The sequence below is a fragment of the Dendropsophus ebraccatus genome, chromosome 4 (genome assembly GCF_027789765.1).
Source record: "Dendropsophus ebraccatus isolate aDenEbr1 chromosome 4, aDenEbr1.pat, whole genome shotgun sequence".
NCBI lineage: Eukaryota > Metazoa > Chordata > Amphibia > Anura > Hylidae > Dendropsophus > Dendropsophus ebraccatus.
The window spans coordinates 67419027-67563205 of NC_091457.1; the positions used below are offsets into that span (position 1 = coordinate 67419027).

Genomic DNA, 144179 nt, shown 5'->3' on the forward strand with positions numbered 1-144179 from the left:
CTTTTGGAAGCCTGATGCTTCCCTGAGTTTTTAGTTAATCCGAACTGCAGCATTCGATTACTGGTGGCTGCAGAAGTTGGATGCATACAACCTCTGCTGCCACCTGTAATCTAATGCCGCATGCTCTGGTTCACTCATCTCTAATCTACAACTCTTACACATTTTGATTTTTGCAAAATAACAGCAAAAACATACCAAAAATTGCCATATGACCATAATGAGATTTAAGAATAAAAGGTGCAACATTCCTTTAAGATAATCCCAAAATATAACAAATAAATAAGTCAACAAGACTGTGTTCACACCACCATTCATGTTGGCATTTCCATCAGATTCAAATGGCAAGAATAACATGTAATGAAATAACATTTTTGCTATCAAAATGAAAAAGAAAACCACAACAAAACCCTGAAAGACGTAATTGTAAGTCAACAGGTTATGACTGATCTTGCACAGTATTGTGGTTTTTCATGATGAATGAAAGGACGATGTATATGTGAACATTATCTACTATAAGCCCAGGAGTTGTTCTCCTTTGCCAAATATTATATACAGATGTTCCTAATGAGAAAGCTGGACAACTAAGCTTCCCTAGATGATAAACCTACCTAGTTATACATTAATCTATTGTTGACTTCTATATGGCTGCATAACAAATGGACCTTTTACATATGACAATTATCAGCCAAAAGCATTGCTAGAAACAATCCTGCAGCTGATCATCAGCCCGTGTAAAAGTAACAGCGATAAGCCGAAGACGAGGCACGCAATTATTAGTTGATCGCCTCTTATGAGCCTGCTTTGAAATCTACCTTTATCTGCACATGTCTAAACAGGGGTTTGCACAGCTGAGTTAAAGGGAAACCGACAACACAGTATATACCTGCCAGCCATGCTTGTCATCTGGCTGCAACTTCAGGACGCCATCTCCGGAATGATTGACAGCCAGGAGGAGGTGGGACCTGAAGATACAGCCAGCATGAGAAGCAGAGAGCCAGAGAACAGGATCACAAGCAGTGTGGCTGGTAAGTACAGACTGCTGTTAGTGATCTGGCAATGAATAGTACGGCTATATACATGTCTGTGCTGTCAATTTCCAGGGCTGTATGAATGATACAAAGATTAATTATGCAGCCCATCTGCTTGATGTCTCATGCAATGTAAAGGCACTGCAACGAGCTGCTGATCTCGGCCCCGACGGCTAGAAATCTGTGTGTCTCAAAGGACCCCAAGAAAACTGTGGAAGATAATGGCAGCCAAATTGGTTGTTCTTTAGTTTTTCCAGCAGCAGGTCATCTCTGAGTCAAGTTTTTTAAAGGGTCAGTCCAGTTACAGGTTTGGCTGAATCTATCACCAAAATTGTAATAATCCATTCAGGAAAATGGATTGTTTAGTTACATAGGCAACCATTTATCACCTGCAGCCTCTGCTGCAAAGTGGAGTCATGTGCTTATAATATGGGACCCTCCTTACTGGACTTCATTCATTCACTAACTTATGTAAATCAGAGCATCATAGCATGACAAGAACAACTGAACAGCACAATGCATATAATATAATTAGAGTAGAACGTCATATTTTATATACTGGGATCAACTGCTTCAAAGTGCTTTACTTTAGCCTATACTTGGTGGGGATGGGGTGGGGGCGCAAATTGCCCATTTCTTTACATTATATATATATAATTTTTTTATTATTATTAAACTGTTGACAACATCATCATTTTTGCTTGGAAGGCATGGCTAATGGCTATTTTATGGACAGAGGGAGTTCAGGCTGATGGCCAAATGATTTTAAAAGAAAACTCCACAATTGATTTTTTTTATTTGTTATTTCCTAAGCAAAGTTAGACAAATTTCTAACATACACTAATTATGGGAAATGCACATATAGGAGCTATTTTCCTTAATTTAGTAGTTCAGACAGACTTTAAGTTCTCTTAAAAAAAAAAAGTTTGACGTCACGACTCGGGTCTATACCTGAAGTGCCCAGTATATGTAGATGTAACATGTAAAAAATAACAGGGCCCTCCCTGTGCTTTAGGCACATAATTCAGCTACCTGGCCCCCCCAGCTCGCCCCCCTGGCCTTGATAGGAGCCCTTAGTGAAACCATCCCCCAAAGCCCCCCAATACTCCACCTCCGGGCTGCCCAATCACACCAGAAAGTACCAGCCCCGTCCTATGCAGGGGGTGAACGCTACCCCCCCCAGCTCGCCCCTGCCCTGAGAGGGGCCCGTAGTGCAACCATTCCCTAAAGCTTAATTTTGTGCCTAAAGCACAGGAAGGGCCCTGTTACTTTTTACTACCGGACACTTTAGGTATAGACCCCGGCTGTGACATCACACTTTTTTTTTTAGACAAATTGAAGCCTGTTTGAACTACTAAATTTAGGAAAGTAGCACTATATGTGCATTTCCCATAATTAGTGTACATTAGGAATTTATCTAATGTTGTTTTGAAAATAGATTTTGGCCAGAGTTCTCCTGTTCTCTAATCTGTTCAATATTTGTGGCAGTTAAATGGGCCTATGTATAAAAATGGCGCTAACAACCAGATTATGAGTTTGCGTAATTTGCATTGAACACTGAAATTGTGAAATTGGACTAAATGTGATACACAATACACTCCACCCCTTTTTGTGCAAGCTTTTATAAATACAGCCTAATATTAAATAACACATTGTATTAGAGAATAATACATGAATTTTAATTCCCTAATGCTTTAAGTGTACCTGTCATTTTGAACATAAGGTCATAGAGACATGTCACTAGAATGAATGGGGAGAAGCGCATGGTGAAAGCACTTTCCACCCTGCTGTCTGTGTGTGCGACACAAAGAGGTCTTATAGACTTACATTAGGAGTCTGTCTTGGTGCACAGAGCTGCGAAGAGAACGTGCTTAGCAAGCAATCCTCCTGACTTGTTCTACTGAACGGTTTGGGTCTGAACGCCCAGGCCCGACTGATCAAAACGTTCTACATGTATCTACAAGATGCCAAAAGTGACAGTACCTATTTAAGGAGGCTTTTCCAATTAATATGTAGGGAATTGCTATGCTTGGTAGTGCTAGAAAGTAGGCTACACGTAGCCGGGGCTACATGAGACATTTTATCAGCATTTTATATATAAAATAAGAATAAATTACATGACAAATCACAGCATGGTCTGTTTGCTATGGCCCACTGACTATGGCTCTAATTGCTGTAACTATGTTGCATAGGTGGCTTTTATGTATCAATAGTCTGTTGTAACCAACTGTAGCCACAAGATGTTTAGATTTAGCTTAATATTGCTACCAAATCTAAAGCTGGCTGAATAAAGGGTATTCCCTAACACAGACATGTCTGCCTTGTCTGCAAGATAGGTAGAGATGAGCGAACCGGGTTCGGGTTCGAGTCGATGCAAAGCCGAACGTTCGGTATTTCATTAGCGGTGGCTGCTGAACTTGGATAAAGCTCTAAGGTTGTCTGGAAAACATAGATACAGCCAATGACTATATCCATGATTTCCACATAGCCTTAGGGCTTTATCCAACTTCAACAGCCACCGCTAATCAAATGCCGAAAGTTCGGGTTTGGATCGACTCGAGCATGCTCGAGGTACGCTCATCTCTAAAGATAGGCCATAAATGTTTGATGGATATGAGTTCCCTTTTCTGAGACTTGCACATATTTCTGGAATATTCCCCACATAAACTTGATCTTGTCCAGCCTGTGGCAGACAAGTGGCCTGTATTTCAAAAACAGCCAAGGACAATGTTTTACACTTCACTTTTCCTCAACTACCACAAAAGTAAATGAGAGCTGCGGAAATAGTGTAGCTCATGGTGCTATGAGGTTTCTGTAAATTATGAAAACAGCATAGCTCAGAGTTAGAGATGAGCGAATTTACAGTAATAAAGAAGCAAAATGCTTCTTTATCTCAGAAATCTGCTTAGCAACCGGCTCCCTTTTAACTCACTGCCGCTCCTCCCCGGTGTTGGGTAGAACTGGATCCTGTTCTGCGAAACTGGGAGAAGTTTTCCCAGCACCCGGGGAGGAGCCGCACAGAGCAGCAATCAGTTAAAAAGGCAGCAGGCTGATAAGCAGATTAGTTATTACTGTAAATTTTGAAAATCTCAGTTATTTCTATGGCAGTTATGGAAATTGCATAAAACAGCCTGATGTTTTGATAATCCTGGCCACCTCTGAGAGCCATACCCAGACCAAAGTGGCATGTTTTAGTAACAGAGGAAGGTGCCATGAGTGGGATCTGTGTCTATCAGACATTTACAGCATACCCGATGAATGTGCCATGAATGTCTGTGATGGGAACACTTCCTTTAAAAAGAACCTGTAAGGACACTGTCCCCAGAATGTGACAGGTAAGGAGGTCAGTGTTCTGTTCTGGGGCCAGTGTGTGCAGATCTGGGGACCTTACAAGTTGTATTTAACTGTCTATAGAAGGTACTTGAAGCTGGCAATGTATTAAAAATTGGATTCCTATTCAGACCTGAAAAGGGATCATCATAGAACCACTTGCAAAACTTCCTGAATGTTCCACTAAACCTTCTGTTAAACATTTGAGGAGCACAAACGTTAAATCTAATTTAAAGGCAGCAAAATATACATTCCTAGTACACACTAATACAAGAGAGTAGAATAAACCTAAGCAAAAAGTGTATATTTCTTTTAGGCAAGCCACTACAAAAATACAGTACTACAAAATTATACTGTGATGTCTATCTCTAAATAAATTTTACCTTGTTTGCTTTCTCACAAAAAAACTAGAGGATTTCTTCATTGCATCACAATGGTCCATATATTGAAGACAAGACATTATTTGTGTATCATGAGGCCTCTCATTGTAACCTGTGCTCAGGTCAGATTTCTTGGGTTTATTTCTACATTTTAAATGAAAAATTATAAGAAGAAAATAGGTCACACTTTAACATTAGGCTTCACCAATGTATTAATTGATTAGCAACACTATGGAGGCAACCATTGTGTGGCTTCAGAAAATATTTCAAGAACTGCATCTACAGAAATATGTGATTTTATTGTAATAGTAATGTTAGCAGTTTCCAGGGACTGACAGATTGATCATGTAGTGTCACACAATGTATATGTACCGCTAATATAATGCCTGCCCTCAAACATGGGCATTGCCAAATAATACCTACAGAATCCAATAAAACAAGGCTGTAGTGGTCTATAGCTGTTAACTGGGGGTTGCTTATTTTATCTTAATAACAAGATAAACTCAAATTAGAGGCATTGTAATAATAAACTAACAATTAGTGAACTTGTGGATACAGTTATGCTCACTGTATATTATTCGTGGAGGCAGAAGCAGCACAACTTATCCTCCTGACTCCTTAGAAGGGGTCGTTTTTTGGGATCTGCAGGAAATTATGCTATTTATTAGGAATAGATCTGGGGCAGGAAATTTTTGTAGGCACTGAATAGCATCTTAAAAATCCTTTAAGATGCCATTGGGCTTTTAAACAATTTTCAGTAATATAAAAAGATAGTTCAAGTACAATCTAAGAAAAATAAAATCTCTCTTGCATTAATATTTTGCATCACAAATCTCCTTCATCACAAAGCCTTAGGCAGATCACAAATTGATCTGCCTAGGGCTTCAGATCGGAGATCGGTTGTGGTTAACCTGAAGTACAAGAGAAATGACTTATTTAATAAGTTGGGCATAGACAAGTGGTAGAGAGGAAACAAATATAATAAACATTGTAAAACATACAACGTATTTAATAAAATTAAAGGAAAAATGCATTTCTTTGATGCAAGGAAAAAAAACAAAAAACAGGTTTCATTCATAAAAAAAAAGAAAACAATGTAGTCCTGCACATGTAAGTCCATATGCTAATTGGTAAATGTAGCAAAGTTCATTCTGGATAAGGCTTTTCAGGACACATAAAAGAAATCTGGTTGTTTACTTCAGCCACGTTTAGAAGCTTAAAGAGAACCAATCACAGAAGAATTTTTTTTTTATTCCTTAATTCTATTTAAATTACTTTTATATTAATATTTGTAAATAGAATACATTTTTTGGCCTCATTTTTAATTTATTCATGTTTCTCTTCACTGTCACGCGCCGGCTCTTTTTAAAAAAGAGCCGGCGCGTGACAGGAAGCTCCCGGCATGCAGAGCGGCAGGAACAGTTCCCATGAGCCCTTGCCCGCCGCTCTGTAAATACAAAATGATCTCGCGCTATACAGCACGAGATCGCTGTGTATAGCTGTCCTAATGAAACCTATTAGTTTACTTATGAAGATACAGACTGCCTTTGTAGTCTGTATCTTATACTTAACCTAATCCTGTGTAGCGGTGTAGTGCGGCCGGGCGCCATCTTGATGACTGGAATGCACCGCTGGAACGCAAATTACGTCATCAAGATGGCGCCCGGCCTTACTGCACTGCTACAGAGGAGTAGGTAAAGTATAAGATACAGACTGCAAAGGCAGTCTGTATCTTTATCTCCATGAAGTTTACTTATAAAGGTACAGACTGCCTACTCCAGTATAGTGGTGTAGTATTGCTGGGCGCCGCCATCTTGATGACGTCATTTGCGTGCCAGCGCTGGAACGCACTACTGGAACGCAAGTGACGTCATCAAGATGATGGCGCCCGGCAATACTACACCACTATAAAGGATTAGGTAAAGTATAAGATACAGACTGCAAAGGCAGTCTGTATGTTAATGAGTAGACTTAGGAAGAGAGAAACTTAATTATAGGGACAGTTAATTTCAGGTGATAGGTTCTCTTTAATGTAAGGTATACAGTATAACTTCAGTAAACTGCTAACGCAACATAGGTGGTGATGTGGTTAATGGTTCTTCCCCGTATACTGTTTCCTTATATTTAAAAGCACATACAAACAAGTTATGGGAGCACAGACAGACAGCTCTGCTACTCATCTATTTTAGAGAACAATGGCTGATAAAAATGAAGATGGACTAAATTATATTTTTCAAAGGGGTCAGCTGAAGGTATTTTATGGTGCCAGCAAAGTTGTGCACTGCTGCCATGCTCATTGAATCTGATAGCAAGCTATGGTTTATGAATCTGGATGGTGGTACTGGACCAGCTTTGCTTCTGGTGGTAAGTCAACCTGTTTAACACAAACACTTCATTGCATTGTGGTTTGCACTGTACTGCAATGTGTTTTTGGTAATCCATTTGGTAGTCCCATTCCCAAAATGTGCAGCAACTGCCGATGTCACAAAAAAACCTTTAGTTTTGATTGGCTGGGGTATGTGTGTTCAAACCCCAAATAAAAGATAGACCTGCGAAAAGCCTGTGGTTTTGTGCTTCACTCCAGCTTGCTGCTATTGTTGTTTCTTTGCAAGAGACAGCTTCCATAGAAGCTTACAATAAAGACCATCTCCTGCAGATGGATGGAAGAAAGCAGTGAGCTCAATTGAGCAATTGTTTTTTTTTTTTTTTTTAAGTGACAGTACCCATTTGAATAAAGTATACTTGGGGACTAGGGAATGGTCAATGGATACCTTCAAAACACAGAGGAGAGCAAAATGAGACCTAACATGTATGAAACAACCTGACACATTGAAAAATTACAGACCTATTCTCTGATTGTACCTTTGCATACATTTTTAATGTTTTGGGTGGTTTTCTCCTTGAATAAATGCAAAAAACACCATTTATGTTTACTTATCAAGCAAAAGGTGTCCATGACATTTCATGTAACATGACTCCCTTTTAGTCCAGTTTTTGATGGTAAACATGGAAAAACATATTTCCATACAGTCTGCATTAATATTATTATCTTATTAATGATATGGGTGACACCCCAAAGGGGGAAATCATTTGATCTCTACCCATTTAGGACAAAAATTAAATAAATTATTTCATCTGGCTACATGACCAAACTGGAAAACAAAAACAAAACCTAAACAGCAGAACCAACTATATACACAAATCATCCAATATGTAAGTACAAGGAAGAAATAATAAAAAAAATAGATACAAAGTGCAATTCTCACATTATTACTTCAACTATGTTTTTGAATGTTTGTGTCATTGTATGGTAAGTGAAACGACTCTCACAGTAAGGAATTCTGCTCAAAAGAAGGTGCTTTGTGGTACATGGAATGTTAGAATTTCATAGAGATGGTAGTTACATTATTGAGTACATAATATCTGCTTTCAGATAGCCTATACCACTTAATATGACTTAACAAAAAAAAATAAAAAATAGGTGGAAGCAGTAGGACAGATTCCGTAGAATACCTCATTGCATAATTCTGGGCACCTTCACAACAGTGTCCCAAACCTCATTCAAGGTTATCCCAGGTGCCAAGGTGGAAGTGGGAAGAAACCCCTTCGTCTAGTCTGACTGCAGTTGGAATCAGACTTCATAAATTTTGTCCTGTAAATAGCTGAATAAAGAGTCCAGGCCTTTAGGGGAGCTCCAGAGCTGTTTCAACATCTGACACTCTCGCTCGTTCACGTCTTCCAGTACAGATTTGAGAAAGCTTCTCACTAGACATTTGGATTCCTCTAATACCTGAAAGACAAAGGGGTGCCTTATTTTTACATAGCACATAGCACATAGACACAACTAAAAATATTTCAGATGTCCATTTCATTCATAACACTTATTGTGAGTGACCACCACTTTTTGAATCACACTCACCTATAATACTACTTGAAATGTGATAAAATTGCATTTTATGTAAGTGGATTGTTTGTAAATACAATTCATAACATTAAAACCAGGTGAAATTAATACCTCATGAGAATGTCTTCTGTCAGCAAGCTGAATGGCCAGAAACTAACATGTTCGAAGCAGGAAATGACATGGCTAAGGATTAAAATTGGGCGGGCATACTTGGAAGCTGTTTAAATAACAGACAGCTGAACGAAAACGCCTGGTTACTCAAAAAATACTCGACTGGGTAAGAGCATCTCCAAAACGGCAGGTCTTGTACGGTGTTTGCTGTATGAAGTAGATGAAAAGTGGAGGGCGAACGGTTTGGGTTTGGCATTCAACCACTGCAGCCACAGGAAGTCAAAAGCCAAGTGTTCTGGTTTGGAGAATGTTGCGGAACCCAAACACTATGAATCGGCAACATCGGTTGCCCACGTTACTCATGCACATGGGCAGCATAGGCTAGCCTGTCTGGTCCAAGTGCACAAAAAAAGTTACTGTGGTGCAAATCACTGATAAGGTTAAAGGGGTTGTCCTGGGAGCAGAGTACAGTTGATGCCTTTATCTCCCTGGCTCTTCTACTACATCTCAGAAGTATACCTTCCAAGGGAGGAGGTGTGTATTATAACATGCAGGCACAATGTTGCCTGCATGTAATGATAATTTCTACACTGAAATAAGGGAATTAGTGTTAACTTTTTTTTCCATTTGATTACTGTAGGGACAGGGTGCATGGTGTGAAGAGAACACTTCCCAGAATGCAAACTGCAAAAACAAGCTCTAAACGTAGGACTAGCAAGGAATTCTTTCTGGATATCAGCTCCTGAGCCAGGGAAAGGTAGCTGAGGATTTTAAATGGTTAGCAGAGAGAAAAAAAAACTAATCAGAGTAGTGCCTGGATAAGTCAGTCACCTTTTTGGAAGATACATTTACAGAAGCAAGGTGTAGGCAGAGAATCATGGACAGGAAAATAGAAGCATGCATTTCTAGTTTTTTTTTTTTAACATGCTGAGACAAAAAAAAAAAAAAAAAGGCTGCCCAGATATTGGGGTTCCACTAACAACCCTAAACGCAAAAGTATTTTTTTTTTTTTAATAAAAAATAATATTTAATGTTTAGGGACTGAGTTAATAAGTATCTTGGTATTTTTTTTTACATTTGACCATCAGACAACCAAATGAAATACAGATTTATATACAGAATATAAGGCTTGAGTCAGCAAAGACATGTTATGAAATTGGGGGGAAAGAACATAAGTTGCCAGTGTAAAAGTTTCCAATGTTATAAAACCAATATAATGTCATATATTGATCTTTTACAGCCTCACTGCCTGTGGTGGTAGATATAACAGACCTATTTATTTACAAACTAAATTTAAAGAAAGGGATTTATTAAAAACATTGTATAACACAATGGTTTTATGTAATCCCGGCTAGTGCACTGGCACATTGGATTTATGAGGAGGTGCATTTGTCTGAGCTGCCTGTGCACCCTTAGGCCCAGTTCACACTGAGCAAAAACAGCAATATCCCGCTGTGCTCAGTGTCCTGCAGTATCTGTATGGGAGGGCGCAAGCGCCTACACTTCCTCCCCTCTCCGCTAAAAGAATGGACATGTCAACTCTTTGAGCGGAGAGTGGTGGCAGTGGATGCGCTTGCCCTCCCATAGAGATGTTACAGGACACTGAGCACGGTGGGATTCCGAGGCGGAGAGCTCCGCCGTGAAATTCCACAGTTTTTACTCAGTGTGAACTGGGCCTAACAGAGCTGGGCAGGCATAAGCTATATTTGTCTCAGGCAAAAAAAAAAAAAAAAAAAAGCGAACCCTCTTACCACAGCACTGCAGGCAGCCATTTCTTTTACTCGGAGCATAACCTCCTGACTGAATGTTGTAGGCCAGAATACCTGGGATACCAGCCCTCTGCTACATGCCTCTTGTGCTGTGAGCTTCCTTCCACAGAACAGCATCTCATTTGCCTGAAGGACAAAGCTTTTATGACTACTATCCAACAATTTACATGTAATATATCTAAATAAGTTATTAAATTACCCACTTCCATACCCCAAACCTTCCATTATCTATTACATTAGGATATTGATGTTTCAGCTGCAAAATTCTGCTCAGAATAGGGCTATGTTCACACGTCGTAAGAGACCAGCCGTTCCGTAACCCCGCCGGGTCACGGAACGGCCGGTCTCTCAAAAGATCATCCCGGATGATCTTTATGGCCGCAGAGTTCTGATGCGGGTGTAATGGCCCAGTCCGGTATATATTGTCAGGTGTCTGGAGGTATATTCAGTGGTACAAATGTTATTACAGTTTCCATAGCAACCCACAAGGAGAATATTGATTGGTCAATTAATATGTTTGTATACAAGTGTTGAGCTTGATCAGTGCTCCTCCCCTGCAACCGATCAGACTCTAGTAATTGGCCAGGTAAAAAGCTGGCTCCGCCCACCTTCTACCCAGAGGGCTGTGCGGATCTTGACAGTTGACAGTTGGTAGTCTGGCTTGGCCAGTCACATCTAACCTCAGCAATCCTGTCAGGCTTGAGGTTCAGTCTCCTAACCTGTTTCCAGGCAGTTATAAGTAGGGCTGGGTGATATGGCCAAAAATTAAAATCTCGATTTTTAAAAATTTTTGGACGATTCTCGATTTAAATCTCGATTTTTTTTTCTTTTAGCTAAATAAACAGAACATTTTTCTCCCTGCAGTGTCAGATACTATTTTAGTGATGTTTGAGACAACTATATTGCTTCCCAGTGTACCAGTGCTCCTAATGTGCCCCCATGTAGTAGACAAGCCCTCTCTGCACCACTCTGTGCCCCATATAATAGTTTTCCCAAATATGTGCCCTATGTACTCTGTGCCCCATATGGTATAGGAGATCATCTTTGTGCCTCCATCTAGGCAGGGAGTAGTAGTGGAGGTATAGTGGATAAGGGGTGTAGTAGTACAGGAACAGATGAGGGGTGTATTAGTAGTAGTACAGATGAGGGGTGCAGTAGTAGTAGTACAGGTACAGATGAGGGTCAGGGACATAGCTAAGAGCATGGGGCAGACTGGGGGGAGGGGGATGGCAAAGCATGGAGCACACTGGGGGGGGGGGTCATGGGGCACACTGGGGGGGAGCATGGGGCACACTGGTGGGGAGCATGGGGCACACTAGGAGGGGCATGGGGCACACTGGGGGGGGGGAGCATGGGGCACACTGGGGGGGGAGCATGGGGCACACTGGGGGGGGAGCATGGGGTACACTGGGGGGAAGCATGGGGCACACTGGGGGGAGCATGGGGCACACTGGGGGGAGCATGGGGCACACTGGGGGGAGCATGGGGCACACGGGGGGGAGCATGGGGCACACGGGGGGGAGCATGGGGCACACTGGGGGGAGCATGGGGCACACTGGGGGGAGCATGGGGCACACTGGGGGGAGCATGGGGCACACTGGGGGGAGCATGGGGCACACTGGGGGGAGCAGGGGCCACACTGGGCGGAGCATGGGGCACACTGGGGGGAGCATGGGGCACACTGGGGGGAGCATGGGGCACACTGGGGGGAGCATGGGGCACACTGGGGGGAGCATGGGGCACACTGGGGGGAGCATGAGGCACACTGGGTGGGGGGGAGCATGAGGCAGACTGGGTGGGGGAAAGCATGCATGGAACAAACTGGGGGGGTAGCATGCATGGGGCACACTGAGGGGAGGGGGAGCATGCATGAGGCACACTGGGGGAGAATGCATGAGGCACACTGGGGGGAGGGGGAGCATGCATGGGGCACACTGGGGGAGGGGGAGCATGCATGAGGCACACTGGGGGAGGGGGAGCATGCATGGGGCACACTGGGGGAGGGGGAGCATGCATGGGGCACACTGGGGGAGGGGGAGCATGCATGGGGCACACTGGGGGAGGGGGAGCATGCATGAGGCACACTGGGGGGAGGGGGAGAATGCATGAGGCACACTGGGGGGAGGGGGAGAATGCATGAGGCACACAGGGAGGGGGAGCATGCATGAGGCACACAGGGAGGGGGAGCATGCATGAGGCATACTGGGGGGAGGGGGAGAATGCATGAGGCACACGGGGGAGGGGGAGCATGCATGAGGCACACTGGGGGGAGCATGCATAAGGCACACTGGGGGAGCATGCATGGGGCACACTGGGGGGGGAGCATGCATGGGGCACACTGGGGGGGGAGCATGCATAAGGCACACTGGGGGAGCATGCATGGGGCACACGGGGGGGGGGGAAGCATGCATAAGGCACACTGGGGGAGCATGCATGGGGCACACTGGGGGGGAGCATGCATGGGGCACACTGGGGGAGCATGCATGGGGCACACTGGGGGAGGGGGAGCATGCATGGGGGCACACTGGGGGGAGGGGGAGCATGCATAAGGCACACTGGGGGGAGGGGGAGCATGCATGGGGCACACTGGGGGGGGAGCATGCATAAGGCACACTGGGGGAGCATGCATGGGGCACACTGGGGGGAGGTGGAGCATGCATGGGGCACACTGGGGGGAGGAGGAGCATGCATCGGGCACGCATGGGGCAGACCTGGGGGAGCATGGGGCAGATCGGGGGGTGAATTGGGCAGACCTGGGGGAGCACAGGGAAGATCGGTGGGAGCATGGGGCAGAAGGGAACATACCTGGTGTACCCCCTCTGCCCGGGCGCTCACCTCCGGCACTTACGCTCTCCTCCCGCCCGCACATACTCCCCGCAGCTGACCCGCCCCCATAGCGGAATGAATATCACCTCGCAGCCGCACATGGAGGTCCTCGGAGGAGGCTGCAGGGACTGAAGCATCGGGTGATAGTGTCGCTGTGGTACAGCTCCAGTAACCTCAGCAACACTATCACCCGATGCTTCAGTCCCTGCAGCCTCCTCTCCGGGGACCTCCATGTGTGGCCGGGAGGGAGCGCGTGTACACATCCAGCTATGGGGGCGGGGGCATAGGGCGCTACTGGCCGCTCTGCATAGACTGCTGGGCGCTCTCGCTCCTCTCACTGTTTCAGTAGCTGGAGGATGCGAGCAGCCCGCCCGCTCGCCCGCATCTAATGATTTTTTTTTTTTTATTCGATTTTCGATTTAACAAAAAAATCAAATCGATTCTCAAATTCTAGGCGAATTAATCGAATTAATTCGATTAATCGCCCAGCCCTAGTTATAAGGATTATTATGTGTCCTTAAAGTCTCAGTAGGACATTCTCTGCATTTATTAGTGGCTGCTGTCGGATTGGTGAAGTGTTAGAGGGTCTCCCATTCACTGTCCATATCTTCATGGCTCTCAAGTCAGTGTGTTCATGCGTCTTCCTCCTGCTTGCTAGTGAGCGTTGACAGTCATTTCTTTCAAGTCAGTAACTTCCAGTATCTATTCACACGTAACTTATAAAGGCTGGAAACCGCAAAGTCCCTGGAACAGGTCTGTCTACACTATTCCTGTAATCCTATCTATCTACCAAGTCCAAGTTATAGTAACCAAGGTAACCCCCCTGGAGCTAAGGACTCTAATCAAGCCAACATATATTCATCAGATGCCCCTGTATTGGATTGTATATAGTTATTCTTCAGGTAAAGTTTCCATACACTTGCGCCGCTACTGTGTAAAGACTTTTATTAAAGATATTCCCCTGTGTATATGCTGAGAGGAGAAGGGCCCTGGCACCCTCGGACCCCACCGTGACAGGAAGGTTACAAAAGATGAGCCCTAAGGTTGCACTACACCACCCAGCAACAACCCCTCAGTACCCATCTGTGCGCGCCCGCATCAGAACTCCCCACAGCACACTATGAAGCGAGCGGCCAGATCCGCTCGCTCCATAGTGTGTACGGACATGGATTTCTACGGCCGCTATTCACTGAATAGCGGCCGCAGAAAACTGACATGGCAGTTGTTTACAGCGCCGCTAGGGATCCCAGCCGGAGCGTATACTATGTGTATACGCTCCGGCCGGGATCCCATAAACAGCAATGCAACGTATATTCTCGTAATAATGACGTCCGTTGTACAACGCCCGTGATTTTACGAAAATATACGTTGTGTGAACATAGCCTAGATCTGTATTCACCCCTACTACTAGCTCAAATAATTGTTCTATTTTTTTAGCTACTCCCCCACTTCAACATTCCCTTAAAAGGGACCCCAAATGTTACTAAAGCAAAGATATTACATGATAAAAAAAAACTTAGTAGTTGGAAAAAAACCATGTTAAATGTCAAGAGAAATTGATCACAATGATAAAAAGCATTACCTAATGAATCAATAGAACAAATAGGAGCTGTAATAGTATATATGTTTGTGGAGTTATTTCCTGTATTATAAAAAGCAGTTAGATGGGAAAGGGAATTAATGGTGAACTCACCAGAGCAACACCAAGTATCTGAGGAAAAGTGTACGAGGAACAGCCAGCAGGAGTCAGGCGGATAGTAGCATATGGGGTCTGGAACCAAGCTTTTTCACTTGCCCATACTATATCACACAGAGGTAAGATGGAAGCCCCTAGGCCAAGGGCTGGGCCATTGATGGCCACCACAATTGGTTTCTTAAACTGGATAAATGCCTTTACAAAATCCCTTTAAAGACATAAGAAACAAAAGCTGGCTTTAGCAATACAACTTTACATTACATTTAGCAATACCACGTTACAATAAATTAACAATGGGAAAGGCCCTCCTTTAGGGTAATGTACATATGTAGGTACTAGATAGTATACACTATTGTGACTGATAACAATTACAACCAGTTTTAATGACTCTAGCACAAAACAGCACATTTGAGTGATGTTTCTGTTCATGATTTTGGAAAAAACAGGTGACAACCCCTGTGGCAGCTGTATCTGTGCCCACAATCACTGGTGTTAAGCTTTTCCAAAAAATTGTGTTCATGGCACGGACACATCTCCAAGATGCAGGGCCACTCACAACTTACAGCTGTTCTCTGGGAATACAGGCCTAATGGACAGGTGCCTTACAGGGCATCTCCAATCTCAATGCTCAGGTTAGGTCATCAATATCTGACTAGTGGGGTGCTGACACCTGATGCACCTCTGGTCAGCTGTGGCGGCATGCCGCGGCACCAGGATGCACACAATGTATATCAGCTGAAAGCCTCAGCTGTGTACACTGTGTAGTGCTGTCACCAGGTTACTGCAGCCCATTGCAGCAATCCCCCCCCCCTCAATTCACTTTTATAGGAGCTGAGTTGCAGTAACCCAGCACCACCACCACCACACAGTGTACATAGTGGACGTATCCAGCTGATGTATGCTTAATGCATCAGAGATCTGGGGATTGCCTGAACACCTCGTTGGCACCCCATGATCAGAAACAGATAGTCAATATCTGAAACTGAAAAACCCTTATAATCTAATTTGTACAAGGTTATCCTTAGATCAGAATACATAACTGTAATACCTTATAGCTTCTGCTATTCTCGAGCTTTCCTTTCTTCGGTCTGTAGACAACTTCCCGATAAGGTATGAATAATCCAGACCACTGCAGAAAACACTGCCGACAGCGCTGAGCAGCAGGAGCTTACTGTCATCAGATGAAGCGTTGCATAAAGCCCGTCTGACCTCTTTCATAATCTGAGTAGAAGACATAAATAGAAGGTTACTTTATACACCTCTAGACTATAGTACCCCAAAATTATGACCAATCAGGACTCCTATATCCATTGTGGCCTTTTTTTTTTATTATTTAAGATGGTGGATACCCAAGCTTTGAAACCCATGTTAAGTGCTGGGTCACCAAGTGTTTTGCTGACATCCCAGTATCAGGCTATTTTTGCCCAAGGACTGACTACTACAAATTTAGTACCAGCAAGCTACAAGATAAGAAAAAACTTACTGTAAATTCAGTGACCTACAGTTTGAGGGGCCCCATGGCATAGATAAAAATAATACCCTTTTTGAAGCTAAGGACAGAATTTTCCTGGTAGTCCAAAACATTGTTCACTTTACGCCTTGTCTACTAACAAAACTTCTGTATAAAAAAAAAAACACATCCCTGCAGAATTATTCAACCTTAATTTTAAACACGGACTAGACCATCTATGCTCTAGCATTTCTAGTTCAACTGTGCATGAATAACTATACCCTCTGCTTGAAGATATTGGTCATTCATAAGTAAGGGTATTATCAGGTTCTCCATGTTGGTAACACAGTAATTACATTTGCCTCGCAATATAAGGGAGAAGCTGCTGACAGATTGCTTTACAAATATCATGTTCCTTGTGTGATCACGACAGCGGTTGTTAAGGATCGTAAAAAAATCTCAAGAGTGCCAGTTGTCATGGAAACCCCACTTGTCTTTTAAAGAGATCTTTCATATATTTAGGCCAATTCCCCCTCTTTCATTCAGCCAGTTAAGAACCCAGGTGTGCATGTCCCTTTAAACCCAGAGGTACTGTGCCCTATTATTACCATGCCCCTGGGTTTGTCTCAGCTTTCAAGACTCGTAAATATAAATGTACACTTCTGTGATATCAACCTGTCCAGTTATGAAGCAATGCTGACTGTGAATCAGTGTCTCCTGCTGTTGTGCAAATGCAACAGACAACAGGTAGAAATGATAGGCAAGTGGCAAGACAACCCCTATAAAGTAGCTGTTCTGTAGGTGGTGACCACAGAAAATTTCTCTGTTTTCATTCTTTTTCGCTGTTGTTTTGGCCACTTTTGCATTTTTGTCACTGCTTTTACCCCTAGAAGTAGCATAAGGCGGTGTCTGCAATCCATTGAAGGTGCTCAGGTAGTGCAGCTCATCCAGGATGTCATATCAATGTGAGCTGTGGCAAGAAGGTTTGCTGTGTCTGTCAGCGTAGTGTCCAGAGCATGGAGGAGATACCAGGAGACGTGGAGGGGGCATAGAATAGCAACAACCCAGCTGCAGGACCACTACCTCCTCCTTTATGCAAGAAGGAACAGGAGGAGCAGTGCCAAAGTCCTGCAAAATGACCTCCAGCAAGCCACTAAATATTCATGTGTCTGCTCAAACTGTTAGAAACAGACTATGAGGGCCGAGGTCTACAAATTGGTGTTGAGCTTACAGCCCAACACCGTACATGGTGATTGGCATTTGCCAGAGAACTCCAAGATTGGCATATTCGACACTGGTGCCCTGCACTCTTCATGGATGGTTCATACTGATCACGTAAAAGACATGCCAAGAATCTGGAGACTTGGTGGAGAACATTATGCTGCCTGCAACATCCTAAAGCATAACCAGTTTGGCAGTGGGTCAGTAATGGTGTGGGGAGTTAATTATTTGGAAGGCTGCACAGCCCTTCCTGTGCTAGCCAGTGGTAGCCTGACTGCCATTAGGTACAGGAAAGAGATTCTCAGACCTATTGTGAGACTATATGCAGGTGTAGTGGACTGGCCCGCCCATTCACCAAAACCAAATACAACAGAACACATCTGGGACATCATGTCTCATTCCATCCACCAATACCGCACTGCACCACAGGCTGTCCAGGAGTTGACTGATGCTTTAATCCAGGTGGGGATCCCCCAGGAGAACATTAGCCCCCTCATCAGGAGCAAGTTAATGCATTGTAGAGAAATCATACAGGTATGTGGAGGCCACACACACTACTGAACCTCAATTCGACTGAAGTTGGATCAGCCTGTAATTATAATTTTGAGAATCATTCCAAATCATTCCAGACCTCCATGGTTATTAAGTTTGATTTAAAGTGATCATTGTTATGCATTATTGTTCTTAACACATTCCACTATGTAATCAATAAATATTTGCCACTAGAATATTTCATTCATTAAGATGTAGGATTTTGCCTTTTAGTGTTCTCTTTTTTTTTGAGCAGTGTATTTTTGGTTGTATTTGTTAACAAAAGCTAGATTCCCAAAAATGGCTTATTGTAAATGATGCTTTCCAAATTTTTGCACAATGTCTTCATTGCTTAGAAATGTGCAACTGTTTGTTTCCTTACAAATCCTGAAGAATGCTAAAGCAAGTGTCCTTCATATAATACACTTTGGCCTGCAAGGATCATTTACATAAGTCAACTTAGTCAAAAAAGTTGCCAATTTTTGCGCAGTGTGACTTCAACTAAGAGCACCCTTAAGATGGCCTTTTCAATATACCTACAATAACTTTTGACTGAATGATGCTTTGGCTGAAAGTTATTTCCCCATACACATGAACCTTCAGCATGGCCAAGAGTTTCTGTGTTCTCTATAGGGAGGGGTAAGCCACAGCCAAACAGCTCTGATGGTGGCTTATCTTTCCAAGAACAAAGAGGTCAGGCAGTGATTTTTCATTACGAGTGATGACTATTTCCACAGACATCATCAGTGGGCACTTAACAGACAACCGGGAAATTCATGCTCTTGCTTACAACCAACTTACTTAACAACATATTACCTACTGATAAATTGGTTGCTTATAAGTACATTGCTTACAGGTATGAGAACGGCTCCCGGCGAACAGGTCGACTTTGACAATTTTTTTTTTTTTTTGGGGGGGGGGGCTGAGGTGTACAGTGTCTTTGAATTTGTGTCTTAACATTTCAGGGTTTCACATATCAGGACATTAAAAATAAATTTATAAAATCTTGTCTTTAGAGGGTACTTACTAGAGAAGTGCTCGAATCTTATTCGGCATTTGATTAGCGGTGGCTGCTGAAGTTGGGTAAAGCTCTAAGGTTGTCTGGAAAACATGGATACAGCCAATGACTTTATCCATGTTTTCCACATAGCCTTAGGGCTTTATCAAACTTCAGCAGCCACCGCTAATCAAATGCCGAACGATGGGGTTCGGATGGACTTGAGCATGTTCGAGGTTCGCTCATCTCTAAATATAAACTAAAATGACTGGTGGCTAATGCATTAGATGGGATCCCCTAATATTAATGACGCCAGTCAGTTTAGTTTAGATTTACTTAAAGCGACTCTGTACCCACAATCTGACCCCCTCAACCCACTTGTACCTTCGGATAGCTGCTTTTAATCCAAGATCTGTCCTGGGGTCCGTTCGGCAGGGGATGCAGTTATTGTCATAAAAACAACTTTTAATCCGGCAGCGCTGTGTCTAACGGCCGGGGCATACATTTGTATATGCATTAGGCTGGCACCACCTCTCTGTCCTTCCTCCCCACCCTCCTCATTATTAGGAATACTCCAGGCAGATTGCTTCCTATTCCCCACCTGTGGCAGCCCGGCACATGGGCTGGATCGTTAATACACCTGTGCAAAACTCAAACAGCAGTAAATGTTCCTGGATCATTCCTAATAATGAGGAGGGTGGGGAGGAGGGACAGAGAGGTGGTGCCAGCCTAATGCATACACAATGTAAGCCCCGGACGTTAGACACAGCGCTGCCGGATTAAAAATTGTTTTTATGACAAGAACTGCATCCCCTGCCGAACGGACCCCAGGACAGATCTTGGATTAAAAGCAGCTATCTGAAGGTACAAGTGGTTTGGGGGGGACAGATTGTGGGTACGGAGTTGCTTTAATACAAAGGGGAATTGCCTGTAAATTTATCAATAATTACACACAGGGAAAGGAGGAAAGTACCTCAGGTACCTGTCTCAAATGTGTGACGATAACTAACCAGACAATAACTGCCGTATTGAGACACATTTATTAAATGAATTGTTAAAAAAAAAATTGCTAAAAATAAATAAAAAATAATTAAAATGCTGTGTCGTAGAGCCCCTGTAGTTTCAATGTTCTGTAGCCAAATGTTTTTGATTGTGCCTAGTTGTAGCTTAAAGTCCCTATAAGATACATACAAATCAGGGGGGAGAAAGTATGTGCATGATAAACACTGCAGAGTTATGACAGTATCACAATTCCTTTTTTGCCAGTTTGTAAGAATGGTGGTTGTAGTACTTTGTGCTCAAATTACTCACAGTGTATCATATACATCGCTTGTTTTCTAGGGTAGACCCGTCCCCATTGCTTCATGCCCAGCCAATGCTCAGTAATAGACCAGCGCCGTATGTGGGAACAGGGTGGCACCTAAAAAAAAAAAAAAGGACTGCAGCACTGGTATCCCCGCACCGGCACTGGTCTGTTAAGAACACAAAGGCCTTATTCACACGTCCCGTAATTTACGGATCCGTAATTACGGATCCGAGTTAGTGTGAATAGGACAATGGACATCAATGTGCACTATCAGTAGCAGAAATGGATGAAAATCAATCCTGAAAAAAAAAAAGGACATGTCCTAGTACGGACCCGGTGCGGACCCTGATTTATTTACAGATGCTCTCATTGACATCAATTGTCTACGGATTGTTTGCGGATTGCAACATGTTTGGCATCCGTATTTCCGTAAAAAATATGGATAACTCATGCTCCTATTTGCACAGCAGTTTATAGAAGTGCTGGGATCTTTAGTTCTCCGGATCTCTGTTGCTGCACATCGTGTGCCGATTGTAGCAGAATCCTAGTTACAGTATGGTGTGCCGATTGTAGCAGAATCCTAGGCAGTGTTGGTGATTATATAATCAGAGAGCTGGGATCTGTAGTACTCCACAAGGTGAAGACCAGGGTGCCTGCTCTAAGATCTGGGGAGAGATAGTTGGAAAAAACACTGCCGGTGGCACCTCTCACCCTTTCAATGATGACACAGTTCCAGGAACGATCTTCTTGATAGTGAGCTGCACCTCCCTAACTTTTGTAACTTCTGCCATAAACTACTCCACTGTATTGCCACATTGTGTAGGAAAAGATGCAGAGATTTGCTACTTACACAGCCATGGCTCTCTGCTCTCTGATGCGATCTCCTTCTTGTCCTGTGCCAATCTCTCTCTCTCTGCCATTCCTTCACTGCTCAGTAACTCTTAATTGATTCATTCATACTTTTCCTTACCACATTGTAAACACCAATTTATTGTGCTAATTGGTAATGATGAGTGACAGCTGGGCTACAAACGTACAATAGCTGTCCTGTCAGTGTAGACAACTATGGCAGGGCAGCATTAACATTAAAGACTGAACCCCATAGAAAACCATTAGGACAGATAGAGTAGCCCAGCTGTCACTCATCATTACCAATTAGCACAATAAATTGGTGTTTACAATGTGGTTAGGAAAAGTATGAATGAATCAATTAAGAGTTACTGAGCAGTGAAGGAATGGCAGAAAGAGAGAGATCGGCACAGGACAAGAAGGAGATCGCATCAGAGAGCCATAGGGCTGTGTAAGTAGCAAATCTCTGCATCTTTTCCTACACACGCTGTAGCTCTCTGTGCTGTGAGATCGGCGATTTCCACAGGGATTCACTAAGCAGCATGCATATTAGATACCTCTCACCCTTCTGAAGTCTGGTCCAGCAACGGATGGAATACGGATGGAATACAGATGGAATACGGATGTCCAATCCGCAATTTCTCACGGGTTGTTTCAGGACCAGAAAAAAATACTGAACGTGTGCATGAGGCCAAAGTGATGTACCTAGTGGTACATTCACTTTAAGAAACATTTTATACAATACCTTGCTCTGCTACATACTGACAAGAATATGCTGTTAAGTGTGGTTGTCTAATGATTTGAATTTACCTACAAGGGTCACAATAGGTTTTTGGTATGACAGACCACATATACACCCAGTTAGAATTTGTGTGTGTGCTTTATATTATGCATATTATATTTGCATTTGTTCAAATAAAACCAGCTCTTATTTGTTTTGATTTTTTTTTTAAATGGTAAAACTGAATAAATTATATTTCAGTGTTAAAGTATTGCAATAGTTGAGCCCAGTGTCACGAACACGCGCGCCAACCTGCGCCGGCCCTGACAAGGGGGAGGGGAGACCTAACCACACCAGGCGGAAAGGATCTAAACAAGGACCAAAAGGGGGGGGGGGGAAGGACAAGACAAGGGAATCAAAGGAACTTGGGGCTCTGGACTCCCCTGGGTTGCTCTAGCCCTACAGGTCGATTCACATCACGCACTCACGCTTTACGCCCTGCTCCCGGGCCGTAACTCGAGCGTAAATCGCCACCTGCCGCCTTCCGCACACCCAGACACCCACTTGGCCACGAACACTGCCTGCTCGTTGGCCAACACAAACACGACACGAAGCACGCACACAGAACTTTGCTATGTCGTCATACACGTAACCTTCCAGCCGCTGCCAGACACCCAAACACAACGTACATACACAACTTTGCTGCCACCACCCTATCTATTACCTTACTGGGGAGACAGGGAACACCAAGAGTGTTCCACTTGCAAGCAGACACACCCACACGGTAGAGTAAGCCACCTGGTCATACAATATACGGTCGCACACCGCACATGCACTCTTTCTGGAGCTAACTAGGTTCGTTTAGGCTACAAGACAAACCATCAAACTTTTAGGTTTAATGCATTAAAATGGACAGTACTTGGTTACAAAAAGATGGTTACAAAAAGACATACAGACACTGCAAACAATGAAAACAAAAGGGATAAAATAAGAAAGTTCTAATACTTAGCACAGGATGCGCCGTATGGGTTCTTCCTTCCCAGGGGATTTGGGCTTAGAAAGTGGTGCACAAACCAATTCGATTGGATCCCCAACTTTGTGACCCTTACATGTTCCCTAGGTCTCACTTTTATGTAAGACCTGAAAGGGTTGGGCTGAGGGCGTCACCTGACATCTGTAACTCAGCCCCTTTGGGCAGAGCTTCAGCTGCCCCCTCAGCCCTCAAGGGAACACACTTGGACATATCAAAAAAAGATACTTTCCCAGGCACCATATCAATGGTACGGGCCCCAGCCCTTCTTCATAATTCATATCTCGCCGTTCTGATTCCTGGCATATCAAACATCATATGCCTCGGACACTCAGAAGGTGAGATACCCCTTATGGCATGAGGACAGGTAGACAGGCCATGTTTGGACTCCCCGCGATGTCCTCATCATAACCGACGCTAGGAAATTGGTTCTGTGGCTTTATGTTTTATTTGAAGAAAGTTATGGGAGATTTCATATTCCTATTCCTTTCCTCAAAGAGAGTCCACCCCCTGCTGGCATGGAGTCAGTGAGCCTGCCTCAGAGGTGCGAAGTCAACACTCTAGGCACAATCTACTCCACCATCTTCTTTACAGCTCCACTCTTAGGGCCCTATTCCACCGGACGATTATCGTTCAGATTATCGTTAAATCATTCGAATCTAAACGATAATCGTTCGGTTGAAATGCAGTTAACGATTAACGACCGAACGAGAAATCTATGATCGCTTTATAAGACCTAGACCTATTTTTATCGTTGCTCGTTCGCAAATCGTTCGCATTGAATAAGACATCGTTCGGTCGTTTGCAATAGATACGAACGCAATAGCGAATAAATAGCGAAGAAGAAACGATCGCAATTACGATCATAAGGAACGATTATCGTTCCATGGAAATAAGTGAACGTTTTCAGGTCTTTCGCAAAAGCGGTCGTTTGAGATCGATAATCGTTAACGATTATGCAAACGATAATCGTCCGGTGGAATAGGGCCCTTATTCCCCCATGCAGAGAGACTTTTGGTCTTTTACACAGGGTAAACAGACGGCCTGACTCCAAGCTAATCAATAAGTCCATATGATTAACTTGCATCAGCTATGGGCTATTGCTATTAGACTAAATCTATAAAATATCAATCACAATCTATAAAATATCCACTGCATGAATACATATAAACCACACCACACCTAAACCCACTTTACATATTCCTGAATAAGGACAGGGCTGTCCATATTCCTTACACCCAGCTTAAAAAAAAAAAAAAAAAAAAAAAAGCCTAGAGCTAACATTTTTCAAAATTATTAAAGGGGTTGGCCACTTTATAGTAAAATAGTTCAGTGTACAGTATTAGGGCCCTATTCCACTGGACGATTATCGTTTGCATATCATTAACGATTAACGATCGCAAACGACCACTATTGCGAAAGACCTGAAAACGTTCACTCATTTCCATTGAACGATAATCGTTACTTATGATCGTAATTGCGATCGTTTTTTCTTCGCTATTTATTCGCTATTGCATTCGTATCTATTGCGAACGACCGAACGATGTCTTATTCAACGCGAACGATTTGCGAACGAGCAACGATAAAAATAGGTCCAGGTCTTATAAAGCGATCAACGATTTCTCGTTCGGTCGTTAATCGTTAACTGCATTTCAACCGAACGATTATCGTTTAGATTCGAACGATTTAACGATAATCTGAACGATAATCGTCCAGTGGAATAGGGCCCTTAGTAAGTGCACTCACTGTATATACTGACAGCAGCTCCCTGTGTACTCATAGAGCTAAAATCAGACTCCTCTCCCCCAGGCTGTGCTGCCATGCTCTGTGGTGTTTTGGTCCATAAGATTCCTTCCCCCCAGTGTCCACCACTGAGTCTGTATATGTCTATGGAGAACACAGTGGACAGGGCCTGGTTACATGCTCCTTCATGTCGGCCATTTTATGGACTGAAACAAAACAGAGCAGGGCAGCACAGCCTGGTGAAGGGGAGTCTGATTTTAGCTCTATGAGGTACACAGGGAGCTGCTGTCAGTATATACATTGAGCTCACTTACTAATACTTTGTACTGACCTATTTTACTATAAAGTGGCCAACCCCTTTAACAAATCAAGTAAAGATGATGAATACAATAGTGATATCCTGCAACAAGAACAGTCAGATTAGGTACACAATGAAAGTGTTAAAGGGAACATAAAAATATGTATTTACTATAGTAAAAAAACAAATCAGGGCAGAACTACTAAAAAAAGTACCAGAGTGACAAAATCAGAGAGCGATTCATTTATTTGATGAGGGGGTGGTAAAAGGTAAGGATCGCTGCGTCTTGCATTTATTAAGAAGAGCCTGAAGAACTTGTTCACGGGTGTATCCCAAAGTGCCCTGGTGACACACAGGCTAAGAACCTAAAACATTCACTAGGCATAAGAATCTTCAAGAAACAAAGCTTTGGTGGCATGTTCTGCTCTGCAATATACATAACCAACATCTGTATTGCGGCCATTCCATGCCTGCACATATCTGCCAACTGGTATAACCAATGTACAGAGGCATTAAGGCTTACACTTTTGTTGGACTGAAGGAGACTTTGCCCCAGTGATAATTTTCTAAAAGAGAAGGAAACAGGAATTTTGATGAAGTCGATTTAATGGTACATAAGAAAGGGGCAGAGGCAAAGTGCCATTCCCTGAAGAGCATGGCTTCTAACTTCCTATTGTCTAAAAGAGAAGTAACAACCCTAAAAGTTAAGGAGCCACTGATGCATAAACAGGAAAAATGGTGATTGAGTAGTGGTACATCTAGTACAGCCAAGGAGCTCTAAAAGGTTACATTTTCAACAAATAAGACATATTTACAATCTCCTTACCGTCACAGACAGACCACTGACGTTGGAAATGCTGGGTACAGATTTCTATTTGGGGTCTGCTATTTGGCAAGCTGGGGAAACGAGTGATATCACCTTCGTAAAAGGTCACTGGTGAGGGCACAAAGATAACACTTGTTTCCCTGCACCTGAGAACTTGTAGCTTTAGGGGTCAAATTAGATAAGTAGACCTCTACCTCACCTTTCATTTGGCTATGCCATTTAAACCCTAACCACCTCAAAAACATTTCCCTAATACACTTCTAAATTTTGACTCAAATAAACTGTTGGCACATGCCTCTTCATTCCCCAAATGGACCGCTGCAACATTCTCACCTGTGGCCTTTTATTAAAGGACAACTCCCGCGGGACCCCCCCCCAAAAAAAAAAAACAGACACACACAGACACCATACTCACCATCTCTCCGATGACGATCGCCACTCGATTCGCCCGCCGTCCGCCTCTCCGTCGCCGCCGTCCGCCATCCAGCGATGTCTCCGACTTCCGGTTCCAGGGGATGGAAAAGGCTGCCAGTGCGCTTGCGCACCGGCAGCCTTTTCATTGGCTGGAGCGCATCACATGGCTTCCAGCAAGCTCAGCCAATCAGGGCTGAGCAAGCTGGAAGCCATGTGATGCGCTCCAGCCAATGAAAAGGCTGCTGGTGCACATGTGCACCAGCAGCCTTTTCATCCCCATTCCCTTTGCATGAAGACGCCGAGGAGGAAGAAGACCCGGACCGCCCCCCGGCTCTGACGTCGTCGTCACCAGATGCCGCCCGGGAGAAGAGGACCGTGACGATCGTAATAGGTAATGTATATATTCTTTCACTTCCGGGCGGGGGGTTGGGGGTCCGAAAATGGGGGAAGGGGGCCAGGCCGGGTATTTAACCACATTACAAAGTTATATAACTTTGTAATGTGTGTTAAATGAGCAAAAAAAAATTTTTGTGGGAGTTGTCCTTTAACCACTCTGATTCTGGTGCTGATCTTACTTCCCTCTATTGTTGAGTATTTTGATCAAAAGCCAATATGGAAATTAGTCGGTTTGATGCACTCGGTCCCTCAGAGCACTGTCCTGCCCACCTGCAACCTTGTATGACACCTCATACTTATGCATATTCATCTATGTATAAATAGTGATGTCTCCCTCCCCAGATCTCGTGCAGTAAGTGTGTCAGGCTGCTGTTCCTGCAAGTGTGAGATCTGGTGCGATGAGGGACACATGGCTTCTTGTGCCTAGATGACAGATGATGTGCATTAAATTAAAACGTTATTCACAAATAAAAGACGCTTGGCAGATTAAAAAAAAAAATTTTCTGCTGCGGATACACAGCGGATCCGCAGCAGATTTCATTTAAATAACTGAACATAGCATCAAATCTGCACCATCAAATCTGCTGCCGATCTGCTGCTTATCCTGTAGGTGTGAACGCACCCTAAATCTATATATTTATTTACACACATCAGAATCATGCCCCAAATGTCTATCTGCCAACCCTATTAAAAACAAAGTAACAATTCATTCATAATAAAAGATTTATGAACTTCTTACGTCAGGCGTCAAGGAGTTGTTGTCTGATGTCTGACTGGATAGAAGGATATGAGTGAAGCCATCTTCCTTTCTGACGACTATGTCCCGAAATCGGCAGTTGCTTTCATTCTGACGGACGCTGTACCTTAATCTCTTATCAAACATGCAGTCCTTTTCCAAGTCTAGTTTCCGTTTGACTGGGCTGTGTGGAGTCAGCCCTCCATTTGTCAGTGGCTCTCCTTTAAATGTATTAAAAAATATTTTTAATTAAACAAGCACAATGATACATACGGGTTGTATTGCAAAACAATAGATAAAATGATGATTAAAGGAGAAGTCCGGCCAAAAGTATTTTTTAATATGTTATTACTTATGGAAAGTTAGACAAATTTCTAATGTACATTAATTATGGGAAATGCACATTTACTGCTATTTCCCTTAATTTATTAGATCATGGAGTGTTAGAATTCTCTCAGAAACTGTGACGTCACGACGAAGGGTGTAATTCCTATGGAGTGTCCAGCAGGGGGCGCACTATATATAGGAGTACCATTGACTATATATATATATATATATATATATATATATATATATATATATATATATATATATATATATATATATATATATATATATATATATATATATAGTGCGCCCCCTGCTGGACACTCTATTGAATCAATGGATGTGTATGTAAAAATGTTATGTACACTACGTTTTGATTGAATACATTTATGGAATACTTTGGGAAGCAAGTGTCCTTGCTCCCCAAAGTATCCCATAAATGTATTTAATGAATACATTTAGAGGGCACCGAGCAGGGAGGGAAGGGAGGTGTCTATACATCTACCTCCCCCCTCCCTCCCTGCTCGGTGCTGGGCACATATACAAAGTACTACTCCTTCCATCATCTGCTCATAGTATGAGCAGAGGATTGGAGGAGTAGTACCTGTGCTATCCCCAGCACATCGCAGCCGCCGCCCGCGCCGCCCCTCACACAAGGGATCGTTTCATCATGCCCCCTCCTCCTATCCTGCCGCCTGCCGCTGCTCCTCACACTATCCCGCCGCTGACTTCCCGCCGCTCTCTGCTCCTACATACCAGCTCCTGGTCCGCACTGCATGCCGGCAGCTTCAGCCGTCCCCCACCTTGCAGGGAGGCCAGGGAGGCCGGGGACACCAGGAAGCACCAGGAGCGACGTGCTCCCTGCGGGGTGGGGGAGGGCTGACGCGGCCGTCATGCAGTGCAGACCGGGAGCCGGTATGTAGGAGCAGAGAGCGTCGGCGGGATAGTGTGAGGAGCAGCGGAGGGATAGTTACACGTTTGAAGCCGGGAGGAGGAGGGGGCATGATGAAGCAACCCCTTGTGTGAGGAGCGGCGTGGGCGGCAGCGATGTGCTGGGGATAGCACAGATACTACTCCTCCAATCCTCTGCTCATACTATGAGCAGATGATGGGAGGAGTAGTACTGTGTATATGTGCCCAGCACCGAGCAGGGAGGGAGGGGGGAGGTAGATGCACAGGCACTTCTCTCCCTCCCTGCTCGGTGCCCTCCTAATGTATTCATTGAATACATTTATGGGATACTTTGGGGAGTAAGAACACTTGCTCCCCAAAGTATTCCATAAATGTATTCAATCAAAACGTAGTGTACATAACATTTTTACATACAGTGGGGAAAGAAAGTATTTAGTCAGTCACCAATAGTGAGAAAACATCACTGCTCTAGAGGAGATCTGCATGGAGGAATGGGCCAACATACCAACAACAGTGTGTGCCAACCTTGTGAAAACTTACTGAAAACGTTTGACCTCAGTCATTGCCAACAAAGGATATATAACAAAGTATTGAGATGAAATCTTGTTACTGACCAAATACTTATTTGCTACCATAATTTGCTAATAAATTCTTACAAAATCAAACAATGTGATTTTCTGGATTTGTTTTCTCATTTTGTCTCCCATAGTTGAGGTCTACATATGGTGTCAATTACAAGCCTCTCTCATCTTTTTAAGTGGTGGAACTTGCACTATTGGTGACTGACTAAATACTTTTTTTCCTCACTGTACTCCATAGGAATTACACCCTTCGTCATGACGTCACGGTTTCTGAGAGAATTCTAACTTCATGATCTAATAAATTAAGGGAAATAGCAGTATATGTGCATTTCCCATAATTAATGTACATTAGAAATTTGTCTAACTTTCCATAAGTAATAACATATTAAAAAATACTTTTGGCCGGACTTCTCCTTTAAGGGAAATAGACAACACAGATATGCATATACCATACTGCCCTTTTCCGCTTGCCAATCCCATGAGCAGTACATACTTACCTTCTGTGTTGCTCTATGATCCGGCGTGTTCAAGAAAAACTAATCTTTATTCTGAGCTAACAGAGGTGTCTGCACCTGCCCCACACAGCCTCAGCCTCCCTACTCTCTTGCAACAGCTGTATCTTTAAGCCACTCCCACTGTCAATCATTTTGAAGACGTGTGGAACGAGATGGAGACAAAAAGGCTGGGATATATAGAAACATAAAAGATTGTCGGCAGAAAAAGACCACTGGGTCCATCTAGTCTGCCCTTTTAGTATTTCCCTTCTTATAATCTTAGGATAGATATATGTTTATTAAAGATGAGCGAACCTTGAGCAGCGGTGGCTGCTGAAGTTGGATAAAGCCCTAAGGCTATGTGGAAATCATGGATATAGTCATTGGCTGTATCTATGTTTTCAAGACAACCTTAGGGCTTTATCCAACTTCAGCAGCCACCACTAATCAAATGCAGAATGCTCGAGTTTGGATGGACTCAAGCATGCTCGAGGTTCACTCATCTCTAATGTTTATCCCAGGAAGGTTTACATTCTGTTACTGTGGATTTACCAACCACATCTGTTGGAAGTTTGTTCCAAGCACCTACTAATCTTTCAGTAAAGTTATATTTCCTCACAATGCTTCTGATCTTTCCCCCAACTAACCTCAGTGTCCCGCCCCTGTCACTGACTGGCTAGCTCATCAGCCGGGTCGTGAAGTGCCACCTCCAGAGATCCCGCTGATCACCACGTGCACGGGGAGAGGCAAGTTAGTACGTGTAATCAATTTCCCCCCCTGACGGATTTTTTAATCTGCCAGACTTCTCCTTTAAGTCTTTTCTGATATGTTTTCTGCCTGACACCCTCCATTTTTGTAGCCCGTCTTTAGACCCTGCTCTATACAGTGGGATCACAATCTCCCTCTTTCTACTGGTTATATCTCTAACTATACAGCTCAGAATACAATATGCTTTCCCTACCGCGTGGTTGCACTGGTGACTCATTTTGGGGCTGGGTTCACACGATGTAACTGTGCGGCTGTATTTTTTATGCGGCTGTAAATGTGCGGGTGAAACTCCGGCCGTGGGAAAAAATAGACATGCGGCTCAAAACATACGGTCATTTACTTGGAAATCTGGTTCAACTAAAAATAACAAATAAAATGTTAAGAAAGTGATGCAAACACCTCTGGATGCATCTGGGAAAGCAGGGAACACAGTTTACATGAATTGCTATTACCGGGGTTTGCGATCCTCTGCACTATAGCCGATGTCTCTCATGGTTAATATATTGAATTAATAAAACACATTTTCTTTCTAGTAAAGTCCCTTTTATTGTTCAATAATTAAATGTAAACGATTCCATCATTTTGCAATTAAATATACTGTTAAAATAAATATATATATAAATAAATGTATATTTATATATATATTTATTTTTTGACAGTATATTTAATTGCACAATGATGGATTCGTTAGAATTAAATTATTGAACAAAGAAACTGTATTTATTTCAATGAAAATGTGTTTTATTAATTAAATATTAATTAGTACAGGAAGCTCCATAAGCCGTTAATTCATATTCCCGGCAATAGAGCATTCTGTACTAATCATCACTTTACTTTAATTAAAACATCAAATGTTTCTTCTAATTATGTTATGACAATAGCATTATTAGAAGAAACATTTAGAATTATATGTGCGCTCAGCTGATTGGCTGTTCGGCTGAGCGCACGTATAATGAGCCGGTCCGCAGTACAGTGACTTCATTGTGCTGCGGACCAGCGAAGAGGACACATCGGGGTGAGTATAGAGCTCTCCCCACCCCCTCCCCAGCACTGCACCCCTCCCAGCAAGGAAGGGGGGTCACTTAACCCCTTCCTTGCTGGGATGGGTGCAGTCTGACATCAGTCTGGCCCCCAGGGGGTTAAGGGGGATGCAATACATCCTCCCTTAACCCCTTGGGGGTCAGACTGTAAGCAGCGATCTGTAAAGATGCGGCATACTGTAAGGAGTATCGGTATCCTGGGGATTACGTCGGATTCCATGGACTACGTCGATGACCAGCGGTTGTTTTAATTTTTTTAATAAAATGGTCAATGAGGGGTGTGGGGGTGTTTTTATTTGAATAAAATTTTTTTTTAACTTTATTTCTTTACTTTATAGACTTAGTAGTGGAAGCCGTCTAATAGACGGAATCCATTACTAAGTTGGGGCCTAGTGTTAGCCGGTATAAAATGGCTAACACTAGGCCCCTATTATTACCCCAGTACCCAATGCAACCAGGGGTACTGGGAAGAGCCGGGTGCCAGTGGTCTCGGAGCGTCAATATTGGCGCTCCTGGAGCGGGCGGCAGCAGGCTGGTAAGATTTAGGCTGGGGAGGGCCTAAACCAATGGCTCTTCCCACCCTGGTGTTACCAGGCTGCTGTCGTTTGGTTTTTAACCCGGCTGGTTATAAAAATAGGGGGGACCCTATGCGTTTTTTTTTTAATTATTTATTTAAAAAAAAAAAACGCATAGGGTCCCCCCTATTTTTATAACCAGCCGGGTTAAAAACCAAACGACAGCAGCCTGGTAACACCAGGGTGGGAAGAGCCATTGGTTTAGGCCCTCCCCAGCCTAAATCTTACCAGCCTGCTGTCGCCCGGTCCAGGAGCGCCAATTTTGACGCTCCGGGACCACTGGCACCCGGCTCTTCCCAGTACCCCTGGTGGCATTGGGTACTGGGGTAATAATAGGGGGTTAGTGTTAGCCATTTTATACCGGCTAACACTAGGCCCCAACTTAGTAATGGATTCCGTCTATTAGACGGCTTCCACTACTAAGTCTATAAAGTAAAGAAATAAAGACAACACACAAGTTAAAAAAAATTTTTATTCAAATAAAAACACCCCCACACCCCTCATTGACCATTTTATAAAAAAAATTAAAACAACAACCGCTGGTCATCGACGTAGTCCATGGAATCCGACGTAATCCCCAGGATACCGATATCTGAAAAACAAAAAGGGAGAAACACACAAAAAAAAACACAAACAGGAGCACAACACCCATCATTGTGAGCGGTGTTGTGCTCCTTACAGTATGCAGCATCTTTACAGATCGCTGCTTACAGTCTGACCCCCAAGAGGTTAAGGGAGGATGTATTGCATCCCCCTTAACCCCCTGGGGGCTAGACTGATGTCAGACTGCACCCATCCCAGCAAGGAAGGGGTTAAGTGACCCCCCTTCCTTGCTGGGAGGGGTGCAGTGCTGGGGAGGGGGTGGGGAGAGCTCTATACTCACCCCGATGTGTCCTCTTCGCTGGTCCGCAGCACAATGAAGTCACTGTACCGCGGACCGGCTCATTATATGTGCGCTCAGCCGAACAGCCAATCAGCTGAGCGCACATATAATTCTAAATGTTTCTTCTAATAATGCTATTGTCATAACATAATTAGAAGAAACATTTGATGTTTTCATTAAAGTAAAGTGATGATTAGTACAGAATGCTCTATTGCCGGGAATATGAATTAATGGCTTATGGAGCTTCCTGTACTAATTAATATTTAATTAATAAAACACATTTTCGTGGAAATAAATTCAGTTTCGGTGTTCAATAATTTAATTCTAACGAATCCATCATTGTGCAATTAAATATACTGTCAAAAAATATATAGATAAATATACATTTATTTATATATCTATTTATTTTAACAGTATATTTAATTGCAAAATGATGGATTCGTTAGAAATAAATTATTGAACAACGAAAGTGTCTTGATTACAAAGAAAATGTGTTTTAGTAATTTAATATATTAACTATTAGAGGCATCGGCATTCGGCATCATTGCCGGCTATTTTTGAAGTACTCCGTACGGACCGCCTGTCAATCCACGGCCGCATGTCCAGCCGCAAACAATGGTCTTGTTCATTTTTTACGGGTCCGTTTATGATAGGGCCATAGATTGAGACATAGTGTGCACTGTGCAGCCGCATATCCTATACTTCCAAGCATACACACGAACCACCAAAAATACCGCCGCACAATTACAGCCGCACAGTTACAACGTCTGAACCGAGCCCCCGGCTGTCAGAAATTACTTCCCTAAATCCTTCTCCTCTGAAGTCTTTGCCAACACGATACTCTGCCGATATAGAATCCTCTTCCCCAAGTGCTTTTTTTTAGATTTGGAAACACTGAACTGCAGTTCCCATTGTTTGGACCACTTATCTAGTAAAGCTAAATAAATTTTTCCTATTACTGACACCTCTAGGAATATCTATTGTACACTTTTGTGTCATCAACAAACAGACAAAGCTTACCTACCAAACCTTCTCCTATGTCACTTACAAGAGGGGGCTGGGGAGATGCCGTGGGTGAGTAGCGCTAGTGATGAGCGGGCGGATGAGCCCAGCCGCGACGGGGGGTGCCACGGGTGAGTGATAAACAGTGGAGGGGGGGGGGGGGCACAATCAGGGGGAACAGTGCGGGTGAGCAGTGAGGGGCACAGAGTACGGCTGGTCTCGGGTAAGCTCTGGGGCTGGGGGCACACGGTGCGTTGTGATGGGGGTGGCAGCTGTTAGAAAGAGAGACAGTGACAGCTGCACTAATCACTGTCTCCCTCTCTAAGAGCAGCCACCCCCCATCAGTGTCCTCCTTCACTTCAGTATGGCTGGGTTAGAAGCCTAACCCAGCCCATTGAAGAAACGGAGGATACGTGATCCTGACACGGAGGGTGGGGGCCAGGAGCATGGTGTGGTGTCGGGTTGGACTGGGATTTGATGATTCTATGCATTCGGTTGGGGTGAATGTACCTAGATAACAGCAAAACTGTGGAGAATCTGCAGTGTCCCAGCAGGAAAGGTTCTTTCTCTCAATACTCATATATATACTTGGTTTATGTTGCCCCAGTATTCATCCCTTGTATTTTCAGTATTCTGTTATGTATATTGATTTTCATATGTTGGTCACATGGTGTGGTGATGCAAACGGCCTAGTATCACGTGACTTCCCCGGCTGCCATAGCAACCCCAATAGCCGTGGAGCTTTTGGCTGGGGTCAGTCAGTCCTCCCTCTACCTTCAAGAGGGAAGGGTGTGTTACCTTGCTGCTCCTCAGGGAGAAGGCCGCTGCTCAGTTTTCTTCAGTTCATTATCTCCAAAACATATTCCGGTCCAGTCCAGACTTGGCTTATTCTCAAGATTCTCGTCTATTCTCAAGATCTAGGTACATCTCCTCAGTCTCCATACTCGTTTCATCGCTAGCAGCAAGTATCCTCCTCATTATCGCTATACCCAGCATCATTCTCAAGGGAACTACTACTCCCATCCTCCGTAAAGATCTCCCTAACTAAAGCGTCACTATCATATTTCGGCCTATTGCAGCACCACCCATCTGTTCAGTTGCATTTGATTCTGCCTATTCCTGGTTGGATCCAGAGACTGTTGCTACTAGCATTTGCTGTTTCAATAAACGCAAAACTCCCGTTGTTTCTGAACCCTGGCATTGGTCTAGTTATTGGTGCCTTGACTAAGGGCAACAATGAATTTGGGGTCCCGCAGGGTCAGGTTCCCGTGGATTGGCCACCTCCCCTCGTGCCACAACCGTGATCATAACATCTGGCAAGTGGAAACTCGGGTCCTACCTACTACTATTACTATCCCCAGCGGGGTCACCCCAAATCCATAATACATTGATATTGGAAAGATGGAAAGCTATGGATGGGCAACGTATTAATGCAAAAATAATTTTGGGGGGAATACCCCTTTAAGTCCAAGTTTCTCTAAACTTCTCTATCAGCTCCTAATGGGAAATTGTATCAAAGGCTTTGCTGAAGTCCAGATAGGCGATATCCACGGCATCACCTTCATCCAGCACTTTAGTGACATAATCAAAGAAATCAATGAGATTAGTCTGACATGATTGGCCCGCAGTAAAGCCATGTTGGTTTGGAAACATCAAATTGTTGATTCTTTGGTGACCCATCAGAATCTTTCTTAGAAGTGTTTCCATTATTTTTATTACTACATATGTTAATCTAACTGGCCTGTAGTTACTGGGCTCTTCGCTACTACCCTTCTTGTATTTGAGTATAACATTGGCTTTTCTGCAATCATCAGGATCATCTCCTGTCAGGAGGGATTGGTTACACAAATCTGTCAAGGAGGCAGCAATCACAGATCTGAGTTCTTTAAGTACCCTGGGGTGGACATCATCTGGACCAATTGCCTTATTCAACGTTAAACAGGCAAGTTCCTCTGCAACTTCAGCCTGTGAAAATACTGGGGCTGAACCCATACAACTTGAGCCAATACTGTGACCAACCATCCTGTGAATTTAAAGGTCTCCTTTTAAAAACACTGAGTAGAAGTAGCTATTTAAATAGTTAGCGACCGCCTTATCTCCGTCAATAAACATATTCTCCCCATTACTTATTTTAATATTGCTGCCGTTATTCTTCTTCTTCTACTTTTAAATCTTATTCCCCTTTTTAACAGATTTTTCCATTTCTTCCTCTTTCCAGGCTTTAGCAGCATTTGTAATCTGCTTTGCCTCCTGTATAATTTTATATATCTGTCAACTACATTTACAGTCTCTTTAACCTATTATAGGATGACTTTTTTTTCCCTTTACAACAGCCTTATCTGCTAATTTCTCGTACATGTAGTCTAGTTGCCTTTAATATGGCATTTTTTTAGTACTTCCCACTGAATGCTTGCTCCCAATGTTTTAACCCCCCTCCCCATTAATTCTTTATCTAAATACACCCCTATTTTCTTGAAATCTGTCTTCCTAAAATCCAATACTCTTGTTGTAGTATGGGATTGCACATCAGTTTGTATGTCAAAGCATAAACACTGGTAGTCACTGAAACCTAAATTTTCTTGCACTGTAACTTCAGACACCCGATCCCCATTAGTAAATACTAAATCTAGAATGTTCTCTCCTCTGGTTGGTGACCTCAAAAGCTTTTTTAGAGATGCCCCTGTAAGGGCCTTTATTACATTCTTTCTTTTACATGTAAGTACACAAGGGATATTCCAATCCACATCTGGCATGTTGAAGTCACCCACAACTACAATGTCCCTGTCCTACTTTAAAGACATTTTAGTAATATTATCCATCAACATGTTATCATTGTCCTTAGTTTGCCCTGGAGGTACAAAATAGTAAAAAAATTTTGCTAGTGAAAAGCATTTGCAAGACTGCGGATCTGCGGAGGACAGATGTCAACAAAACCTACACCAGCTCTGAGCTGGCATAGGTTTCACTTTATTCACACAGAGGGGCATCGGTAAGCACAGGATTTATGTAGAGGCAGTGCGCCTTTACATAAATCCTTAAAGCTCCAGCGCTGTGGGGACATTGTTTAGCCCAGTGCAAAAAAACGACGGACTACATAAATGTCCCCATAGTGCAGCCATTGTATGAATAACATGGAACACTATGCCTAGCACTGAGGGTCTGTTATAAGTGCACTAACAAGGATGTGAGCTTGGTAGTTTTCAGTGGGAAATGCTCCTTGATCCCACAATATGTCACTACTGTTGCTTTTACCAAGGAAGCATACCATAGACACACTATATTAGCTAGACACTGCCAAATTCATTCTATGAGGCATTCAAGTGGTGTAAAGATGTATGTGTAATATGTGTAACCACTATTGTTGTATGACCTTTTCTGTTTTTGTGATAAATTAAAACGATTGGAAAATAAAAAAAATGGTGAAAAATTAAAGGCCTGAAACTGGAATAACATACCGGAAATCTAGATGCAGGCAAGATACATATTTTTTTCTTTTTAATTTCTACTACAGAATCCTTATAGAACCCAAACAAGATTTGCTAGATCCCGAGTTCATTTCTACATTACTTTTAGTGGCTAGTGTTTTGGGTATCTAAGTTGTTTGTCCAAATTAATAGCACGTGAAGTACAAATAAGTAGTGATCATTTCCGAAGCTACGGCCAGCAAAAGCCTTAGTCATTTTGTATCGATTTTCAGGTATTTTCCACAGATTAAAGCAAATTCTCTGGACGATTTCCAGTTTGCTCTCCAGCTTCAATTGTATAATTAAATCAAAAATCAAATTGTGACCAGGGAAATCATTTCATTCCTTGTGTTAAGTCTGTAAACACAAACTCGCAGCAAGACACACATGGCATGGAATTCCCCCAGCATTTCACTAGTTTTTGCAAATCCTAATTGTGTTTTTTTTAATTAATACATATCCTGGTAAGCATAATAATGAGCAGAACACATCAAAGCAGCTTACAGCTGTAATATATGGTTGCGGTGGGAAGATAACATTTGGCCTTGATGGACAAATTGAAAACAACAGAAGTTGTATGTTGTGTCATGTGTGTATGTCTACCCTTAGCTTTAAGCTCCGACTAGGCCATTTTAGGCGATATGTTGTTTTCTGTCTGTTGTGTGATATTGTGAAACAGTATTGAGCATCTCTTGGTCATCCTCGCCAAAAAGGTGTAGCAGAAGGCTGTAAAGGGATTGTGAGAAATGTATTTCACAAACCATATGAAAATCCTTATCCCAAAAGCAAAACATATCACATATCCAAAGGTTAGGCGATAAGTATGTGGTCAGTGAAGACATCATCAAGTGAACGGAGTAGGGGTTAAGCATGCCTGACATGCCTAACCACTTTTGACATGTCTGATGACATTTAACCCCTTTGAGACCAGGCTAATTTTTGTTTTTGCGTTTTCGTTTTTTCCTCCTTGTGCTTAAAAGGCCATAGCACTTGCATTTTTCCACCTACAGACCCACATGAGCCCTTATTTTTTGCGTCACTAATTGTACTTTGCAATGACAGGCTGAATTTTTGCATAAAGTACACAGCGAAACCAGAAAAAAATTCAAAGTGTGGTGAAATTGAAAAAAAAATGCATTTCTTTTTTTTGGGGGGAATGTGTTTTTATGCCATTTGCCCTGGGGTAAAACTGACTTGTCATGCATGTTCCTCAAGTCGTTACGATTAAAACAATATATAACATGTATAACTTATATTGTATCTGATGGCCTGTAAAAAATTCAAAACATTGTTAACAAATATACGTTCATTAAAACAGCTCCATTCCCAGGCTTATAGTGCTTTTATCCTTTGGTCTATGGGGCTGTATGAGGTGTCATTTTTTGCGCCATGATGTTTACTTTCTACTGATACCTTGATTGCGCATATACGACTTTTTGATCGCTTTTTATTACATTTTTTCTGGATTTGATGCGACCAAAAATGCGCAATTTTGCACTTTGGGATTTTTTGGTGCTAACGCCGTTTACCGTGCGAGATCAGGAATGTGATTAATAGTTCGGGCGATTACGCACGCGGTGATAGCAAACATGTTTATTTATTTATTTGTTTACTTTTATTTATAACCTGGGAAAAGGGGGGTGATTCAGACTTTTATTAGGGGAGGGGGATTTTTACTTATAACAATACTTTTTTTTTTTTTTCTAGTATTTACATTTTGATCTCTCATTGAGATCTTTGCTGTATAGATATACAGCAAAGATCAATGAGATCGGCACTCGTTTGCTTTCGGCTGCTGCCGGGAGCCGGGAACGGCGCCATCTTGGACGAGTCCCCGGCCGGCTTCAGACAGGGAGATCGCTCCTCCGGGACAACGTCCCGGAGGAACGATCTCCGCCACTAGACACCAGGGACAAGCTGCGTCCGGTAATCGGATGCAGCTGTCATGTTTGACAGCTGCATCTGATTACTGTATTAGCAGGCACGGCGATCGGACCATGCCCACTAATACCGGCGGTCCAGGGCTACAAGCAGCACCCGGGACCGCCGCGGTTCAGAGTGGGGTCGCCGCGCGGCCCCGCTCTGAACGCCGGCACCCGCGCAAGGACGTACAGTTATGTCCTCGTGTGGGAAAGGGTTAAAGCGACTCCGTATCCACAATCTAACCCCCCCATCGGCAGGGGATGCAGTTATTGTCATAAAAACAACTTTTAATCTGGCAGCTCTGTGTCTAACGGCCGGGGCTTACATTTGTATATGCATTAGGCTGGCACACCCTCTCTGTCCTTCCTCCCCATCCTCCTCATTATTAGGAATGATCCAGGAACATTTACTGCTGTTTGAGCTTTGCACAGGTGTATTAACGATCCAGCCCATGTGCCGGGCTGCCACAGGTGGGAAATAGGAAGCAATCTGCCTGGAGTATTCCTAATGATGAGGAGGGTGGGGAGGAAGGACAGAGAGGTTGTGCCAGCCTAATGCATATACAAATGTAAGCCCCGGCCGTTAGACACAGCGCTGCTGGATTAAAAGTTGTTTTTATGACAATAACTGTATCCCCTGCCGAACGGACCCCAGGACAGATCTTGGATTAAAAGCAGCTATCTGAAGGTACAAGTGGTTTGAAGGGGTCAGATTGTGGGTACGGAGTCGCTTTAACTGGAAAAGAGAGCGAGTCCAACAGCACCAATAGATTTCTTTGTAGGTAGAGTTCTGAATGCATGCTGGAAGACCCACAATCCCAAAGAGTGGGTATCAGAACTGGATTATCAAGAGAATAACAGCATCCAAACTAAATAATCTTGAAGCCTTTGTTGTGCAGTCAAGCATAAGTAAATATGCCATGCCATTGCCATGAGTAAAGTACTTTGACAGATACTAAGTACCAAGTTAGTACTTGTCAAGTACTAACATCTGTTTTCTACCCTCCTAAAACAAAACAAAAAATATATAGACTTGCCCTTAAACTCCTGTTCAAGAAGCTAAGGCATAGTACATCACTGAAGCCTTAAGCCCTTACCACATGGGGCGATCAGCAGGAATAGGGCCTCTAATGTCCCTGCTAATATATTCTTTAATTCAAAGCATAACTTAGTTTTTTTATAGGCTTCATTACCTTGGTAGTGGTTCAACCATGCTTTCACGTAGCTTTTTTTTTTTTTACCTTCTTCCACTGCTCTCCACTTTGCATTTCTCTCCATAGCACAGGGCATGTACCGTAGCTGCTAGTCTGCCTATACTAACAGTACAGTAAATAGACCAATAGGCTGCCAGCTATGATCTGAATGCTTTGTGTGTACAAGTGTACTAGGACAACAGAGAATACAGGCATTCACCAGACTTGCAGGTCACACTGCAGTGGTGATTAAAAATTGATTTGAGATGACAAGCCATTAAAATATTTACTTTAACCCAGTATCCTTCTCCTATAAGTTCTAACTAAATTCTTTGGATGTGTTTGCATTTTGGAGCCATGTGTGTCTTAGAGATGTCACAGTCCATCCAAGTTGCCTGTTACTAGAGATGGGCTAAGCCTAAAAACAATAGATTCAGTGGAAGGGAGACCCATAGGAAAAAAAAAAAGTTTTTTAGTGGAAAAACAGCTAACTAAAAAAAGCAAGTTTTACTCTTGATACTGCTCACATACACAGTTGAATTTGCTGAAAGTAGTTGTCCAGGATAAAATGATATTTAACTATGCTGCCAGGGCCTAGAGGATGTGTCAGTGATACATACTTACCTGTCCTGCTCCGACACTACGTCCCCATCAACCCGATCAAAACATTCAGGAATGTGTTGTTCCCTCCGAAATGCGAGCTGGCCGTTTTGAAATCGCAGAGAGCGGTCGACGGTCTGGGAACGGGCAGCGATGGCGAAGCAGGACAGATAAGTGTATAACATTGAAATGTCCCCTGCAGCCCTGAAAGCATTTGTTCAATATCCCAGAAAAATCCTTTAACTTTAGGGAAAGTTATTGATCACTTAACATACATAGGGAAAAAAGGACTGTCCATCATGTGAGCAGCTGCATATGGCTGGGACTGTGTTGTGTAGTAGTGCCACAGTCCTGTGTTGTGTAATCACTGCATATTGCACACAGCTCAAGGAAAAATATAGGCTTCTGTAAAAATTTGTGGGTTCCAAAGCCCTCCTAGGGCAACTAATCCAAGTAATCACAAGAGAGGAGTATAACATAATATTACAGAGGGATTTGGAGAAGCTGGAGGCTTGGGCAGATACATAGCAAATGAAGCTTAATGTGGACAAAAGTAAGGTTATGCGCTTGGGCCATAAAAATAATAAGTACAATTATGTGCTAACTAATAAAACACTGGGTAACACTGCTTCTGAAAAGGACCTGGGGGTATTGGTGGGCAGTAAACTCAACTTTAGTGATCACTGCCAGGGAGTGGCTTTCAAGGCTAATAAAATCATGGGATGCATCAAAAGAGACAGAGATGCTAAAGATGAGAACACAGTTTTGCCTCTTTAGAAATCAATGGTCAGACCACATATGGAACACTGTGTACGGTTTTGGGAAACTGAGGAAGAGGTGATATAAAACACCTTGAGGGTAGCTTCACACGTACCGTATCGCAGTGGATTTTCTGCTGTGGATTCACAGCACATTTGACTAAATTAATGAACACAGCATCAGATCCGCACTGTAAAATCTGCTGCGGATCCACAGCAGAAAATCCACTGCGATACGGTACGTGTGAAGCTACCCTGAAACTAGTTATTTTGAAGGACCAATAAATCTAATCACGCCGACAGCTTGCACAGAAGTATACTTTTTTCCATGCATATTCGGTGATTTGCCTGGAACCTGGTGTTGCAGTATTGGCCTCACTGCTGCGGCTCTTATTTGTGACTACACATGCATATTGGCAGTTGTGGCTTGGCACAACCCACTCAGGTGAGCAGAACCCATTAAGCCTTGAAGCTTTAATACTTTCTCTGGCCTACTACACAATGAGGCACTGTGCCATTTTTTTCTTCTCATCCTCTTCACTGTATATAAGAAGGACATGGCTGAACTGGAGCAGGTGCAGAGGAGGGTGACCAAGGTCATTAAGGGAATGGGCGGACTACAGTACCAAGACAGGTTATGAATCTTGGGGCTATTTAGTTTTTAAAAAATATGACTTTGGGGTGATCTGATCACAATAAACAAATATAAGAATGGACAGTACAGAAATATTTCTAGTGATCTTTGCACACCTATGTCTGTAACCATGACAAGCGGACATCCTTTACTTTTAGAGGAAAGAAGGTTTCACCACAATCGCTGATTTTTTACTGTAAGAGCAATGAGACTATGGAACTCTCTGCCACATGATGTTTTCATGGCTGATTCATTAAATAAGTTCAAGGGAGGCCTGGATGCTTTTCTTGAAATCTTGAAAAATATAATATTACAAAGTACGGGCACTAGAATTCTGGCGATATGTTGATCCCGGGATTATTCTGCCATTTTGGGTTCGGGAAGGAGTTTTTCTCCCTGTGATGGGGCAATTAGCATCTGCCTCATAAGGGTTTTTTGCCTACCTCTGGATCAACACAGTAGAGTTATCTATACTGGGAGGCGCGGACTGCACCACTCATGCAATCTCTGACACCTGGGTCCAAAGGGAAAACCAACGGGCTGTATAACCTGAGACCAAAGCAGTGGTGCACCGCTTGACAAGGAAACGTAATGTAAATGCAAAGAGAGAATAGAAGCAGGCACTCACCGACCAGTTGCGTCTTCAGATAAGTTTAATGGAGGTAACTTCACAGCATGCAGAGAGGGGGGTGTGGAGCAAACACGTCCTACAGGTGGTAGACAACAATTGTTTCTCGCGGTTACCCGCTTCTTCCGGTCTACGGACAACGTAATGCTCTGAAGGAGGTGCTTAAATACATAATGAGTGTATGTGATACAAAGCAGATAAAAACATAACAAAACATCAAATGAATGGTGCGAACTCGTTGCGCTCATTCATGCCTAGTGGACCGAGCACATTCAACTTAGATATCCACAAAGTCTCTTTGCGAAGAAAGGGTCTTGTGGAGGTCACCACCTCTCTCCATCTGGTTAACCCTTTCTAGTCCGCAATATCAGAGACAACCAGTGTCCCCCTGGTGGGCTTGTCGTACATGATCTATCAGTCTTGGTACGCCCTTCCCAGAGCGTACAGAGTAACAGTGCTCCTTGTACCAGACTGACAGGGCTCGCTTAGTCTTGCCCACGTAGAAGCAACCACAGTCACAGACCACAGCATAGATGACAAAAGTGGTTTTACACGTGATCAGACTCCTAATCCGACATTCAGTACCGTTCAGGCAAATAAATTGGACTGTCAACATTTGGGAGCAGTATAAGCAATTACCACACTTCCTATTGCCATTTGGTATTGCCGCGGACAACCAGGACTCATTCCTGACCTTAGTAGGAAAAGGGGCTATGGCGTCGGCTAGAGTCTTATTTTTGCGATAGGCTATGATGGGTTTTGACATGGCTACGCTGCTTAAATCGGTGTCCTGTTCAATAATTCTCCAATGTTTATAAATAATCTGACAAATACTGCTATTCATTGGGGAATTGCTAAAAACAAAGGAGAATCGCTCAGTTTTATTCCTGTGCCTTCAATAACTCTCGATTACGGGCTCTATCACGGGCTCTATCGATTAGGTCCTCCGGATAGGCTCTCTCCATGAGTCTGGACTTCAGTTCCTCTGCCTGTCTCTCAAACCCCGTAGGATCGCTATTTTCTTAACCCTTATCATTTGACTATAGGGTATCGCATTCCTGGTGTGTACAGGGTGGGAACTACGGTAGTGCAACAGTGAATTGCAAGAGTTCGGTTTCCTGAATATAGAGGTGGTAATGGTACAGTCATGCAACTTCACCAGTACATCCAGGAATTCCAAACGTGTGCCTCCGAACACGCTTGTGAAAGCCATATTCACATGTTTTTCAGTGTTCAAGAATTTGAAAAATTTGGAAAATTCAGTTTCCGATCCCTCCCAAAAGATAAAAATATCGTTGACGTACCTATAGTACGCTTTGATAAACTTAATGTAGGGGTTGGCCAAAGAGAACACTGTGTCGCTCTCAAAAAAGGAGTCTTTTCTTATCTATGCTGTGGTCTGTGACTGTGGTCGCTTCTACGTGGGCAAGACTAAGCGAGCCCTGTCAGTCCGGTACAAGGAGCACTGTTACTCTGTACGCTCTGGGAAGGGCGCACCAAGACTGATAGATCATGTACGACAAGCCCACCAGGGGGACACTGGTTGTCTCCGATATTGCGGACTAGAAAGGGTTAACCAGACGAAGAGAGGTGGTGACCGCCACAAGACCCTTCTTCGCAAAGAGACTTTGTGGATATCTAAGTTGAACGCGCTCGGCCCACTAGGCATGAATGAGCGCAACGAGTTCGCACAATTCATTTGATGTTTTGTTATGTTTTTATCTGCTTTGTATCACATACACTCATTATGTATTTAAGCACCTCCTTCAGAGCATTACGTTGTCCGTAGACCGGAAGAAGCGCGTAACCGCGAGAAACAATTGTTGTCTACCACCTGTAGGACGTGTTTGCTCCACACACCCCTCCCTGCATGCTGTGAAGTTACCTCCATTAAACTTATCTGAAGACGCAACTGGTCGGTGAGTGCCCGCTTCTATTCTCTCTTTGCATTTACAGTAGAGTTATACTGTAGGTTGAATTTATTGGACTCTTCTCTTTTTTCAACCTAATTAACTATGTTGCTATGTAGCTGCAGGAATGTGGTTTGCCTCTGGCTGCTAGTTTCACAAAGGATTTCCCTAAATAAAGAATTTTAGGGAATAAGGCACGTCTACATTAAAGTACTTGAGATCAGATAACAGTTAAATAAAGGCAGAACACAAATCAAAAAATGATATTAAAGAGTCACTGTCATTAAAAACAACACATGACATGTCATCAGGCATTTAAGCACAAAGAGAGCAAAGTCTAACAGCACCAATAGATCCAAGTGTGTAGATAGTGGTGGATGTGCCCTGGAGAGTCCACAATACCATACAATGGACTGACGATATGGAGCAGAAAGAATCCAACAGCATCCAGAGATAGAAATCTTAAAAACTTTAAGGAACCAAGCAACACAACGTTTTGACTCTCACAAGTCTTTATCAAGTATAATGAGATTCAAAATGACTTGTTGCTTGATTACTTAATAAAGTTTTGAAGATTACTATCGCTGGATGCTGTTAGATTTCTTTACTCCAGGTCATCAGGCATGACAATATTTATTAATTGCAGCAGGAATTAAGAGCATGGCTGGGGAGTGGATCACACAGCTGCTGTGTTCTCTTCCACACTATATTTCCAGATCACACTGGGTCTCGTCTTGGGGCAATAAATGCCTTTTGACATTTCTGATGACATGTCAAAAGTTGTTTTTAATGACATTGACTCTAATATTATTTAATGCAATATATTAAGGGTAATGAGAAAATAAACACTAAAATGTGTTCATACTTTAAAAATCATACAACTACACTGCAACATCAGGGTTAAAAAAAAAAAAGACCCTCTGAGTATTACAGACACATTTGGAACCATTGTATGTCTGCTATAAATGTACTACTGTTAGAACAATACATACCAATTCCATTGACTATAGATGAGTCACAGACTTCCAGGCCACTTGCTAAAACTTGTCTTCCTTTGTCATCCTCAAGATCATTTTTTTCTTGCTCAGTGCCATTCTCAAAATGCTCATCTTCTGTGTGATTAGTGGGGTCCCCATTTTCCAAAGATTTGTTCAGTGGCATAATCTGCAGCCCACTGGGAGTAGTTCTATATGTTAATGTCTTTGTAGATCTGTCCCCAGGGGAATATTTAGTAGAACAGACTTTCTTCTGTTTTTGTAATGAATGTATCCTCCTCCGTTTCTGTGATGCCCCCCTGGTTCTACCTGGATCAGGTGACCTGTGTGGCATTTTGTCTACAGCAGTTCCTCTTAATAGCTTTGATGCCACTGACTGTTTACCAGCTTTAGCTCGTCTGTCTCTGGTTAAGTGAAGTCCATTAAATTCATCAATAAACTCCTCACAATGCAGCAGGTGATGCTCAGGCTCCCAGGTATCTTCACTACTGCCATAGCCTTTCCATCGTATCAGGTATTCCCATTTCCCTTTCTTGTTCTTCCTTTTGTCCACAATCCTTTCAACCTGGTGAAAAATAAGACAATCAGTATGACTTTCACCAGAAAATAACATGTTTATAATAAAACCAGATTTTCATACTATATTAGCACAGGAATACTTTAGCCGCTTTTGTCACTTGATCCTGGAAGATGGGGCTTTATTTTAGCATTTGCTTAAAAAACTGTAAAAATCTGATATTTGGCTGGGAATGCATTAAAAAATAAAGTCATACTCAACTACTCTGATCAGTTCCAAGTTGTCACTGCTTCTTTGTGGTATCAGAAGGAACCGCCGCTCAGCCATTTGTTGGCAACAGTGGTGACCCACCTCAAGGGAATACGTAATACGCTCAATGTGATATATGGTTCCCAGGAAATTGTTAATATGTAAATGAGGCTAAAAAGCTTAGGGTTAGCTCCACTCTTGCCACCTTGGTGCTCGTTTGCACACACCTACCTTCACTTTGATTGAGAGGCAATAAATAATAGGAGATGCGCTCGCTAACCCTGGGCTCTTGCCATGCTGGAAAACGCACCATCTGGCAAGTGAACCTCAAGGCCCTACTACACGAAACGACTACGATAGCAACGATCTGCCGCCACCGCTCTGTGGAATGGGAGTGACAGCAGCAGACCGCTGTAATCTCCTATGGGCTGTCCAGATGACCTAGCGACCACCTGGGCAGCCCCCCCCCCCCCCGGGCTCTTACCCGCTGGCAGATGATGTGTGTAATAGCACCAGAAGAGATCGGGGAATGAGGAGCAAGCAAGCACTCCTCTCCATCATCCCGTGTAATAGGGGCTCTATTTAAAGCTTATCACAAAGGCTTATATCTTGTTGCTGAAAAGGACTGTGGAGATAAAAGGTATTCCCATAAATGTAGCTATGAGCTTATTTTTAACCATTTGGCTGTAGACAGGTCTGCTTCAAGTTATATAAAATTAAACTAAATTTATCATTTAAATTTTGTACAGAATGGAACTGGGAAAAACAACACATCAGTAGCTCTGGGGTCCCCTAACAGTCCTACTGAGACAATGTAATTGTTCAAGTGACATTGCAGCCAATTACTGACCTCAGCAGTTATATAACTTACATGCGGGAAGAGGCTGTTGAAGCCAAAGACCGTCTCTAGCTTTGTGTGTGCAATGCATGTGACATCATTGCAGGATAACACTGGATAGGTGATGGAACGGTGAAGAATTTAGCAGTGACTAAAAGTTTCTCTTTATCTTTAGATGAGTTAAAAGGCTGAAGTTTCACTGTCATTATAGAAAAAAAAACTTTTGACATGTCAGAAAGACCAGAAGGTCAGCACGGTGTCATGTGATCAGTTGGGCTCTGACTAATAGTCTATGTAATTCTATAAAGTCACACTGATTTCACTAACGCAGAGCAGGGAGGGATTCTCACGATCGGTACTGGTCTGAGAGATTACCAATTCTCAAGAGACGGGAACCTGGATGTTTTTGGGAACCTTTGGTCTCCAATGAAAATCAATTTATGGCTACTGACCTCACTGGGCACTGGTTAACAGGATTAGACATGTAGGTGCATTTGTGATGTACTTCAGGTTTCCTCTACTGGTAAATGTAATTCCCTTAACTCTAAGGAACGTTCATTTTTTTCCCAGTGATGCACTCTCTCTCTCTTTCAGGAAGTCTTATGTGTTGTGATTTTTAATTAACTGTCTCTATGGTTCTCCAATTCAAAGACTAAAAACATGAACAAATAAGCTGCTTTTTACAATAAGAAGATAGTCAATAGAAAATGAACTCTGACCATGAGAGAGTAAAGGCTATATTCATCTGCACCATAGTACCAGCATGTTAATAAACATAATAACATCTTCATTTACCTTGTCTTTATTCAGCACAGCAAGCTGAATTGGTAGCTCTTCCAAAACCATGCCAGTTATCAGAGCAGGAAACTTAAGATCTACAATGGCTCAAGATATGGCTTTGGTACACAGTTTTTATACAGTTTGAAAGATGAGAAATTTTCTCACCTCAAATGCATCTCCTGTAAGTGGATTTCTTTAAAGCATATCTGTACTTTTAAAACAATTTAAAAAGCATGCATTGTTTTATTACAGTAAACCTTCAAATGGGTGACAAGGCCATTTTACTGCTCCTACTGCTGTTATTGAGCGCCTGAGAGTCCCCTCCATGGTAAACTACTATCTTTCATTATCTCCATTTCAGTTGGCAGGTCTGGAGCTGGGTTGAGCCAGCAGTGCTCAAACCTGGACTTCTTTTCCTTTACTGATCTGGCTAATCACATCATTTACTTCCCTCTGCTGACATACGGACATAGCACTGGAAAATTTGCACTGGATCGAACAGAATGTACTGTGCTTGAGGATGATCTCACGCACAGTACACTGCTATAGTGGTAAGCTGAACGGATCAAAGCAAAGAAGGAGATACAAACTGCTCTCATAAAAGCAGTCCACTGCTAATAATGTTGGCTAAAGGAAGGAAAAGGGGGTTGGGGGGTTATACACTTAGGAGGCAGCACTGGGAACATAGTATTCACACAGGTATTTAAATAATGCGCAGCTGCCCAAAACTTTATCGGTTGTCAGAGGTAAGGAGAAACCTTTATTTTATCTCTAAGGCAGAATGTGAATCCTCTCTGGACATAGCACAGCTCGCATTTACAAATTCAAAAAGAAAGCAATACTCAATTGCTGGGTTTACACTACTGTAGAAATCCTTGTTTGTTTTTTACTTTGCACTCTGCCCTACTCACACTACTAGACATAATTCATCAAATAAAGGTTGCAGTTGCAGTTGATGAGGCAGAGAAATATGTAGTAAAAATTTCAAATCTAAATTAGCATTGGTCGCGGTGTATCCAGTGACAACGCTCAATTCTGAATAGCTTAAAGGAGAGTTCCAGGCTGGGGTGATTTCTGGCAGAGTGCTGGGCAGGATGAAAGTAACATACTCTCTCCTCCCTTGCTCCAGCGCTGGTATCCCACAGCTTTGGTTGCCTGGTCCTGGCTGCTTCAGGGTCTTAGTGGGACATGACTTGCCAGGTCAGCTCAATCAGTAGCCGTAGTGGGGTCCTGCCTAGGTCACTGACTGGCTGAGTGGGCCTAATACATCATGTGCTGGGTCTCCACCCAGAAATGTCTGGGAATTGGCAGCAGCATTGGAGCGAAGAAGGGAGAGCATGTTACTTCTTTCATCCTCCCCCTCCCCAGCACGCTGCCAAAAATCACCCCAGTCCAGAAAACTCTGGCTACAGTAAGAGCAGTAAAGTAAGCCCCAAGCACTAATATCGCTGTGGCATTGCATAAATTAAGCCTTACAGACAAAGATAATTTAACCCCTATGTGAATGTAGTGTTCATAGTGGCATGTTTGAGATTCATTGTAAGGGCATATTCACTTGGCTTTTAATTGTGTGGCCTCTAACATGAAATATTCTGCACCCACTGACTTCCACAGATCATTTTCCCACATGGTTATAAGAAGGTGTCAGATCCTTGGAACTCACCGGGGACGGAGATGAAGGACCAATATGGATGCTGAATGATACGGATCAGTAGTAACGATCTGTGCCGTTCATTGCCGACATTGGTCCTTCATCTCTGTCCCCGTAAGTTCCGAGGATCTGACACGATCATCATCTCTGCACGCCCATGATCCTGTGGCTTAGGATCTTGGATTGAAGTTTGGGACCGGATGCTGCGGCCACTATCTATCTCCACTGATAGCGCATACAGGTGTTGTGCTCGTTTTGCATGTATATTCTTTACATTATCACCCTATGGTGCCTCTCATTCTTTTAGCCTTCTTTACTTTCCAAGTGGTTTCACCCATTGAAGTCAATGGAAAGTTCAGGGGTGTCCTGGCACATTACACCCGTGTGCACATGGTCTAACAGTGGCAAAGAAATTTGGGGTTGGATTATCTGCCTTTAACAGAATGCATGTGGTACAGTGAAATCTCTACCTTCACACCGTCCATCCACAACTGGACCTTTACACATTCTACAGATTGATTATGTCCAATTACCAACGGTAGGAAAAGTATGATATGTTCTAGCATTAACTGATCAATTTGCAGAATTCGTGTCGACCCCGTCCGCCATCTTGGGACAATGATGTCATCTTTGGGAGGCCGGCCGAACCGCTCCAACCGTCCCTCGTGACGCCCCCCCCCCCTGCCGCGTCATCAGCTGCTCAGCCGCGATTGGCTGAGCATAACTGTGCTCAGCCAATCGTGGCTGAGCAGCTGATAACGCCGCAGAGGGGGGAGGGCGGCATGAGGGAGGGCTGGTTCGGTACGGCCAGCCTCCCGAAGATGACATCATTGTCCCAAGATGGCAGACGGGGGTCGACACGAATCAGGTGAGTACAGAGCACTACACTTCCGGGTCTAGCGTGTGTGTGTGTGGGGGGGAACACGGGGAAGGGGGCCATCCACTAACATAACATATATTACAAAGTTGTATAACTTTGTAATGTGTGTTATTTAGTGAATAATTGTTTATCACCGCACTACCCCTTTAATATAATCATCAGCACAATATTTGTTATAAAGTATATGGACCCTATTACACCAAAAGATGTCTGACAGATTATTTTACAGATTTTTTTTTAGTCAAAGCCAGGAATGGATTTGAAAAGAGGAGAAATCTCGGTCTTATCTTTACGACCTGCTCTCTGTTTATAGTCTGTTCCTGGCTTTGGCTAAAAAAAATCTGTCAGATAATCTGTCAGACATCTTTTGGTGTAATAGGGCCCTACAGTACAGTACATTGGACACTTTATCTGTTCTGCAATATGATGCAGCTGCCTGTTTCACAATTCACAACATTTCTCAGGACTGGACCATAGAATAACAGATTTAAAGGTTATGGTCCTCAAAGGTCACTTCCAGAGTGACAGAGAGAGGAAAGTGTGGGAATTCAAATTGATAAAAAACATTCCAGTCATTAACACATGGATTAAACCTGGCACCTGGATTTATGACCCACTACATGGACACACTCCACAGATAAGACTTAACTGACCAACAATCTTGGACTTCCAAATAAGCTTTAATTTACAACAAGTCCTTTTTATTGCCCTGGCTTATCTATGTGATGTATATACCCCCCATTCACAGATGTCTCTCCCTTCTTGCTTGTAACATCCCTAAAATGTTGTGCTGTTTCTGTAAGGCTACGTTCACATTAGCGTTTGACCATCCGGCACCATTCCGTCTACCTTTTCCGTTTTAGAGTAAGCAAAACAGAAACTGTCGGATCCGTTAAAAACCCCATAGACTCCCATGATATTTTAGTGTGCTCCTTTTGCCCTAATTGTGCTCCGTTTGCATGTAATCCGTTCAAGATCCGTTTTTTTGAACGGAAGAAAAAATAGTGTTTGCAGTATTTTTCTTTCCGCTTAAAAAAAAGGATCACGAACGGAAAGTGCACTTCCGTTTTTTTTTTACATTGTAGTCAATGAGGACGGATCTAAAACGGAAGGTATTTCCGTTCACATCCGTTTGTTTTCATCCGTTTATGCACTGAGCATCCGCAGAAGCAGCAAGAAACCAAAGAAGAAAAATAAACGGATAGAAAAACGGATGCTGACTGATGCAAACGGATGCAAACTGATGGACAAAAGTCAGTTTTTTTTAAGCAAAGATACAAACAAACCATTAAAAAAAGATGAACATTTTGCAATCAGTTTGCATCAGTCTGCTCATCAGTTTTATGCTCATCCGTTTAATTAATATAGACGGATCCGTTAGAAACAAAGAAAAACGCTAGTGTGGCCGAGCCCTAAGTTATTCATTTGTGAACTTGTCTGACAAAGGGATCTTGTGAATCCCGAAAGCTCACAGCTCTAAGTTTTTTGTTGGCCAATAAAGGTATCACTCCTAAAATACTTTGATTTCAAGTATTTACCACGAAATGGACAATTCACAAGCGAAATTATCCTTATAACTGTGTGAAGTATTCTATGGCTACAATTACTACTGCTAAGCTATAAACTTTGTGCAAACCATGTAATAACATAAAAGTTAGATGATGTAGAGAAACACATGTAGCAGACTGGAGTGAGCGGAAGTCAGAGGTTATGCTGAATAAATAAATATCCCGTCACAGGCCGAGCAATAATAAACTATTTCCCTCTAAGGGTAGCTTCACACGTACCGTATCGCTGCGTTTTTAACACTGCGTTTTCGGTGCGATTGTTACATGCGAGTTTTGATTTTCACATGAAAGTCAAAATGCGCATTTAAAAAAAGCAGCAAAAACGCAGCGATAAAAGCGCAGCGGAACGGTACGTGTGAAGGCACCCTTACTAAGGTAAACACTGCCACAGAGAGAGGTTAAAGAGGGGGGTGACAGGCTCCCGACCCCCCACTAGTGCACCTTATACGTACCTGATCGCGCCGGGTCCCGCTTCTTGAGACGGTCGGGTGACGGAGATTTTAGCCCCCAAAGCCCGACGCGCGCGCTCCTGAGAAGAGTCCAACTCTCATAGAGAATGACTGCTGAGTCCGACGTCATTCTCGATGGGCGTTGGACTCATCTCAGGAGTGCGCGCCGGGCTTCAGGCGCTGAAATCTCCGTCACCCGACCGTCTCAAGAAGCGGGACCCGGCGCGATCAGGTACGTATAAGGTGCTCTAGTGGGGGGGTGGGAGCCTGTCACCCCGCCACCGGGGGTGACAGGTTCCCTTTAAAGAGAGGGACTGCACCTAGGTGTTTGGTAGTGATGGTACTTATAGTTCCCCTGGGGCTTTTTTACTTCTGCTGTCTGAGGTGTTGGTGGAGAAGCCCTTGGTGGTGTTGAGGTGCGGAATAACTTAGACAACAGAGAGTGGAGGCTTTGAGGTGCACATAACTTTAACAGTTTCTTTGTGCTTAATATCTCTCAATATGGCCAGCTGACAGAGATGGGTCACTGATGTTAATCTAGAGGCGCCCCCTAGCTGTTGGTGAGGCCCAGCTGGGGAGCCAGTTTTCACAGAAGTAACTATGATCTGCACAATCATCCAAAATCTCCATTTTAGAAACATTAGTAATTAATTTTTTTTTTATCATTTATAATTTTATTGAGAATTTTTTATAAATTTTAACAGAAATTGGGACAACAACACGTTGTCCATTCAACTTACAAAACATATGAAGAGATCCAAAAAAAAACATGGAACGCTTCACGAATTTGCGAGTCATCCTTGCGCAGGGGCCATGCTAATCTTCTCTGTATCGTTCCTATTTTAGTATATGTACTGCCGAAGCGAGCACCATTATTAATTAATTTTGTACTTTATTAGTATATAGAGCTTGGGAGATGGGTGAAAGGTAGCCCTAGCATTATTTTCAGCTTTTAAATGGACTTTCACCACAGATGGTGAGGCCCAGGCACCCTCTTGGTCAGTCTGGTGAGGCCCAGGCATTGCCTTGGTCTGTGGGGTGAGGCTCTAGAAGAAATAGTTTGAGAAGCACTGCTCTAGAGGTATGGTCCTTTTAAGTTTATCTGGGTCGGGCCGCAAGCCACAATGTTTCAGATCCCAGAAATAACTAAGGGTATGTGGAGAAGTTGCCCCCCAGTGTGAATACCTTGATGACTAAGTAGATCAGGCTTGCTCTCTTGGTAAGTTCATCAATAAAATAAGCTCCTTGGCTCAATAACTCCCATATGTTGCACTCTCTCGGTTAGTTGTTGTGATGACTCTATTAACCTCTTAGGGACATATGCCGTACCCGTACGTCATATGTCCACAAGAGGTGTTCAGAGGGGGGCCGCACCGCGACCCCGCTCTGAACTGCCGCGATCCCGACTGCTATCTGCAGCACGGGACCGCGGCTATTAGCGGGAGTGGTCCGATCGCAGCTCCCGCTAATTAACACAGTTGGATGCAGCTGTCATACATGACAGCTGCATCTAACAGTGTTAAATGCAGCCCATCCCTGGTGTCTAGCGGAGGATCCCCCCCGCGATGCGATCGCAGAGGGGGGATCCCTTCATCTTACCGGGCGGGGCCTCAGCGACGTAATGACGCTGATCCCGGCTCGGTATTCTATTGTATTGGCCTGTAGCAGGCCAAAGCAATAGAGCACCGATCTCATGGATGGGTGCTGTGTTATACAGCTACACTGATCTCTAGGAGATGAGACTTCAAATTAAAAGTGAAAGTAAAAGAAAAAAAAGTGTTTCCATTAATAAAAAGCCCCCTCCCCTAATAAAAGTTTGAATCAACCCCCTTTCCCCATTTTATTAATAAAAATAAATAAACATGATTGGTATCGTCGCGTGAGTAATCGTGCGAACTATTAGTTTATCACATTCCTGATCTCAAACGGTACACGGTGTAAGCGCAAAGACCCGCCAAAGTGCAAAAATTGTGCATTTTTGTTCACATCAAGAAACATTGTAATGAAAAGCGAACAAAAAGTCACATATACGCAATCAAGGTACCAATAGAAAGAACACATCATGTGGCAAAAAATGACACCTCAATCAGCCCCATAGACCAAAGGTTAAAAGCGTTATAAGCATGGAAATAGAGCGATTTTAGGGAACTTTTTTTTGCTGTAGAAGGTTTTTTTTTTTTTAAAGCTATCAAATAATATAAATTTTATACATGATACATATTGTTTTAATCGTACCGACTTAAGGGACATGTATAACATGTCAGTTTTTCCATAGGACAAACAGCGTAAAAACGGAAAAAAAAACTAAGAATTGCGTATATTTTTCAATTTCACCGCGCACATTTTTTTCTGGTTTCGCAGCATATTTTATGCAAAAATTAAGTCTGCCATTGCAAAGTACAATTAGTGACGCAAAAAAATAAAGGCTCATGTGGGTTTCTAGGTGAAAAAAAAATGCAACTGCTATGGCCTTTTAACCCCTAGGTGACCCTGGATGTACCCGTACGTCCAGGGCCGCCTCCATGTGTTCAGAGCAGGGTCGCGCTCTGAACCACCACGGTTCCGGGTGCCGCTAGTAGCCTGGGACCGCGGCTATTAGCAAGCATGGTCCGATCGCCGTGCCCGCTAATACAGTAATCGGATGCAGATGTCAAAGTTGACAGCTCCATCCGATTACTTGATGCAGCCCGGTCCCTGGGGTCTAGTGGGGAGGATCGATCCACACATCTTACCCCGTCCGGGGTCAGCGCCGTAATGGCGCTGATCCCGGCTCGGCACTCGATTGCTTCCGGCTGCAGCAGCCGGAAGCAATCGATGTGCCTATCTCATCGAGCTATGCTGCATATCTATGTAGCATAGATCTGTATGAGAGATCAGTGCACTTATACTAGAAGTCCCACAGGGGGGCTTCTAGTATAGGAGTAAAAGTACAAATAAAAGTGTTATTATCAATAAAAAGCCCCCTCCCCTAATAAAATAAATAAATTAACAAACATGTTTTATTAATCACATTCCCGATCTCGCACGGTAAATGGCGTAAGCGCAAAAAAATCTCAAAGTGCAAAATTGTGCATTTTTGGTCGCATCAAATCCAGAAAAATTGTAATAAAAAGCGATCAAATAGTCGCATATGCGCAATCAAGGTACCGATAGAAAGAACACTTCATGGCGCAAAAAATGACAACTGACAGCCCCATAGACCAAAGGATAAAAGCGCTATAAGCATGGGAATGGAGCGATTTTTAGGAACATATATTTGTTAACAATGGTTTGAATTTTTTACAGGCCATCAGATACAATGAAAGTTATACATGTTACATATTGTTGTAATCATATCGACTTGAGGAACATACATAACAAGTCAGTTTTACCCCAGGGCGAACGGCGTAAAAACAAAAAAAAAACCTAATAAAAGAAATGCGTTTTTTTTTTTCAATTTTACCACACTTTGAATTTTTTTCTGGTTTCGCAGTGTACTTTATGAAAATGAAATATTACATTTTTTACACTATGTTGGTCTAGCCTTGAATTTATCATTTTCACAAGGGGTTAAAAGAGAAAAAAAAAACACAAAATGTGTAGAGCAATTTCCCCCGAGTCTGTAAATACCCCACATGTGGACATAAAGCGCCATGTGGGTGCAGGGCAGGCCTCTGAAGGGAAGGAGCGCCATTTGGATTTTAGAGGTTGGATTTGGCTAGAATGGATGATGAACGCCATGTCGCATTTACAGAGCCCTTGTGCTGCCAAAACACTGTAAAACCCCCACAAGTGACCCCATTCTGGAAACTACACCCTTCAAGGAATCTAACAAGGGGTGCAATGAGGATATGGACCCCTGGATGACGGGCACATTTGTGCCATGAAAGTGAAAAAATGAAAATGTTCACTTTCACGTCACATTTTTCCACATTTGTGCCCGTCACCAGTGGGGTCCATATGCTCACTGCACCCCTTGTTAGATTCCTTGAGGGGTGTAGTTTCCAGAATGGGGTCACTTGTGGGGGGTTTACAGTGTTTTGGCAGCACAAGGGCTCTGTAAATGCGACATGGCGTTCATCATCCATTCTAGCCAAATCCAACCTCTAAAATCCAAATGGCGCTCCTTCCCTTCGGAGGCCTGCCCTGCACCCACATGGCGCTTTATGTCCACATGTGGGGTATTTAGAGACTCGGGGGAAATTGCTCTACACATTTTGTGTTTTTTTTTTCTCTTTTAACCCCTTGTGAAAATGATAAATTCAAGGCTAGACCAACATAGTGTAAAAAATGTAATATTTCATTTTCATAAAGTACACTGCGAAACCAGAAAAAAATTCAAAGTGTGGTAAAATTGAAAAAAAAAAAACGCATTTCTTTTATTAGGTGTTTTTTTTGTTTTTACGCCGTTCGCCCTGGGGTAAAACTGACTTGTTATGTATGTTCCTCAAGTCGATATGATTACAACAATATGTAACATGTATAACTTTCATTGTTATGAGTGCTTTACTCGGCAGCCAACAGTGTTCTCTGGTTGGTCTCCCTGAGATCAGTGATCTATTTCCCATATGGCTCGTAAGACTAGGTCTACAGAGGATGCTATTCGACCTGTGTCTTCCCCAACGAGAATAGATACCTGGCTGAATAGTTCCTTGCCAGAGAGCAAAAAGCAGTGTGGCCATTATACTTATTGTCCCCAAATGCTCACAGTAGCAAATATCTGCCTCCGTGGTGTAGACTGCTACATAAAAAGTTTGAAATTGTGGGCACTTTTACGTCAGAAAGATGGAAAGGGCTTTCTCCACTCGGTATAAAGAGCAATGCTATTCGGTACGTAGCAGCAAGGGCATACAGAGGCTCATTTAACATATTAACCAGGTCCACCAAGGGAATTCAAAACATCTTTGGTATTGTGGGCTTGAAAAGGTTAACGCGGAAGAGAAGGCCAGGGAGCGGCATCAGCGTCTGCTGCAGAAAGAGACCTTATGGATATCTAAATTAAATGGTTTGGGTACTTTGGGATTAAACAAGCAAATTGAATATGCAGCTTTTGTATAATGTTACTTCTTTATTATTTGTATCATTTACATGATTGTTTAAGCACCTCCTTAGAATACGACGCTGTCAGTGAGGACGTGCCTGCTCCACACTTTCCCCTCCCTGCACATATGTCTGCCTGAAATATATCGGAATTGAACGCACAAGATCGGTGAGTGCCCACTACTTTCTTTCTTGTTTATTGTATTGTTTTCTGTCTTGAGCAGAACACCGAAGTTCAGCTCATTACCGAAGTTTATATCACTGCCTTGTCCAAGTAGAGCCCAGATGTTTGAGATTGCTTAGTAGTGCTTTACTCTCCAGCCTCACTTCCAATTCATGAGTAAGAAAAATAAAATAAAAAAATTCAGGTACAAAAGTTTCAGCGCTACCCCTATAACCAACCGAGTACTCCGATTTGTATAGTAAACAAAATGGTACTTTTTTTTTTTAAATAAAGTATTAGCACAAGGTTGACATGTTTCGGGAGAAACTCTCCTTTAGAACAAATGTGCATGAGTATGGCTTTTACCTGTTTTAAACCCTGAATATGCCTTACCTACTCATGCACATTTGTTTCTCCCGAAAAACATGTCAACCTTCTGCTAATACTTTTTTAAATAAAGTACCATTTTGTTTGGAAGTTTAATAAAAAGGAAGCGTTTTTCCTGTTTTCAGTAGTCTAAAGCAGGGGTGGGCTTATAATCCAATATATGAATTGAAAGTAAATAAACTTAAGAAAGCAGGGGACTGACTTTACTGTGGGCTCCTGTCAGACTGCATAAACTGCAGGAAGTCTGGCATGGCAAGTGGAACTAGAGGATAGTCTGGCTTTGGCTGCTAGGAAGTAAAAAGGGGCTAAAACAACTAATGGGGACATAGGAGGCTGCACTGATGACTGGAGCATTATTGGCTTTATTCTGACTACACAATCTCAAGTATTGCATTAGGCCTGGCTCACCAAGTGCTCAATTTTATTGTACATAGTTATGCATCTAAAACTTTGGGTCTTATTTATCAAAACTGTCTGACAGATGTTCTCTAGAAAATCAGACCCTAATTTATTTTTATTCACAGGAATTTTATTTACAGTCTTGTGAGACTTCACACCACTTAAGGGAACAATTTTTGGATTATCAGTGTTACCGGATTGTTGGATGCTGGAGTTATCTCAATGTATCAATGTAAGTTTTTGTGATGCTTACTGGGAGTGGGGGAGTGCTAACTATCAGAGTGATGCTCATATGAGAGGTACTACATACTGTGGAAGGGGTTACCTATGGCTAGTTACCAGGGAGCCTACCTGACAGGGTGGGGGATTTAGGTACATGGGGGATACTACCTACTTGTGGGCCTAACGATACAGAAAGGAATAACTGTAATGTAGATGCGCAGAGAGGCTTAACTACTATGGGGGAGGCAGAGAGAAGCCTAACTGTTACATAAGAGTCTAACTACTATATGGAGACAAAGGGGCCTAACCACTTTATGGGGGCAATACAAACATGGAGAATGATTGTGCAAGTGTGGAGCCTTAAATGTTTGTCTGACGGATTCTGTGGAGGAGAGTCAAGGCTGGGAGAAGACCGCATGATAAGAAAAAAAGAGAAGCCAGAGCAGTCAGAGAAGCCAATCAGAGAAGAACCCCCTATGAATCACTAAGAGAAGACGTTCCTGTAAGTCACTCAGAGATGTCCCCTCCTAGTCGGTGGTCATCGAGGTCCTTCTCTAAGGGTAGCGGCCTGGGAGTTTCCCACAGCAAATCCCATCCTGCCTTGTGGCAGGCGCTGGTGAAAACTGAGAACTCCTTAGACTCCCAGGAATGCCAGTACTCCTTGGTGACCTAGAGGATCCATCTCCTTGTGCTTGGATAGTCCATGGAAGAAACACAAGATGTCTGTCAATGTTCCTTGATCTGGGGCTCCATGCAAGATCTTCCCTCATGGGCTGCTAATAATGCTTAAAAAAAATAAAAAAAATAAAATAGTAATCAGCCCACAACTACACGGAAGGACCTGTTCAATGGCCTGAAGAGAGCTAGGACCAGAGTCTCAAAGATTACCATTAGTAACACACCATGCTGTCATGGGTTAAAATCCTGCATGGCACGCAAGTCTTCCTTGTCAAGGTACCACATGTCCAGGCCCACTTGAAGCTCAAGAATGACCATATGGATGATCCAGAGGAGGCATGGGAGAAAGACATATGGTCAGATGAGACCAAAGTAGAACTTTTTGGTATCAACTCCACTCGCCATGATGGGAGGGAGTAGTACAACCCCAAGAACACAGTTCCAACTGTAAAGCATGGGGATGGAAACATGATACCTTTGCTTTTCTGCCCCAATGATCATAGGGGTACTTTTTCTGCAAAGGGGGCAGGAAGACTGTACCGTATTGAAGGAAGGATGGATGGGGCAATGTTTTGCAAGACTTTGGCCAACAAACTCCTTACTTCAAGAAAGAGTGTTGAAGATAGGTTGTGGCTAGGCTTTCCAACATGACAATGATTAAAAACACCCAGCCAGGGCAACTAAGGAGTGGCTCCATCAGAAGCATTTCAAGGTGCTGGAGTGGCCTAGCCAGTCTCCAGACCTGAACCCAATAGAAAATCTTTGGAGGGAGCTGAACCTCAATGTTACCAGCAAAACCTGAAAGATCAAGACTAAAGAATACATATACTGTATATGAAAACACAAACAATAAATATTTGGAAGCTTCTCATTTAATGATACTAAAACAGAAAAAAAAGAGGAGAGGACACTGCAGAGATTATACTTTGAAAACATGAATTAAAATTTTATGAGAATGGAAAGCAGTTGATAGATAGTAATGACATCCTTATGCCTAATTGCATATAAAAAGTGTTCAGAGTGCAGAAGCATGCTCCTAGATCATCCATTTACAAAGAGAGGGTGTGGCGTTGAAAGAACTGTAATAAAGCAGCAGCTCATGAGTATGCCTTTAGACCAGGGGTCTCAAACTTGCGGCCCGCGGGCCAACTGCGGCCCTCGGGACACTAGTTTGCGGCCCCCACCTCACCCAGTGTCCCGCATTATATGTGGCCCGACGTCGCTAGGCATTAAGATTCGGGGCCAGTGCCCCGGACAGGAAAGTCACTGCCCCGAATCTTTTGCCTACCGACGTCAAACTATCGCCGCCAGAGCATCCCCCCCGCCCCGGCACTCACTGCGTCAGCATTGCCCTCTCTCCCCTGAGCCCGGATCCCACGGACGTACAGCACGCTGAGGACGCGCTGCTCAGTGACATCATCCAGCCCCTCTTTCATTGGATGGACGGCCGTGGGGGCTCCACGCTTCTGCGGTGCCTCTCTCCTGCCTCAAGTCTACACGGGCTGCAATGACGTCACCCGGCAGTTGTGCCCCACGACCGGCGATAGCGGATCCAAGCTGGTGAGTATTCTATTGTAACCCAGGGGATGGCGGCCGAGGGGTGGGAAGGCTGGGGGGTTGGCAGTGTGTGTGTGTGTGTGTGTGTGGGGATGGTGGCCAGATGGGGTAGTGTGTGTAGGGGGGGGTCACGTGGGATAGTGTGGGCACTATATTGGGGCATTGGATACTATGTGGGCACTATATGGGGGCATTAGCTACTATGTGGGGCACTATATGGGGGCATTGGCTACTATGTGGGGCACTATATGGGGGGATTGGATACTATATATGGCACTATAATTAGGATTGGATACTATATGGGGTACTATTCAGTCAGCAGCATGTGGTGACTGTAGGGGAGTGGCTATGGAGGGTTGCTATCTTGTTTTTCTTGTGGAAACCCTGATGCGGCCCAGCCTCACCCAGACTCTACCTCCAGCGGCCCCCAGGTAAATTGAGTTTGAGACCCCTGCTGTAGACCTAACAACTTGAGGAGCTATGCAATAACTAATACTACTCCCATATTTCAGCAAGATATAGCCACCATTTCAACATAGGAGTTGTCATCTACAATGCCCTAGACCAGTGCTTCTCAAACTTTTTATACTAGAGCCTCACCCAACAGACCAAGGCAATGCCTGGGCCTCACCAGACTGACCAAGAGGGTGCCTGGGCCTCACTATCAGTGGTGAAAGTCCATTTAAAAGCTGAAAATAATGCAAGGGCTACCTTCCACCTGTCTCCTAAGCTCTATATACTAAATAAAGCAAGTACAACATAAGTTAATAATGTCGCTAAAATGGATATTTCTGCAAATAGCAAAAGCACGGTGCAGATCATAGTTACTTTTGTGAATACTGGCTCCTCAGCTAGGCCTCACCAACAACAAGGGGGCGCCTCACTGGTGAGGCCCGCCTCACAGTTTGAGAAGCACTGCCCTAGACTACACTACAGCAGTGAGATGCGTAGTGATCAGTAACTGTTGACATTTCTAAAGACATGTCAAAAGTTATTTTTGATGACAGGTACTTTTTAAGCCCTAGACAACTAAGAATGTACTGGTACGCTCTGGAAGTCTGTGCCCAGTTCACATCTTTTTTTATTAACAGGGTTTGTCAGGTTCTCTCTGATCTGTTCTTTTAACATAGAAAGATGCACTCTAAGAAGCTCAATTTTTCCTCTCAACTGTGAAGAAATCTGTAAAAGAGGTTGCTGGCTAATTATTGTGCAACTTCTTAAGGCCCAACTCCAAGGAGCGATTATCGGCCGATATCGTCCGTAACGGTTGATAATCTTCCCGTAGCGCACTTCATAGGAGATGGGGGTCGGCTGCAGTGAGCAGCCAGGCCCTCAGTTAATAACAGGCTGCAGCGATCGTGCTGCAGTATGTCATTAACCCCTTAAATGCCGTGATTGCAGCGCAACTGCAGCGTTTAAGTGTAAGTGACTGGGGAAGTCCCCTGCCACTTAACGGTCAGGACCAGTCACACTGCAGGGTCCCGATCGTTGTAACAGACCGCCGGAGGTCTCTCACCTGCCTCCGCACGGTCCGATCGGCAATCTGCTCACTGAGCCGGCACAGGCAGGCTCAATGAGCAGATCGCCTATCACACTGATCGATGCTATGCATAGCAGTGATCAGTGTGTATGATTTAATAAATGAATGTAAAAGTCCCCCAAAGGGACTTAAAATGTGTGTAAAAAAAGAAAAGAAAAAGTACACTACCCCAAAGCCCCTCCCCCAATAAAAGTTAAATTCACCCCCCTTTCCCATTATATAAATAAAACATATAAAAACAAATAAACATATAATATACCGTAGCGTGCGTAATTGTCCGATCTATTAAAATATAACAAGCGTCAAGGTGCTTGCTGACAAGTGGTTGAAAATAAGTGGAGTTTAAAAAAGGAGTTAAAAGAAGGAGTTTCAAGTTCTGGTAAGTGCTGAATCTCTTTCTTTTTCACTGTTTTTGTTGCACTGAGGATGATGGCTAGCGAGATGGAGGGTTTCAGTGCGCAGTCTGCCGCATGTACGCACAACTGGAGCAGGTGTTCCAGGGTGAGTACTGCTGTGACAGATGTGAGCATGTTGCCCATCTAGAAGCTCGAGTTAGAGATCTGGAGAAGCATATTGCAACACTGAGGGAACTTGGCCACCTTGAGAGGGAACTTCGGCTCACTGAGCAGGAAGTTAGTGGGTTAGAGATGGAGGGTGGTGATATAGATCAGGAGGCCCAAGTAAGTAGCTGGGTTAATGTAGTTAGAGAGACCAGTAAGGGATCCAAGAAAAGGAAGGCCACTTCTCCTACTATATGCCCAAGCAAAATTGCCAAGTTAGGTGATGATGCAAGGGCATCCGTGTCAGAAATGGCAGCTCTAGTGGAACCTGTTCTCCCTAACAGCCGGGGACACAGTCCAACTAGTAGTGGGCGGGATGGTATTGTAGGTAGGCCTAGACAGTTAGTGGTTGTAGGGGATTCTATAATCAGGAAGACGGATAGAATAATTTGTCGCCAAGACCGCCTCAACCGAATGGTTTGCTGTCTCCCTGGTGCCAGGGTTCGGCATGTGGTGGAAAGGGTGGATAAATTACTTAGGGGGGCTGGGGATGACCCAGCTGTCGTGGTCCATGTGGGAACCAATGACAGGATACAAGGTTGGTGGAGGTCTATTAAAAATAATTTTAGAGAACTAGGTGCTAAGTTGAAGGGAAGGACTTCCAAGGTGGTATTCTCTGGAATACTGCCTGTGCCATGCGCATCGCAGGAAAGACAGCGGGAGCTTAGGGAGTTAAATGCATGGCTCAAGTCATGGTGTAGAGAAGGGTTTGGGTTTTTAGAGCACTGGGCTGACTTTTCATTGGGGTACAATCTGTTTTCCGCAGATAATTTGGAGAGAATCCTAGAAGGGGTGGAGGGGTTTTTAAACTAGGGATGTGGAGGGAGGACAATGTAGTATGTAATGTAGTGGCAGATAGGTTAGAGAGGGGACAGAACAATGAGGAGGGAGGAGAAGGGTCCTGTGGGGGGAGGAGAAGAGCAGTGGATAGGGAGATCCATCTGTTGCGGATGAACAGTGAGGATGATTGTAGCCACAGCACAGTAATAAATCCCATTTCTTATAATGAAGCGGTTAAACTCGATGGTAATATAAAGTGTATGGTTACTAATGCCAGAAGTCTAGCCAGCAAGATGGGGGAGCTAGAGGCCTTGGTTCTGGAGGAGTCCATTGATGTGGTTGGTGTGACTGAGACATGGCTGGACTCCTCACATGACTGGGCTGTCAATATTCAGGGATTTACGTTGTTCAGAAGGGACCGGGTGGGCAGAGGGGGAGGAGGAGTATGTCTGTATGTCAGAAATGATATTAAAGTGAGTGTAAAAGATGCAATAGTGGGTGATGACTGTGATGATGTGGAAGCATTATGGGTAGAACTACAGAAGGAGGTAAAGAGTGAAAAAATTATTCTTGGTGTAATCTATAGACCCCCCCACATTACTGAGGAGGTAGATGGCCAGTTGAATAGACAAATAGAGCGGGCTGCCCGGGAGGGAACAGTAGTGATAATGGGGGACCTCAACTACCCAGATATAGATTGGGGTCACGGTTCAGCTAAAACCACAAAGGGGAGGGAATTTCTTAACCTCCTGCAGGATAATTTTCTGGGCCAGTTTGTGGAGGAGCCAACTAGAAGTGATGCCTTGTTGGATCTGGTTATTTCTAACAACGCTGAGCTGGTTGGGGATGTCACTGTCCATGAACACCTGGGTAATAGTGACCACAATATAGTGACTTTTAGCTTAAAGTGTAGAAAAGAAAAACATGTTGAGAGGGCAAAAACTCTTAATTTTAAAAGGGCCAATTTTCCTGGGTTAAGGGCAGAACTTCAGGGCATAGACTGGGAGCGGCTGCTGTCACATACGGATACAGCTAATAAATGGGAAATCTTCAAATCCACATTAAATAACTGTACTGCCAAATATATTCCTATGGGTAACAAATATAAACGGTTAAAATCCAATCCCACATGGCTTACAACCGAGGTTAGAAGGGCTATAAATGAGAAAAAAGGGGCATTCAAAAAATATAAATCAGAGGGGTCAGCTGTAGCATTTAAACATTACAAAGAAGTCAACAAAACCTGTAAAAATGTAATAAAAGCAGCAAAAATTCACAATGAAAGGCAGGTAGCTATAGATAGCAAAAGAAACCCCCCAAAAATTCTTCAAATATATTAATGCAAAAAAACCAAGGTCAGAGCATGTAGGACCCCTAAATAATGGTGACGGGGAGTTAATAACTGGGGATCAGGAGAAAGCCGAGTTACTTAATGGGTTCTTCAGTTCTGTATATACAAAAGAGGATGGAGCTGTGGTGGGTGGGGCCAGTACTGAGGTGGGTGGGGCCAGTGCTGCTAACACATGTAATGTACTGAACTGGTTTACTATAGATATGGTCCAAGATAAATTAAACAAACTCAATGTAACCAAAGCTCCAGGGCCTGATGGATTGCACCCCAGAGTTCTTAGGGAACTCAGTTCTGTAATTTCTCTACCCTTGTATGAAATATTCCGTGATTCTTTGCTTACTGGTATTGTGCCGAGGGACTGGCGTAAGGCAAATGTAATGCCGATCTTCAAAAAGGGCTCTCGAACTTCCCCAGGTAACTATAGACCCGTAAGCTTAACGTCCATTGTGGGGAAACTATTTGAGGGGCTTATAAGGGACTACATCCAGGAATATGTAGTGGCTAATAGTATTATAAGTGATAACCAGCATGGTTTTACTAAGGACAGAAGCTGTCAAACCAACCTGATATGTTTCTATGAAGAGGTAAGTAGAAGCCTGGATGGCGGCGTGGCTGTGGATATTGTGTACCTGGATTTTGCAAATGCGTTTGACACAGTTCCTCATGGACGTCTGATGGGTAAGTTAAAGTCTATCGGTTTGGAAAATTTAATGTGTAACTGGATTGAAAACTGGCTTAATAATCGTACCCAGAGAGTGGTGGTCAATGATTCCTACTCCGAATGGTCCCCGGTAATAAGTGGTGTACCCCAAGGGTCAGTACTGGGCCCTCTTCTGTTTAACTTGTTTATTAATGATATTGAGAATGGAATTAACAGCAATGTTTCTATCTTTGCAGATGACACCAAGCTTTGTAGTACAGTACAGTCTGTGGAGGATGTGCAGATGTTACAGGATGACTTAGACACACTGAGTGTTTGGGCGTCCACTTGGCAAATGAGGTTCAATGTGGATAAATGTAAAGTTATGCACCTGGGTACTAATAACCCACATGCATCATATGTCCTGGGGGGAGTTACTCTGGGAGAGTCGCTGATGGAGAAGGATCTGGGTGTACTTGTAGATAATAGACTACAGAACAGCACACAATGTCAGTCAGCTGCTTCTAAGGCCAGCAGGATATTGTCATGCATTAAAACAGGCATGGACTCTCGGGACAGGGATATAATATTACCGCTTTATAAAGCTTTGGTGCGGCCCCATCTGGAGTATGCAGTCCAGTTTTGGAACCCGATTCATAAAAAGGACGTTCTAGAGCTGGAGAGGGTACAAAGACGGGCAACTAAACTAATAAGGGGAATGGAGCATCTTAGTTATGAGGAGAGATTAAAAGAATTACATTTGTTTAGTCTGGAGAAGAGACGTTTAAGGGGAGATATGATTTACTTATTTAAATATATAAATGGCCCCTACAAGAGATATGGGGAAAAGATGTTCCAGGTAAAACCCCCTCAAAGGACAAGAGGGCACTGCCTCCGCCTGGAGAAAAAAAGGTTCAATCTCCGGAGGAGACAAGCCTTCTTTACCATGAGAACTGTGAATCTGTAGAACAGTCTACCACAGGATCTGGTCACAGCAAAAACAGTAGAGGGCTTCAAAACAGGGCTAGACAAGTTCTTAGACCAAAATAATATAAATGCATATGTATAGAACCTATCGCCCCTCCCCCTTCCCTGTATCCATCCCCTCCTTGGTTGAACTTGATGGACATGTGTCTTTTTTCAACCGTATTAACTATGTAACTATGTCATCGCTAACGGCGAACGGCGTAAACGAAAAGAGGGGAAAAAGTGTCAAGATTACCGATTTTTTTGTTACAATATATTAAAAAAGGTTAATAAAAAGTGATCAAAATGTTCAATCTTCAAAAACATGGTATTAATAAACACTAGAGATCATGGCGGAAAAAATGACACCACATACAGCCCTGAATAAAACCGCTATAAGCGTCACAATAGGCCCATTTTATTAATAATTGCAAAGAAAATGATTTCATTAAAAATATATATAACATTAGAGAATCTGTGTAAACCTGCATATGGTTGTGTTCGGACTGACCTATAGAACAATAGTATAATGTTGCTTTTACCATATAGTGCATTACGTAGACACAGGAACGCCCCAAACGTTACCATATTGCTTTTTTTTTTTACGATTTCACCAATTAAGATCTTCATAAATAATAATTTTGGGGTTCCATCATAAATGATATGGTAGAATGACAGATGCCATTACAAAGTACAACTACCCCTGTATAAAACAAACCCTTACATGGTCCTGTAGATATAAAACTGAAAGTGCTAGAGCTCTTAGAAAGGAAGGAAGAAAAAATGAAAACTCAAAAATGAACATTTGCGCGGTCCACTGGGTCATTTTGGGCTTGGTCTTTAAAGGGTTAATAAAAATAAAACATCTTTGGCTGCATTCATTAATCCACAATTTTGCGGACCTTACGTACAGGAAGGGTTAAGTACTGATTTTGTTCTCCGCCCAGCATTATGTGTCACATGATGTGAAACAGTGCCACAGCGATTTAAACTGTTTCCCTACTGCTGGCATGATACTGACACACCATTCCGGGAGGGGAACAAATCCAATACCTTCCCTGTCCCTAAGGTCTGCAAAATTGCGAACTTGTGAAAGCAGCCTTAATCCTACAAAAAGGATCATTACTATTCTAGGAAACAACAGAAGCCATTATATGATAAGTAATGCAGTGTTGCAGTTTTTATTAAAAGCATCAAACATTGATAATGAATGTAAATAACTGATTTTTTTTTTTTTTTTTTTACTGGATAAGGCCCTGTTCATATCTTTTTTTATTAACAGGGTTTGTCAGGTTCTCTCTGATCTGTTCTTTTAACATAGAAAGATGCACTCTAAGAAGCTAAATTTTCCCTCTAAACTGTGAAGAAATCTGTAAAAGAGGTTGCTGGCTAATTATTGTACAACTTCTTAAGGCCCTACTGCAAGGAGCGATTATCAGCCGATATCATCAGTTACGGTTTATAATCTTCCCGTGAAATAGAAGGCAACGATCAGCCGATATCGTTTTTGTCGGCTGATCGTTGCTGTTGTTTGTCTTTCAACCATGTTGAAAGACAAATGACTGTGACCATTCTGCTGCCAACGCTCTGTGAAATAGGAGCTGCGGCAGCAGACCGCCACTAACCTCTATGGGCTGCCCGGTGGATCTAGCGATCACCCGGGCAGCCCCCCCCCCCCTGAACTCACCCGCTCGCCGCTGCCGCGTGTACGATCGGGGAACGATGTCAGCTGTCAGCGCTCGTTTGCTCCTCACAGTCGGCCCGTGAAATAGGACCTTTACTACGAATACTAACGGGAAGTGACATGTCATCCTGCTCTCCCAGGAACAGACAAAACAGATACAGTAGTATTACTATTCTGATTAATGGAAACAAAAGGATAAACTAATGTTGAAAGAACAAACAGCACAAAGATATAGGAAACGGAACAGAGCCAGGTTACCTAGAAATTGCTGGCAGAAGCTAAAATAATGTCTTTGCTTTCGTGGACTCTCTTGAAAAGCAGAATGGTCGGTGCCAACTAAGATTCTTCAGATGAATTAAAACTGGAGAACTCCCCTCTATAAATTATCACCATTAGATACTGCTCCGATTCCAGCAGGATTTGTACCAGCTGTAAGCTTTTCTGCTGTGGCTTGTGCCCAGACGGCTTCCTAAATCCAGCTTTTCTGTTCTCAAAGTATGATTTACATTATCAAAATAATATTTACATAATGTGTAACTTAATAAACGTATGTTCTATAAAGCCATGTGCCTCATTTATCAGAGGCTTGAGATAACCACAGTAGTTTCATTTCTCAAACTGTATAGCTGTGTGCTATAGGGCAACTTAGTATGGGGCACCTCATTCTGTACCCTTTCTTTGCCCCCCCTAACCTACCTATGTACAAAGAACCTAGGAAGATTTTAGCTCTGAAGCTGGAGTAATTATGCATTATCCATTTTATACACTTGAACACAGTGGTGTTAATTAGGGACAAGCAAATTTACAGTAGTAGCAAAGCGTTGTGCTAGGCTCCATGGCTGTCAGTTGACTGCCTTTGAATTCTGTGCCGCTCCATGTCTGGAAAAGCTGTATTAAGTCCTGGGAAGCTGGGAGAAGTTTCCTAGGACTGGATCAAGCTTTCCAGTCACCTGGAGCAGAGTGGCATGGAGTTAAAACGCAGGCGGTTGAAAAGCCAACCACCGAGCCCAGCAAAGCACTTCACTTTGCTACTACTGTAAATTCGCTCGTCCCAAGTGTTAATTGTCTGTGATTGATTAATGGCTTTACAATAAGAAGCCCTTTAACCCTGTAAGGACCGATCCAGTTTTTATTTTTGTGCTTTTGTTTTTTCCTCCACTGTGCTTGCATATTTTGCCCTGCAGACCCACATGAGCCCTTAATTATTGCGACAACAATTATACTTTGCAATTAAGACTTAATTTTTCCATAAAATATGCTGCAAAGCCAGAAAAAAAATTATATGTGCAGTGAAATTGGAAAAAAGTTTAATTCTTTTTATTTTGAGGGGTTTTGTGTTTACGCCAGTCGCCCTATGGTAAAACTGACATGTTATTAGTGATGAGCGAGTACTAAAATGCTCAGTATTTCCCGATACTCGGGTGCTCATTTGCAGGGGACCCAAGTTCGGTAGAGGGAAGGTCGTGTGAAAACCTGTTAACCTCAGAAAATGATGGAAACACCATGGAAATGGACAGGAAACAGCAGGGGCAGCATGAATGGATGCCTTTAAGGCTGCCTAATCGCACCATTATGCCAAATTCTGGGCAACAGCCTGGTAAAAACAGAGGTAGGCTATGAACCATCCAAAAACTCAGCCTGACACAGCATGGCAGTTAGAACACAGGGAACCATTAAAACAGGTAGCATATGAACCACCCAAAAACAGCCTGACACAGCATGGCGGTGAGGACACAGGGAACCATTAAAAGAGAGGTAGCATATGATGAACCACCCCAAAACTTAGCCTGACACAGCATGGCGGTGAGAACACAGGGAACCATTTAAACATAGGTAGCATATGAATCACCCCAAAATTTAGCCTGACACAGCATGGCGGTAAGGACAGAGTGACCAAGGTAGAAGCTGTAGCCAGTGAGCCTTCCAAAAATTAGGCCAGACACAGCATGGCAGTGAGCACACAGAGAACCATTAAAAGTGAGTGAGGAAGCAAGTGAGCTTCCCAAAAATTATACCAGCATGGTAGTGAGGACACCTGGGCTGTTGAGTATAAGTCGTGGAGTCGGGACTAGTTTTGGCTGGAGTCGGAAAAAATGTCGGTAAAAATCTTAGAACAATTTAAAATTGAGTTTTGATATGAATTTTGTAAATTTTGCTCATCAATATATATTATGAGCAACATTTTAATAGGACACTGGCCCTATTAGATAAGGGTGGTCGAGGAAAAGTTGTCACTCACTATTTGGCAGTTTGTTTCTGGACTGAAAGAGTCCATTGTGTGAGGGGAGATCTGTGCTGTTTCTTCCTGGATGCTGGATGATTGTATATGAGCAGCTATGTAATATGAAGATATCCTGTATAACATAGAGGAGAAGCCATAAGTAGTGTAGCAGTAACCTCTGTCCTCAATGTGGTGTTTTTCTTCAGTGTTCAATGGCTGTAGCTGTGTGTGTGTGTGTATGTGCTATGGCTGCAGCAGGCTGTGTGTGTTTGTGCTATGGCTGCAGCTGTGTGTGTGTGCTATGGCTGCAGCAGGCTGTGTGTGTGTGTGCGCTATGGCAAGCCCCCACACCCACAGTGACCCCTCTATATCACTATGGCTGACATCTATATTACAGGTATCTGGAATTGTTAGCAGTGTTTCTTGTGTGTATGGTGAATATTTTGTAAGAAACATAGAAGATTGTCAGCAGGAAAAGACCACCTGCTCCATCTAGTCTACTTCTGAGTTGTTTAGGACATGGAGGCTGGAGACTGGCTGCATCCACTGCACACACACAGGAGAAGCTGCTTCATATATGTCATCATTCTCTCAGAAGTCGCCCCAGGATCATATAGGACATTAAGGAGAAGCTGCTGAGCCAGTGAGATAAATAACTCCCCTGGTATAGTCATTTATGAAGAAGCAGTCGGAGTCGGTCCTGATAAAATTCAGGAGTTGGAGTCGGAGCTGCGGCTTACCGACTCCACAGCCCTGGAGGACACAGAACCATTAAAAGTGAAAGAGGTAGCCAGTGAGCCTCCCAAAAATTATACCAGACACAGCATGGTAGTGAGGACACAGAAAACCATTAAAAGTGAGTGAGGTAGCAAGTGAGCCTCCCAAAAATTATGACAGAGTGACCCAGGTAGAAGCGGTAGCAAGTAAGCCTCCCAAAAATTATGTCAGACATAGCATGGCGGTGATGACAGAGTGAACCAGGTAGAAGCGGTAGCAGGTAAGCCTCGCAAAAATTAGGCCTGACACAGCATGGTAGTGAGGACACCTAGAACCATTAAAAGTGAGTGAGGAAGCAAGTGAGCCTCCCAAAAATTATACCAGACACAGCATGGTAGTGATGACAGAGTGACCCAGGTAGAAGCTGTAGCAGGTAAGCCTCCCACAAATTATGCTAGACACAGCATGGCGGAAGAAGAATTGGCTGTTGGCTGAGAATTGAAGGAGGAGGAAGAGGAGGAAAGGAGATACCAAGAATCTTCATGTTAAGCTGCTTTCTTCGGGTGGACAGTTGAATTCAGGTGAAATCAAAGCTTTGTTCATTTTTATAAACGTCAGCCTCTCAGCGCTGTCAGTTGACAGGCGGGTGCACTTATCAGAGTTTAAGGCACCAGCTGCACTGAAGACCCGCTCTATCAACACGCTAGCGGCAGGGCAGCCCAGCACTTCCAAGGCGTAAAGCGCCAGTTTGGGCCATGTATCCAGCTTTGCAACCCAGTATTTGTATGTTGCAGAGTGATCGGGAAGGATGTTGGTATGGTCAGCAGGGTACTCCCTCACCACCTTTCTGAAGGCCTCCCCCCTACTCTGTCTAGACTGGGGACGGTTGATATAGTCTTGCTAGGGTGCCATGAAACTGCCAAAGGCATTGGAGAGTGTTTCCCTGCCCCTTGACAAGCTGCCTGCTCCACCACTCCTCTCCCCTGCTTTTTGGCCCACAGAACTACGTCCTCTGGCGCTAGTGGTGTCAGATGGGAAGTACATTTTTTAGCTTCTGCACCAGGGCCTGTTGATTCCTCGGCAGGAAGTTCTGTTTGTACCGAGGGTCCAGGAGGGTGAACACCCAGTAATCATGTTGTCATAAAATAATTTAACCCGAGGGTCACGGGAAAGACAGCCTAACAAAGTCAGCCATGTGCGCCAGGGTCCCAACACACAAGAATTCCTTCTCCTCAATAGACTTATTCTCAATTTCCTCCTCCAACAATTCCTCCTCTTCAGGCCATACGGCCTCAACAGCTAAGGATTGAGCATGGCTACCCTCTTCAGTCGCGCCAGCAGTCTGCTCCTCTTCCTCCTCCTCTACTTCGTGCTAAGAAACTGACGTCAGGGTGGTCTGGCTATCTAGCGGCGGATGTTCTTCCCCCGTCTCCTGAGACGAAGGCAAAGTCTCAGACTTCAGGCTGAGCAGGGAGGTTTGAAGCAGACACAGCAGCGGGATGGCGAGGCTGATGTTGGCGGCATCGCCGCTGACCATCTGTGTTGACTCCTCAAAGGGGCCCAGTACCTGACAGATCGCAGACATCCACGTCCACTCCTCATTGTAGATTTGAGGAAGCTGACTGACCTGACTAACTCTTCTTACCGATTTTGACATCCGGCATTTCACAATGGCTCTGCATTGCTGGTAAAGCCTGGCTACCATCTGGAAGGTGGAATTCCACCTCGTGGGCACATCGCACAGCAGTCTGTGAGCTGGCAGTTGCAAGCGCCTTTGCACTGCCCTAAGGGTGGCAGCATCTGTGGTTGACTTGCAGAAATGCGCACAGATGCGCCGCACCTTGGTGAGCAAGTCAGCCAAATTGGGGTAGGTCTTAAGGAACCGCTGCACCACTAGGTTGAACACTTGGGCCAGGCATGGTACATGTGTGAGGCTGCCGAGCTGCAGAGCCGCCACCAGGTTCCGCCCGTTGTCACACACAACCATGCCTGGTTTGCGGTTCGGTGGCGCGAGCCAAAGATCTGTCTGCGCCGTAATGCCCTGTAACAGCTCCTGAGCCGTGTGCCTTTTGTCGCCTAAGCTCAGCAGTTTCAACACCGCCTGTTGCCGCTTACCCACCGCAGTGCTGATGCAGCGACATGCTCGTGGAGGGTAATAGAGAGGAGGAGGAAGAAGAGGAGGAGAAAGAGGCATACAAATCATAAGAGACTGCGACCAAGGTAGGCCCCGCAATCCTCGGTGTGGGCAGCACATGAGCGGAACCAGGGTCAGACTCTGTCCCAGCCTCCACCAAGTTGACCCAATGTGTCGTCAGGGAGATATAGTGTTCCTGCCGCCAGCACGTGACCGTGGTTAGGTGGACCTTGTCACTGACCGCGTTGGTCAGGGCACGGATGATGTTATTTGACACGTGCTGGTGTAGGGCTGTCTCTACCAGCTGATAGGCAAACTGCTGAGCCTTGAGATGTTGCCCTATGTGCACATTTAAGGCTTGTGCATGCGGGTGAGTGTCAGTGTATTTGCGCTTCCGTTCAAAGGTCTGTTGTAGGGACAGTTGAACTCTGCGCTTGGACACCTTGGAGGGTGTGGAGCATAGTGGAGGTGAAGGGGTGGGTGTAGGGCGGGAGGCGCTCGTGCCTGGGGGGACTGACAGAGCTAGCACGTGACACAGGGGAAGGAGCAGGGGTGTGACTTGCACTCACTGAACGGCCTTGGTTCCACTGAGTGGGGTGTTTAGCACTCATATGCCTGCGCATGCTGGTAGTGGTGGCTCTCCTGCTTATCCTGACGTGGCAAATGTTGCACACTACAGTCTGTCGGTCATCAGCACTTTCTTTAAAGAACCTCCAGACTTGCGAACATCTAGGCCTGGCCTAGGGAGTTTGACTCTGGCTCCGCTTCTCCCTCTTCCCACCCCTCTTCCTCTTCCAACCAGTCCTGTGGCTGAACTTGCCTCCCCCTCAGAAGCACTGTCTTCACTAGGCTTATCCACCCAGCTCGGGTCAGTCATCTCGTCCTCTAACACCAGCTCTTCATCCAATTCCTCACTCTGCTCCCCATCCATGACAACAACCTCACTGTCTGACAACCGGGTCTCATCATCATCAGACACCTCTTCATAACCCCGCGTGCAAGTCCCCACTCTCATCACCCACTGACTGTTTGAGCTACATAGTTTGGGCATCGGGACAGATTGACTGCTCTGGTTGCTCAGACTCAGGGAAGGGTCCAGAAAATAGTTCCTGGAAGCATGGTGGTGGATCTGAATCCCTCCTTTCCCTGGAGGGGCCAGGCTGTAGGGAAGGAGGCTGAGCTGCTGGAGCAAGAGTTCCACTCCCTTGGGTAGCGTAGGTGGACTGCGTGGAAGACTGGGTGGTGGATAAGTTACTGGACACATTATCCACTATCCACACTGCTGCGGTTTCAATATCTGTCTACCATGAGACCCTGTAAGTTGCGCGAAGAAGCTAGGGAGTGAATGTCTGCTGTGTGCCACTGCTCCCTCCTCAATGGGTGCTGCTGTGTCACCCTGACCTGAAAAACTGCCTCTGCCCACTGCATCGCTTGGAACCCCACGCCTTCGTCCTCCCTTACCCTTACCCCTGGGGTTCACCATTTTATGGACACTGCACAGTCAAGACTGAGACAGCAGCACTAAAGATCACAGCAAGCCAAGAAAATATATTACTGAGACTACTATTGGAGGCAGTTGTATAGAGTCTGGGTGTGCAAGTGCAGCTATATACTGTCTGTCACCCTCTCACACAGGGCAATCAGTAGTGAGCTTGGATATGCCTTTAGTAAGAAATACAGAAATCAGAAAATATACTAGTGGTCCCACTAGTTTTTTGGAGGCTGTGGTATACAATCTGTTGGTGACTGCAGCTATACACTGTGTGACACCCCCTTACACAGGCCAATCAGTAGTGAGCTTGGATATGCCCTGAGTAAGAAAGACAGAAATCAGAAAGTATACTGGTGGTCAGTGTCACACTAGTATTTGGAGGCTGTCGTATAGAGTCTGTGTGTAAGTGGTGGTCTGTGGTCTATGGCACCTATTACACAGGACAATGAGCTGTGAAGTTCTATGCAGGTGTACTACAAATCACAGCAATACAATGTACCGCAGCAGCACCACCAGCCACAAAATAATAAGAGTACTGAGAACTTTTTAGGGGTCTGTATGCAACACCTAATCTACCCTTTCTGCCAGCAGCCGATCATCACAGTGTGCTGCTGAAATCGTGGTAGCTGCACTGCAAGTCCCAGCCAGCAGTCTGGAGTAATACAAAAAAAATTACGATTTCCATATAGCCTTAGGGCTTTATCCAACTTCAGCAGCCACCGCTAATCAAATGCTAAACGATCGGGTTCGGATGGACTCGAGCATGCTCGAGGTTAGCTCATCTCTAGTCATAACGCAAAAAGGGGGTGACAGTGTCACTTTAAATAAATAGTTAGTTAGCCAGGAGCAGCGATCGGCTGCAATGGCTAATACATGCGATCCCTAGCTGCACATAGCAACCAGGACCTTACACTGCAGAGAGGGCTTACGCCGGGAGCCCTCTCTGTTTACCCTTAACGGATGCAGGAAGAGTATACTAGTCCTGTGTCATTTAGAGGTTAAAGGGGAACTATGAACTGGTTCGTCCAAAACTGCTGATATGCCCCAGCAGCTGCGTACCTGATGTTTGCGCCACGGTTCTTTTTTTCTGTCCACAGAGACTGCAGGAAGTGGACAGAGTGTGGTCAGGTATGTATAAAGTTTATTATTGTTGCCCAGAATACCCCTTTAATTTCTGCTGCTCTCTCTAACACACACTCAGCCTGCTGCAGCCATAGCACACACATAAAAACACAGTCTGCTGCAGCCATAGCACACGCATACACACAGCCTGCTGCAGCCATAGCATACACACAGCCTGCTGCAGCCATGGCGCTGACATACACACACACACAGCCTGCTGCAGCCATGGCACACACATACACACAGCCTTCTGCCGCCATAGTGCGTTTACACACACAGCCTGCTGCAGCCATGGTGCACACACACACACACAGCCTGCTGCAGCCATGGCGCGCGCGCACACACACACACACACACACACACACACACACACACACGCAGCCATAGCACACTGAAGAAAAACACACAACCTTCTCTCAGAGAAAACACCACAATGAGGACAGAGGTTACTGCCACACTATTTATGGCTTCTCCTACTCCTCTGTATTACACAGGATATCATATTACACTGCTGCTCATATATAATCATCCAGCATCCAGGAAGAAAACAGCACAGATTTTCCCCAACACAATGGACTTTTCCAGCTCAGAAACAAGCTGCCAAATAAAGACCATCAACTATTCCCGACCCACTTATCTGATAGGGCCAGTGCTGTATGTGAGAAAGGTTTTATTTTCCGGTTGTTATAAATAAAGAGCTTAGATTGATAGAACATAAAATATATTAATGAGGAACAATTATAAAATACATATAAAAACTCAATTATAAAAATTTTTAAGATTTTTTTTTTTAAAGCTGGAGTCAGAGACAGTACATTTTTTCTTACTCCAACTCCAGCCAAAACTAGCTCTGACTCCACAGCCATGTTTTGATCCATGTTTATTCCACCAATGTAATATTGCAAACTGTGGAAAACAGGCAGAAATTGAGCGGAATCTCGCTTGCCTTACTGTCTCAATGTTATGTATAGGGCATCACCACTCTCTGCTCAAAGAATTGACATGGCAGAGCCACAGAGAGTGGAGGCGCCCTATACATAACACTGAGACAGTGAGGCAGGTAGGATTCTGAGCGGACTTAAAGGGGTATTAAAAAGAGCTAAAAAAATGTAATGCCCCCAAACCTAGCTGGCCTTACTCACCAAGTCCCCCTGAGTATTTTGAGACGTCTCCCATCTTTCTAGCTGCTGCCGTTCCTGAGTTACAACTTTTTCTAAAACATGGTCTATATCCAAGATAGGAAACTACATTTCCCATCATGCAATGCTTCTGCCTGATGATGGTGAAGTAGCTGAGCTGAAACAATGAAGAAGATGATGACAGTGTAGCAGAGCTGAGTTGGCGGGGACGCCGGTGTAGCAGAGCTGAGTTGGGGATGCCGGTGTAGCAGAGCTGAGTTGGCGGGGACGCCGGTATAGCAGAGCCGAGTTGGGGATGCTGGTGTAGCAGAGCTGAGTTGGCGGTGATGCGGGCGATTGCGAGGGGCGGAGCTTGTCGCGGGGGCGGAGCTTGCCGCTGGTGATCGCGGGGGCGGAGCTAGTCGCGGGGGCTATTGCGGGGGGCGGGGCTTGCCATGGGCGATCGCTGGGGGCGGAGCTTGCCGCGGGGGGGGGGGGGAGTGCCGCGGGTGAGTGCGGAGGCTATGCTGCAGGTGAGTAAGGAATGCCAGGGGTGATGGGGGGGGGCGGTTGGTTGTGGGGCGGGGGGCTGTGTGCTGCGGGTGAGTGCTGGACGGTGGGGAGGCTCTGGACACAGGGGGTGAGCTCTGGGCTGGGGGTGACCGGGTGGCTGCTGCTAGAGAGGGATGCAGTCACAGCTGCGCTGATCACTGTCTCCCTCTCTAACAGTAGCAACCCCAATCGGTGTTCTCAGTCACTTCACTGTGCTAGGACTGAGGACACGTGATGCCGACACGGAGGGTGGGGGCCAGGAGCAGGGAGCGTGTCGGTGTGGACTGAGGTCTGATGATTCTCTGCAATCCGTGGAGGTGAATGCAGCTGGATAACAGCAAAACTGTGCAGAATCCGTAATCACTTTATATTGGAAAGATGGAAAGCTACGGGTGGGCAACGTATTAATGCAAAAATAATTTTGGGGGGAATACCCCTTTAACGGTGAGGACTCCACTTAGAATTTCTGCCTGTTTTCTGCAGTGTGAACACACCCTTACTAGTGGAGATCTGCGTCAGATAGGCGATTTTTTTTTCTGTCATGTCAGAATGGAATGATCAGCCACCAAGACAGCATTTAATAATCGGCCTTGTAATAGGGCCTTAAAGCGGCGCTATCAGCAGGTTCAGACCAATAAACTTGCTGATATGCCGCAGTAGATCATTACCTGTAGAGAGCAGGTCTGGTACTAAATTTTGTCTTCTGCCCCACATTTGTATGATAGCCCCTAATTGCCCCTATGCTAATGAGGGGTTTCGGAGCATTTGGGGTGTCACCCTAAGGCTAAGCACCAGCGTGGCCCGCCCAGTCAGTCTCCCCCCGTGCCGCTCTCTATGCATATACGTATGAATATGCATAGTGAGCGGCACAGAGCAACCCCTCGGCCGCCGGAGCAACCCCCTCCCGTGCTGCCATGCTTACGGTGAAGGACGGGAGACGCATGTGGCGGGCTGGTGAGGTATACGCAGCCTTAAGAATTTTTTTTTTTCACTGGACAACCCCTTTAGCCCCAGAAATGGGTGAGTTTGGTGAATAAAATCAAAATATATGAAACTATTCATAATAAGAGCTTTAAGAGAGGGGATAGGATAAAAACGTAGGGTGGGTATTCCCCCCCCCCCCTCCCCTAGAAGCAGGGGCGGTCTTGGCATTTCTGGCCCCCCCCCCTCGACACGCATTCCAAAACAATAGACCGCTGTGTGTTGCCCCCAGTAGTATATAGACCTCTCTGTGAAGCCCCTGTAGTCTATAGCCCCCCTGTGTGTTCCCCCTGTTATATAGCTCCCCTGTGTGCTCCCCCCATTTATATAGACCCCCGATGTGCGCTCCCCCAGTTAAACAGACCCCTGTGTGCTCCCCCTCCCATATAGTATATAACACAATAAAACAAACACTTATACTCACCTGGGTCCGGGCGTCTCCTCTTCTCTTCACTCTTGTGGCCGCAGGAAGGGTTTTCCCTGCGGTCACAAAAGGCCGCACTCCCCTCGTCCTGGCGCCGATGCTCCAGTGATGTCACTGGAGCGCCGGCACCACAAGGACAAAGCTGCCACTTGTGACCGCAGGGAAAACCCTTCCTGCAGCCACAAGAGTGAAGAGAAGAGGAGACGCCCGGACCCAGGTGAGTATAAGTGTTTGTTTTATTGTGTTATATACTATATGGGAGGGGGAGGACACAGGGGTCTGTTTAACTGGGGGAGCGCACAAGAGTGACTGACAGGAAGGGAGCCAATGTCTCCCGCCCTGTCAGTGCTGCTGCATGTAACTATGAGCGCTCATTATGAGTGCTCATAGTTACAGTTCAGATGGCAGCAGCGAGCGGGGCAGCGGCCCTGTCCAGCGGTCTTGAGCACAAGAGCGGGGCGTGGGGGGCCCCCTGGATGTTGGGGGCCCCAAGCGATCGCTTGGTGTGCTTTGTGCCAAAGACCGCCACTGCCTAGAAGCCATGCTTGAGAAGAATGTGGTGCTTCATGGGTGCAGCCGATGCAGTTATGGAAGGTTTTTTATTAAAAACACACTGATCAAAATGTACTTCTCCACATATGTACTCCAACCCATATGATGCAAAAAGCACAAGTGCGCAGTAGAAATGTAAAAGGTCACTAACACTGCTGGTACTTTTATCCTCCAACATCTAGTATTTCAGGACTGTTGGGTTACCCAAATATACATTTAAAGTTTTCCCATAAAATATTAAAAAAAAATCAGCACCTATCTACACGATAAACGATAGATGCATATTTTCTCTCTATTGTACTTCATGCCTAACAGTTTGGCACTGGTCAAACAAGGGACAAGGACCTTTCCTCGTAATCCAATAGATAGGTGTTAAGTCTTGTTTGTGTGAAAACCCCTTAAGTTGCCTTCAGGATTTGCCAGTACAGGCAGCTTTATTGACCTCCTATAATAGTTTGACCTCCTATGTACTAAAAGTACATAACACTTGAGGGGGTACAATTTTTTTTTACATTTTCCAAAATACTAAATTATTTTTAGTAAACAACAAAAGGTAGAAAGTAAGACATCATATGGAACAAAAACATCTTGAAATTGTTATGTAAAAAGTACTGGTAGTAGAGATAAGGAAGTATTAAAAGCAAAGGAAGTTACAAGACAAATCCACAAACAAGACTTATGGAGAGACCTCTTACAGATTGCCTTACAGAAGAACATGCAAATAGGAAATAAAAGACAAAAAATGGAAAAGAAATTAACAAAAAACAAGTTTTTAAAAAACAAGTTTTTAAAAAGTCAAAATCCTATTTTTTGCAATCCCTAAACGAGTCACTCTCAGGAGAAATATAACCAAGATTAGTGAAACCATGATTTTCCTGCCAATAGGTTTAACACATCTTGTAACATTACTGATAATATTTTATTTTTAGATAATTTGGAGGACATCCGGAAAAAGCAATAGAAACTTATTTACATGCTACATTAAAATTGTGTTTATTTCAAGGTCTGAGTTATCAGGGTCCTCTTACTGTTACTTGCCACGATGTCCAAGAAACATATGACTTATTGTATATTGAATATTATTGTAGCCCACACTGTATATACAACAGTGTGCAGGGTATTATACCCTAAAAAATGCAAAGGCAATAAGAACAAAAAAAAAACACATTCTACTGACACAATGAGAGATAAATTAAAGCTAATGCAAAAGAGAAAAGGGTATGTACCAATGGGTATAGGGTCTGTATCAATGAATGAAGGTGGTGGGGGAGAACCAGGAGGTAAATCTAAGTAAACCCCCCCAACAGAAACCAATATAGAGAGGTATTGTATAAGAGAAACAGATTGCTGATCTCAGGGAGACCAGCCAAACATAAGACTGCCGGCTGCTAGTTAAAGCGCTCAATGCAGTGAAATCCTAGGTGCATTGCCCGCCTGGGAAACGTGAATATGCAAAAGAAAGGTAGCCATCCACATTCAGCTGTTTGGGGGTGTTGCCCCTCATCAGTGTGGAGCAGGATTCTGGCTAGGTGGGAGCAATGTCTAGTATAGCCATAAGAGAAACAGATCGCTGATCTCAGGGAGACAAGCCAAAGATAACACTGCCGGCTGCTAGTTAAAGCGTTCAATGCAGTGTAATCCTAGGTGTGTTGCCCCCTGGGAAACATGAATATGCAAATATCCCACCTTTGGAGGGATATCTGGCTAGTCTTGTGTTTTGAGACTCTTAAATGAGGCTGCACGGCTTTTCTTTTGTGTATTCATGTTTCCTAGCGGGCAATGCACCTAGGATTTCACTGCATTGAGCGCTTTAACTAGCAGCTGGTGTTATGTTTGGCTGGTCTCACTAAGATCAGCGATCTGTTTCTCTTATGGCTCTACTAGGCATTGCTCCCACCTAGCCAGAATCCTGCTCCCCCCCCCCCCCCGAAACAGCTGTATGTGGATGGATACCTGGCCTTGGTTTTTCCCTTGTCATTACATTTACTTATAGGACCACTTAATATGGTGGTTTCTCTACAGGAGCCACCCCCTTGGTCGAGTCCTTCCCGGAGGGCTATCTGGCTAGTCCTGTGTTTCGAGACTCTTAAATGAGGCTCCATGGGGCTTTTCTTTTAAATATAGAGAGGTACTTTATCTCAGAAAACCCTTTTAAGTAAGCACATGAAAGCAAGCAGGTACTGTGCAGATGAAGGAATAAACGCTATGAGGGGATGAGCAGAAAATATAACAGTGGAGGAATAAAAAGGGAGTTCATAAAAAGCAAAACATTAAGATGAATTAGATAAAGGTAGGAAGGAGTAAAAAAAAAGTTGTATAATTTGAATGGTGAATATGGAGGGTAGGGAGAGATCTAGAAGAAGGAATACAAATGGAGCTGGGAGCCATGAATTAACTGTAGACGATTAAAGGGGTATTCCACTAAGGAGCTAAAAAATTAGATGCTCCCAAACCCAGCTGGTTTTATTCACCAAGTCCCCCTGAGACGTATACCATTTTTCTAGCTGCTGCCATTCCTGAACTACAAGATTTTTTGAAAAGCCTGTCTATATACAAGATGGCGCCGGCCAGGAAACTACATTTCCCAGCATGCATTGTACCTCAGAGCCAACTGCCAGGTATCTGCCCATCATTGGCACAGGCAATCTGATTTTTTTGTTTACAGTGTAAAACAGAGGCAATCTGTTATCCACAGCCACTTTTCGGGTACAAACACACAGGGCGGATTCACAGCAAAATCCGCTGCAGATCCCTGGCCTGTAATTTTTATGGGAAGACATTATCGCTGTGGGATTGACATCCCGCTGCAAGTATGTCATAACATAAGTGGGAGCTTGTCAGCATTCTTGTCACATCAGCAGATTCTTCATCTATAGGTGGTAATTTAGAAGTTTCAAGATCTGTTTCATGAGGTTTCTGTTTCAGTAAACTAGTTTGGATCTCTAATGGAAATGATTAGTCATGAGCATACTTGCCGAACCCTCAGCATTTGAATCCCTTAAAGTGACCGTACCACCAGGCCCAGGCTGAAGCACTGGAGGCGGGCTGACCCACCCTTAGTGGGAAGAAACTCCAGCCCCTCCATGATGTGACTCAATTAGAATCAATGGAACCCTATCATAGAGGGGCTAGGGTTTCCTCCCACTAAGGGTGGATCGGCCCGCCTCCAGTGCTTCTGCCTGGGCCTGGTGGCACAGTCACTTTAAAGGGGTACTCGGGAGGCTTTTTTCACTCACATAGCTCCAGAGACATATAAGCAGTTTGGGACATCTTTTCTAGCAAACAGTTTTCCTTAAAGAGGCACACGCTTCCTAATAAATCAGGCACTCCAGCAGCTGTCTGTGCTCCACACTATTAAAGCAATTCTGTACCCACAATCTGACAACCGGGAGAATGTGGACTGGGAGATGGGGCAGCCCCTGCGTCCAAGGCCACCAGGTAGAAGCAGCGGCGGTGGCCGGTGGACGTTGGGGCTGCCCCATCTCCTGGTCCACATTCCACTCCTGTCACAGCCCCGGAGTGGTAACCCCACGCACGACTCATTGCTGGCCCGGTTCTCTGGCAGCTGACCAGACCCCTCTCAGGTCTGAATAGGACCCTCCCGCCCCGATTGTATCAGCGACGCAAAATCCATCCTCATCACCCCCTCACCTCCTCTCTACCCCCCATCCCTATCACCTTCCTCATGCCGCCGCTCCCGGATTCAGCAGCCGCACAGGGACAGCGTGCAGCAGACGCTGCTGTACTCTGCTCCCACTGATCACCCTGACTCTCTCCATCTCCCCCCCCCCCCCGCAGCATCTCTAAGCCCTGTCCCCCACAGAACGCTGGTGAGCTGCTGCTGGGGGAAAGGAGGAAAGAGCTGCCGTGGTGACTGGTGCCGGGACATTGCTGAATGACAGAAGTGTCCTGGCACCCAAAGCAACAGTTTATTTAATTTTTTCCCCTCCGGCGTACCGCAGGTTGAGAAACACTGGCCTAGGATACCTGTGCCCTAGGATTGCACCACCACTCTGTCCCTCCTCATCATTAGGAATGCTCCTGGGCAGGTATTTTTCTATTCATCACTTGAGAACACTGCACAGGTGCCAGTCAAAAATTCAAAAATCCCACAGCCACACCCCTTTCCATTGTCTTTATGTGAAGCACCACCCGCTTGAGGTTAGCATAAAGTTAGGGGGAAAAAAAAAAATTACAAATTTGCCATTTATGCACAAAGCAACGATTCCTCCAACCACAAACACACGGGTGTGAAAGCACAGGTCCAACAAAAAAATGAAACAAAAAAATATGTATAAAATGTATATATAAAATTTATTAAAAGACTCAATGCGTTTTGGAACCCCTCCGGTTCCTTTCTCAAGAGTCATGGAGATTGAACTAACAATCAATTTTAACAAAAAAATAGTCCATGATGTCAGAGGGGGTTGGACGAAGAAGGAGATTTAACCCTTAAGACATAAGAAGTACATTAAAATATTCTAGGCATATAAATATCACAACATATATGTATCAATGACACTAAAGTTATAACTTATAAAAATGGGGAAAAAAATTAAAAAAAATATTTTTTTCTCTTTCCTTTTTGCCCTCTAAAATTTTATATAACCGCTTTGTAGAAAAAGGTTACCCGAAACAATTATTGTCTAATGCATATAATAAAAAAGACATTACACAGAAAAGTATTTTAGATAATATGGATGAAAAACAGAAGGACCGCGGTAGCTTAAAGAAAAATAATAAATATGGGGTATCATTTATCATTGAATATAACTGTGGCACACAAGAAATAAAAAAGTGCTAACTAGTACAACCTTACCAGGTGAGGGTTACCTGTTTTTTTCCTCCCCTTCGTTTAATCTGCTTGATCCTCGCCATGGAGCGCTGTCTCCTTTTTTGTCTATTTATGCACTAGATTTAAGCCAGACCTGCTTACTTAAAGCGAATGTACCACTTTGCTTACTGAAAACATTTTTTAATACAACCTGGTCAGTGCTCATACGTAGATCCCAGTGGTGGCTCAGTCCATTTTTTTAAACTACTGCCTGGTTCCTACCATGTGCGCCGATATCTTGATCAGTGCACTGATATCTCCTCCACCAGGTGATGCTCCTCCATCAGAACCAAGTCTGGCCACATCACTGAGAGGAAGGGATATCAGTGAACTTGGGCGCTGGGCCCATCTCTAGTGCACAGAGCAGGCCAAATTGCAGATTGAGAAATTAGTACAAATGGCAGGAATTGGGCAGCAGTTTGAAATTTATTTTTCAGTAAGCGAAGTATTCTCCTTTCTCTTCCTAAAGGAGAGTGAAGAATAGAGATGAGCGAGCCGGGTCAATCCGAACCCGAACGTTCGGCATTTGATAAGCGGGGGCTGCTGAACTTGGATAAAGCTCTAAGGTTGTCTGGAAAACATGGATACAGCCAATGACTATATCCATGATTTCCACATAGCCTTAGGGCTTTATCCAACTTCAGCAGCCACCGCTAATCAAATGCCGAAAGTTCAGGTTCGGATCGACTCGAGCATGCTCGAGGTTCGCTCATCTCTAGTGAAGAAATATCTGCATAGACTGGTTGTGCTTGTTCAGAAGAAATTGAATCTTCAACAGAAATTTTGGGATCTGACAATACCGCCACAGTCACCTTGGATAAGTGATTAGATATGACACAACAGAGCTATTGTTGTGGTTTTACCCAAAGTCTTTACATCAGTAGGCATTTTCATACTTCTGTACACTGTCAGTTTGCATAGGTTCGGTCCCAGGGTTATTGTAAGTCTTAAAGCAAATCTATCACCAACATCAGACCTATGTAGGATTGATACCAGCAGATCGACGTCACCATGCTAAATTCAACACTGTGCATCTTTTTAAAATTTGACATACTGTTCTGGAGATACACCCACTCTTCTAGATAAGAAAATCAGCATGTCTGAAGCACCACAGACACCAACGCCGCCCGCCACAGTGCACTGCTTTCGCTTCCCACCAATATGGCAACATTCACTTTTCTAAAGCCAAGTATACAGCAAGGTACAGTATGTGCCTGAATAGTAGGATGCATACCCTGCTCTGACACTGCACCTACTGAGGCTGTGTGAGATCTAGACAGGCGGGGATGGAACTCAACCAGATGAATATTTTTTAGGCAGAGTAATATGCTCAACTGCATTTATGAAAATATGGAAATTCCTCGAGTCAGAAGCAGGGCTTGACAAATCCAAAAGGAAGACTGTGAAGGGACTTTTATACCCTACCTTGCGCTGCAATGAGTTATACTATGGGATACCATCTAACAGAGGATAAGAATCATAAGTTATTTATTATAACTATGTATACATAAGAATGTATGACAGTATAGGGATGTAGTAAAAGTCTTATACTAGAAGAGTATATAATGATGAACAAAAATTAAGAAATAGGACAAATATTTTGAAAGCGTACTTGTCCATCCAGATGACTTCAGGATAAGCTTCTGTGTGTACTTGAGGAGCTTGATTCCAAGAGAATGAGGACCTGCTGTTATTGTAGTGTCCCACTAGGGGTGTTACTACTATCCACACCCTTCGTAAAAGTCTGTACTTTTTGTGGTTTTATTACAGCTATTACTAGTATTTCTAGATGTGACCACTAGATGTCACTGTATTGTATAACTGATAATGTCACTCTGCGGCCACATATGAGGCATAAATAGTGAGTGGTATTAAAAAATTAATTAAAATCTGCCAAAATAATGAAAGTTTTAAATTTCCCCTCCAACTTGCTTAAATTTCAGGGAAACACCTAAAGGGTAATAAACTTATGAAATGTTACTTTGAATACTTTGAGAGGTGCAGTTTTTACAGTGGAGGGATTTATGGGGGTAACATACAGGCCCCACAAATCCACTTCAGAACTGAACTGGTCCCAAATAAAATCAGAGCTGAAATTTTCATGAAAATTTGAAAAACCGCTGCAAAATTTCGAAGCCCTCTAACATCCTAACAAGTAAAAGGACGGTCACCAAATGACGTCACCATAAAGAAAACATGTTGTAGATGTTGCATTAATAATTAGATCATGTGGCATGACTATCTTTCTTAGAAAAAGAGTTTTGAACATAAAGAAATGTAAATTTTTCTAATTTTTGCACGAACGTTGTGATTTTTACAAAAAACTGCTAAGTGTATCAGCCAAAGTATACCACAAACATAAAGAGGAATATGGCCCCGTTCCCACTGAGGAAAGGTAGCGGAATTCCACGGCGGAATTGTCCGCCGCGGAATGCCGTTAGCCTCCCGCTCATAATGGCAGTCTATGGGAGGCGCGCGCTCCTGCTCTGTACGCGCTGAAGAATGAACGGGGCCTGTGTCACGAAAAAAGAAGCTCACAATAACCGCGATAGTTAAAAGCACCGCAGAGTTTTCACTACATAAAGAGAGACAGATCAGATTTGAAAAATAGGCTGAAGAGGCAAGGGGTTAAAGCAATGATAACTAAAACAAAATAATTACAAACAGTCTCAAAAGGCAGATAGCGGTCGGCACCACAAACGTACAGCAGCAGTCAGGACAGAGGTAACATAATAAATCCACCGGGGTGCTCCGTATAGAAAAAAGACAAATGCAATTGCAAATAGAAAAAACAGATCCAGGCACTCACCGGTAATGTGGGATTCTTTTATTCAGGCACTATGTTCAGCGGGGAAGGGAGGACAGGTGGAGGTGCGGGTATACCCTAAGCTTGAGGAAGCGGCAATCAGCCGTTAAACAGCTGTCCTGGGGTAGCGTGCACCCGCACCTCCACCTGTCCTCCCTTCCCCGCTGAACATAGTGCCTGAATAAAAGAATCCCACGTTACCGGTGAGTGCCCGGATCGGTTTTTTCTATTTGCAAAAATAATTACAAACTTGCTTGATATCACATCTCCAACTGATTTAGATTTTGAAAGTTATAACGACAGTGACACTTTACGTCTGAAATAGGCTGCAGAGGCAATGGGTTAGGGAAAGCAAAATACACAGAATGACAATAGTGCATGGAGGCGATACAAGTCTGTAAAACAAGAATGAAGACAGTTCTAACAATTTAGGAGACTTTTAGCCATGATGAGGATAATTTACACAGCAGCTTTGAAAAGTACATTATATTAAAATGCACAAAGGAAACAGTTGAATGACAAATCTAGCTTTGCTAAATCTGTATCAAAGAAGGATATCCTTGAGGAATACAATAAATATCCACAGTATGTTCTTTTCCACATCTTCAAAGTGACAGTTCGATCCATATTGTACAGCATTAGCAATAGTTCCAAGAAACACAGAGAACTTCCATCTAGATTCCAAAGCCTCATTCTTGGATCCATAACATCTACAGTAATTTAAGGTGTCATTCTAAGAAGAACAAGAACTCTCACGTTATTTAATGTCAGCTCTCACTCCAGTACTAACAAGTGTAATAAACACTGTCAACTTGTCCTCCAAATACAAGAATCATAATTTTTATTGTGCTTTTTTTGTCAACTCTTCTCAAAACCATCATTTTCCGAAATCTTATAGCTGTATCTTTATCACTAGAGATGAACTTCTGACATAGAAAAGTCCTGTGTAAATAAAAAAAGATAAAAAAAATAAAACCAAAAAATCTAAAACAAAATGTCAAATTGAGACTGTTTCAGGCTGAAACAATCAAGTGAACAAAAACATTGATCAATGCAGTACAGAGGTACCGCACTGAACCCTACGAGCAATCATGGCATTGCTCATAGGAGTTTTCTATTGGGGGGGGGGGGGGGCTACAAAAAAAAAAAAATTAATAATAGGCCACTTTCCCCATTATAAAAAAAAAAGAAAAGAAAATGTGCTATCACCACATGCAGAATCATCAGAACTATTAAATTATCACATTCCTGATCTCGCACACTAAACAGTGTAAGCGCAAGACCTACCAAGGTGCAAAATTGCAGATTTTTGGTCACTTTGCATTCAGAATTTTTTTTTTAAGTGATCAAAAAGTCGCACATATGCAAGCTACCAATATTACGTACAGATCATGGCGTTAAAACAGTTTAAAATAGCCCCATAGACAAAAAAGAAAAAGTGTTACAGGCAATTTTAACGACATTTACTCGGAGATTTATCAAACATGCTGTAAAGTGAAACTGGCTCAGTTGCCCCCAGCAACCAATCAAATTCCACCTTTCATTTTCCAAAGAGTCTGTGAGGAATGAAAGGTGGAATCTGATTGGTTGCTAGGGGCAACTGAGCCAGCTTCACTTTTAACCATGTTTGATAAATCTCCCCCTTAGTCTTTTAACCCTTTGAGGACCAGGCCCAAATTGACCCAGTGGACCACGCAAATTTTCATTTTTGTGTTTTCATTTTCCCTCCTCCCCTTGTAAGAGCTCTAGCACTTTCAGTTTACTATCTACAGGGCCATATAAGGGCTTGTTTTTTACAGGAGTAGTTGTACTTTGTAATGGTGTCTTTCATTCTACCATAACATGTATGCTGGAAGATTTATGAAGATCTAAATTGGTGAAATCGTAAAAAAGAATGCAATATGGTAACATTTGGGGAGTTCCTGTGTCTACGTAATGCACTATATGGTAAAAGTGACATGATACCATTATTCTATAGGTCAGCCTGAACACAACCACATGCAGGTATACACATTTTCTAATGTTATATATATTTTTTTTAATGAAATCCTTTTTTTTTGCAAATTATTATTATAAAATGGGCCTATTGTGACGCTTATAACGGTCTTAATTTTTCACCTACGGGGCTGTATGGGGTGTCATTTTTTCCGCCATGATCCCTAGTTTGTATTAATACCCTATTTGTGAAGATCGGATGTTTTGATCATTTTTTATTAACTTTTGTTTATATAATGTAACAAAAAAAATAAAGAAAAAATAATTCGGTAATCCTGGCACTTTTTTCCCTCTTTTCATTTACGCCATTCGCCATTAGTGATGAAGCTTGTTATATTTTAATGAAGCTTGTTATATTTTAATAAATCAAACAATTACGCATGCTACGGTATATTATATGTTTAATTATTTATATACATTTTATTTATATAATGGGAAAGGGGGGTGATTTAAACTTTTATTGGGGGAGGGGTTTTGGGGCAGTGTAATAATGATTTTTACTTTTTTTTTTTACACATTTTAAGTCCCTTTGGGGGACTTTTACATTCATTTATTAGATTATTCACACTGATCATTGCTATGCCATAGACATAGCATTGATCAGAGTGATAGGCAATTTGATCATTGAGCCTGCCTGTAGCAGACTTAGTGAGCAGATCGCCGATCGGACCGCACGGAGGCAGGTAAGAGACCTCCGGCGGTCCGTTACAACGATCGGGACCCGATCGTCAAGTCACAGGGGGCGGCGTTTAAGGGGTTAATGACACGCTGCAGCCTGTCAATAACGGTGAGGGCCGGGCTGCACACTGCGGCCGGCCCTCACCTCCTTTGAAGCGTGCTCCGCTCCGGAGCTTGCTTCATAGGTCAGGACGTACCAGTACGCCCAGGGTCGTCTGGGCACAGACTTGCAGGGCGTATAGGTACGTCCTTGGTCGTCTAGGGGTTAAAGGTTTTAATTTTTTAAGATAAGTAAAATAATGTTAAAGTGTTAAAGGAGAAGTCAAGGGTCAGATATTTTTTTCAAAAGAGCCGGGGAGAAGGTGGCTGAACATAACATGCACCTACCTCCCCAGCTCCAGCTCAGGGGTCCGCTGTGCTCCAGTTCCCAATCCCTCAGCTGCTTCCTGGTCTGAGCGGGGACCTGGGTTGTGATATTTCAGCCTCGCTTAGCCAGTCAGCAGCAGTATTGGGGTCCTGCCACGGCATGTCACACCCTGTCACCGCTCGGCCAAGAAAGCAGCGGGAGGACTGAGAACCGGAGCGGAGGACAGCAGACCCCTGAGCTGGAGCCAAGGATGTGGGTGTATGTTGTTATGTTCAGCCATCTCCTCCCCGTTCTTTTTTGTTTTGCAGCATATTTTATGGAAACAAGTCTGTAATTGCAAAGTAAAAATTGATGTTGCAAAAAATAAGACCTTATATGGGTCTTTGGGTGAAAAGATGTGAGCGCTATGGCCTTTTAAACTACAGGGAAAAAAAAAAACTAAGGTGCAAAAATAGAAAAAGAATGTTGATAGATTAAAAAAAAAAACCCTCTGATGTAGATTGCACAGCTCTGCTCGTATACTAGTCCTAGCTCAGGGCCTCAGGGCAAAGCACATATTGCACAATCCAGCAAAGCTTAGAGGATAAAATCTTCAATATTCATACCCCTTTAGCCCCTAGCTGTACCAGCATGTTGCTGCACGTCCTGGTGCCACTGGGGGGGGGGGGGGGGTCGCTCTGAACTGCAGCAATCCCGGGTACTATATGCAGCCGGGGACCACAGCTATAAGTGGTCATGGTCCGATTGCTGTAAGTATTTAGATGCAGCTGTGAAAGTTGACAGCTGCGTCTAAGTGCTTGCTGTCCTCCTTCCCTGGTGGTTTAGTGGGGGGATCGCCCCCCCCCCCACGAGGCGATCATGGAGAGGTGATTCCCGCATCTGCTCCGGGCAGGGGTCTGCGCCGTAATGGCGCTGATCCCAGCCTGGCATTCTATTGCCTTTGGCTGCAGCAGCCGAAAGCAATAGAACACTGATCTCATGGATCTACGCAGTATATCTATACTGCATAGATCTCAATGAGAGATCAGAGCAGTCATACTAGAAGTCTCCCAGTATGTGTGTAAAAAAAAAAATATATATATTAATAAAAAATCCCCTCCCCTAATACAAATCATAATCACCCATTTCCCCATTTTATAAATAAACAAAACTTGTTTGGTATTTTGTTTGGTATTGCCGCGTGCACCTGAACTATTAAATTATCACATTACTGATCTCACGGTAAACGGTGTAAGCACAAAAAAAAATTCCAAAGTGCAAAATTGCGCATTTTGGTCGCATCAAATCTAGAAAAATTGTAATAAAAAGTGATCAAAAAGTTCCATATGAGCAATCAAGGTACCAATAGAAAGTACAGATAATGGCGCAAAAAATGACACCTCACACAGCCCTATAGACCAAAGGATAAAAGCGTAATAAGCATGGTAATAGAGCAATTTTAAGGAACATATTTTTTTTTAAAGGTTTTAAATTTTTTAAAAGCCATAAAATAAAAGTTATACAAGTTACATATCGTTGTAATCATACTAACTTGAGGAACAAGTCAGTTTTACCCTAGGGCGAACGGCGTAAAAACAGCCCCCCCCCCTCCCCCTCATTGCAAATACAATTAGTCGCGCAAACAATGAGGGATCATCTGGGTCTTTAGGTGGAAAAATGCACGCGCTATGGCCTTATATGCACAAGATGGGAAAAACAAAAGCGCAAAAATGAAAACTGGCTGTGTCCCCTAAGGCTTAAAGTAACATACAATTACATCTATCTCCACACTTGCACCCTCAGAAACCAACGCATTTCAATTGTGCTGATGCAACCTTAAATATGGTTACAATTCTACTGATACTGTGAACACTATTTAAAGGGAATGTGTCAGCTGCAATTCAGTTTCTAAACTGCTGACATTATTAGATAGCTGTTAGGGCTGTGCCTTTCATAAATCTGTCTGTTCTTACAGAATGTAGAAAAATGCTTTTTTCCTTAAGAGCTAGGAGTCAAGGAGGCTTTCCCAGTCTACTGATATGCAGCAAGGATGGGAACGGGAGTGAGGACATGTTATAACCCTCAGCACTTACCATTCAGAAAGCCTCTTTGATGCTTTACACTGAAGAATAAACACATAGATATAATAAAGATACCATATGTATCCTTATCCTAAAAGTTTTAACCCGGACAGGCATCTGAAAGATTCATTGTAAGGGCCGAATTGGCGCCGAAATTCTGCTCTGAACCCCCGCCCACAAATTCTATGCTAGGGATAAGACAGGTAGTGTAGTCAGGGCGGGCTGTTTCAGAGGCAGGTCAGATAATCCAAGTCGGCAACTGGACAGGTACATAGTACAGACAAGAGGCACAGGTCAGAATTCACAGTCAGCAGAATAGCAGAACACACCTTTGCTTGGACAGGTACCAGCACACCCTAGTGGCCAGAGGTATCACTGCAAGAGTAGTAGGAAGAAGATGCCAAAGAGGACAGGTGGCAGGGCGGTACCGCTGCTGGCGAGTCTCATCAGCTGCTGTATGTCCTGCAGGAAATGTTGTTTTCTTTCCAGTCTGACAGTGCTTTCTGCTGCCACCTCTGTCTGTGACAGGAACTGTCCACAGCAGCAGCAAATCCCCATAGAGAACATTTCATGCTCTGAACAGTTCCTGTCCCGGCCAGAGATGTCAGCAGAGAGCACTGTGTCAGTCTGAAAACAAAATAGCATTTCCTGCAGGACATACAGCAGCTGATAAGTATTGGGAGATTTTTTAAATAAAAGTAAATCACGAATCTATATAACTTTTTTAAATCAGTGGATTTAAAAGAAAAAGATTTTTGCTGGACAACCCCTTTAATACCTGCATATGATTAAACTGGTCATACTCTGCAATAACTTTCCTGCAACACAGTCCACAGGACCATGGTTGTTCTGCCCTCTTTGGCTAAATCCATCAAAAGAATAAATTAAACAGTGGGAGAAAACTAGATTTGCATTTCCAGGAAAATACATAGTGCTTGAAAAGAGCGCCCCTTTACCAGTGACTTCCCTTTAAGAGAAACTTGGATCCCATTCCTTTAAGAACGACATGGCTCCCGTCCCTATAAGAGTGACTTGGGTCCCATACCTTTAAGAGCGACTTGGGTCCCTTTAAGAGTGACTTGGGTTCCGTCCCTATAAGAGTGACTTGGGTCCCATACCTTTAAGAGCTACATGGATCCCTTTAAGAGCGACTTGGATCCCTTTAAGAGTGACCTGGGTCCCTTAAAGGGACCCAGGTCGCTCTTAAAGGGACCCAGGTCGCTCTTTAAAGGGAATCATTTTGCTCATAAAGGGACCCAGGTCGCTCTTAAAGGGACCGATTTTGCTCCTAAAGGGACCCATTTTGCTCTTAAAGGGACCCAGGTCGCTCTTAAAGGGACCCATTTTGCTCTTAAAGGGACATATTTCGCTCTTAAAGGGACCCATTTTGCCCTTAAAGGGACATATTTCGCTCTTAAAGGGACCAAAGTCGCTCTTAAAGGGACTGATTTTGCTCTTAAAGGGACATATTTCGCTCTTAAAAGGGACATATTTCGCTCTTAAAGGGACCCAGGTTGCTCTTAAAGGGACCCATTTTTCTCTTAAAGGGACATATTTCGCTCTTAAAGGGACCAAGGTCGCTCTTAAAGGGACCGATTTTTGCTCTTAAAGGGACATATTTCACTCTTAAAAGGGACCCATTTCCCCCCTCAAGGGACCCAGGTCGCTCTTAAAGGGACCAAGGTCACTCTTAAAGGGACCAATTTATCTCTTAAAGGGACATATTTTGCTCTTAAAGGGACATATTTCACTCTTAAAGGAACCCAGTTCGAGCGAAACGGGTCTCTTTAAGAGCTAAATATGTCCTTTAAAGGGACCCAGATCACTCTTAAAGGGACCCATTTCGCTCTTAAAGGGACCCAGGTCGCTCTTAAAGGGACATATTTCGCTCTTAAAGGGACCCATTTACCCCCTCAAGGGACCCAGGTCGCTCTTAAAGGGACCTTGGTCGCTCTTACAGGTACTTAGTTCGCTCTTAAAGGGACCCATTTGGATCGGCTTGGGTCCCTTTAAGAGCGACTTGGGTATCGTTCCTTTAAGAGCGGCTTGGGTACCGTCCCTTTAAGAGCAGCTTGGATCCTGTACCTGCTACATGGCTGCCTCAGCTCTGCTATTTTACTGACTGACCTCTGCTACTTATAATGGTAAAGACCATTGCTCGGTTACCATGACAATCTTACTCATGTCAGGGAGACAAAATGGTTAAGGACCTTCCATATATTACATCTTCTATTGGCCAATAGTGGACATGTGACTGAGGATGGTGTGATACAATGCATGACGAGACCTTAGAGTTCCTATTGGCTGCTATATTTCAGCTATTTGCATATGTGCTGTGATTGGCTGTCAGCAGTTAGAGTGTGGCCATTATTTGCAATGGGCCATTATTTTCTATGGGAAATTTGGGGTCTTTAACCCCTTAAGGACGGAGCCCAAAATGGCCTTAAGGACCGGACCAAATTTTATGAATATGACCAGTGTCACTTTATCCATTAATAACTTCGGGATGCTTTTACCTATCCGGCTGATTCTGAGATTGTTTTCTCGTGACATATTGTACTTTACATTGGTAAAATTTAGTCGATTCTTACAGCCTATTTTTATGAAAAACCCCAAAATAACGTGAAAAATTGAGAAAATTTGTATTTTTCTAGCTTTGAAATTTTGTGCTTGTAAGGAAAATGGTTATGCCACATAAATTAGATATGAAATAGCATTAGCAACATGTCTACTTTATGTTGGCGGCATTTATTAAACTTTCGTTCAATTGTTTAAGACAATAGAAAGCTTCAAAGTTTAGCAGCATTTTCCCAAATTTTCACAAGAATTTCAAAATCTGATTTTTCAAGGGACCAGTTCACATTTGAAGTGTATTTGAGGGGACTGTATGTTATAAAGCACCACAAAGCACCCCATTTCAGAAACTGCACCCCCCAAACTGTTCAAAATCAATTCCAGAAAGTTTTTTAACCCTTTAGGGGAGTCACAGAAATAAAAGCTAAGTGTGTGAGAAAATTGAAAATTTCAATTTTCTTTGTAGAAATTATATTGTGATCCAATATCTCTCATAATAGAAAACCTATTTCCACAGAAATGCACCAAAATATTTATTGCCCCGTTTCTGCAGTTTATAGATATACCCCATATGTGGCCCTATTGCGCTATTTGACGCAACCACAAGCCTCAGATACAAAGGAGCGCCCAGTGAATTTTGAAGCCTCCTTACAAGTGGCCAATTTTCAAAGTACCACTTCTGGTTGGCAGACTCTGGGGTGCCAAAACCTAACAAACACCCCTAAAGGGACACCATTTAGGAAACTACACCCCTTATGGAATGTAACAAGGGGTATAGTGAGCACATGGACCCCACTGGTGGCAGACACAATGTGCCGTGAAAATGAAAATTTAAATATTTTACACTAAAACGTTGGTGTAACTGAGTTTTTTATGTTCACAAGGGGTTAAAAGAAAAAACAAACCCATAATCATGTAGAACAATTACCCCCGATTACAGGAGTACCCCACATGGGGACACAAAGTGCAAAGCCAGTGCACGGAAAGCCTCCAAAGGGAAGGAGCGCAATTTGCATTTTGGAAGCTGGATTTGGCCAGAATGGAGGACACAGGCCATGTCAGGTTCGCAGAGCCCCTGTGCTGCCAAAACATTGGAAACACCCCACAAGTGACCCCATTATGGAAACTAAACCCCTCAAGGAATGTAACAAGGGGTATAGTGGGCACATGGATCCCACTGATGACTGGCACAAATGTGGAATAATGTGCTGTGAAAATGAAAAATTACATTTTTTACACTAAAACGTTGGTGTAACTTTGAATTTTTCATGTTCACAAGGGGCTAAAAGAAAAAAATAAACCACTAATCATGTAGAGCAATTTCCCCCGATTACAGGAGTACCCCACATGGGGATGCAAAGTGCAAAGCCGGCGCACGGAATGCCTCCAAAGGGAAGGAGCGCAATTTGGATTTTGGAAGCTGGATTTGGCCAGAATGGAGGACGAAGGGCTCGCTGAGCCCCCGTGCTGCCAAAACAGAGGAAACCCCCCACAAGTGACCCCCAACCCCTACGAACCACAGATTCCTGAGTTCGTTGGGGTCACTTGTGGGGGGTTTCCTCTGTTTTGGCAGCATGGGGGCTCAGCGAGCCCTTCGTCCTGCATTCTGGCCAAATCCAGCTTCCAAAATCCAAAATGCGCTCCTTCCCTTTGGAGGCATTCCGTGCGCCGGCTTTGCACTTTGCATCCCCATGTGGGGTACTCCTGTAATCGGGGGAAATTGCTCTACATGATTAGTGGTTTATTTTTTTCTTTTAACCCCTTGTGAGGAAGAAGAGGAAGGCAGAAGGAACGAGGGATCTTCCTCTTCTCCCTCAATGGTTGTCTCAGTATCGGAGGCAATCCAGGCGTATGTATGCCTCCTCAGCCGAGAACAACCTTTTTTTTAGGGTGCCTTCACACACACTGGATCCGCAGTGGATTACACGCTGCAGATTCGCAGCGAAATCCGCTGCAGATCCAGTGTCTGTGCATCCCTGAGAATACATACACACTGCGGGAATGACATCCCGCTGCGTGTATGTAAGTTAACCCCCCACTGGCCGGAGCATACATCACCTCCTCCCCACTACGGCTTCAGGGCTCCCGGCGTCTGCTCATCCCGCACAGCCAATCAATGTGCTGCCCCGCCGCAGCCACTTATTGGTTGAGCGGGACATCCTGCTGAGAACCCCCAAAGCAAGCCGGAGCGGGGACGAGGTGATGTATGATCCGGCCGCCGGGGGTTAACTTACATACACGCAGTAGGATGTCATTCCCACTAGGTGTATGCATTCTCATAGTGATGCACTGAGACTGGAATCCGCAGCGGATCTCGCTGCGAATTCGCAGCGTGAAATCCGCTGCGGAACCAGTGTGTGTCAAGGAACCCTTAGAGGGGTGTGTAAGTGTGTTATGCTTTTACACGTGTAAGTGTTAATGTGTGTGTTCTATGTACTGTTTTTTTTTTTTTTTTCATTTTATTTGTGTGTTTTTGACTTTTTTATTTTTACCTTTTTTTTTAACACCGGGGGGGGGGGGGGGGGGGGGGGCAGAAAAGGGTAAGAGGAGAGAGGAGAAGGTGGCAGGACAGAGGGTGGCAGGACAGAGGAGAGGGTAAGAGGAGAGGGGCCATATGACGGAGGGGAGAGGGTAAGAGGAGAGGGTGGCAGGAGCGAGAGTGTGGGTGGCAGGAGAGGGGGTGGCGATAGGGTGGCAGGAGAGGGGGTGGAGGGAGGGTGGCATGAGAGAGGCTGGAGGGAGGATGGCATGAGAGAGGCTGGAGGGAGGGTGGCAGGAGAGAGGGTGGAGGGAGGGTGGCATGATAGAGGGTGGCATCATAGAGGGTGGTGGGAGGGTGGCAGGAGAGAAGGTGGATGGAGGGTGGCAGGAGAGAAGGTGGATGGAGGGTGGCAGGAGAGAAGGTGGAGGGAGGGTGGCATGAGAGAGGCTGGAGGGAGGATGGCAGGAGAGAAGGTGGAGGGAGGGTGGCAGGAGAGAAGGTGGAGGGAGGGTGGCATGATAGAGGGTGGCATGATAGAGGGTGGCGGGAGGGTGGCAGGAGAGAAGGTGGATGGAGGGTGGCAGGAGAGAAGGTGGATGGAGGGTGGCAGGAGAGAAGGTGGATGGAGGGTGGCAGGAGAGAAGGTGGATGGAGGGTGGCAGGAGAGAAGGTGGATGGAGGGTGGCAGGAGAGAAGGTGGAGGGAGGGTGGCAGGAGAGAAGGTGGAGGGAGGGTGGCAGGAGAGAAGGTGGAGGGAGGGTGGCAGGAGAGAAGGTGGAGGGAGGGTGGCAGGAGAGAAGGTGGAGGGAGGGTGGCATGATAGAGGGTGGCATGACAGAGGGTGGTGGGAGGGTGGCAGGAGAGAAGGTGGATGGAGGGAAGCAGGAGAGAAGGTGGATGGAGGGTGGCATGAGGGAGGGTGGCATGAGAGAGGTTAGAGGGAGGGTGGTATGATAGAGGGTGGAGGAAGGGTGGCAGGAGATAGGATGGCTGGCAGGGAGGCAGAGGGAGGAGGAGGTGGCAGCAGCGAGGGGGCAGCGGTGAGGAGAGCAGCACGGGAAGGAAGCCGGAAGTGAGCAGAGTGGAGCGGAGGAGGCGGGCACACGCGGGAGGCGGAGGAGGCCGGCCGAACGGAGGTGGGGGCAGCAGGGGCCCTCAGTGCAGCGGCAGCGGCGGCGGCTGAATCACAAGCTCCTTCTCTGCTCGCCGATTGGCCGCTGGCAAGTGATCCCCCGGCACTGCGGTGATTGGTGCTGTCTCGGACAGCACCAATCACTGGTCAATTCCGGTATACCCGCCCTGTATACTGGAATATTGCTGTGATTGGCCGCTCAGAATTGAACGGCCAATCACAGCGATCGCCGTCACGGGGGGGGCGTGATAATGCCCCCTACATGACACAGGAAGATGCCTGCTGTAATAAACAGCAGGCATCTTCCCGCAATTGCGACCGGGCGGCCCGTTAAAGGACCCGCGTACGCGTACGTCATGGGTCCTTAAGTGACAGGGATCCATGACGTACGCGTACGTCATGGGTCCTCAAGGGGTTAAACGTAAATTTCTTAAAAACGACAAATCCGTTCGAAACGAAAAATAGATAGCCCACCACACACCGCCGAGGGCTTCGAAACGCAGTTTGAATGGAGTCTGTGCGCAAAGCGGTTCGGGCTGTATTACGCGCAGAAAAATGGCTGGAAGAAGAAACGGAAGAAGAAGAAGAAGAATACGGATTACAATATAGTGCTTTTCAAGCACTATAATAACAAGTCCCTTTCAGTCCTTTTTTTTAACAAGATAACCCCTTGCAACCTTTACTGCTATGCAGTTGTACTGTTATTGCAGATATACTGTAAACTGTATAAAACATCATAAAAATCCCTGCCCGCACTACTAAACAACTAAATATTTACTGTTAGTTGTATACATAAGATATATTAGGCCCCGTGCACACAGAGCAAGAACAGCGGAATTCCGCCAGCCTCCGTGTTATAATGACACTCTATGGGAGGCGTGCGCGCTGCATCTCAAGGCGCTGAAGAATGAACATGTTCATTCTTCAGTACGGAAAGAGGAGACGCGCGAGCCTCCCATAGAGTGTCATTATAACACGGAGGCTGGCGGCATTCCACCGCTCTTGCTCTGTGTGCATGGGGCCTTAGGAAGCGGAGGAGATAATGAGCAGCCACACAAACAAATAAAAATTGTAGTGAAATTGACAATTGTAATATATGGCTATGCATGCACAGGCTAATGTTATAGAGCAATTACAACTAAAAGAATAAAGATAGATGTTACTGAGAAAACTAAAGAAAATTCTTTACATCCAAAGTATTCATCTTCAGCTCTCTCTTTATGATGTTTGTACATCAACCAATGAGGTGTTATAGCTAGAGAAGTCATGTCTTTCTAAAAATTCACCATACAGCACCTACTGCAGTGAAAATCAAGCCGTAAATGGCCACCAATTACACTGACTGGATGTAATATACTACATTGATCCCACCAAAAAAATTTTTTATGCAAAATAGGACTTTCAAAAATTATGCACCTACCAGAGGAAGCAGCTGGTCCAACCTCAAAATGTGTTGTTTACATTCTGTGAGGACCACCAAACCTGTGTGCACTTATCCCCAAGGAGGCTACCTCTGATTTGTTGAGGAAAGGGGTACACAGGCATTGTGTAATTATGCAAATTTAGGTATTGTGAGTTTTTTTTCACATAGTATGCTGCACATTTATATATTATTGTCAAATGTTTTATATTGGTTACAGCTGTTCATTTTCCCATGTGTTTATAGCACAGCTTTTTCTGATGCAACAAGACCTAATACTGAATACGCTAATCTTGATCATCTTATCCATTTCCTTTTCTTAGCACTATGTCCTATAATGTTATTATATTTAGGTATATATAATTTGGAGTACTACACATATAGGCTTTGACTTTGTAACAATGTTCATAGCATACTACAAGTTCATTTAACCACTCCCACGCTAGTGCAATGCACCTGGTTTTCAGGGTATTTAAGTATGCAATGTGGTGGGAGGGATTGTCAGTGAGCAAGAGTGCGCATGCGCTCGAAACGCGTCTGATCTCTGTGGGGTCCCTGCACTATGGTGATTCACATGTTTTTACCTGCATTTGGAAAATAAAGGCATCTTTCTTTGCTACGTGCTGGATCATTGTTTTCCTTGGACATATTGTGTAATTATGCAAATTTAGGTATTGTGAGTTTTTTTTCACATAGTATGCTGCACATGAGCGCATTTCTTCCTTCAAAAGAAAACAAAACTAACCTCTTGATATTTCCCTTTTGTGCATGGGACACTAAGGATAAGGGTAAGTTTCTTACCTTCATCCCCAGTAAATTAGTATTATAGCTTAGGCTTATGCTGCGTTTACACGAAACGATAATTGGCCCGATCGTACGATTAACGATGTCGGAGTAACAGGTTTTTTTTCCATAACGATCAGCGTTTAGACGGTACGATATATCGCTTGAAGCCTATCTCACACATTGGTTAAATCGGTGAATGACTGTTCACACGGAACGATCTGCGAATGATCAATGACTATTTGAGAACTTGTTGAAAGATCAAAATGAAAGATTTCTCGCTGCGTTTACACGTACGATTATCGTTCAGATTCGATCGTTATAGTGCGAATTCGCACGATAATCGTTCCGTGTAAACGCAGCATAATACAGTGGTTTGGAGCACTGGGGGTGGGACTACCACCACTACACCAGTGCTCCACCCCCTAGTCCCGCCCCCAGTGCTCCAAAATGTCATATTAGCCTAAGGTTATAGCTACTAACTACACAGAAAATTTGCAGAAGATGAAGATGATAAACTAACCTTCATCCTCATCGCCCTATACACAAAAGGGAGATATGGGCAGGGTAAATTAGTTTCTCTTTCCTGTTCTAGTTGATTGATCCCACAAAGCAAAAGCTGCTCTTAGTAACACCCCTCCACCCTGGATTGTCAGAAAGTCAGATTAAGGGCCAGACACGCAGCTGAAATCTCGCAGCGAGTTTTGCAGCGAGACCAGCTACGAGTCAAGGTCCTGGCAGGTCCCAGTACTACATACTGGTGAGGTCTCCAGAACTGGACACGAGTATGTATTGCAGCCGCCCCCTTAACCCCTTCTGCTCCTGCACAGGTCCCGGCGTCCTGCTCTCCCGCCCAGCCATTCAGTGGCTGCGGCTGGGCAACACACTGATTGGCTGGGCGGGAGAGCAGGACGCCAGGATCCCGTGCAGCAAGAAGAAGAGGTAAGGTATATACAGACAACGTAGCAGGAGCCGGGCGGGAGCAGGAGGGGTTAAGGGGGCGGCTGCATTACATTCTCGCAGCGGTCTGAAAGACCGCTGCGAGTATGTAGTACTGGGACCTGCCAGGGTCTTGACTCGTAGCTGATCTTGCTGCAAAACTCGCAGCGAGATCTCAGTTGCGAGTCTGCACGTGTGAACTGGCCCTAAGGGTGCGTTCACATGTACAGGATCTGCAGCAGATTTGATGGCACAGATTTAAACCTGCAGCAGATCCGCAGCAGATTTGATGATCCAGAATTGATTTGCTTTGAATCTGCAGCTTCAAATCTGCACCATCAAATCTGCTGCAGATCCTGTACGTGTGAACGCACCCTAAGGGTAGCTTCACACGTACCGACTTGCAGCGTTAATAACGCTGCGAGTTGGCTAGGTCCTGGCAGATCACTTTTACTACATACACACAGTGGTCTGAACGACAGCTGCGTGTATGTAGTTCTGCCGGCCGCTTAACCCCTTCAGATCCCGCCCGGCTCCCGCTGCCACTCCGCTGTATACATTACCTGTCCTCGCTGCACGGGGTCCCGGCGTACTGCTCTCCCGCCCGGCCAATCAGTGGCTGCGGCAGGGCAACACACTGAATGGCCGGGCGGGAGAGCAGTACGCCGGGACCCCGTGCAGCGAGGACAGGTAATGTATACAGAGCGGGAGCCGGGCGGCAGCTGAAGGTGTTAAGCGGCCGGCAGAATTACATACACGCAGCGGTCGTTCAGATGCTGTGTGTATGTAGTGAAAGTTATCTGCCAGGACCTAGCAGACTCACAGCGTTATTAACGCTGCGAGTCGGTATGTGTGAAGCTACCCTTACTAAGGGTGCGTTCACACCTACAGGATCCGCAGCAGATCTGCAGCAGATTTGATGCTGTGTTCAGTTATTTAAATGAAATCTGCTGCAGATCCTGTAGGTGTGAACGCACCCTAAGGGTACAAACACACACACCGTATACGCAGCAGATTTGATGCAGTGTTCAGTTATACAGATCCAATCTGCTGCGTATCTGCTGCGTATCGCAGCAGTAAATAAGCAGCGCATAAGGTGTGTTTGTACCCTAAGGGTACAAACACGCACACCATATACGCAGCATATTTACTGCTGCGATACGCATCAAATACGCATCAGATTAGATCTAAATAACTGAACACAGCATCAAATCTGCACCATCAAATCTGCTGCAGATCTGCTGCGTGTACGGTGTGTGGGTGTGTACCCTAAGGGTAGCTTCACACATACCGTATCGCTGCGTTTTTCACGGTGCGTTTTTAATGGTGAATCTTTACCACTGCGTTTTTTACATGCGAGTTTTGATTTTCACATGATATTCATGTGAAAATCAAAACTCGCATGTAAAAAACGCAGCGTTAAAGACGCACCATTAAAAATGCAGCGATACGGTACATGTGAAGCTACCCTAAGGGTACAAACACACACGGCATATACGCTGCGTATTTACTGCTGCGATACGCAGCAGATTAGATCTAAATAACTGAACACAGTATCAAATCTGCTGCGTGTGTTTGTAAAGGGTACAAACACACACACACCATATACGCAGCGTATTTACTGCTGCGATACGCAGCAAATATGCAGCAGATACACAGCAGATTAGATCTAAATAACTGAACAGCATCAAATCTGCACCATCAAATCTGCTCCAGATCTGCTGCGTATTTGCTGCGTATCTGCTGCATATATGGTGTGTGTGTTTGTACCCTAAGGGTACAAACACACACGTCATACATGCTGCGTATTTACTGCTGCGATACGCAGCAGATACGCAGCAGATTAGATCTAAATAACTGAACACAGCATCAAGTCTGCACCACCAAATCTGCTGCGTATCTGCTGCGTATCTGCTGTGTGTGTTTGTGCCCTAAGGGTACAAACACACACACCGTATACGCAGCAAATAAGCAGCAGATCTGCAGCAGATTCGATGGTGCAGATGCTGTGTTCAGTTATTTAGATCTAATCTGCTGCGTATTTGTTGCATATTTGCTGCGTATAGCAGCAGTAAATACGCTGCGTATACGGTGTGTGTGTTTATACCCTAAGGGTACAAACACACACTGAATATACGCTGCGTTTTTACTGCTGCGATACGCAGCAGATACGATCTAAATAACTGAACACAGCATCAAATCTGCACCATAAAATCTGCTGCGTATATGCTGTGTGTGTTTATACCCTTAGGGTATAAACCCACACACCGTATATGCAGCGTATTTACTGCTGCGATACGCAGCAAACACGCAGCAAAAACGCAGCAGATTAGATCTAAATAACTGAACACAGCATCAAATCTGTACCAACAAATCTGCTGCGTATTTGCTGCGTATTTGTTGCGTATCTGCTGTGTATACGGTGTGTGGGTTTGTACCCTTATGGTGCGTTCACACCTACAGGATCTGCAGCTGATTTTCTGCAGAAGATTTCATTTAAATAACTGAACAAAGCATCAAATCTGCTGCAGATCCTGTAGGTGTGAACGCACCCTTAGGCTGGGTTCACACTATGTATATTTGAGGCTGTATTTGGTCCTCATAGCAACCAAAACCAGGAGTGGATTGAAAACACAGAAAGGATCTGTTCACACAATGTTGAAATTGAGTGGATGGCCGCCATATAACAGTAAATAACGGCCATTATTTCAATACCACAGCCGTTGTTTTAAAATAACAGCAAATATTTGCCATTAAATGGCGGCCATCCACTCAATTACAACATTATGTGAACAGAGCCTTTCTGTGTTTTCAATCCACTCCTGGTTTTGGTTGCTATACAGCCTCACAAATACAGCCTCAAATATACATAGTGTGAACCCAGCCTCAGGGTACAAACACACACGGCTTATACGCTGCGTATTTACTGCTGCGATACGCAGCAGATACGCAGCAGATTAGATCTAAATAACTGAACACAGTATCAAATCTGCTGCGTATCTGCTCCGTATCTGCTGCGTATCTGCTGTGTGTGTTTGTACCCTTAGGGTACAAACCCACACACCGTATACACAGCAGATACGCAACAAATACGCAGCAAATACGCAGCAGATTTGTTGGTACAGATTTGATGCTGTGTTCAGTTATTTAGATATAATCTGCTGCGTTTTTGCTGCGTATTTGCTGCGTGTTTGCTGCGTATCGCAGCAGTAAATATGCTGCTTATACGGTGTGTGGGTTTATACCCTCAGGGTATAAACCCACACACCGTATACGCAGCAGATACGCAACAAATACGCAGCAGATTTGTTGGTACAGATTTGATGCTGTGTTCAATTATTTAGATCTAATATGCTGCGAGTTTGCTGCGTATCGCAGCAGTAAATACGCTGCATATACGGTGTGTGGGTTTATACCCTAAGGGTGCGTTCACACCTACAGGATCTGCAGCAGATTTGATGCTGTGTTCAGTTATTTAAATGAAATCTGCTGCAAAAAATCAGCTGCAGATCCTGTAGGTGTGAACGCACCATAAGGGTACAAACCCACACACCGTATACACAGCAGATACGCAACAAATACGCAGCAGATTTGTTGTTACAGATTTGATGCTGTGTTCAGTTATTTAGATATAATCTGCTGCGTTTTTTGCTGCGTGTTTGCTGCGTATTTGCTGCGTATCGCAGCAGTAAATAAGCTGCGTATACGGTGTGTGGGTTTGTACCCTTAGGGTACAAACACACGCAGCAGATACGCAGCAGATTTGATACTGTGTTCAGTTATTTAGATCTAATCTGCTGCGTATCTGCTGTGTATCGCAGCAGTAAATACGCAGTGTATATGCCGTGTGTGTTTGTACCCTAAGGCTGATTTTATACAAGTACATTAGACATGTAGTTAGGTGTCCTTATTACGGGTCTGGCCTAACTGTGGGTTTGTGTAAATTTCTTGTATCACGTTTGATACTTTGAACCTTGCTCTGAAAGAGGGTGTGGCCTAACAAGCAAGAAGTGTGACCTCTTGAATAAAGGGATTGTCAAAAAATGGCTAAAGACAAGTCAAATCTTATATAGGACAACATGATAGATTTGCTGCACTCTTAAATGACCTCATCTATATGGGAATTTATCATCTAACTTTTTCCCACCTTTTTAACGCGTACACTTTTTTCTTTTATGCATACATTAATTTGACATTTGTACGCCTATTGAGTGGAATTGTGCAAAATGTTTCTGACTTTCTAAAAAAGTTGCATAGAAAATATTGGGCTAAAACCCCACTACATATTAACCACACACCATGCCTCATTGGTGGAGGTGGTGAACTGCCTTAAACGCAAGTCAATTTTAAGCCTTTTTTTTTTTTTTTTTAAATAAATCCCCCACATAATGTCTTTACAGTTTTAGGGTATAAACCCACACACCGTATATGCAGCGTATTTACTGCTGCGATACGCAGCAAACTCGCAGCAGATTAGATCTAAATAACTGAACACAGCATCAAATCTGTACCAACAAATCTGCTGCGTATTTGTTGCATATCTGCTGCATATACGGCGTGTGGGTTTATACCCTTAGTAAGCCTGGGCACCTGCTGTGTAACTTTACCCTTCCTAATAAGTGGCCTACTTTATGGCAATATTTTGTATGTACATGAGTTGGAACCATTTGAAGCCACACCCCTTTGCATCAAACCACACCCCTTGTTGAGCCACATGCAAAAAGGGTATTTTGGTGACAAGCTGGTTAAGTCAAACAAGCATTCTTTTGCTTATATAGACTATTAGAGAATAACGTATAGGTCCTTGTGTGCGGCTTGTGCTTACCTGTTGTAGCTGAGGTAGAGTTTTCAGACATTTATTTAGTATTTGCTCAGTTAAGTGATTTTCTAAAGATGACTACAACTCACACGAAGCCTAAGGCTGAATTCACAAATTCCATGTTTCACGGATGACACAGACGTGGAAGGCTTGCAGTGGAATCCCAACCCCCATCCGCACGAAACTATCCAAAACTATCCAAAAGTATGCATGCGCTGTACTGACACAGCAGCTTCATTACAGCACTGTGCATATTCATACAGTTTTCCCCGCTCCCAGCATCATATTGGAGATGCTGCCGTGTGACATAGAGATTCCATTAAAAACCTTCCACGTCCGTGAAACATGTAAGGCTAGGTTCACACTGCGTTTTCAGCATCCGTTTAACGCATCCGTTTTTTGCAAAAAAACGCATGAAAAACTGATTGCAAAAAACTGATTTATTTGTGTGCATCCGTTTTTCCATTGACTTCCATTATAAAAAAAAACGGATCCGTTTTTTTTGGCGGACCAAAACGGACCCAAAAACGTTGCTGACCCTATTTTTCTGGACGTTAAAAAAAACGGATCCGTTAAACGGATGCTGAAAACGCAGTGTGAACCTAGCCTAACCTGTGAATAGGGCAGAATTTGCAGTAGAGTGAGTGAAGTCTCAGCACTTCAGTTTCCATAATGAGATCCAACAAGATCACCTGGTGATCTAATCACTTTGCTGGCAGTGGAGTCCAGTCAGGTGATGCTCATAAGTGGGTTGGTGTCAGTTCACATTATATGCACTTTTTATGCTGCGTTTACATGGATTGATTATTGTTCGAGTTTTCGCATAAACGATCGCATTTGAGCGATAATCGTACCGTGCAAACACAGCAAACGATCAAACAACGAGCGAGAAATCGTTCATTTTGATCTTTCAACATGTTCTTAAATCGTCGTTCGCTGAAAATTCGCAGATCGCTTCGTGTAAACAGTCTTTCACCGATTTACCCTATGTAAAAGATGCGTTTTAGCGATCTTAAAAACAATCGCAATAACGATTTTTCTTACGAATTTTCAAAGATTTTTCTAACGATTTACTTATCTAAACGCTGATCGTTATAAAAACAAAATCGTTGCTTCAAAATCGTTAAACGATCGATTGGGCGAATTATCGCTCCGTGTAAACATGGCATAAGGCATTTTCTTATTCCAAGTGCGTTTTAGAAACATAGGGGGAGATTTATTTAACATGCTGTAAAGTGAAACTGGCTCAGTTGCCCCTAGCAACCAGATTCCACCTTTCATTTTCCAAAGAGTCTGTGAGGAATGAAAAGTGGGATCTGATTGGTTGCTAGGGGCAACTGAGCCAGTATCACTTTACACCATGTTTGATAAATTCCCCTATAGATTGTTGACAGAAAAACCACTGGGTCCATCTAGTCTGCCCTTTTAGTATTTCCCTTCCAATTATCTTAGGATAGATATACAGTATGTTTATCCTAGGCAGGTTTATTGTAGATTTACCAACCACATCTGCTAGAAGTTTGTTCCAAGCATCCACTACTCTTTTAGAAAAGTAATATTTTCTCCTATTGCTTCTCATCTTTTCCCAACTAACCTCAGATTGTGGCCCCTTTAAGGCTGGGTTCACACTACGTATATTTCAGTCAGAATTGTGGTCCTCATATTGCAACCAAAACCAGGAGTGGATTAAAAACACAGAAAAGCTCTGTCCACACAATGTTGAAATTGAGTGGATGGCCGCCATATAACAGTAAATAACGGCCATTATTTCAATATAACAGCCGTTGTTTTAAAATAACAGCAAATATTTGCCATTAAATGGCGGCCATCCACTCAATTTCAACATTGTGTGAACAGATCCTTTCTGTATTTTTAATCCACTCCTGGTTTTGGTTGAAACATGAAGACCACAATACTGACTGAAATATACGTAGTGTGAACCCAGCCTTAGGCTATGTTCACACTGCATATATTTCAGTCAGTATTGCAACCAAAACCAGGAGTGGATTAAAAACACAGAAAGGCTCTGTTCACACAATGTTGAAATTGAGTGGATGGCCGCCATATAACAGTAAATAACGGCCATTATTTCAATATAACAGCCGTTGTTCTAAAATAACAGCAAATATTTGCCATTAAATGGCGACCATCCACTCAATTTCAACATTGTGTGAACAGATCCTTTCTGTGTTTTTAATCCCCTCCTGGTTTTGGTTGCAATACTGACTAAAATATACTGACTGAAATATACATATACTGACTGAAATATACGTAGTGTGAACACAGCCTAAGGCTATGTTCACACTACGTATATTTGAGGCTGTATAGCAACCAAAACCAGGAGTGGATTGAAAACACAGAAAGGCTCTGTTCACATAATGTTGTAACTGAGTGGATGGCCGCCATTTAATGGCAAGTATTTGCTGTTATTTCAAAACAATGGCTGTTGTATTGAAATAATGGAAGTTATTTACCGTTATATGGCGGCCATCCACTCAATTTCAACATTGTGTGGATAGATGCTTTCTGTGTTTTCAATCCACTCCTGGTTTTGGTTGCTATGAGGACCTGACATGAGGACCAAATACAGCCTCAAATATACATAGTGTGAACCCAGCCTTAAACTGTATTAAGTCCTTTAACATTTCTATTACATCCACGCTTTCCCTTTTTTTCCTCCAGACTATAAAGATTTAAATCCTTAAAGAGGACCTGTCACCCTCGGCGTCGGGGTGACAGGCTTCCGACCCCCCCCCCCCCCCCCCCCCGCTAAAGCCAAGCTTCTTTGGCCGGTCCCGGGACAGAGATATCCCCGCGGGAGGCCCAGCGCGCATGCGCCGCTAAGATCGGTCCGACACTCATAGAGAATGAATGGAGCGTCGGACTCACCATTTATTCTCTATGAACGTCGGACTCAACTCAGCGGCGGGATCAAGTAAGCATGAGGGGCTCTAGCGGGGGTCGGGAGCCTGTCACCCCGGCATCGGGGGTGACGGGTCCTCTAAGTCTCTCCTGATATGTTTCATGCCTGGCACCCTCCACTATTTTATAGCCCGTCTTTGGACCCGTTCTATTTTAACAATATCCTTTAATAGGTGAGGTCTCCAGAACTGGACACAGTATTCCAGATGTGGCCTCACTAGAGGTCTATACAGCGGGATCACAACCTCCATCTTCCTACTGGTTATACCTCTAGCTATACAGCCCAGCATACAATTAGCTTTCCCAACCAAGTGGTTACACTGGTGACTCATTTTAAAGGGGTTATCCAGCGCTACAAAAACATGGTCACTTTTCCCCTACTGTTGTCTCCGGATTGGGTGGGGTTTTGAAACTCAGTTCCATTGAAGTAAATAGAGCTTAATTGCAAACCACAGCTAAACTGGAGACAAGAGTAGGGGGAAAAGTGGCCATGTTTTTGTAGCGCTGGATAACCCCTTTAAGGCTGTCAGAAATCACTACCCCTAAATCCTTCTCCTCTGAAGTCTTTACCAACACAGAACTGCCGATATGATACTCCGATAGAGGATTCCTCCTCCCCAAGTGCATTTTTTTTAAGGGTATAAACCCACACACCGTATAAGCAGCGTATTTACTGCTGCGATACGCAGCAAATACGCAGCAAACACGCAGCAAATACGCAGCAAAAACGCAGCAGATTAGATCTAAATAACTGAACACAGCATCAAATCTGTACCAAAAAATCTGCTGCGTATTTGCTGCGTATTTGCTGCGTGTTTGCTGCGTATTTGTTGCGTATCTGCTGTGTATACGGTGTGTGGGTTTGTACCCTAACATTTGGAAACACCGAACTGCAGTTTTCATTGTTTGGACCACTTATCTAGTAATGCTAAATAGTTTTCCATATTACAGACACCTCCAGGAATCCCAACCCTATTGCACACTTTTGTGTCACCAGCAAACAAACCTTGCTATTAGATACAAAAATAGAGATACAGTAGATAGTGGCACTACTAGTCCCAACAGGTGCTAGGCTATCTAATGATATATATCAGACAGCAAAAAATCCTGTAGGTGCTAACTCAGAAACAGTATCATTGTAAAGAAGGAAATGGGTTGCACACACCGGTAATAAATAAATAAATTTATATATAATGTGTTTTCACTAATTATATTTCACATGAGTTTTCCATCATCACAAGCTGGAACATTTAAACAACATGATGACATCTAAAGGAGGTGGTCCGTGGAAGCACCGTGAGGGCGCGAAACAGTCTGTCACCAATGTTATCGTGACGTCTGCTCATGGATCATCTGCACAATGTGCCAAATTGTATCTGAAGAAATAATAAATGAAGAAGCCAAAGATTTTTTTCCCCAGTGAATAACTCATTTCCTTCTTCACAATGAAACTTGCTATTAGAGATGAGCGGAGCGCAGATCCAGGATCGGATCTAGCTTTTTCCGAGAAGTGGTAGGGAGCGCAGCAGCGCTGAAAGGCAGCTGGGTGGAAATGATGAGTGGAAAGCTGATCAAATGAAGCATTTCGCTTTGTTTAGGGGTACAAACACACACGGCTTATACGCTGCGTATTTACTGCTGCGATATGCAGCAAATACGCAGCATATTAGATCTAGATAACTGAACACAGTATCAAATCTGCTGTGTATCTGCTGTGTGTGTTTGTACCCTAGATCAGAGATTCACTCATCTCTACTTGCTATCCATCCTTTAGCCAACCACAAATTCACTTAGGGTGCCTTAACACGTACCGCATCCACAGCGAATTTCATGCTGTGATTTGCAGCGAAATTTTTATTCCGCTGCAGATATGGGAACTGGTCCCTTTAACCCCTGGCCACCCGCCGCCCCGGCCCCAAGCATACATTACCTGCCAGGCTCTGCGGCTGTGTAAAGCTCTTGGCTCCCCTCGCTTCTCATCAGCCAATCAGTGCACAGCAGCACTGATTGGCTGATGGGGAGCGAGTGGAGTCAGGAGCTTCACACAGCCGCGGCACCAAGCAGGTAATGTATGCTTCGGGCCGGGGCTGCAGGCGGCCAGTTCCCATATCTGTAGCGGAATGAAAATTGCAGCGTGAAATCCACTGCGGATCGGGTACGTGTGAAGCTACCCTTAACTATGCAGGTATTAAGACTGATTTCCACCAACTTTACCATAGGCTCTCTATAAGGAACTGTATCAAAGGCTTTGCTGAAATCCAGATAGGTGTTTCTGCTGAATTCTCACATATCCTGACCTGTGCCCGTTACTTTTCCTGCCTGACCCTCTGTACTGCCTGCCTCTTCCGTTGCACACGTGGATTGCCTGACCTGTCATGAGGCCGCTTGCCCTAACCCTTCACCTGTCTGATTATGACTGCTGTCTTGTTCCTGGTACTGCGCTGATTCTCATGCTGACCAGCTGCTGCTCACATCGGTCCCACACTTGAGAAATTACCTGGTGACCAGCTTTTGTATCCTGGGGCGGGTGAAGACCTAAAGGGCACTCAGGCTTCTCTTCCCAGTGTGGCCCAAAGCCAAACTGGTTGAGCAGTACAGCAGGTCCCCTATAAAGGGGCTATCAAGCGCTAGTAACTTCTCATATATAGCTGTGGTCATATAGAAAATAATAAAGAACCTATGTTTACCTCTCTCCTCTGCTTCAGCGTCTTCGATATCCCCCACTGATTGGCTGAGCTGACTGTCACGCCAGAGGTGAGTGTGTTATAGAAGTGGCAGACTGTAACCAGCGGGGACACCAGAGATGCTGCAGTAGGACATGGGGGGAGGGGGGGGGGGGGGTTAAGCATAGGCTCTTTATTATTTTGACTGCAGCTATGTATGAAAAGTTTGCTGATGCCAGATAACCCCTTAACTTACTCCTATTGGTCTGCCTGTATGTCATTCTTCACAGTTATATCATCATATTCATGAACCAAGAACAACAGGCTGACCTCATAGTAAATTTTAGACACAGTTACTATAATTTTGAAACATTCCATCACCCAGGGCATGCTGGGAGTTGAGGTTACACAACTGACAAAAAGCCGTAGGTAACACACCAGTGGTATAAGGTATTTGGCATATTGGACGTCTACAATGTGATTATATCCCTAAATAACAGCAGGCCATGTCAGATATGCAGCTGCAACGCTCAGATGCTTAACCAGTTGGAACTATAAACCATTTATATGATAAATTTAGTCATAGACAAATTGATTTTTTCACCCCCAGCTTATTATAGTGTTTACTGAACATTTCAAGGTAAAAAAATAAATAAATAAAAAAATCAATCCCGTCCTGTCCCTTTGAGTTTCTAAAATAACAAAAGACACATCATCTTGTCAACAAATCTCTCTGCCAGTGCTTCTATATACAACGCGGCTGGGAGGGTGTATGATGTATCACCCACATAGGGAGAGACTATCATTTGCCCGTTACACTCATGAACATGATCTATGTAGCCATGAATCGTCCATCACTCTCCAAGACTCAACAGGAGGAGCACGCTAATGTCTTCTAATGCTTAAAGGCTGTCCCTTTAAATGCAGAGTTTTATAGAAAATGTATCACTTGAAATAATTCAGCAATTTCTAAAGCCGCACTGATACCTAGCTTTTCTAAAACCAAGTATAAGAGGCCAAGTCAATGGCTTATGGTATATGCACTGCTTAGGTTTGGAATTTAGGGGGATATTCTTAATAAAATAGGTACAGAGTTTAAGTTAACAAAAGAACAACATTTTGTAGAAATAAAAATTTGTGTTAAGGACTCCAGGAAAGCTGGGTAACATTCTGTGGGAACCATATGACAACACAGAAAACAGTAGGGTAGACGTTTTAAGGAATGTGGCACTGACCCACTGCCAACCATGCCCAGTTCAGTTTGACTTCTGGTGACCAGTTTATGTTATATCCAGCCCAAGTAAAACCATATTGCAGTAATGGAAACCAAAAGTGAAGCAGTGAAGATATTCCTAGTATCAAAGAGTGACCACAGCACAGTTCTGTCTTGCAGCAAAGTGTGACTCACCTAGGAAGTTCTCAGGAATGAGGTCACCATGGCTGGTCTGATGCCAAACATAGAAGCCGAGTCAGGAGCTGCTGCAGCACCTCATACCGGCTATCAATCCACACACACACCGATATAGATAAACCTCATGGCAGCATCATCAGCGACGTGACGTTCTCAGCGTGGCATCACTTCTCCACTATAGTCAGACTCTATGAAGTTGGCATCTGACAGGTCCATCTACAGTCATACAGGTCTCTCTGTAAGGAGCACTGTAATACAATAACCCAGCATGCCACCCAGTGCCATGCTCAGCCCCCTTATGGCCATGTCAGCCACTCCCACTCCATTTAGTAGTAACCTTCCTCACCCTCATGGCCACAATGTTACCCTCAGGACCCCGCATTGATGTGAGGTACCCCACCTACTCGTGGCCTGCACCTGGCTGCTGCAGCGCCTCCTCAGGATCCTGTTGCCTGGCAATCTCAAAAATTATGGAAAACTCACAGTTTAAACATAGTGACTTTATAAAGTTGGAAAATGATTGTACATGGGCACCCAGCTGCTGCAGAACCTCTTTCAAGCTGTTAGACAATAGCATAACCTAAGGCAGTCCATCCTCCATAGAGATTTACCTGCTGCATCACCACTTTAGAAAGCAAACCTGTCAATCATCTGCAGGAGGATGGAGACTTTACAGCACTGCTCTAACACACAGAGACTTTAGAAAGTTACAATATTATTGACAGCAATGAGCTAAAAGAGGTTCTGCAGCAGCCAACAAGTCACCTTGTGCGACTAGTTCAGCCACATTCCCACAGGTCGGTGCACATGGACAGGAGACCACCTGGCAGCGCGGCGTGCCAACCAGTGCCACACACACCCGCCTCGGGCTATGCCAGCGCCATACACCCGCCACCTTCAGCTCACCCTGACTTTACCAGGTTGTTTAAAGCTCCATACCCCCCATTAATGGCATAGGTGTCGTCCCCTCCCAAGGCCTGCACATGGAAAGTGCACCGAGCCCCCTCCCCTGGCGCAGCGGCACCCTCCACCCTCTCCCAACGACCCCTGAAGGCAGAAGCGGAGCAGAGGGCATAGCCTACCTCATACAGGTCCCCAGAAGCCATGCCGGGACCGGGGCGGGCTGTGCGTGTGCAGCAGCAGCAGAATGACAGGGACTCCGGGTGTCAGTGTGCGCAGAATCACACAGCGGCGGCGGCTGCCACAACCAGCGCTGGAGCCGAGCGGAGCGGAGCGGTCCCTGCTCCTGCCCTGCTCACTCGACCACGGCGTCCACCAGAGGGCGCTCTAGCAGCGGGGCTAACGTGGGAGGTGTCTGTGACATGACAGCTAGGGGCTGTCCGCCGGCAGCAGCAGCAACAGAAACAGCATCCTGATAGGGGCGGGGAGGAGGTGGGAGGCAGTGCTTGTCCTCCTTGTGCTAGTCCTGTATATAAGACGCCACACAGCAGGGTAAACCGTGAGGAGAACCTACAGGTCTGCCACTGGCCACCCATGGGGAGATGGCACCTGTGCTCTATTATCCGGCTCTGGGCTCCTCCAGCTGTCACTGCTTCTCTACACTGAGAGCACTGGAGTCCTGCAGAGCCCGGCCTCCTCACATGTCTCCACACTCTAGTATCACAGGAGCACAACTATGGGCACTCACTTCTAAGCTGTTTATCTATGTGCATAGCCTGCGGAAAACATGTCTGCATTGTGATGAATATATATATATATATATATATATATATATATATATATATATATATAATGTATATGTGTGAGAATCCACAGCGTTTCTATAACAATACGCAGCATGTCTACAATATTCTACAGAATAAATGTTAGGCTATGTTCACACATCAGTGATTTCTGCCCCTATGTGCTGATCCACCAATAGGGACACAATACGGACCCATTTATCTTATAAGCCTTCATACATATCCCTAATTTCATGGATCTGTATTTGGTTTGGAATCCGTACTGGAAAAAAACTGGGCAAGCCATAGCACGGACTGTTTTTGCAGCAGAAATAGCCTAGAATGAAGTAGTCTGTGTAACCGTGGGCAGGCCACAAGTCCACGGCTACAAAGAAGGCTATGGATGTGTGAATGGAGCCTACACTGTACTGTATGTGGTGAGAGCATTTCTATAACGGCAGGGTGACCCACAATATACAAAAACACAGAAAAATGCAACAGCTCACCACAATGGCAAGATACAGACCCACTACAGACATGAAAATAGTTAAAAGCAGCCCCCCAACTGCTAAAAAAAATTCCCACCAAAATAAGGAGGCTTTTGGTTACCATTTGCAAACAGTGTAAACCACCCCACCACGATAAGGTAGCCTCATGCTCAGGGCAGACCCTACACTGTACTATGGCCTCTCCATGGCATGAAATACACCTATGCTCTGGGCATGCAAGATCCATCTTACACCTGCAAAAGTAATTATACCACCTGGGTGGTATGGGTGGAGTGCACGACCAAGTAGATGCAGCCACTCCCCCAACTGGAACACAGAAAAAAAGACAAATTTGGTCAGCTCTCCTAAAACACCATTCACACTAGGCAGGAGCACGTTGCTATGCCATAGCAACGTGCTCCTGCCTAGTGTGAATAGTGTTTTAGGAGAGCTGACCAAATTTGTCTTTTTTTCTGTGACCCGCAGTGTTGCCAGCCACAGTGCTATTGTAATGTTGCCAGCCACAGTGCTATTGTAATGATGCCAGCCACAGTGCTATTGTAATGTTGCCAGCCACAGTGCTATCATAATGATGACAGACACAGTGCTATCATAATGATGACAGACACAGTGCTATTGTAATGATGCCAGCCACAGTGCTATCATAATGATGCCAGCCACAGTGCTATTGTACTGATGCCAACCACAGTGCTATTGTAATGATGCCAGCCACAGTGCTATTGTAATGATGCCAGCCACAGTGCTATCATAATGATGACAGACACAGTGCTATCATAATGATGCCAGCCACAGTGCTATCATAATGATGACAGACACAGTGCTATCATAATGATGCCAGCCACAGTGCTATTGTACTGATGCCAACCACAGTGCTATTGTAATGATGCCAGCCACAGTGCTATTGTAATGATGCCAGCCACAGTGCTATTGTAATGATGCCAGCCACAGTGCTATTGTAATGTTGACAGACACAGTGCCCCTAATGCGAGACGCCATTTTTTAAATCTGTTCCAGGCAAAATTTAAAAGAAAAATGTATTTTTCTACTTTTTTGGACAAGGTGCAATAGGAATCAGGAAGCTGATTTGGAACTCTCCCACCATAGACTTTTCAGTCAGCAATACATAATGGCCCTGTTTTATTAATCTGCCTGAAACCACGCCTGTTTGTTTTCCCCCACAGCAGCCAATCACAGCTTAGCTTTCATTTTACCAGAGCATTTTACCAGAGCTGTGATTGGTTACTAAGGGCATAACCAGACAATAGGTTGACATACTGAACACTAAACTGAGTCTGAGGAGTTTGTTATATATATACTAGGCCTAATAACAAAGCCTACCATCTAAGTACAGTAGAAAGCCCTACCGACTTTGTTTTATATCAGGAAATCCATCCAAATGTTCTGTTACTTGAACAATGCAAAAATAAATATTATCTGTTTGTTATACAGTACCAACATGTTCTGCAGCTGCATACAGCTACAATGGAGCTCACAGGTTATGTTCCTTATCTCAGGCACAAACAATGAAGAATACTTGCTGCAGAATATATTGGCGCTATATAAATAAATGGTTATTTTACTGACAAATATAAATTAAATGGCTGAGGGCATACATTTCTGTAGAATTAAATCTGCACACCTAGAGAATGTTCTTCCTGTTTTTCAGAAATCACACGTATGAGAAGAAACAATATTTAAAGAGGACCTGTAGCCAGCCCAAAAATGAGATCTTCCTGTCATTAAATGGGTATTCCACTCAAACATAACTTTTGATATGTTGCTGCCCATGATAAGACTAACAATTCATTCCATACTTATTATTTCCATACGTTATTATCTATTCAGTCTTCTGAGCTGCTGCTTTCTGCTGAAAACACAAAAATCTGTGTGTGAGCCTTTTTCTCCGTCTCCTCCCCCTCCCTTCTGAGACAGCTAATGTAAACAAGTCCCAGGTTGGCTGTATCTGCAAAATTGTAGCTTCTTTGTAATGCTGGGAGGGATAATCACAGTGAGTTCGTTAGTGAGTTCAGAATAACCCTCCCAGCATTACAAAAAACCTACAATGTTGCAGATACAGACAGCAAGGGAATTGTTTACATTAGCTGTCTTAGGCTGCATTCCCACGTTCCGTGATCCTGACGGATCACGGACGTGGAATGCATGTACCGGAGTCCCCCCACGCCCTGACAGCATCTGTAATTAGATGCTGGGAGCGGGGGAGACTGTATTCATAAGCGCCGCGCTGTAGTAACAGCACTGCGCGGCTGATTCATTACAGCGCAGCGCTTATGTATACAGTCTCCCCCGCTCCCAGCATCTAATTACAGATGCTGTCCGGGCGCGGGGGGACTCTGGTACATGCATTCCACGTCCGTGATCCGTCAGGATCACAGAACGTGGGAATGCAGCCTAAGAAAGGTAGGGGGAAAGGGGGAGACAGAAAGAAGTCTCACACACAGATTTTTGTGTCTTCAGCAGAAAGCATCAGCTCATAACTGGGGAAAGGAGACTGAATAGATTATAACAAGTGTGGAAGGAATTGTTAGTCTCACCATGGGCAGCAACATATCGAAAGTTATGCTTGAGCAGAATACTTATTTAAATAGCTTGGGGTTCCCTGACTACGCACTCTTTTTTTCACAATTTTTTCATTTGCTCTCCTGTTCCCAATGTGTGTAGATTTATAGTTTGACAGCTCAGTTAACAGATCAATGTGAACCAAATTTGTATTAATGGGAGTGAAGTGATAAAATGAAGTTTACGCCTACCTGACTATTAACTGACTTGTCAATAAAAAATAAAAATCTAAACTCACATATCTTCAGAAGGAGAGGATGTATCAAGAAGCTGTAAAAAGGTGTGTAACTATGGCACGCCAGGATATTAACTAATAATATCTAATTTTTTGGAGTTGGCTACAGGTCCTCTTTAATTGTTGGAAATTCTGTCTTCAGATGTCGCTGTTTTAAAATTCAGATGCTGCACGGCTGAAGTATGTAAAAGGTTATTGTTTGTATGTCACATGGATCTGCGAACCTATGGGAATCTGTTCTTCTCTTCTCCTATCATCTCTCTCTTTACTTCTTCTGTTTGCACTTCTCACCCACTAACAGTGCACTTTAGATATGCTGAGGAAGGAAGTCACGTGGGTAGAGGAAGTGTGTAAGTCTTTGTAGAGGAAGGACGCAAGCTAGACAGCTCTCTACAGTGGTCTTCTCTGGACCCTGGCCCTCTGCTAGGTCTCCTCACCCTCAAGGGTCAGTCTTAGGAAGCAAGACAACACACAGTTTTCTTCTCAGTAATGCTACACAACACTATGTAGTGTTAAATCTTCCTTAGAGAGGACAAGTCATAGACAACCTCAACCCACACTGTGGACTAGGAGAGTCACAGAGCAGGACAGTATTCACAAAAAAGCCAAAGAAATTAGGAACTGATCCGGATAGAGCAAAGTTGCTAAGGCCTATGAACTCTATCTTGCAGCGCGGTTGTCAGCAGGGAACCCTCAGCATTCCGCTCATCCTAGGTAACAAGATCTTGGCCTTGTGTCACCCTCTAGGATGGGTCCCCCAAATCTAGTGGGCATTAGGTGGTGTTAAGACCCAAAGGTCAATACACAGGCACAAGGATTCTCTTTGTCTTCTTCTTCTTCTTCTAAGTATTCTTCTACCTCATTCTCATCCCAGTAGAGCACAGTACTAATTGGGTTGAGACTCTCACAACATCCTCGTCTCTGCTACTCAGATTCTTTGTATCCTTCAACACATTACTCAGCACGACTGTACCCTCTTCTACATTCCTAACGCAGATTTGGTTGCTGTATTGTCAAGTATTCATCTACAAGTGTTATCAAGTGTCTTATCAAGTGTTTTATCAAGGGAACTATCAAGTGTAATATATCTTGTCAAAGCAAAGCTGTATGATTGCTGCACCAAGTAATGTTTCAAGTAAACAACAGATTATTTATGTTAAAGAGACTCTGTGATTCTTCATCTCACACTAACACAGTGTTCACCACATCCTTGGGACACATCCCCTTTCAGTGGGTGGCAGTTCCAATAGTCCGGGAGGGTCACTTCACCGCTCTGGTGATCCGTGATTACATTAACCCAAGGGAACGCGTAGCAGCCCGCCAGGACACTGACCATAGAGAAAAAGGTACAACCGGCCTTCTAAAATAAAAGCAGGCGTGCCATCACACCTGTGCGCCCAACCGGCACTGGGGTCACGGTGTAACATCTTAAAAGGGAACTCCAGGTAGAGGTTAAAAAAAATGAAACTTCTGCAGAAGCATAACACATTACTTACCTGTCTATCCCAGTTTTGAAAGTACCAAAAATCCATTTGTTTGGAGGGTTTTTGCTCTGTTTTGTGTTTCTGTTCTTCCTGGTTTGGCATTTCCCAGAATGCAATGCTTTCCCTCATGTGATTGTCACAGCCCCCACCCATTACAATCAGTAAAATTAGTGCAGCAGCTGCTTCTGGCCGATTTGAGATGGTGAATCAGTCAGGGGACTGGGTTATCCAGCCAAGCCTTCTGTAATACCACGCCCCCTGCCCCTGTATGCATCATCAGCAAACACACACAATGTGAGACAGAGACATGGAAGATTTGTCTCCTGGGGGGGATAGCAGAAGGAGCAGGAGACAATGTGAATTGGCACAGGGGACATTTTTTTCCACTTCCTGGATTTCTATCAGCTACTAGTGTGGCAGAACCGTACAGATACAGTAATACATTGTATAGACACATCTATATAACTTTTAATGTACTTTTAATAGAAAACCGGAGTGGCGTCACACTTCACTACCTAGCAAGTGACCGGCCAATACTCTGACACAACATCACCAGGGGCTCACACCACACATCAACAAAAGAATTGGCGGAATTCCGTGGCGGAGAATGCAACCAGCCTCCGTGTCATAATGACAGTCTATGGGAGGCTCGTGCACCTCTTCTCTCTGCGCTGAAGAATGGACATGTCCATTCTTGAGCGTGGAGAGACGCAAAGAAAGGAGGCGTGCAAGCCTTCCATAGACTGCCATTATGACACGGAGGCTGACGATATTCTCCGCCATGGAATTTCGCGAGTTTTGCTCCGTGTGAACAGAGCCTTACTGTTTTGTTGTTTCTCTCTAAATTCTGAATGATAAATTCTTTTTCCCAGATTTCATTAATGATAAACAATATTCTACATCAAGCTAATTCTCACTCAAAGAGAAGTAACAGATCAGATTTGTACGATGGCACCTTTCCAAGGTCAACCTTCTTGTGTACCTGCTGGATCAGTGGTGAAGCCCACAATCCAGGTGTAAGTTTGGGTCTCCTTGGCTAAGAACGCACATAGGACCATAATGTGCGAGACCACCACTGGATCAGAACAGAGGTCACAAATTGACATATGTTTCATGAACCAGAATATTTAGCTATTAAGTAAACGTATTCGGTGTCATATCAGTAACTTGTGTTTTTGCTATGAAATGTTGGTTGAACATCCTGTAAGTTCTTCACTAGAGATGGGCACAACCCAGAAATGCTCGAGTCCGATCAATCTGCATTTGGATACCAGTGGCTGTAGAAATGGGATGCAGCCCTAGAGAGTCTGGGGAAACATGGATACAGCCATAGGCCTCCTTAGAACTGCATCCGACTTCTTCAGCCTTGATCAAATGGTAATCAAATGCTGAACGATTGAACATTGCGCTCATCTCTTTTTTTGTTTTTTTACATGTAAGTAAATGATTGAGGAGAAAACATACTGTGGTGAAACAGCATGACAGTGTAAAGTACCACGAAGTCCAAGGACCTCTAATAGTTATTATTAGGTATAGAAGATGGCAGAACCCCAGATTTGTAATGGATCAGAAAATCAATGATAAAGAACATTAGAAAAGATTGCTGTAACTGTCTAACAGAGCGATAATTTAAATGATGCCATTAATTATTATAGGGAAAAAACCCACATATAGCTTTATCAATGGAGGATTTAAAAAGTTAGGGGGACATTTATGAAATATTAAGGTGCCTGTCCCCAATTACCATGCCGGATTCACTAAGAGGTGCACGCCTCTTAGTAGCTTCTGGAAACTGTAAATTACTTTCTATGTAGAAGACGGGAGCGTTTTCAGGGTCCTGTACAGATCACACATGGTCAGAAAAATAAAATAATGCTGCCCTTACCTGTTTACCTGGTGCCCGAAAGAGAAGCTTATCATGGCACAGGTAAAGAGCAGCACAGGACATGTAGTATCACTGTACCATAGAGAGACGCTACTAGACAGCCAATCACTGCATGCACTTCAGTTATACTGGGGTTTTACCAGTAAAATGGCCACTTTATCAGTGGATCATGTAGCTATTCACATGTGCCACAGATCCTGACTGTCTGTAGCATTGTATGTTGAGTCCGGTCTCAAGTTACAATGGTTCAGATACAACATTGTATGTTGAAAATGTTGTAACTTGAAGCCATTGCTGAGGGACCACTGTACTAGTAATATAATGGCCTGATATAGTCCTGCTCCTCATATTCACATACAGGACCCCACATCATAAAAAGTTACTTGAAGTGACAGATGCACTACAAAACAAGGTTGCAATACTTATACATTGCCAAGCTTTTGAACTTAATTGGGATATAGGCCTGCCCTTAAATTTCCCAGGAAAAAAACACCAGGGAGCAAAAGGATTTAGCAATCTGCTGTTTCCCGAACAACCCCTTTATTTTATAAACTATTTTCAATACTAATAAATAATTTTAAATAAAGTGCAGTTCACCAAGTTGTTGGCAAAAGATGTTGTGGTCTCAACAGGTAGAAATTTTAACTGACGGTGTATCAATTTTTTTGGGACACAAGCAAGAAAACTTTACCCAGCAAATAATAGTCAGAATGCCCAAGCTGGATGGATCTTTCCGATCAGTTAAAAGACTTGTTAGTGGCTTATCCTACCCCTAAGACTTTAGAAGAGACCATGACTCTAGCAATAAGACTGGACAGGCGAATGCGGGACAGATGTTGAGAGAAGGGAACTCCTGAACCTCTTAGAACCCAGTGCTCTGTAGTTTCATTTCCTAAGTCTCCTCTTCTGCCACTACCTTAAGATAAAACAATGCAAATTGGAGCTACAGATGCAAAGACCAGACGTGCATACCGACTGCAGAATAATCTGTGTCTGTACTGTGGCAAGGCTGGACATTGTGTACCGGAATGCACCTCCAGACCTGGATCGACGCTGGAAAACTCCAGCGCCTGAATGACTATCGAGGGGGTCATTCAAGTGCACAGGTACCTCTCGATATGAAAAATAAATTGATGGTACCCGTTTTGTTCGTTTTGGGTGAGAAATTTATTTCTGGATTTGCCCATGTTGATTCCGGGGCATCAGCTAATTTCATTAATTCTGGTTTTTGGTTCAATCTGGGGATATGTCCCTTGGTTATCAACATAATGAAGAACAGTGACAAATGCTAGAATGGCTGATTTTTGAAGATTTTATATGTCAGAAAACAATGTAATGCTGAAGGGGCATAAAAAGTGAAAAAACAAAACTGGTAAAACAAAAAAAATTTTTTTAAAGCCCCTCCCCTTTTTCAAATAAGAAAACAACAAACATTTTTGGACTTTATTAAACCTGCATAGTTACTGTAACAACATAACAAACAGTAACAAATGCTAGAATTGCAGATTTTTGAAGACTTCGCATGTCAAAAAAGGTAATAAAAAGCAACCAAAATGGTACAGAAAGAATTATAATAGAAATAAGCCCTCACACAGCAATTACAGGATTTAGAGTCAGAATGGAATAATTATTAGTGTATTAAGTAGTAAAATCAAACAAAAGCTGTATGAATTGAGTATCACTGTAATTTTACTGACCCACAGAGTAAATATAACATGTCAGTCCAGGTAGGAAGAAAAAGATGAGGGCACTCACCCGTATGTGGCAAAATACTTCTTTATTCACATAGCGTGCAGTTTAAGGCTGGGTTCACACTATGTATATTTCAGGCAGTATTTGGTCCGCAAGTCAGGTCCTCATAGCAACCAAAACCAGGAGTGGATTGAAAACACAGAAAGGATCTGTCCACACAATGGTGAAATTGAGTGGATGGCCACCATATAACGGTAAATAACTTCCATTATTTCAATATAACAGTGGTTGTTTTAAAATAACAGCAAATATTTGCCATTATATGACGGCCATCCACTCAATTACAACATTGTGTGAACAGAGCCTTTCTGTGTTTTCAATCCACTCCTTGTTTTGGTTGCTATACAGCCTCAAACATACAGCCTCAAATATACGTAGTGTGAACATAGCCTTCGGCTGCGTTCACACTACGTATATTTCAGTCAGTATATGTATATTTCAGTCAGTATATTTCAGTCAGTATTGCAACCAAAACTAGGAGTGGATTAAAAACACAGAAAGGATCTGTTCACACAATGTTGAAATTGAGTGGATGGCCGCCATTTAATGGCAAATATTTGCTGTTATTTTAGAACAACGGCTGTTATATTGAAATAATGGCCATTATTTACTGTTATATGGCGGCCATCCACTCAATTTCAACATTGTGTGAACAGATCCTTTCTGTGTTTTTAATCCACTCCTGGTTTTGGTTGCAATACTGATTGAAATATACTGACTGAAACATACGTAGTGTGAACCCAGCCTTAGTAAAAGTCCATGAAAAACATCTCTCATGCGGGCAGACGCCATACCGCCTTCACAGCGTAGACATGATGGCCATTTCGTGCGCATGCGAAATGTATACCAGTACACTGCTTAAAAAGTATAAAGTACGGACAAAAAGAGAAAATAGCGCTGCACCTCACACCTATGGCTGATACTAATGCTTCTCAGCTACATTTAAAAACCAACTCCAGGATGTTGGTATATAATTTGATCAAACCATATTGCCCCATGTACCAGCGTGCAGGTCTGCTGGCTCACATGGGTCCCTACACTAACTCACCACCGTGTCAGTCAGCGACCGCCATCCCCGCAAGGCATGCACAATCAGGGAAGGGAGGCCATAGAACGGCCCTGCAACCCCACTGTCACAGGACCAATACCCAGAGGCCCCCGTAAATCCCAGCAGGCACCGCCGGCGGAGAAAGCTGTCACCAAACAACACTCACCACACTCCAGCAGGTAGAATGGGAAGGATAGGAGGTACAAGTCATGTGTGCACAGGTGTCTCCTGCTAGTTGCGGTCATGTGGGTCTTACCAGGAGGAGTGCAAACAATGAGAAAAGGGAGAAATGTAAAATACAGACAAAAAGAGAAAATAGCGCTGCACCTCACACCTATGGCTGATACTAATGCTTCTCAGCTACATTTAAAAACCAACTCCAGGGTGTTGGTATATAATTTGATCAAACCATATTGCCCCATGTACCAGCGTGCAGGTCTCCTGGCTCACATGGGGCAATATGGTTTGATCAAATTGTATACCAACATCCTGGAGTTGGTTTTTAAATGTAGCTGAGAAGCATTAGTATCAGCCATGGCTGTGAGGTGCAGCGCTATTTTCTCTTCTTGTCCGTATAAAGTATAAAGTATACTGCTTAAAAAGAAAAACCTACAAATTTGCCAAATTGTGTTATAATGCTTTCATTTTACCATACATATTATGGCAAAATTAAAGAATTAAAGGGTCATCACAAAGTATTTTTGGCTTCACAAAATACTAGCCTTCATATGGCTATGCAGATGGAAAAATAAGAGTTATGGCTCTTAGAAGGTGAAAAGAAAAAAAAGTTAATTTAACAATTGTCTGTATCCACAAGGCCAAAATAGGCTGGTTTTGGCCTCTCACTACTGTTATTGAGCCTCTGAGGGGCTCACTGTGGTGGCACAAAGCTATTTCTCATTCTTTATATTTAAAAGATAAGACCAGACCTGGGTTATTCTTGCCTAGATCTAACTTTTCACTTACTTCTTTGGCCAGCACCTGTTTCTGCTATACCATGGTGTTCCATGGTGCTGTAGAAAGTGCACTAGACTGAACAGGCTTACATTGTGCTAGATGATTTTTTATCTTAGGATAGATATATTTTTATCCCAGGCATGTTTAAATTCTGTTATTGTAGATTTACCAACCACATCTACTGAAAGTTTGTTCCAAGCATCAACTACTCTTTCACTAAAGTAATATTTTCTCATGTTGCTTCTGATGTTTCCCCAACTAACCTCTCAGTGTGCCCTCTTGTTCTTGAGTTCAATTCAGTTTTTCTAAAAACACTTCCCTCCTGAACCTTATTTAGCCCTTTAACTGGCCTGTAGTTACTGGTCTCTTCTCTACTACCCCTTTTGTGGATGGGTAAAACATTGGCTCTTCTCCAATCATCAGAAACATCTCCTGTTAAGAAAGACTGTTTATACAGATCTGTTAGGGTCAGCAATCACTGATCTGAGTTCTGAACACCATCTGGACGGTGGACCCATCGCCTTATTCAACTTTATACGGGCAAGTTCCTCTGCAACAACAGCCTTTAAAAACATTGGGGCTAAACCCATTCAACTTAAGCCAATGCTGTTTCCAACCATCCTGTGATTGTGGATATCTCCTTCTAAAAACACTGAGCAGAAGTAGCTATTCAAATAGTCAGCCTTATCTCCGTCAATAAACTTTTTCACCTCACTTCTTATTTTAGTAATGCTGCAGCTATTCTTTTTCTTTTTCCTGTTACTTTTATATTAGTGATGAGCGAGCATGCTCGTCTGAGCTTGGTACTCGTTCGAGTATTAGGGTACTCGATGGTACTCGTTACTCGGACGAGCATCTTGCGATACTCGAGAAAATACCATCATCTGTTTCCTGTAAGTTTGGGTGCAATTTCTCAGCCAATTAACATGCAGGAGACTCTTTGGTACATCCTGCGATCACGTGGGACCAATACATGTCGATAGCAGCGATTGGTTGGCCAGATCAGATGACCCTGTTATATAAAAATCTCGGCCGCTGAGGCTCGGCACACATGCAGGGAGAGCGTTAGGGAGGGAATTAGCGTTCCAGTAGGCAGGGAATACTAGTGAAACAACCAAACAGCCCTTGTAAGGGCTTCAAATTGTTGTTTTTTTTTTAATTACTCCAGACTGCTGGCTGGGAATTGCAGTGCAGCTACCACGATTTCAGCAGCACACTGTGATGATCGGCTGCTGGCAGAAAGGGGACATTAGGTGTTGCATACAGACCCCTAAGAAGTGCTCAGTACTATTTTATTATTTTGTGGCTGGTGGTGCTGCTGCGGTACATTGTATTGCTGTGATTTGTAGTACACTTGCATAGAACTTCACTGCTCATTGTCCGGTGTAACAGGTGCTATAGATCACAGACCACCACTTACACACAGACTCTATACGACAGCCTCCAAATACTAGTGTGACACTGACCACCAGTATATTTAACTATTTCTGTATTTCATACTGAAGCCATACCCAAGCTCACTGCTAATTGCCCTTTGTAAGGGGGTGTCACACAGTGTATAGCTGCAGCCACCAACAGATTGTATACCACAGCCTCCAAAAAACTAGTGTGACCTGACCACCAGTATATTTTATGATTTCTGTATTTCTTTCTCAAGGCATATCCAAGCTCACTACTGATTGCCCTGTGTAAGGGGGTGTCATACAGTGTATAGCTGCAGTCACCAACAGATTGTATACCACAGCCTCCAAAAAACTAGTGGGACCACCAGTGTATTTTCTGATTTTTGTATTTCTTACTCAAGGCATATCCAAGCTCACTACTAATTGCCCCGTGTAAGCATGGTGACATGGCATACAGTATATAGAAGAACTTACCAGATTGTATTTGACAACCTCCAAAAACTAGTCTGACCAGTATATTTTCTTATTTCTTTATTTCTCAGTGCAGCCATATACAATATCACTGCTAATTGCCCTGTGTAAGAGGGTGGCATACTCTATATAGCAGCACTTACACTTAGCTTCTGAGGGGGAGGCAAGGTCAGTCAGGACCGGTTGGAAGAGGAAGAGGGGTGGGCAGAGGGAGAAGCAGGACCACAGCAAATAGATCAGCAACTGTTTCACAGAGTAAAACTCCCGTGGCCAGGCCTAAATGTTGGCAAGTCTGGAGGTTTTTAAAGAAACTGTGTATGACTCACAGACTGTAGTTTGCAACCTGTGCCACGCCAGGATCATCAGGGGAGCCACCACTACCAGCCTAACCACTACCAGCATGCGCAGGCATAGGAGTGCTAAACACCCCACTCAGTGGAACGAAGGCCGTTCAGTGAATGCTAGTCACATCCCTGCTCCTTCCCCTGTGTCACGTGCTGGCTCTGCCCAGGCCCCAGGCACGAGGGCCTCCCGCCCCGACAGCCTCCAAAAAACTAGTGTGACCAGTATATTTTATTATTTTATTATTTTTTAGTGCAGCCATATCCAAGCTCACTGCTAATTACCCTCTGTAATTAGCAGTGAGCTTGGTTGCGTGTGACAACGGGCGGAACCTGGTGGAGGCTCTTCAACTTGGCAGCCTCACACATGTACCATGCCTGGCCCACTTGTTCAACCTAGTGTTGCTGCGGTTCCTTAAAACCTACCCCAATTTGGCTGACTTGCTCGCCAAGGTGCATCGTGTCTGTGAGCATTTACGCAAGTCAACCAGGGAAAGTTACCCCAAATGCTACAGTCAAATTCAAACTCAAGCACCTCCCACCCTACTCCCACCCCTTCACCTCCACTATGCTCCACTCCAGCAAGATGTCCAAGCACAGCGTTCAACTGTCCCTACAACAGACCTTTGAACGGAAGCGTAATTACATTGCAACTCACCCACATGCACAAGCCCTAAATGTGCACATAGGCAAAATGTTGAGCCTCGGGATGCTGCCCTATCGGCTGGTAGAGACAGAGGTTTTTAGGAACCTCATGGCGGTTGCTGCCCCTTGGTACTCTACTGTGTCAGGCCTAATTTTTGTGAGATTCCACACCTGCCTCATCTAAAGGCCTATAAAGGCCACTTCATGGTCTTACTTTTATCTTCAATTAAAATTTTCAAATCAAATCGACTTCAATTCAAGTGCTATTTTGCAGGGCTGTCTGGTGATCTATTGTATATCCAAGATACACGCCACTGTTCAAAGGAACAGACAGCGAAAATGGTGGATCCTAATTTAGCATCCTCCTTGTGTTGTCCATTTCGAACCATATCTGTGGATGTCAGCTTGCGGGTGTTCTCTGCTGTCCTTTCATTTTTTAGCAGTTTCAAAGACAGGAGTCATCTACTGGTCAGTCTAGTAATTTAAAAGACAAGTTATTGAGGGGGCGAGGAGGGGAGCTGTCTGCTTGTCAGGCACTGGCAACTTTCAAAGGAACAGACTGTGAAAATGCCCCTCCTTGTGTTGTCCATTTCGAACCAGACAATCTGTGGATGTCAACTTGCAGTTGTTCTCTGCCGTCCTTTCATTTTTAAGATGTTTGAAAGGCAGTAGTCAGCTGCTCGTTAAAGGCCACTTCATGGCCTTTTTTTAATCTTCAATTTGAATTTTCAAACGAAATCAACTTCAATTCGACTAATAGTTGAATTCAACTTCAACTATTTTGCAGGGAGGCTCACTTTAATGGTTCTCTGTGTCCTCACTGCCATGCTGTGTCAGGCTAAGTATTTGGGTGGTTTATATGCTACCTCTGTTTTAATGGTTCTCTGTGTCTTTACCGCCATGCTGTGTCAGGCAAAATTTTTGGGTCGTTCATATGCTACCTGTGTTTTAATGGTTTCCTGTGCTCTCACTGCCATGCTGTGTCAGGCTAAATTTTGGGGTGGTTCACGTGCCCACGCGGTGGAATTACACCCTCCATTGTGGGTTGCCAGATGCCAGAGTGGACGTGGATGTCTGCTATCTGTCAGGTACTGGGCCCCTTTGAAGAATCAACACAAATGGTCAGCGGTGATGCCGCCATCATCAGCCTCACCATCCCGCTGTTGTGTCTGCTTCAAACCTCCCTGGTCAGACTTTGTCTCAGGAGACAGGTGAAGAACATTCGCCGCTAGATAGCCAGCCCACCCTCACATCTGTTTCTCAGCACGAAGTAGAGGAGGAGGAAGAGAAGCAGACTGCTGCAACGACTGAAGAGAGTACCCATGCTCAATCCTTAGCTGTTGAGCGTGTATGGCCTGAAGAAGAGGAATTGGTGGAGGAGGAGGAGGAGGAAATTGAGAGTCAGCCTATTTAGGAGAGGGAATTCTTGCATGTTGGGACCCTAGCACACATGGCTGACTTTATGACTGACCAACGTATACAATATGTGGGTAACTGCAGGTATATAGTATATGCCACCCTCATACACAGGGCAATTAGCAGTGAGCTTTGATGTGACTGTAGTAAGAAATTAAGAAATAAGAAAATATACTGGTCACAGTAGTTTTTGGAGGTTGTCGTATAAAATCTGTGGGTAACTGCAGCTATATAGTACAGATAAGAGAGATAAGGCGGCACTCCGGAAAATAGTGAATAAAACAGTGAATTTATTCACCCATCATGTGCAATACAACATTTCAGTTTCCCAATGACACCTTTTTCAAGCAACACATACATACATACATACATACATACATGCAGGAAGGGGCTGTAATTTAAAGTCCATAGGCTCAGCCTCATAATTACATAAAAGTGTAAACAATATATAAAAAGCAGTGTTAGATACTATATACATCTTTACTCATAATTGATGTGTGAACTGCGTGACACCATAGTAGTGAGATCAATGTCCGATCTAATTAGAAATATCATAGTCCTCATAATCAAAAATAAAGTTAATAACCTGGAAGCTCGTGGGTTAATGGAAGGGACCAGTCTCTCACCGAGTGCTGATGAATAAACCGCTTCTCATCCATTCTCGGTAACGTGCTAGTGGTTGTTTGTAAACAATGCAACTGCCCATGCGCGGAGGAGTGCACTCACTGGATTTGTCTGGATAAGCGCCATCAGTCCCAATCAGTGTCAAGGAGCCGCGCATGCGCTGTTGAGCTCAGAGGAGCCATCGGAGCCATCTTGATTAAGGGACCCATTGCCCAAATTGCGGAATAGCCATCGATCTGCCAGCACTATTGAACCGGGAGCCACAGTGTCATCGAGCCATAGATGTCCAAGGATGGTACCAACCCCCTTCGGTGTTGCTAATCGGACCTTTGGACTGGTCACATCCCAAACATTCTGGAGATCAAAGTCACCTAGACTGGGATTACCTAGGCTGCACAAACACATACGGGCATACCCTTTATCATCAGTGTGAACAGCGGCTAAAATTACGGTTCCATACCATGACACTCATCCATTCTCCATCCATAGAATGGAGCCACTGTTCACACTGATGATAATTAGATCGGACATTGATCTCACTACTATGATGTCACACAGTTCACACATCAATGATGAGTAAGGCTGGGTTCACACTACGTATATTTCAGTCAGTATTGTGGTCCTCATATTGCAACCAAAATAAGGAGTGGATTAAAAACACAGAAAGGATTTGTTCACACAATGTTGAAATTGAGTGGAAGGCTGCCATTTAATGGCAAATATTGTTATTTTAAAACAACGGCTGTTGTATTGAAATAATGGCAGTTATTTACTGTTAAAATGGCGGCCATCCACTCAATTTCAACATTGTGTGAACAGATCCTTTCTGTGTTTTTAATCCACTCCTGGTTTTGGTTGCAATATGAGGACCACAATACTGACTGAAATATACGTAGTGTGAACCCAGCCTAAAGATGTATATAGTATCTAACACTGTTTATTATATATTGTTTACACTTTAATGTAATTATGATGTCACTAATTAAGGGCTGAGCCTATGGACTTTAAATACCAGCCCCTTCCTACACTTGTGTATGTGTTGCTTGAAAAAGGTTTCATTGGGAAACTGAAATGTTGTATTGCACATGATGAGTAAATAAATTCACTGTTTTATTCACTTTTTTCCGGAGTGCCGCCTTATCTCTCTTATCTGTGGTATTTATGTGGAGTTGGGGTCTGACTTCTTGGAGGCTGTGCTCCCACCTGAGCTATTGCCGCACAGTGCCGTCTACACACTATTATTTGCTGCAGCCATAAAGTATATGCCACCCTCTTACACAGGGCAATTAGCAGTGAGCTTGGATGTGATTTACCACTTCTCCCCACTGCTGATTTGATTGAGTTTGACTTGGAGGTGCTGGGCTGCCCTGCCGCTAGTGTGTTGTCAGGGCGGGTCTTCAGTGCAGCTGGTGGCATTATCACTGTCTTGCATAATTGTTGGGAGGCTCACCTGCTACCGCTTCTACCTGAATCACTCTGTCCTCACCACCATGCTGTGTCTGGCATAATTGTTGAGAGGCTCACTTGCTACCTCACTTTTAATGGTTCTCTGTGTCCTCACTGCCATGCTGTGTCAGGCCTAATTTTTGTGAGGTTTCACGCCTGCCTCATCTAAAGGCTAGTAACAGACACTTTATGTTTTTTTTTTTAATGTTCAATTTTAATTTTCAAAGCACACCGCAGACATTCACTCCCTAGCTTCTTCTCGCAACTTGCGGGGCCTCACGGTACACCGCTATTGAAACTGACGCAGTGTAAACAGGTGATCACGTGGAGCGAAGATACAAATTCATGCAGATGTTGGCCTTGGTGGTATTTGAACCCAGGACCCCAGCACTGCAAGGTTACAGTGCTAACCACTGAGCCACTCAAATTCAAACTCAAACTCAAGGATTGACCAGGTCTTTTTTTAATAGACAGGCTACCGCACCTTGCCCTCTCTTAGATACTCTTTAAAGGATTAAAAGTGTATTTGTTCAAATTCCGGGGTGAGGGTGTGAGGCTAAATCTAGCCATAATCCGGCTATTGGATGATTGTATTGTCCATCTGGGTCTGGGTCAGTGGTGTCAGGCTAAGTTTTTGGGTTGTCCATATACTACCTGTGTTTGAATGGTTCCCTGTGTTCTCACCGCCATGCTGTGTCAGGATAAATTTTGGAGTGGTTCATATGCTATCTCTGCTTTAATGGTTCTCTGTGTCCTCACCACCATGCTGTGTCAGGCCTAATTTTTGGAAGGCTCACTTGCTACCTCACTTTTAATGGTTCTCTGTGTCCTCACAGCCATGCTGTGTCAGGCAACGTTTTTTGGTGGTTTATCATATGCTACCTCTGTTTTAATGGTTCCCTGTGTTCTCACTGCCATGCTATGTCCGGCTAAATTTTGGGGTGGTTCATATGCTACCTCTGTTTTAATCCTTCACTGAGTGATCACTGCTATACTGTTGTCCATAATTTGGCGTAATAGAGCAATTAAGCAGCCTCAGAGGCATCCATTCATGCTGCCCCTGCTGTTTCCTGTTTATTTCTGTGGTGTTTCCATCATTTTCTGAGGTTGACAGGTTTTCACACAACCTATCGTCTGCCGAGCTTGGGTCCCCTGCAAAATTGCTAGACTTTCCCATTGACTTCAATGGGGTTCGTTACTCAAAGCGAGCACTGGCGAGCACTGGAGTATTGGCAAATATTTGTCTCGAGTAACGAGTGCCCGAGCATTTTAGTACTCGCTCATCACTATTCTATATCTAAAGAAGGTTTTATACTCTCCTTAATAAATTTTGCGATTTCTTTCTTTTTTGAGACTTTAGGAGCACTCATAATCTGCTTTGCCTCCTTCTGTATAATTTTATACATCTCTCTGTCAGCTACGTTTCCAGTCCCTTTATATCTCCTATAGGCTGCCTTTTTTTCCTTTACTATAGCCTTAACAATGCTAGGAAACCATAGTGGTTCCTTCTTCCTTTTCCTTTTGCTAACTTCTCATACATTTAGTCTAGTTGCCTCTAATATGACATTTTTTAGTACTGCCCTGAACGCTCGCTCCCGAAGTTTTAAATTATTATCTAAATACTCCCCAATTTTCTTAAAATCTGTCTTCCTAAAATCTAATACTCTTGTAGTAGAAGTATAGGATTACACGCTGTCAGTTTGTATGTCAAACACAGGTGGTAACTGGAACCAAAATTATCTACCTTGTAACTTCAGACAACCGATCCCCATTAGTAAATACTAAATCTAGAATGTTCTCTCTGGTTGGTGACTTTACAAGCTGTTTCAGAAATCCCTCTGTAAGGAGAGATAATTGATGCCCTGGGGTTGCAAAGGGAGAGGGAATTTGGATTAAATTCAGGTGGAAACATAATTCAGGTGTACTAAGTACTGTGCTATGTGTATTTAGGGACATTATTTACCCAAGGGACAGATAAGAGGGCAGCCTTGATTTTACCCTTCAGGCTCAGCATGAACACTGTGGAGGAGGAAGAAAGATTGCTTTTACTCAAATCAGACTCTCTGCTGTATGTAGCCCTAGCTAAGCCCCACCCCAATTTTCTATGGTATATCTTGGTCTTTTTGTTACTAGAGATGGAATTCCCCTAACAACAAAATGGTCAGCAGTTTAAAGGGGAGTGAGACATCTAGTGGCCATGACTTTAGGACTTTTTTATGAGTTAAAGAGTTGTCATATTTGGTAAAGTAAGTAAATTCCAAATATGTTAGGAATCTAATATATTCTCAAACATTTGTAGGTCTTCCACAGTTTTTACTGCGAATAATATAAAAATACATAGCAAATTATATCTATTTATTTTGCATAAGATCTGGAACAGCAAGGGTGAAAATGTTGAAGAGCACATTCAGAGTATTCCCAGGGTATGCTGCTGTTGACAGAACTACATAGTGACACTGTGTTCTTATGGCATGATACAGCCACAACTGACTATAATTGTGTGCATTGTATGAGAGAAGGAGATGTACAGGCTAAGAGGCGGCTCTGGCAAATAAAATAGAATTGATGACTCACTCAGTTGATTCCATGTAACACCATGATGTCAGTGAATGTACAATAGATAGTGGGGATATACAATGGCTTAAGGGGAAGTGTAATAATGTTTTTTTATTTAGCAAAATATATTGGCATTAAAAGGACAGGAGACAAAGATACCATATGAAGGAATAGTGTGAGTTTTTGCCAAAGATTTGAAGCCAAAGCCAGAAATGGATTTGAAAATAGATTTATAGTCTGTTTCTGGCTTTGGCTTCAAATCTTTCGGAGATAATCAGTCAGATAATCTTTCTGTGTAAAGGGACCCTTACACAATCTGTTTATGCAGATTGTCTTAAAGAGGTTAACAGGTTTGATCCATGTTTAATAACCCCAATAAATTATTAGATTAATAGAATCATACACCTGTTCAGACACCTCATTTATTAGCTGGGTGATGGCTACAAATAATGTCTGTTACGGCTGTGGCGGCATCTCATACTCCGGGCCACCACCACACCCAATCCCGTGTCTCGGGCCGGAACCCATGTGCAGAAAATCTGCAGAGAGGCTTCATCCACAAGTCCACCTCTCCAGCAGAAGCCGGTCCATTTAGCCTTGCATCACCTACCGAGGCCTCAACCAGTTTACAGTGATTAACCGGTGTCCCCTGCCACTGATCTCAGAGTTCTCCGACTCACTTTATAGATCCCAGATCTTCACGAAATTGTACCACAGGTGCGAAAATAATTTAAGAGCTTAAAGTGACACCGTCACCCCCTTAGTGCATTCTGACATCTCTACACAGGTGTAAAGGGTAAATTTTGTGTTTTTCATATCTTATTTCATATCATACGTCATGGTGCTTGTTCAAGTAAAAAGTGTCCTTTTATCAACTGCAGATTGTATTAAGTGGGCGTGGCCTCGCGGCACTAGCGCCACATAACCCCGCCCACAACGGCACGGTTGGCCCCGCCCCCTTGACGCCCATTGGTTGTCCAACGTAAAGGGGGTGGAGTCTAAACCTTTCGGCCAGCCTGTTCCAATGGCCGGTGAGCGGGCGGGGCCAATTGTGCCGTTGTGGGCGGGGTTATGTGGCGCTAGTGCCGCGAGGCCACGCCCACTTAATACAATCTGCAGATGATAAAAGGACACTTTTTACTTGACCAAGCACCATGACATATGATATGAAATAAGGTATGAAAAACACTAAATTTACCCTTTACACCTGTGTAGAGATGTCAAAATGAACAAAGGGGGTGACAGTGTCACTTTAAGAGCCAATCACCTCTATGCTAAATTGGAGAAGTGTATGTTCTACCAGTCCAGCCTACCTTTTCTTGGTTATGTTGTCTCCATCTGTGGTCTGCAGATAGATCCAGCCAAACTCTCGGTGGTTCTTCAGTGGCCACGCCCCGTTAGACTTCGGGCGATACAATAGTTCCTGGGGTTAGCTATATTAACTATTAACTATTGGCAGTTTATTCCATACTTCCACCCTAGTCATGTGAATTATGGCCCTTACCAAGAAGAACCCAAGCAGTGGCCGGACAAAGCTGAGCAAGCCTTGAGTACATTGAAGTCTGCCTTTGCTTTTGCTCCTGTTCTGTCTCGTCCAGACCCTGCCAGGCCAGTCTCTTTGGAGGTGGATGCCTCTTCTGTGGGAACCAGAGCTGTTCTCACCTGGAGGGATTATTCAAGGAGGACTAGAACATGTGGCTTCTTCTCAAGGCCCTTTTTCTGCCTGAGAGGAATTACACTATAGGAGATTGTGAGCTTGTGGCGTGGCAATTAAGTTGGCTCTGGAAGCATGGCATCATTTCCTGGAGGGCGCAAAGCATACAATTAACATCTATATAAATGAATATAACTACACGTACAGCCCTAATACTAAGTATCCATAAGCATTATAACCAATGACATATCACCTATTTACTTACAAAATATGCTATACTTTATTGAATAAATCAAATATTACACAGAATAAAATAAACAATGAATTAAAATGGTGGAAACTATGATCTCTTTATATTTATAGTATGCACAAGCCAAAAAGGCAGAAATGGCTGCACATCGCACCCATGGCTGACACGAAAGCTTATTCAGCTACATTTAAAACCAACATCAGAAGTTAGTATATAATTTGGCCAAACCATATTGCCTTATGTACCACGTGCAGGTCTTCTGATACACATGAGTCCCTAACCAAAAAACATCATTGTGCCGGTCAGTGACCACAATCCCCGCAAAACGTGCGCAAGCAGAGAAGGTGAGCCACAGAATGGCCCTGCAACCCCATTCTCACAGGACCAGACCCTAAAAGGGCCCCCCGGACCCCGCAGGCGCCACCGGTGGAAAAAGTGGATGCCAAGCAACACAAGTGTGAACAAGCTCTTACCTCTCTCTCCATTCCTCTGCAGGTAGAATGGGAGAATACTAGGAGATCCTCCCCTTATGTACACAGGTGCTTCCTGCTAATTTGGATCACATGGGTCTTACAAAGCACTAGTGCTAGCCACAATGAAAAAAGGGACAGAATACATAAAATATGCACAAGCCAAAAAGACAGAAATGGCTGCACATCGCACCCATGGCTGACACGAAAGCTTATTCAGCTACATTTAAAACCAACATCAGAAGTTAGTATATAATTTGGCCAAACCATATTGCCTCATGTACCACGTGCAGGTCTTCTGATACACATGAGTCCCTAACCAAAAAACATCACTGTGCCGGTCAGCGACCACAATCCCCGCAAAACGTGCGCAATACTGTTGTGTGTGTGTTTATAGAATTATTTATACACACACACACAAACATATATATTCGCATATAAGGAAAACAACCACATGTTACTCCTGCCACCACATGCCTTAATGTTTCAGTCCTAGGTAGACATAAATACAGTATATGGTATATAGTATATCAGTACCCAGATGTTATCATACACAGTCAACAGCATAGTTACCACTAGGTAGGGTATAGGAATAGCATGTGGTTGCGTTTATTGGGTGCAAAATATATCAATCCCTTTTCTATGCCCGTATATATAGTATAGTATATATTCTAGTCGAGGTTCAGCTCACTGCTGTTTACTTATTTGTATGAATATATATATATATATATATATATATATATATATATATATAGGTACCTTGGCTTAAGAGTAACTTGAATTAAGAGCCTTTTGCCAGAAGAGCTCCAATTTTTCAAAATTGTAACTTGGTTTTAGAGTATTGCTTTGGGTTAAGAGCTCCCTGTACTGGGGGAGTGGGGGAGGGGCATGGTCTGCATAGCGTGGTCTACAGCACTGTATTCTGACCCTGGAAGTCTCCATCACCCTTTAAATCATAGCAGCTCCACTTCAGGCTGGGGCTTAAATCAGGGGACAGGACTGTGAAGGTAATCTCTTCATATCTGTAACCCATTAAACTGCTGTTTATGCACTTACTATACAATATACACCACATGCTGATTGCTATACTGTACACACAGAAAAACACAGAAAAATGCAACAGCTCAAAGCAATGGCAAGATACAGACCCACTACAGACATGAAAATAGTTAAAAGCAGCCCTCCCAACTGCAAAAAAAACCTTCCATACAAATAATGAGGCTCTTGGTTACCCCTAAAAATGGTATAAACTGCCCCACCATGTTACGGTTGCCTCATACTCGGGACAGTCCTACACTGTACTATGGCCTCTCCATGGCGTGTAATATGCCTATGCTCTGGGCATGCAAGATCCGTCTAATACCAGCAAGAGTAATTACACCACCTGGGTGGGATGGGTGGAGTGCACGACCAAGTAGAGGCAGCCACTCCCCACATCTGGAACACAGGAAAAAAAGGACAAATTTGGTCAGCTCTCCTAGAACACCATTCACACTAGGCAGGAGCATGTTGCTATGGCTGAAGTTGCAAACACACAAAAAAATTGGGGGAGTGGCTGCCTCTACTTGGTCGTGCACTCCACCTGTCCCACCCTGGTGGTGTAATTACTCTTGCTGGTATTAGACGGATCTTACATGCCCAGAGCATAGGCGTATTTAATGCCATGGAAAGGCCATAGTACAGTGTAGGACTGTCCCGAGCATGAGGCCACCATAACGTGGTGGGGCAGTTTATACCATTTTTAAGTGGTAAGCAAGAGCCTCATTATTTTTATGGAAGTTTTTTTTGGCAGTTGGGGGGGCTGCTTTTAACTATTTTCATGTCTGCAGTGGGTCTGTATCTTGCCATTGCGGTGAGCTGTTGCATTTGTCTGTGTTTTTGTGTGTTTGCAACTTCAGCCATAGCAACGTGCTCCTGCCTAGTGTGAATGGTGTTCTAGGAGAGCTGACCAAATTTGTTATTTTTGTTTTTTTCTGTGTTCCAGATGGGGGAGTGGCTGCCTCTACTTGGTCGTGCACTCCACTTGTCCCACCCAGGTGGTGTAATTACTCTTGCTGATATTAGACGGATCTTGCATGCCCAGAGCATAGGCGTATTTAATGCCATGGAAAGGCCATAGTACAGTGTAGGACTGTCCCGAGCATGAGGCAACCATAACGTGGTGGGGCAGTTTATACCATTTTTAAGGGGTAACCAAGAGCCTCATTATTTTTATGGAAGTTTTTTGGGCAGTTGGGGGGGCTGCTTTTAACTATTTTCATGTCTGCAGTGGGTCTGTATCTTGCTATTGCGGTGAGCTGTTGCATTTTTCTGTGTTTTAGTGTGTTTGCAACTTCAGCCATAGCAACGTGCTCCTGCCTAGTGTGAATGGTGTTCTAGGAGAGCTGACCAAATTGTCCTTTTTTTTTCTATACTGTACAGTAACTTATAATATCACATATTCAGCTGTTTCTCATTGTTTCATCTGTTCTTTACGTTATTCAGAATAAAAAATCATTATTTTTAGAGTATGGAACCAATTGTCTGCATATCAGTGATTTCTTATGGGAAAATTTGCCTTGGTTTAAGAGTGGGTTTGGATTACAAGCATGGTCCCGGAACGAATTATGCTTGTAATGCAAAGCAGAACTAATATATATATATATATATATATATATATATATATATATATATATATATATACCCGTATTGTACTATAAATATATAGACATCTTTGTTTCCACCCACCCTCAAGTGGTCTGTTCGGCCTCTGTTGCTGCATTTTAATTGTGTATTTTATTTTGTGTCATATTTGATAGATTTAATAAAGTATATTAAAAAAACTTTTGTCCAGCATTTCTTAAGTAAATAGGTGATATATCTATATGGATCATAAAAACTCCTTTTATCTTCAAGCCGCTGAGCGTCTTAATCCCAGGCAAGCCAGATGGTCCCTCTTCTCTAGATTTGACTTTGTCATCCACTTCTGCCCAGTGGAGAAGAACCTGAAAGCTGTGGGCAGAGTTTTCCTATAACCATCTAGACTTGAGTTTCACTGGCACATCCGTGGGACTGCAGCATCTATAGGGAATCCGGAGGGAGATCCACTCCCTCCTACCCCCTTTCACCCACCCGGAGCTGGGCAACCCAGACTCTGCCCAGTGCGCTTGGGCTGCCATGGTTATAACGATCAGGCCTCTGTACTGAGGTAGGGGTCTCATCGTTTAAATGAGCTGTCAGTGTACTGACAGCTCATTCACTATATTATAATACATTACAGCACAGATCATGTGCTGTAATGTATCATAGCTGCACCTGAAAAAGTTTAAAAACAAACACATAAATAAATAAGATAAATAGATATAAATAAATAAATATACACCTCATCCCCCTTTATAAATGATCCCCTATAAATAAAATACATATATTGGGTATCGCCGCATCTGCAATGACCCCGTCAATTAACCCGTTACATTAACTATCCCACCTGATTAACGCTATAAAAAATAAATAAAACACTAACCAAAATACTTTCGTTAATCCCGCCCCCTAAAAATATACAAAAAAGCTATCAAAACATGACATGTACCCAAAAGATGTAATACTAAAAGCGTCAGCTAATGCCTAAAAAAACCCACACACATAACTCCATTGGCGAAAAAATTTAAATATTGCTGCTCTTCCAATATGCAAGACAAAAACAGTATTTATAGTATAAATGCCATAAACTATAACAAAAGCTATATAAAATGGATATCGCTGTAATCAGACCGACCTGACGAATATGACATGTCATATGTAATGTATAGTAAACGGTGTACAAAAAAAATGATGATAAACAGCTGCTAAATTGTGTTGTTTTATTTTTTTTACCGCCTCATAAAAAATTAAATAAAAAATGATCAGGATGTCACTTGTTCCCCAGAATGGTACAGATGGAAACGTCAACTTGTCTTACACAGATATTTTGGCACCGCAAGGCCTCTGTGACATGATATAATGGGTAAAAAAAACCACAGAAATTAAAAAAGGCCCCAAAATTCACCAGGTCTCTGTCATGTCTGCGGCCTGTGGTTGAGTCAGGTGACTCACTGCAGCCACATATGGGGAATTTCTAGAAACATTAGAATAAGCAGAATAAATATTAAGTTCCATTTCTCAGTTAGTATTTGCTCTGTTAGAGGAAAAAATGGATTCATATTTTTTGGAATATCTGCCAAAAATATGAAAATTTTAAATTTCTCCTCCAACTTGCTTAAAGTTTTGCGAAACTCCTAAAGGGTTAATAAACTTATGACATGTTACTTTGCATACTTTTAGGGGGTGCAGTTTTTACAGTGGAGAGATTTATGGAGGTAACTAGCATACAGGCCCCTCAAATCCCTGGTTCCAGCCGTGAGTCTTGCCTGCCTACCTACATGTCTCCAGATGCACCTCACCCGCCACCGCTAGCAAGCCAAGCCAGGGGTAGCGACCTAGGGTCGCCTGCTGCATCAAATCCAACCCACCTTGTGGCGGGCACTGATTAAGACCAACGGCCCCTTAGACTCCACTCCCTAGTGGCAGTTCAGTGAATCCACAACCCCAGACGTTACAATATCTCCAATGTGTCTATAAACAATTGCTTTAGAGTCAATGTATTATAAGAATGGCCCACTCATTCCAATGAAAATAATGTAGTGTTGCATTTCCCCTGTGATTTAGCTGAAGAATAATGGGACCTAATGTCCTAATTTATTTGCTTACAAACTGCATCATTGGCCCTAGCTGATATCTGAATTAGTATATATGCCACCTTAACCCTAAGAGCAGTGCTTCCCAACCTTTTCCACCTCGGGGCACACCTTGGAAAAAAAAATTCCTCGGGGCACCCCTACTAAATAATGTTCTACAAAATAAGAAAACCGTCATACAGTGACTCACAGGTGACGTCTTCTTTGATATGAGGAGTCACTTTTTCTTTTCCTCTCCATCCGCCATGATGATTTCTTCCAGCTACTTTTCATCTCTTTAGAACCTGCAAGACAAACAATTTAGGCTCCGCACATTTCTAGCAACTTCCTATCATTTCTCCCTCCTGTTGGCTCCCAAAGTATCTGCGCTGTTTGGTGTTATGTGCAGTAAAGCGACTAGGAATGTGGGATGCCCCCTGTATGTAGGATCCCCTGCTGTGCCCCCTGTATGTAGGATCCCCTGCTGTGATGAACTAATAATGCCCCCAGAGGTGCCCCCATGAACTAATAATGCCCCCAGAGGTGGCCCCCATATACTAATGATGCCCCCAGAGGTGCCCCTATATACTAATAATGCCCCCAGAGGTGCCCCCATGAGCTAATAATGCCCAGAGAGGTGCCCCCATGAACTAATAATGCCCCCAGAGGTGGCCCCCATATACTAATAATGCCCCCAGAGGTGCCCCCATATACTAATAATGCCCCCAGAGGTGCCCCTGTGAACTAATAATGCCCCCAGAGGTGCCCCCATGAACTAATAATGCCCCCAGAGGTGGCCCCATATACTAATAATGCCCTCAGAGGTGCCCCCATGAACTAATAATGCCCCCAGAGGTGCCCTATATACTAATAATGCCCCCAGAGGTGCCCCCATGAGCTAATAATGCCCCCAGAGGTGCCCCCTATGAACTAATAATGCCCCCATATACTAATAATGCCCCCAGAGGTGCCCCCATATACTAATAATGCCCCCAGAGGTGCCCCCATATACTAATAATGCCCCCAGAGGTGCCCCCATATACTAATAATGCCCCCAGAGGTGCCCCCATGAACTAATAATGCCCCCAGCGGTGCCCCCATATACTAATACTGCCCCCAGAGGTGCCCCCATATACTAATAATGCCCCCAGAGGTGCCCCCCCATGAACTAATAATGCCCCCAGAGGTGCCCCCCCATGAACTAATAATGCCCCCAGAGGTGCCCCATATACTAATAATGCCCCCAGAGGTGCCCCCCCATATACTAATAATGCCCCCAGAGGTGCCCCCATGAACTAATAATGCCCCCTGCTCTGGCCCTTAAAAAAACCAAACATCCTACTCACCTAATCCGTGCTCTGGCTGCAGGAAGCAGCTCTCCTCCTCCTCTTCGGGCTCCTCTGCGAGCCGCGGGGACGGGACTTCCGGCAGGCGTGATGACGTCACATCATCACGCCTGCCGGAGAGGTCACGTCCCAGCCTCCCATAGGCTGCTGGCATGAAGTTCCGGCGGCCTATGGGAGTGAATATAGGAGCAGGATGCTGACACTTCCTGCTCCTATATTTTGCTTACTTTAATGTTCCGCCCGCTCACAGTGCGGGCGGAACATCAAAGCGCTCTGTGCATCCCGAGAAGCTGCGCGGCCTTTGGTCTATGGGACTGTGTGAGGTGTCATTTTTTGCGCCATGATGTGCTCTTTCTATTGGTACCTTGATTGCGCAAATGTGACTTTTGATCGCTTTTTATTACAATTGTTCT

General features: G+C 43.9%; 1 protein-coding gene and 1 non-coding gene across 4 annotated transcripts; both read right to left on the minus strand.

Moving 5' to 3' along the window:
- Positions 1-3536: 3536 nt before the first annotated feature.
- Positions 3537-115588, minus strand: CDYL2 (chromodomain Y like 2). Of its 3 annotated transcripts, XR_011362569.1 has the most exons (8): positions 115407-115588; positions 46246-46813; positions 27566-27783; positions 16093-16265; positions 15042-15252; positions 10505-10648; positions 8252-8528; positions 3537-4882 (listed from the first exon to the last, which is right to left on the minus strand). XR_011362569.1 is itself a non-coding variant. In XM_069966017.1 (7 exons), the coding sequence occupies exons 1-7, from the start codon at positions 115428-115430 to the stop codon at positions 8370-8372; spliced, it is 1497 nt and encodes a 498-aa protein (XP_069822118.1). In that variant the 5' UTR covers positions 115431-115588; the 3' UTR covers positions 6602-8369. The 3 variants fall into 3 exon arrangements, 2 of the variants coding, with proteins under 2 accessions (XP_069822118.1, XP_069822120.1); XM_069966017.1 differs by lacking the exon at positions 3537-4882 and having other exon boundaries at positions 6602-8528; XM_069966019.1 differs by lacking the exons at positions 3537-4882; positions 10505-10648 and having other exon boundaries at positions 6602-8528.
- Positions 53944-54050, minus strand: LOC138790404 (U6 spliceosomal RNA). Its single transcript, XR_011363063.1, has one exon. It is a non-coding gene; the product is annotated as a U6 spliceosomal RNA (small nuclear RNA).
- Positions 115589-144179: the final 28591 nt, after the last annotated feature.

Coding starts and splice junctions, on each gene's coding strand:
- CDYL2 (XM_069966017.1), bottom strand. CDS start 115,430: ATGGCTTCTGGGGACCTGTATGAG. Junction 16,266..27,565: donor ACAACTCCTTGACGCCTGAC/GTAAGAAGTTCA, acceptor TCTTCTACTCAG/ATTATGAAAGAGGTCAGACG. Junction 15,253..16,092: donor AGAATAGCAGAAGCTATAAG/GTATTACAGTTA, acceptor ATGTCTTTAAAG/GGATTTTGTAAAGGCATTTA.